We start from the raw sequence: 138821 nt of genomic DNA, 5'->3' as shown, positions 1-138821 counted from the left end.
ATCAAAGTAGAATACAATTAATGTCTTGAATACACATTCAACATTGTTACACATTAAAATACTTCTTCTAGCTAATTTATTGAAATGAATATATCTGGGAAATATGTGTTCTAACCCCTAATTAAATTTTTTAGTAATACCATTTGTTTGAGGACTATTGCTTTCTTGAATGAAAGTAGACAATGTCTAAATTCATAGACCATGAAACAATATTAGTGGGGACTCTATTTCTGATTTGTAGGAAGAAAAAACTTAAACCTTCCTTAAAAACAAATATTGAGAGAGAGACGATGGTTGAGACAACGACTGCGATGACGTCAAGAAGGGATTCTAGTGAACTCCCCTTCGCTATTCATCCTGTTGCAGATCTAGTCGTCAACGTAACCTTGCCAACAGAGGTGCAGGCAGAAATAGACTCCCTGCATCAATTGTCGGTGGTGGTACATGTAATTGGAGGCCTACCTAGTTGTGGGGAGTTGTGTCACTTGATGCAAACACGATTCCAAGAAGAGGTCCATCAGATTGTGGATGTTTAGTTCCTAGGTAAAGGTTGCTATCTTGTCGAGTTTCCAGTTGCTAATATGGTGAAGAAACTACTATGGTTGGGATCAATGAGGATCAATGGCATTCTGCTGCATTTCTTGCAATGGGAGCATGGGTTTGACCTAAATGCGGTTAGTGAACAATTATCTCATTACTTTGTCTTTTTAGTCATGTTTCCAGATTTGCCAAAAGAATGGAAACTAGTGATGCCATATACGACCTCCTCGATTGCTCAATTGATGGATGAAGAATCTGATGTAGTGCGTTATGTGGCTGGAAATTTCAACCTACCATATAAATACGTTTAATTGGTCATAAGGCCATGACATTGCCTTCATATGTTAGGCTGCCTGCTATGTTTCAGGCCCCATCGAGGGTACAAAAAGTAAAATATTTTGGACTTCCTAATCAATGTTTCATTTGTAATCGTATTGGACATGTGGTCAAGGAATGTCTTGTTCGAGATGAACAAACTCTTCAAAAACGTTTTTCTAGGAATACCAATGATGAAGGTTGGATAGGAGGTAGAAAGAAGCATGATAGGAGATCCTCGGTGAGGACATCTAATGGTGTAGGGGTAACATCTAACAAAATATCACATGCACCTCATGATAATTCACAAGTTAACAAGACAAATTTACAAATAATTCCTTTTAACACTAATGATATACAACTTAATAGAGAAGAGGATTACAATATTGTAATTGATTGTGATATTGACAATTCTATGACGGAGAAGCCCTTGAAGGGAGGGAAGGATCATGAGAATATGATAGCTTTTGAGCCTTCCTCATTACAAGGCGAGTCTCACATGGAGTTAGCTATGGTAGAAAAGAATGAAGAGAGCACAACTGTGATATCTCTAGAGGATGGTCATATGGTTGGGTTGCAATATTCTAGAAGGTTAACTCGGGCTAAAACAAAAGCCTAAGTTAGCCATGGTAAGAATGCACGAGGATTCATGCTTGAAAAATCGGTTGTGCAGTCATATATTGTGGTTATGAATGGAGGTATGATGGCGAAGGGAAAGAGAACACTCTCTTCGTCAACAAAGAAGGATACATACGTAGAAATTGTGGCTAGGAAATCTCGGAAAGGATTCAATATTGTCGGGCAAATCACTAAGCCTAAGAAAGCAATGGTGGAGGAGAAAAGGTTGAAAGGTAAACAACTTTTGTTAGCCTATGGATAGTTTTCGTATTGTCTCATGGAATGTTCAAGGGTTGGGTGGTGCACAAGCACAAAATTTAAGGCTAGACTCACGAACAATTTGCATAAAAGTTTTATGAAATCTGTAGATATGGGTTTTTTACAAGAAAATCATTTGAGTCCATCAAGGGTAGATTCGTATGGATCCTTATTCAGTGGTTCTTGGGCCCATTTTTGGAGTCCCACAATTGATGAATCCTACAATAAAGCTAGTGTTTGTATAGCAATAACCCAAAAATGGTCCTCTCATGTGATTGACTATATGATTTTAGTGGAAGAAGAGTGCAAGTTATTATTGTAGAAATCCAAAATCTACCATTGGGTTTCATAAATGTATATGCTCATAATGTGTCTTCAGATAGGAGAAGGTTATGGTCTTATCTATGTGATACTTTTCCAAATGTGGATCATTACTGTATGGTAAGAGATTTTAATATGCTTGAGGATACGTGGATAGAAGTGGAAGTAGCCAAGCTATTTTATATGGTTCGGAATTAAGCTTTTGGGAGAGGTTGCGCTTTAAGTATGAATTTTAAGATACTTGGTACTCTTCTTCCTTTAGCAAACATGTTGAATCCTTCCAATTCTCTAGATCAGATAAATGGTTGTTGGGTACTAATCTAGCTCGATTAGACATATTCTACGCTAATGACTTCTTACTAACGTTAGGGGGTTCATTATGTTAGGATCGTGACTGGCCACAACCGGTTACTCGTATGTATATTCGGGTGTAGAAAACGAGAAATGACAGTGCACAGACAGAAAGAAGAGAAAGTAAGGGAAAAACACAAGTATAGAGACACAAAATATTTTAACGTGGAAAACACGAAAGGGAAAAAAAACCACGGGGGTCCACGAACCCCAAGAAACAAATCACTATATGTAGAGGGAGGAATACAATGAGACTTAGAGGCAACAACCTCGAGCTCATCTTCGTTGAATGACGACTGTAGAGTTACTCACACTAACTCTCACTCACTCTCTATCACTCTCAGTTACTAAGTCAACTACCCACTATGTAACTATACAAGTTACAACTATAATGATTATCACACTAATGATTCAACGATTGTCACATAAAGTTTGCCCTAGTTGTATTTATACATACTTATACAACTTTCTGGCTATTTACAGATATAGCCCACATGGGGCACTTTTAGACTATTTACAAACACTTTATCTCCCTCAATCATGCAAGCTTTTCTCATGCTTGGACCTTCATCACCCGATGTTTTGTACACAATGCGTGTTCCGAAACATTTATCCTCCCTCGAAGTGGCGTTCACCGTCCTCGAGTCATCGGCCTCCTCCTTGGTTGTCGTTTCTTCGTAAGACAAGAAGGTGACTTGTTTCGCACCTTCTCTCTCGGTACCGTCATACCGAACCTGAGCCTTTGTATCGGCCACTTCATTAACCCACATTTGTTGGGAGTTCTCTTCTTCCTCGATCACCATTCGCCTCGGTTTTGTCTCCCTTTTAAGCTTTATTTCTTTTGTTGGTGGCACATTGCTACATCTCGCCCCTCTTCGATCGTCCCTCATGGGCCGTCTTGTTGTCGTCGATATTCTCGCTCGCCCCTTATCGTGTAGTCGGCATACACTTTCCACTTTGCTCCAATCCTCGATGAGGCCATTTGCACCATCATCTTCTTCGAGTTTGAGGCCGATCGACATCCTTTCCATTCGATCGATTGACTTCATGAACATAAGGACCTTATTGACCCCCACTAATCTTTGTTCCCGCTCCGAGAGTTGAGAAAAATGATGCTCGAAGTCTACGAATGCTTGTGTCGCGCCTTGGTGGGTCTTCGGTGATGTCACCCATTGGTCGAAGTTGCGTCGATCTCGTCCCTTCAGTCTCTCATAGCCATATTCCTCCAATAGAGCCTTCTCAAAAGTCGCCCACGAATCATGAGTTTCTAGAAGCTCTTTTACATCTTTGAAGATCAGTTGAGACACCACCCGACAAAAGTACTCTAGCCTCATAGCTTTGTCCACACCTCTTGAATCCATCTCCGCATTCTAGACTTTTAGGAAACTTTAGACTTCGGCACCGTTGAAATAGCTCACTTGCTCGACTAACCTCTCGACGGCTTGTTGGGCTTCATTTCGTCTTTTCCCTTCTCTTAGAAACTCCATCCTCCTTTTTGACATTGCCTCCATGAGATATTCGCCATCCATCTTCGTCCTCCCCTGCTGCTCTTCACGTCGGGTTCACCAAATGATGTCGCGAAGATTCGCGCGTGTGTGTGCTACTCGAGCGACCACCGGGGTCTTGGACTGGGGAGGATGTTCGCAGAATTATCGAAGAGATGACGATCAATGTAAGATTAGATGAAATTGGTTTACTTGAGAAGAAGAAAGATTGTACACTTGAGAAGTAGAAAAATATGAAGAAGATAAAGACAAATATAATTATATTGATGATAATGGTGTTGGTGATATCACATATTGAGCCCCCCTTACACAAGCCCAAATAGAGGCTTTTATAGGTCTTTCCATGCTTGTGACATGCACAAAACCATGGGCTAAAACCATGGTTTTGTGCACACGGTTTTGCTTATGTCATGCACAAACCATGGGTTTAGAACCATGGTTTTGTGCACATGGTTTTCTATGGTTGTTTCATCTATAATTCGTATATAAAAAGGAAATACATAGAATCTATACTATATGATAGTTGTCCTAATGGTAAGGCAATCTTAGAGGTGCAAGGTTCAAACCTTGCTTGCACCCCTCTATATGAACTCAAGTGCCACTAGGCCTTAGGCTTATTTGCTAAGTGTATGTGCAATGTTGCACATCCTTGGTTTATTCGTCTCACTCGGTTTCACACTGTAGCCGAAAATCGTCACGACAGCGGATGCAATTGCCAATGTTAGTAGTTGGTTTTGTAGTAATGCAAAGGAGGACTGATGTCAATTAAAAACTAAGATATTGAGTACTAAGCAAGTGGTTGTTTCTTTGCAACATTTTCAACAATGTATGCCATGGCCGACATAGGTGATGTCTAAATTGAATAATAGAATGGATAAGCTCTCTAAATTACAAGATGCTTGGGCTCAGTGCACTTATAATTCATTTGCTGCAAAGTGGGCACAAGTGGGGGATAAAGTCTCTACTGCTTTTTTCAAAATTGTAACTAAAACAAAATCTTGCAATGGTATGAAATAACTTCAGAGGGATAATGGATCCATCACGGAGGATGTTGGGGAAATGAGGGATATTGCTATGCAGTTTTATAGCAATCTATTGTCGCTCTATGTTTTATACTTGATTAATTGGAGAGCCGTCGATGTGTGTGGCAGACCATGCACGCACGAGTTTCACTACATATGACAACTGTTTTGGTCAAGCCAGTTTTGATTTTTGAAGTAAGGGTTGCGTTGGATGCAATTGGCTCTCATGTATGCCCTAGTATTGATGGGCTTTCGATAGTTTTGTTTTAGAATCATTGGGAATTGATTGGGAACGACATTATTGTTGCATTCCAAGAGGTGTTTGACACTGGAATTATGCCAAGTAAATGGACAGAAGGTATGTTATATCTTATTCCTAAGTTGGAAGGGGTAGTGGCTGATATTAGGAAGTGGCGACCTATTACTATATTGAATACTATTTACAAAATATATGCTAAGTTGTTGGCTATGAGACTGCTGCATTTTTTAACAGACATAATTCATAACACCCAAACAAGGTTCTTACAAGATAGGAGTATATTGGATAACATTTTCTTATTTTGGGAAGCGTTTGCAATTTCACAAATGAATTATAAGTGCACTAAGCCCAACCATCTTGTAATTTAGAGAGCGTTTGAAAATGCTTGGTCTTTTTTGAGGGGCACCATGGAAAAGCTAGGTTTTCCTAATCAATGGTTAACTGTTGTCTCCGCTCTTTACAACTCAGTGCTGTAGAGTATTAGTAGTTGGAGAGCTAGGCCAAGCATTTTCAATTTTGAGGTCAGTGAGACAGGGATGACCGTTACCTCCTTTTTTATATTTGATGATTGGAGAAACTTTTATTAGTTTTCTTATAAGTAATGTCATGAATATAAAAGGATTGCGATGGCCTTGGTTAGAGGAGCAAATTGTGGATTGTCAATTTGTTGATGATACAACCCTATATTTGCAAGGTTCTCACGATAATTTGTGTACATTATAATGGGCTATTGATAGATTTTGTTAATAATGTTTCTAGAACTATTATTGATTGGAATAAGTCGATGGGGTTCTGGGTAAGTACCACAGTAAACCCCTTGTGGTGTCCACTAGAAAGGTTTCAATGGATTCTACATGGTAAACTTGTAAGATACTTGGGATGTCAGGTAGGTATTAACCTTTCACCGGAAGATCATGTAGTTCCTTTGTTGCTTGCTATAAGGAAGAAATTGCTATATTGCAATGTTTCTAAATTGTCATTGGCTTGGCAAGTAGGGTTGTTGTTGCCAATCAAGTATTGTTGGCTTCCATGTGGTACATGAGAATCATGCTCTTCTTGAGTCTTCGAATAAACTAGTAGATCATTCAAATAGATGATCAAACATATATCCAAGAGATCTTGAAATATATCATTTGCCATGTGTTGGAAGATTGCTGGCACATTGGTGAGATCGAATGGCATAACCGTATACTCGAAGTGCCCGTATCGGGGGCGAAAAGTGGTCTTCCATTCATCTTCCGGTTGGATCCTTATGAGGTTATATGCACCTCGTAAGTCGATCTTTGTGAAGAACTTTGCACCATTAATCCATTCTAAAAGACTCGAGATAAGGGGAAGTGCATACCTATTCCTGATGGTGACCTTATTCAAGCCACAATAATCCACGAAGAGATGAAGTGATCCATCCTTTTTCTTGACAAAGAAAATGGGTGCGTTGGCTGGAGATTTCGAATGTAGAATTAACCCGTTTGCCAAATTCTCCTCTATGTAGGCTCGAAGGACTTCTAGATCAGTTGGTGACAAGTCGTAGATCGGTCCCCATGGTGGCTCTTTTCTTGGTTGTAAATCAATGGGACAATCATACGGTCGATGGTGAGGAAGAGTATTGGCTTGTACCTTATCAAACACGTCGGCATAAGGACGATACTTCTTCGGAAGTTGAACTATGGATTCCTCTTTAGTGGTGCAGCAAGGTTTCACTGATACTGCGAATACAAACATTGATTCCCTGCGTCCTTCCTCATGTAGTTGATGTCGCGAAATGGTTGAAACCTTATGAGTAGATTCTCGAGGTTGTCGATGCCGAATTTCTTTTATTCTCCAATCTATGTCTAGATTGTGTAACTCGAACCATGGTAACCCGAAAACAATGGGATGTTCTGGACTACTAATTATATTGAATGATACTAGACATGCCAAATTATCTAGGACACACTAATTGGCTCTGACTCTTCTACGATATTTTCGGAAGCAATGGGGCGACCATCAATGAATACTATAGAGGCTAGGCAAGGGAGTTTTCTTAAGGATATCTGGTGAGCTTGGGCAAAATTCTTATCCATGAAGCAAGAATTAGCTCCGGAATCTAGGAGTGCTAAGACATGTATTGGAGGAGTACTTTTAGTACTAATTGTTACTTGAGCTAGGAAGACATTGCTAACTTGCTTAGAGGGAATGAAACCACTAATGGGTTGCACAGATCGAGGGCAGTTCAACCAAATGGCTCCTATTTTGGTTGGACTTAGTTGTTTAACTCTTCTTCTAGTTGACTAAGGACTTCAAATTTGTTTGATAGGCTTGGGCTATTAGAACTATCAGACGCTTCTAATGAAATAGACTCGGGTTTAATACTATTAGTACTAACGGCTATTTGATTTACCTGTCTTCTTGGCCTATGAGGGCAGTTCGCTGCAATATGCCCCGGTCCACCACAATAAAGACATAGTTGATTTGCTCGGCGTCGCTGCTTTTCGTCTTCCGATAATGGTCCTCAACGACGTGTGGTGTCAATTTCCATCGGAGTTGGAGTATTTACTGGAGACGCATTATATGACTTTCTTGAAAAGGTTTTGCTACCACTGAGGCGTAGGTGGTCTTTGATCTTGTCCTTGGCATCTAGAATTGACGTTCCGAATGTCGTTCGAAAAGGCGGTTATCGCATCGTACCACTCAACTGATTGCTTCTGTGAGGGACTTTGGTTCTTCGGGGAAAGTCAAGAGTAAATCCTTGACATCATTACGTACGCTAAAACAAAATTGCTCCATCAATGCTTGGTCATCCTAGGGAATATCGGTGGCAAGAAGACGGAAATCCGCAACATAAGTTGAGGCCGGCCGATCACCTTGACTCAGTCTTCGGATTTTGTTGATTGCCATCTTAATGTTATCGGTATCTCTAAAACATGCTTTAAACTCGCTCATAAACTCTTCAAAATTATTTAACGACGGAGAGACTTTTTCTAACAAAGGGGCGAACCATGCCAGAGTTGTGCCACTACGTAGCGTGCCTACTAGTCCCACTCGTAATGCATCAGTGGGATATCGAGAAGGATGCATTTGAATTACCAAATGTACATGATTAAGAAATCCTCTAAACTGTGATCGTGTAGTCGTGCCTTTCGGCGCCAGATCGTTGCTTGAGTCGGGTGGGAACCACTGGGGTTTTGGACTAGGAGGAGGAAGAATTTGAGACAAGTATAGTTATGAATAGAATTTAAGAAAGAGATATAAAAACCTCATGAATCCCATGAGTATAATGTATTTTATTAGATTAATCGTGGTAATAAATTGAAAGAGTTTAGAATAGATTAGAGTAGATTGAGAAAAGAGATTAAACCTTGTGAATCCCACAAGTATTATATTAATCAATATTTATGTAAGAATATGAATTTAGATTGAAAGAGAAGGATATAGAAATCTCGTGAATCCCACGAGTATAGTTTATTTCGTGAATCCCACGAATATATTTTATTAATTGGTGTCTTTTAGAAATATATCCAATTTCCAAATATTTCACACCCCTTATTACATTGTACTCCCCATCCTTATATAGTGATGAGAGAGTCTTGGCAATCCATGCTTTTTTCTCTAATTATGCCCTCCATGCTTTTTCTATCAATAGACTATATGCTTTCTCTAACATGATTTTTCTAAAGTCATGTGTTTTTTTTATCGACTATAGTGTTCATGCACACTAGATATGCATCTGTAGCTTTTTCTTTTATCATGCGTTTTCTTCTAACTAAAGTTTATCCTAATGCGCACTTACCTTTCTAGGTGGGACGTCTAATTTTTTAACATTGATGATATGTTAGTGTAATGGTATGCTTAGGAGTACTCTTGCCATGTGCCTCTTTTTATAGTATGCTTAGGAGTACTCTTGACATTTCTAGAATGTCCCAGAGAAATCTAGAATCTACATGGATTCCCTAAGTGAAATAATATTTTTTGTATTTAAGGGTAGGGCTTTAACCTATGTGATAGAAGGTCATGGGTTCAAATCCTTTTGAAGTCATACCATGCTATATCATGACAATGATATTGATTCTAACAAGTCTACTTCTGGGATTTGATGACATTTGCAAGAGGAGTTGTATCATAGCAATCTAAACTACAAAAGTGTGTTACGTTGTCGAACACAGAGGGTTGAGTATATTGGAGCCATTGAAGCATGCAAGGAGTTGTTGTGGACGATGAATTTTCTTGAAGAGCTTGGTTTAAACAAAGAAAGGTATGTACTTTATTGTGACACTTAAAGTGTCATTTACCTTGTCAAGAATGCCGCCTATCATGCTCGAACCAAACATATTCAAAGGAGATAGGATTCGCGAAGTGGTAGAAGAAAAATTAGTTGAACTTGAGAAAGTGCACATTGATCAAAATGGATCGGATCTCTCTATCATCATAGATTCTGCTCAAATTAGAACTCACAAATTCATATATTTTTCCACTATATGTGATGATTTGTTGATTCAAAGACTTAGCTCGAAGATTGTAAAGCCTCTAGTTTTAAACTAAAGAAGAAAACTTGTACCTATTGCATTATTGTTGATTAATAGAGTTTTGGTGCCATTGTGAATTGTCCCATAGTTTTTCCCCACATTGGGGTTTTCCACGTAAATCTCACGTCTCCTTAATCATTTGTTTGTTAGTGTTGGGGCGTGGAATTTCTTGTTGAATTGTTGTCCATATTAGTTTGGTTTGATTATTATCTTATATTTTACAACAGAAGTGGGAAATGATTTGTTAGCTTCAGTGTGGAATTGTGGTATTGTTGTGTGTTTACCCAACAGGTTTTATTTAAGTGTTTGCCAAAACATGTCATGTGTGTCTATTTTTAGTTTTCCCGTGGTTTTCATCTTCTTCCCTGTAGGAAAAAAGCAGAAAACAACAATTCGACTGCTTCTCCATGCTCCTCCAACAGTTTGTTGTTAACTTGATGGTTCAGTGATTCCACCGCGATGGCGAAGAATTTTTTGGATCTTGACACTGACGATCATTTTGTAAGACTAGTATGCCCTAAATGCAATCGGTTTTTCATTGTATTTTCATTCCCATATGTATGTAACCAACAAAAGTCAAGTGAAAAAGAAACTATTTTATTTTATTTCGTTTCGTTGTGTGTGATTGTCAATTAGTTTTTGACGACCTTTGTCCCAAGAAGAAGTACAACGAAGATGTTCATTGATAAACGACAATTACAATGGTGGACGATCGCTGATCAAGAATGCACGAGTCAATTATTCAGTGGATGGATGATGCGTAGATGATGCTCATACTATATGACACTGAGCCACCGTAGCTCAAGCTATAGGCTGGTCTGCACGCTGGCGGTGAGGGCATCCACTTCAGACTGCTCAATGCCGAACGTGTTCTGAAGCTCGTGGCTCGGCGGCAAAGAGCGTGGCCGCAAGCTCTCTCTCTCTCTCTAAATTTTTCTTTGCGATTGGTTTGTCTGCAACATCGATTGGCAGCCATGGAGTTCTGGGGTATATCTGTCTCATTCCTTTCTCTCTCTCTCTCTCTAACCATCCTCAACAATTGTATCAGAGAGAGATTCATTCAAAGCAGTGAGAAGAAATAAGAAGCTTCCATGGAAGGAAGAGGAAAAAATAAAGTACTAACAAGAAAGAGAAAGTTTCTATGAGATAATGAAATCTTTCAAGGCATACACAGGCACACACTTGTGTATGGTCTGTATAAATATTTGAATATAAACAATATATATATATATATATATAAGAATGAATGGAATATTTCAAGTCACATACAGACACACAGGTATGTATCTATATATTAAACATCCACAACTTATAAGTATGTTTTGATACTAGAGATTAATAGAAAAGAATACATCAGGACACGAAACAACTAGTACATTGATGCATCTAGAACGTTGATGTTTTTTGGTCTCCACTATATTTTCATGTTGTGAAACATACATAATCTATTTGTCATTCTTGAAACTCGTCCATGTTGCTGTATCAGTAGTTTATACAAGCTCATGTGAATAGGAGCTACGGTCCTACCTTGTTGAGATAGATAGATTATATTACGGTTTGTAGATTATGGTTGTTCAGGGAGGAGATGGCTAACGCTGGGTTCTTCTCGTCGGGGTTGATCGGGAAGTGTGGGAGGCCACGGGGGAACACGAAGAGATCGCCCGCATACAGTGTGGCCTGGAAGAGGGTGTTGTTGGTGGAGATGAAGCCGACAGTGAGCGTGCCCTGAGCTAGCAACAACACTTCGGTGGCACGCTTGGAGTTTCTCCCATGCAGGGCAAAAATTTGACGGGTGTAATGCCCGTCAAAGGCCATTTTGCCCGTCAAAAACATACATCTAATAAAAATGTCCGTCAAATGACATATAAAGTATAAAATTTTCCTTTTCATATGAAAGGCCACTAAAAATTATCCATGTCAAATGACATGCTAAAATTCTAATTTCCATGTCATATAATATATATATATATATATATATATATATTATATGTAATAACTAATAAGTTATAAGTTATAACTATGTGTGTAGTATGTAGTTACAACTTACTAAGTTACTAGTATAAAGTGTGTAATATACTAGGTCCTAGAATTAAGAGTCTAGTCTAATATATATTAATATGACAATATTATAACTTCTAAGTTTATATATATGTATTTAGTTACTAGTATATATATATATATATATATATATATCTTATATGTTTTTTAAAAACACACTTAAAATAAAAAATATAAATTGTAAGTTGTAAATTGTAATGATGAATCATGATTTATGATATAAATTCTCAAATCGATTTAAAATTTTAACAATAACATTAGTCATTTATTAAATACTCTAATATACTTTTTTTTTCGAAAAAAAAATACTTTAAATTCTAATATGCTAGAGTGTAGAGTCTAGACTCTAGGTTTAATTTAAGTTTTAATTTAAAACTAAAAATTTTACTAACCATCTTTTTATACTTATAAGTTATTACATTTTACTATTATCTATGCTTTATTAAAAAATTAAGGTTAATAATAACTTATTAGTACAGAACAAAGGTGAGTACTTCTATTAGGGTAGCAAGCTATTCTTCCACAGTCCACTTAAAAATTATTGATTTTATATGTAGTTTTTCTGCAGCAACAATAGAAGAAGACACCCTTCAAGGCTAGGCTTAAGCTTCAACATTTTAAATAGGTAAGTTACCATCTATTACATTATGTAATATTATACAATATAGTTTTTGTATTACTTAAGCAATAACTTGCCTGATTGTATTATATTGAAATGAAATACTTTTAATACACAAGTTTTAAGTTAAAATTAAAACTTTTAATAGTTACCATCCTTTTTATAGTTATTAAGTTATTACTAATAACTATCATCTATGCTTTATGAAGAAATTAAGGTTAGTAATAACTTATTAGTATAGAAAATAAGTGAGTAAGTACTTCTATTAGGGTAGCAAGCTATTGTTTCACTTAAAAATTATTGATTTCATATGTATTTCTACAGCAACAATAGAAGAAGACATCCTTCAAGGCTAGGCTCAAGCTTCAACATTTCAAATAGGCAAGTTACCATCTATTACATTATGTAATATTATACAATATAGTTTTTGTATTATTTAAACAATAACTTGGCTGTTTGTATTATATTGAAATGAAATAGTTTTAATACACAAGTTTTAAGTTAAAATTAAAACTTTTAACAGTTACCATTCTTTTTATAGTTATTAAGTTATTACTAATAACTATCATCTATGCTTTATGAAGAAATTAAGGTTAGTAATAACTTATTAGTATAGAAAATAAGTGAGTAAGTACTTCTATTAGGGTAGTAAGCTATTGTTCCACTTAAAAATTATTGATTTTATATGTAGTTGTTCTGCAGCAACAATAGAAGAAGACATCCTTCAAGGCTAGGCTCAAGCTTCAACATTTTAAATAGGTAAGTTACCATCTATCACATTATTTAATTTTATACAATATAGTTTTTGTATTACTTAATAACTTGGTTGTTTGTATTATATTGAAATGAAATACTTTTAGTACAAAAGTTTTAAGTTAAAACTAAAACTTTTACTAGCCATCCTTTTTATAATTATTAAGTTATTACTAATAAGTTATAACTATCATCTATGCTTTATTAAAAAACTAAGGTTAGAACTTAGTAATAACTTATTGATATAGAAAATAGGTGAGTAAGTACTTCTATTAGGGTAGCAAGTTATTGTTTCACTTGAAAATGATTGATTTTACATATAGTTGTTCAGCAACAACAATAAAAGAATACATGATACATCCATCCAACTTTAACATTTTAAATATGTAAGTTACCATCTATCACATTATGTAATATAATACAATATAGGTTTTGTATTATCTAAGCAATAACTTAACTGTTTATATTATATTGAAATGAAATACTTTTAGTACATAGGTTTTAAGTTAAAACTAAAACTTTTACTTACCATTGTTTCTATTATTGTTAAGTCATTACTATCATCTATGCTTTATTAAAAAATTAAGGTTAGTAATAACTTATTAGCATAGAAAATATGTGAGTGTTTTTTGGAAAGAAAAAAAAAAGGTGAGTGAGTACTACTAGGGTAACAAGTTATTGTTCCACAATCCACTTAAAAATGATTGATTTTATATGTAGTTATTCTGCAGCAACAATAGACGAAGACATCCTTCAAGGCTAGGCTCAAGCTTCAACATTTTAAATATGTAAGTTACCATCTATCACATTATGTAATATTATACAATATAGTTTTTGTATTACCTAAACAATAACTTGATTGTTTGTATTATATTGAAATGAAATACTTTTAGTAAATTTTTAGATGTCTATTATTTGAATATTTTTAAGGGGGAAAACAAAGGACAAAGCACAACAACAGTCTATAAAGAGCATGTTTAGCAAGGGGCCACATATTAATGATGCTCCCAATAATGAGGAAGAGGCTATTACAAACACAAATGAGCTTAGATCCTCTTCCAATAAACAAAAAAGAAAGTGGCGAAACCAGTGGACTTTGCTCCACCCATGGGCATATGTGACAAAGTCCTTACTAGGTGAAGATAAAATAAAATGCATTTGGTGCGAAGATGCTAGAAAAAACAATGTTTTTACGGATGGTGGATCCCAAAGCCTACAATTGTCTTCACTAAATGAACATTCAAAATCATCCGACCACATAATAGCAAGTGCTATGCATTATGCAAAGATACAAAATAGAAATGCAAATGTGAAAGGCCCAATGGATGAAAAAATTTCAGAAATGATGCATTCAGAATATCAGAGGATAGTTTTATGTATGAAGTTGGTCCATTTTTATGCTTGCAATGATATTCCGTTAGAGAAATATGCAAAACAAGTTCAATTACAAAGAGAACTTGGTACTCCAAATGCCCCTGCCTCAAATGAATATGGTGCTTATGCTAATGCTATTTCTGCAAGGGAATTCTTAATGGCCATTAAGAACCACACAAGGAATCACTTGTATGATGAAATTCGTGGAAGTCCATTTTTCTCTATCTTGATTGATGAAAGCACAGATCGCACATTGGAAAAGCACTTGATTATCTATGTCTTGTACTTAAGTGAAGGTGGCAAAGGAGAGCCACATTGTAAATTTGTGCGACTTCTTTCGGTGGAAAATGCGAGAGCGGAAGCTATCTACAATTCTATCAATGCTTTCATATTAGAGAGCAATTTAAATTTAAAAAAACTTGTGGCTTTTGCAAGTGATGGGGCATCATCTATGGTAGGGAAGAAGAATGGTGCAATTTCTAAGTTTCAAGCCACAATGCCTAATATTTTGGGAGTGCATTGCATTGCACATCGTGAAGCACTTGCCATAAAAGATGCATATATAATGTCTCATGCACATGTTTTTAGCTTCCTTGATTCATTTGCAAATAAAGTATACTCTTGGTTGGGAAAGTCGACCAATAGACACAATGAGCTAAAAGAAATAATGAAACAACATAGTAAGGGTGATTTGAAAGTGCTTCAAATTCACTTCATAAGATGGTTATCTCGAGGCCAAGTAATGGAGAGGCTAGTTACACTTATGCCCGCCATTTTAGAACAATGGCAAAAACATGAGAAAAAATGGTACGAGTATGCCACTATATTTCAAGTGCAATTTATGTTACATCTATTGGCAGATATTCTTGTGGAATTGAATAAATTAAATGAGGTGTTCCAAAGGGAATTAATGGATGTAACTATGCTTGGTGTTCACTTGGATATCATCCATGAGAAACTTCGAAGACGTTATTTATCTTGTGAGACATTTGGTACCGGGTCTATGTTGCTTACAAACTTTCTATCTAATGTGAAAGGTGGCATGCTCATATATATTGGATGTGATAATGTTACTCATTCACATCCATTAAAGTTTATACCAATTCCAAACCCAAAGAAGGTAGCAAAACGATCAAGAGGACAAATAAGTGGTTCTGATAGTGAGAATGAAAATAGTGATTTTAACTTGAATATGTTTCATGGTAATGTGGAAAATGGTGGTTTGGATGAATGCATTAGCATTGGAAAAACCTTTGTCCAACATGTTATTGATGCCTTAAACAATCGTTTCCCAGATGTCATATTTTTCAATGCTGTCAAGTTGTTTAATCCATCTTTATATCCCATTGAGGAAAATGAAAGAGAGAAAAAGACGAATGAATGGTTGCACAAACTTATTGGGAAGTTTAATATTGACAACCAAATTGTTGACATGAAAAGATGCTTAAATGAACGAGAAGATTTTGTTGATATGCTTGTAAGAATTGCGAAAGGAAGAGGAATGCACGATGCATGGGATATTTGTCGCAAAGCACAATCTTGGTGGCAATTATTTCCGGGTATGATGCAATTGTGGCAAATATGTATGACTATTCCTATTAGTACCGCGGCATGTGAACGAGGCTTTTCACGTCAAAATATCATAAAAAATGATATTAGAAATGGTTTATCTTTGGAAACGTTAGATGCTTTGATGTTTATATCCTTAAATGCTCAAGACATATCAAACATTTGTTGGAGGGATATATTTAACCTTTGGTTTGAAGAGAAAGAGAGAAGGATGGTACCATTGAAATAGACACATAACGCACAATGCTTAGTATGATGAGCTACGGTATGATAAGCATTTTTGTACGGTATGATAAGCATTTTTGTACCTTTTTGGGCTTTAAGGAATATATGATGATTAAGTATTCAATTTATATGTTTTTTTATGCTTATTGTATCCACTTTGCAAGAATAGATTATGATTATTGATAAATATCTTGCTTGTGCTTTGGCTTTAAAACATAAACATGATATTTATTTTACGTATTTCATTATCTTTGTGAGGTAGTTATGTTCATTTGTGTACTTTCTATAGCAATAAAATATATAACAATGTAACATTACATAGAGCTTTTCATGTCTAAAATCTGTATGTCAAATGACATGTTAAGTTTTTGCAATCTTCTGTCATATGACATACATCTTTAAAAAATGCCCGTCAAAAAACTTTAAGACTAACCCGTCAATTTTAGGCCCTGCTCCCATGTCACACTATAGAAATCCCTTTGGGGGTTAGCCCGAAATGTACTTCTACGAAACAATGAATAAGAATAAGGTGTGTGGGTGAAGAAGAGGACTCGTATTTCACTCATCCCACATACAAAGGCAAGGTAACTCTAGGACTATAAATTGAAGGCACCAACAATTACTAGTGCTAGTGGGATAGCGTGGGTTGAGCACAGAGCGAACTATTCTTTCGCCTTTTACTAAAGAATACCGTGTGCTCCTCCTACCTCAAACGCTCTAACCCTAATTTTTGGGAGGGAGGCTCTAAACAGAGCTTCCCACTGTAAAGATGTTGAAGGAAACGTTAAAAAGCATATTGAAGTACTCTCTGTTGATGGTCTTGAAGCAGTATGTAATTAAGGAAAGCATATAAAGCAATGCATATTGAAATAGTGGTTTTAAAACGGTCTGGTATTATGGAGAGCTTAAAGGAATGCATTTTGCAATAATGGCTGTGCATTCCAATCTCAATTATACACCTTGCTGCAACATTCACATACCATATTTTGGATTAAACATGCAGGTCAGTAGTAGTCAGTGGATAATGTCATGCATTAAACAAGTAATTTTGTATGTGCTCCTGGTGGGTCTCGCTGAAGTTGATGATGAAGTTGGTCTGAGTACTTGCAGCACAATGATGATGGCTCAGACGTAGTAGAAATAGAATGGTGAGGATGTGTCTAAGTTAAGTTAATGTTTGGGTTAATTGTAAAGTGGCCTTTTGGGTTTGACACTTTCCAATTTATCACTTTGTTAAGTTCATATCCATAGAAGACCACTTTGTCATGTTCAACCAAGGGCAAAGGAGATCGTAGTGGAAATAGTGATTCTCCCCTTTCCAAGCCTCATTGGTAGCTTTGGGGCATGATAGTCTCGATGGATTTGGAAGGCTTTGTGAGTCTTAAGATGTTGGGATTACCTTGAAATTGTTTTTTTATCGAGTCAAACCTTCATCACCCATTAATGATTGTATAGATGAATGTGTTCGCAGTGCGTGTATGTGGTGCACATATTAATGATTGTATTTGTGTTTGTCTTTGTGATTTTGGCCTACACTAACGTCGAAGAATACTTCGTCCGGAAGCTGGGGGGGCGGCCGGGGGGGGGGGGGGGGGAAAGAGAGATGTGGCTGAAGGGTGTGTCTTTGACTTTGTAACCAAAGTTATTGTTTTTTTCAAAAAATTCAATCTCTTACAACATTCTATCTACATTTAATATTCAAAACAAACCATGCCATTTGTAAGTTTAAAGCATTTTTAAAGTTTGTAACGTTTCACCTAGGGCCCCTTCCTAGTACATGCCTCACCTACACACCCCCTTATAGACACTACCGACACAACATACACACGTGTCCATAAAAGAACGGTATGTGCCTCCTTGTTTGCTTTCTTACCAATATTGTTTTGCCCTCTTCACATTGATTCCTTAAGAAAGCCCCTGTATTCCAATATCAAGAGTACATGATCTAACCTTTAGCATCCTCATCTCCTATCAAACTAATGGAGTATGTTGTTTTGTTGACTGTTCACATGGTAAAATGGAACTGGAACATCCTGTTCAATATTAAATACGGGTCTCACCTAAAATTACATTCACATGGAGTATCTTTCAACATGTAAGTGACCTCTACAAATTACGTAGACACATACATTCAACTATTGGGACCTCAATCTTAATTGGGTTGTCTTCTTACCCATTTTGAAAAATTTGATCCTTTCCCACAACAGGCAAAACCAATATTATGCCATTGAGTTAAACACATGAGAGGTTTGCATCTAGATACCTATACACATTTGTACCCTGTGTTGAAATCTTTGTTTCAATGGGTAATTTGGTCATGTGTATTTGACAACGTCTTCCCCACATTTCAAGATTGCCTTTATATATCTAAGGTATTGGGGATTATGGCATAAGTGGTTGGAATGCCTTGGTTTTTATGCACAATATGGTGTTTGAAGACACATTCGACAATTGAAAGGCATATTGGTACGATGGTTTTCCTGATTGGAAACTTCATGGAGGTTGTCACAAGAGGAATTAGGGATTTATAGGCTGGCAAAGTATCATGTCCATCATTTGCATTTGTCTTTATCACATGGGACTATAGAGGTCCATAATGACATTGTATCTAGAGATGAAGGATGTGATGGGAATCTTGATTGATTTTGTGGTGAGCCAATACGATATCATATTCTGTACATTGTAATTTGACTTTCCTTATTAATATGTTAATGTTTACAAAGAGAGAGGGAGTGAGAGAGAGAGGGAAATGGAATGTTACATAACTCTAATTGTGGATCATGAAACATAGTTGGCATTCTAAATTGCCACTTATAGCAAAGCTTGTCTGACATATTGATAAGGAGGTTTGCCTTTAGGAGTAGCTCTATAGTGATGTGCTCTAGTAATTGGCAATTACCTCTTTTACACTATTCAAGTGGAAGATAATTTTCATTATTTTATTAAATTGTTAAGTAAATGGCATGTGGCACATTGGTTGTGAAGATATGTGCACCAACAAGATCACTACGCAACTAACTTACAAAAAGGGGGATAGAACAATCCAAAAGGAAGGGGATGCAAGCCAATGGGTAGCCTAGTGTGAAATGACCATACTCATATTATAAAAACTATAAAAGCAACTTTGTATTGTCTTTTAAGCTTCTTCTCAATCTTAAGATTTCTCCTAGTGATTAAATATTTAAGCTTCCTCTTCTATCTCACTAATTGTAATTAAGAGATAAGAGAGATTAGTGATATAATTAATAAACCAAACGCTAATCTCTCTCTCTCTCTCTCTCTCTCTCTCTCTCTCTCTCTTGTTGGTGCTAGACCTCTTTGTACTAAGAGTGGTGATAATAAGATATTGTCTTAATTTTAACTCCTTTGTTTACCTGTACGAGGATCCCAAGTCAATAATCCAATCAGTTTGTTGGCATTATAAATTGGCACAAGTATCATGACAACCAACAATAATTTCACCATAATACCGACATGAAAAGTCTTTCGTAATGATTTGGACCCCACACCACCGTGACAAACAGAAGCTGGGATGATCCGGGTCATGTGGCATGTCATCAAACTTACCTCAACATTCCTGAACCCGACATGCAAGTCAATATTCATTTTTTGCAGCTTCTGACGATTCTACTCAACCCCCCTTCAATCGAGACACTCGAGTTCTGACAACACCGACACCCATCATGGGGACTTATATTCACCATAAATAAATGACCAACCGGCCGCCAACTCAATGGCCTCTGGACCCATGTCAACAATGAAGTCAATCTTTGTTTGTAATGAAAGACGGTTGCAAATATGTTGGATGCTACGTTGTCGAACAATAAAGAGCGGTATGAAAGGATCAAGTATTAATGGAGGAAGGAACTTGATGGGATATAAAGTTAGAAGCATTTTTCAAAAGTAGAAAAAAGAGGAAAAAAGAGGAAAAAAGAAAAAAGAAGGAGAAAAAAGCAAGGCATATGGATATGAAGATTTAGGTAGGAAAAAAGTTCATGACTTCTTCATTCGATATCCAAATTTCAAAAGAAAAGATGCATAAAAAAACCACCACTAACTAGATGCAAGACATCTGACTAGACCCTCTCAACAGTTAATTAGCGGCTCAAAGGTATTTGACAACTACCTCCGCCTAGTTCGCCACCAATAGGGTATATGCTGGTCTGATCCCTAAGCAAATGACATCGACACAAGAGAGAACTCCATTGATTGATAGAAGGGCTTCCGTGAGGCACACACAATCAATACACCGCCTCCAATTTAGCTTAATAAAGGTCCAAAATATGAAGTGAAAAGTATTTTGGAGTTCAAGGTTGTGCACAATTATTATTATTATTTTGTTGATTGATTGGGTTATACACATGTGGATCGAACATTGAGAATCTCATTAATGGTGCATAACTTTTAACTGAATTTCATCATTGATATCCGAATAAGTAAACTCCTAGTTTGTGCCTTGTGACTCGTGGAACTCCTCATGGAAGGAAGGGGATAATGTGTTACATATATACCAAAACTCCAAACTCATAATAGAGATTTGAACCCATTCAGACCTCATCAAGGACGACTTATAACGTTAACGACTAGGTTAGATGTGACTTCGAGGTATTGTACACATGTGACACAACTGATCAACTATAGATATTTTTCCATATATAAATGCAAGAGTTAGAGCATAACACTTTGATACAATGTGTTGCATTTGACCACATTTGAATTTGTTTTTACTTAGTGTCAATCGTGTCCATTCCCTACACCCATTCCTTTCACAATCACAATGTGCGTGACTATTGCATAGGTATAGGCAAGATGACCGATAAACTATGCATATTTTGATATGATGAAGTGCATGCCTCAAGAATATGACACTTCCATACAATGTGCTCCATTCAATCACATTCGATTTTCTTGCTTTCTAGTGCAGCTATCAATCTATCCCTCTCCCTACACAACTTCTCCTCGGTGCAATCATAGTGTGCGATCTCGATTGCAATATTTTACATTGAGATTCTCCGTTCAATTCCAAATATGCTTCCTAAAGATAATTCCCTTATGTTTCTATAGGTCGTATTTGACAATATGAGACAAGAATAAAATGTGTGTGTTCATTCCTCTATGAATGTGCGTGCATCGAGGAGGAAGGCCCTTGATTTTATTAGGTGCATCTTTTGCCATGACCAAGTGACATAAGACTCAAGTGTATGACACTTGGATAAAATGCACATTATCAATACTGCCCACTCCCTATACACATTATCAACGTGTGCTATCTCGATTGCAACATTGTAAAATTCGTGAACATTGAGAGTCCCTACTCTACTCACTTGGTTCCAAATATACACCCTAAAATGATTCAATTTTGGTTCCATAGTGCCGACTCCTGACACATATTCCCCTCCGTATAACAATCACAATGTGCAATCTCGATTGCAACACTCTAAAATTCGTGAACATGGAGAGTTCGTACTGTCCCCAATTGGTTCCAAATATTTAATCTCCCTAAAAATGATTCACTTTTTGGTTCCATATGTGATATTTGACCATAGAAGACGATAATAAAATGTGGTTATATCTATTGCTCATTGAATGTGCGCACGTCAATCATAAAATACAGTAGTAGTACGTTGGCAATAAGGACACCACGACAGACTCCACGAAGGCCTGTGGCTGTGTTATTCAATGCAAGTACAACCAGGATGTTCTTTGATAAAGGACAATTACCAATGGTTATGGATTATTCAAATTTTCAGTGGATGGATGGTGTGTAGATGATGCTCATGCTGTGACATTAAGCCTGTAGCTCAAGCTAGGGTGGTCTGCACGCTGGCGGTGAGGGCATCCACTTCAGACTGCTCAATGCCGAACGTGTTCTGAAGCACGATGCCCGGCAGTGGTGGGTCTGCGGCAAAGAGGGCGGCCGCAAGCTGAGACACCCCTGGATTCTGGCTGTTCAGGGCGGCAATGGCTAGTGCTCGGTTCTTCTCGTCGGGGTTGATCTGGAAGTGGGGGAGTCCACGGGGGAACACGAAGAGATCGCCTGCATACAGCCTGGCCTGGAAGAGCGTGTTGTTGGTGGAGATGAAGCCGACGGTGAGCGTGCCCTGAGCTAGCAACAGCACTTCGGTGGCACGGGGGTGGACATGGGGAGGGTTGAGGCCACCATTGGGTGGGAAGTCGATGCGAGCGATGGACAGGCCCAGCGTGTTGAGCCCCGGGAAGTTGTCGACAGAGGCTAGGGTCACGATCGCCTGCACGCCATTGTTGGATCGAGGATCTGCGGCTGGGGATCGCAGCAAGGTGGACGTGAAGTCGTCCGCTGTGACTTTGTAGGTAGGCTTGCACGTGCGCCCATTGATGGTGATGGCCGCATAACCATCATCATCATCATCATCTGCCACACAAAAATCTTGCAACGGATCCTCGTCTGCTGCGCCCGCAAGCTGGCCTGGAGCTGTGACACATATAGCTACAAATAGAAGCCTGAGAGCTAGCAATACCGAATTGGGGATGGAAGCCATATCCTCACTTTCTCGGATAATAGGAGCAATGTGTAGTATATGCTCTAAGCTATGCTATACTATGGCAGAGATGGAGAGCGATGCTTGGAAGGGTCTTTTAGAACGTCGATAGAGAGAGATGATGGATGAGAATACAGGCTGAATTCTACACATGTATATATATACGTATTTAGACATACTCTTGTGTTTCTTGAGTGCCGTATACTCTTGTGTTTCTGTAGCGATGGGGGTGGGTGGGTGCGTACTTGTTTGCTTCCTTCGTCCGGAAGCTAAGGAGAGAGAGAGAGAGAGAGAGAGAGAGAGAGAGAGGGAGAGAGATGTGTGGCCGAAGTGTGTGTCTCTGTCTCCGTCTCTTGAGATGCTTCTTATGAATTGAGAACCAAACTTAATGTTTTTTCAGAAATTCTAGCATTTTTTGGGCAGCTTTCTTGATGACATTGTAAAGCAGCCTTTCGTGGTTTATGAGAAGGAACGTTTACATGTGGATTTGTAAGCTTAAGGCATCTGTAGTGTTTGTGAGTTTGCGTCGTAAGTTTTCACCTTGCCCCTTCATAATAGTACAGGAATAAAATAACAGAAAAACACATGAAAGGAGATACACAAGCAATGAAAAAGATACGTAAACATAGTAATTGGTGTTGAGCTTCTCGAGAACAATTGTGAGAGGACACCCTTTCTATAGACTTATGTATGCAAAAGTTAGACCATGAATGTGCAACTCGTTGCATCACGTGTGACCTGGTAGCTTTAATCTATACATACAAGTGATTGTGTGACCATTGGTATCACATAGTCAGGTGGAATAATACAATATGCTACCAATCTAACTGTTTACATTTTAATGGCTAGCATCTCATCAATCGTGACAAAACCATGCAGATAGGCACAACAGAAGAGGCAAACAGTTATTATGGGAGTGTGAACTTTGAAGCAATCAAGCATGTGCCAATGTGTCTTGCATGTTATGGTCATAGACTTGCACCTATCAATACACATTTGAGAATTAGTCACGTGTAGGATGGTGCCACACCATAATATAGTGCTGTGAATCGTGCTGCATACATCCATACATATTCTAAGGAAGCTGCACAAACGCACCAACCTCATCGCTTCTCTACACAGCGAGAGTCTCCGTTTCCAAACTAAACACTATTAGACTCCAAAAAATGCTGTTGGGCGGCATTTGAACATCAAGAAATTTCGTGAGGTTTCGAGTTTGAGTTTCTCCCATGTCACAATGACATATAGAAAGCCCTTTGGGGAATGTACTTGGGCGGCATTTGGACATCAAGGAATTTCTTGAGGTTTCGAGTTCGAGGTTCTCCCATGTCACAATGACATATAGAAAGCCCTTTGGGGAAATGTACTTCTACGAAACAATGAATAAGAATAAGGTGTGTGGGTGAAGAAGAGGACTCGTATTTCACTCATCCCACATACAAAGGCAAGGTAACTCTAGGACTATAAATTGAAGGCACCAGTATTTGTGAGTGTCAGCGGGATGGCGTGGGTTGAGCACAGAGCGAACTATTCTTTCGCCTTTTACTAAAGAATACCGTGTGCTCCTCCTACCTCAAACGCCCTAACCCTAATTTTTGGGAGGGAGGCTCTAAACAGAGTTTCCCACTGTAAAGATGTTGAAGGGAATCGTAAAAAGCATATGAAAGCACCCTCTGCTGATGGTCTTGAAACATTATGTGGTTAAGGAAAGCGTATAAAGCAATGCATATTGAAGTAGGGGTAGTAAGACGGTATTGTATTATGGAGGGCTTAAAGCATGCATTTTGCAATAAAGGCTGCGCATTCCAATATCAATGATACAGCTTGCTGCAACATTCACATATCATTTTTTGGATTAAACATGCAGTTTAGTAGTAGCCAGTGGATAATGTCATGTATTAAACAAGTAATTTTGTATGCAACATTCACATATCATATTTTGGATTAAACATGCAGTTCAGTAGTCAGTGGATAATGTCATGCATTAAACAAGTAATTTTGTATGTGCTCCTGGTGGGTCTCGCTGAAGTTGATGAAGTTGGTCTGAGTACTTGCAGCACAATGATGATGGTCTAGACGTAGTAGAAATGGAATGGTGAGGGCGTATCTAAGATAAGGTAATGTTTGGGTTAATTGTAAAGTGGGCTTTTGGGTTTGAAAATTTGCAATTTATCACTTGGTAAAGTTAGTATCCATAGAAGACCACTTTGTCATGTTCAACCAATCGCAAAGGAGATCGTAGTGGAAATAGTGATTCTCCCCTTTCCAAGCCTCATTGGTAGCTTTGGGGCATGATAGTCTCGATGGATTGGGAAGGCTTTGTGAGTCTTAAGATGCTGGGATTACCTTGAAATTGTTTTTTTTATCAAGTTAAACCTTCATCACCCATTAATGATTGTATAGTTGATTGTGTCCGTGGTGCGCGAATGTATGTGTATGTGGTGCACATATCAATGATTGTATTTGTGTTTAGGGAGAATCTTTCAATATGTAAGTGACCCATACAAATTACGTAGACACATACATTCAACTATAGGGACCTCAATCTTAATTGGGTTGTCTTCCTACCCATTTTGAAAAATTTGATCCTTTCCCACAACAGGCAAAACCAATATTATCCCATTGAGTTAAACACATGATAGGTTTGCATCTAGATACGTATACACATTTGTACCCTGTGTCGAAAGCTTTGTTTCAATGGGTAATTTGGTCATGTGTATTTGACAACGTCTTCCCCACATTTCAAGATTGCCTTTATATATCTAAGGTATTGGGGAGGGTTGAGGCCACCATTGGGTGGGAAGTCAATGCGAGCGATGGACAGGCCCAGAGTGGTGAGGCCCGGGAAGTTGTCGACAGAGGTGAGGGTGACGATCGCCTGCACACCATTGTGTTGGTGAACATTAACAACATTATTGTCAACATTTTGTAACTTATTCTCTCTGTGTTGTTTTAGCTCTAGAATGTATTTGCCTAATTTCATTATATCTAGAGTATCTAATAGTTTGGGGAGGGCGGGAGAGGAACCAAGTATGTCTTGGTATTTTGCCCTTATCTCGGCGTAGATTGGGCACTTGCATGTAAAGTGATACTCATCCTCTATCTCTATGTGACATAACCTACATATCCTTTCCTCCCTAGGGACTCCATTAGTACGACCATTCTCAATCTCAAGTTGGTGAGATGATATTCTAAGTTGTTCAATGGCAACCCTTAGTGCATGTGGTAAGAATACATTTAGATATTTTGGCCGCGTGATAAAACCTAACTCAGAGAAGTGCATGAAGTGTTCCTTATAGTACACCATTTTAGATGGGAGTGGCTCTCGTGGAGTGATCCATTTATTCCGAGTGTAAATTTGCCATATGTCTTGGCGTATTACTTTATTGCGGTCCTCATGAGAGATTAAAGTGTTATCAATCGTGTGGTTGTACCTAAGGGGAGGTAGGTTATTAATGTCTAGACCATTCACAAGAAGCCAACTCACCATCATGCCATACCATGAGCTAGTATAGCTGGACTCATACAATGATCGAGAGGCCTTAAAGGCTTGATGAGATATTCTATCATGTGGTTGGCTATGTATCCTATGAAGACAGACTACAAGTTGGAAAAGTGACGCTACTAACATTGGGGGTAACGTGAACTCAGCCCTAATAATGTCATGTGGCACTGTCGATTTGCTTCGGAGTTGGCGTGATAACATCATCACCAATGGCCTCTCTAATTGCGTCCACATGAAAGATGGTAATCTTGGAGCCCAAACCGCTGACGCATATATGGGGGAGGGGGTCACTAATGAGTCAAAGAGCCACCCTTTAGTCCATGGTTCCTGAAAGTATGGTTGGTGGCATTGCCTCTCTAGGAGTGAGAGGGATGCATGTCCTCTCGTAAGTCTATCCTTCGCTGCTTGTGTCATCGAAAATTTACCTGAGCGAGCACTGAAAGTGACTCCAAGATAGATGTATGATCCAACACCCTCAATTGGGCTATGGGAGATAGTTAGGTGACACTTAGCTCTAACTTGGGCCGATTTGTGGAAGATAAGGACTTTAGTTTTCCCTAGATTCACTACCAATCCTCGTCGTGCACAAAAGTCATGTAAGGCATTAAGGTGCCTTTGTAGGTCGTGTTCGGATTCAGAGAGCAAAACTATGTCATCCACATAGAGCAAGATATGAACCTGCGTATCCCCAAGGACTACTCAGTTGCCTCTCTTATGAGCAATAAAATATGTGATCTCATCAATGTAGATCCCAAAAAGTGTCGGTGATAGGTGGCAACCTTGTTTTACACCAATAGTGCTAGTGAAACAATTGGATAGGCCACCTGGGCATCAAACACACCTGGACACTTGTTCATATAGTGCATAGATGGCCCAACCCATGTCATGTGGTATTCTCAAGCTTTTAAGCCTATAAAACAACCGCTATCTAGGGACTGTGTCAAAGGCCTTGCGGAAGTCCACAAAACAACAATATAATTTCTTCTTGCGAGCCTTAGTTTGGTCAATTAAGCATCTAAGTGTGAAGATATGATCAATGGTGGAGAAGGCTTGTCTAAAGCTAGCTTGTTTAGGTGCACGAAGATTTAGAGAGAGAGAGAGAGAGAGAGAGAGAGAGAGAGAGAGAATGTGTGTGTGTCTCTCTCTCCGTCTCTTGAGATGCTTCTTATGAAATTCTAGCTTTTTTTGGGCAACTCCCTTGATAACATTCAAAAGGAGCCTTTAGTGGTCTATGAGAAGGTTTACGTGTGTGTAACGCTAAGTGTGAATTTGTAATCTTAAGGCATATGTAGTGTTTTTGAGTTTGCCTCGCGAGTTTTCACCTCGCCCCTTCCTAGGACACACCTCACCTACTCACCCCCTCGTCGACATTACCGATACAACATACCCATGTGTCCATGAAAGAATTGTGTTTGCATGCTTGTCAACTTGCTAACTAATCAGTATATCGTGTTGCCCTCTCTACATTAATTCCTAATGCATTCCCCTACATTCCACTTTTCACATGGTAAGATAGAACTAGAACATCCTCTTCGATAGTAAATACATCTAACATGCATGACTCTCACCTATAATTGCATTCAAAGTCACAAACACAAGCGATATCTTTTAACATATAAGTGCCCTCTACAAATTACCTAGATGCATACCTTCAACTATCAAAATCTCTATCCAAAGTGGGTTGTCTTGCCACCACTTATTGAAAATTTTGATTCTTCTGCCATAATGGGCACCACCAATATTGTTACATCAAATTTAGATAGGTGATAAAAGACATTATCATTTGACATCCTAATCACCATATATGAAGCAAACCACCAGTTCGTAAATTGTAAAATGAATTGTGTTGGTTGTCAAAGCTCTTATAGTAAACCCATAGGAACTGCTCTTTGTTAAATTTTCTCAATTGAAGGTAATGTCACCATCAAACCATTAGTTGTCTTTGACCCTTGCTTTCTTCGTCTTCTTCTTTTCAAAGATCGTCTTTAATAGTATTAAGAAAAAACGCCCGAAGGCTACAACTTAAACTTGTTTGCCCAAGAGCTTACAACTTTTTATGTACAATGATGTACAATAATCCTAGGACCAAAGATAGGACTTTGTAGAAGGTGTTGGAATTTGGTGATGTACATTGCCATGATTTATTGATATTCAAGAAAGGGTCCATGGAAGTCGACCATTGAGGCCCTTGAGTTGACTCTGTAAATAGGGGAAACTTTTTCCATTAAGTGAAGAAGCTTCTTCCTTCTCTTATTCATAGTCTCTAGGGAACCATCCATATTGTCATACTAGCCACAGACTACTGCCAACAAATTCTCCCATATCACAAGCAGGACATTTGAGAGACAAATATCTCTCGCATCATAAAATTGGTTACATCAAAATTTCCATAATGCCCATAATGTTACCATAGTCACTGTTTTCCAAACATGGACATATCACACCTGCTTTTGAGGTTGCTAAAAGGGGTTGACTAATATCAATCTTCTTTAATTATACCATCATTGGCTCGTGAACATTGTTTGCCTCATAGAACATCAAGCTGGAATGTAACACTTCCCATATCAGATCGATGATCCCCATGAAAATACGCAACCAACATTGATTGTTAAGAATAACGAAAGGATTTTATTCCATACTTGTTGAGCCAAGAGACAAGACTAGAGGACATGCTTGGTAGTCTCTTGAGCTTCATGGCAAAAGCCACATTGCCGAAGTCTGGGTGCTACATTCCATTTCAATGAGTGACCAACTAGTCATGTCATATGCACTAATAGGCATCTGAAGAGAATAAATTTAGTTGACCCCTTAAATGACTAGGTTCATCTCCAGTAAGTTTTCAAATGCAAAGTTGAGACACCCCAGGTGGTCCAATGTTTTTGAACAGCTGGTATCGTTACATTTCAAGAGAGCAGTAATGATCTTCCAAGTTTTATTGAGTACTGAAAGAAGGTAATCTTTATGATTTGTTCCCCCAAGGAATGTGACCAAAACCAACTCCCTGGATCCCATGCTAATCTTGCAACAAGATCTTTTGCATATAACCACAACATATCACACATATGAGCAATTGAAGGATAAGGATTAAGCATCCATTTCTTTCGAGTTTAGCAACCACTCTGACTAGTGCACTTCGCAAGTGATGTAGATAACTGCAATCAAAGGTATAAGGTTGCAAACTATGGTTATCTAGGACCTGAAAATAATAAGCGCACCCGTTAGGTGAAGCACCCTTGAAAGCCATCAATGTGTCATTCATGAAGCATCCAAACCACAGATGTTCCTGCATGGGTTGGAAGGTTGTAGAAAATGAAGAATATGCTACGGATATGCTACTAGTCATTATCTTGGCACCATGAACAGATTGGAAATGTGCAATAAGAACTTATTGTGGCATTTGTTGTAATTGATTGGACTGCCATAATCTCAATAAGGTTTGTAATAGGGCTCATCATGTTGGAAGAAGGTCAAAATATTATGTATGTGAAATGACATCCAAAATGTGAGATGAGTTGTGAATAAAATTACACAAAAACACAGAAAATGGGATACATGAGAAATGAAAAAGACAAGTAAGTAAACACAATAATTGGTGCCGAACTTCCCATAGAATATGCTACCAGTATAGCGTATTACATTTTAATGTCTAGCACCTCATAGGTCGTGTTTTACAAAATTGTGCCGCACATCTCCTACAACAATAAATAATAATGATACTTCCAAGCATGTGTGTGTCTCTCAAAAGAAAGAGAAAGAGAATATTTCCGTCTTGTTTGCCTTTTACTTTTTCTTTCTTTCTGTAGATTTACGATTTCTTTCTTTCTCGCGTCTTCAATTCAACAACGTGTTGCCACCTCTTCTCTGCACACACAACCCACACACTGTCTCTGTCTCTCTATATATATACATATCCTCATTCTCATCTTCCTACCCTACCCTACCCTACAATCTCTCCTCCGCGCAAAGAGAGCCACTTTTGCGACAACATGAGCAACATCTACCTCGCTGGGAACCCCGTATTCCACGAGCGGACTAAGCACATCGAAGTGCACTACATTCATGAGCGAGTTCAGGCTGGCAAAATCGATCTCCAACACATCAGTACGAACCTTCAAGTTGCTGACATCTTTACGAAGGGCTTAGGAGTCAACAAGATTGGGCAATTCGCATCGGACCTTGGTCTCACAATCTCTATATTCCAGAGCTTGAGGGGAAGTACAACAGGTGACACGGAAGCAGCCGAGAAGCAGGAGTAACCGATCAATCGATCGAAGTCGAAGTACGAACAAACAATCAAACAGTCGAACACGAACACTCCCCACATTGTTGATCCGCATGAAAATAAGCATCCGATATTGATAGTTAAGAATTGTTGAGAATCAAAGTCAACTTCCCATAGAGGCAGTGCAGTGTTCACAATGGCCAGTGGACATCATACTAGGCTAGATTTGTAATTAGTAGAAAGGGCATTGGCCCTAGATTGGTTGGTATTTAAACCAACCTTTTGTAACTTAGTTACTGTTTGATGTAATATATAGTTTTCTTGTTTTAGAGCTCTCTCTCTCTCTCTCTCTCTCTCTCTCTCTCTCTCTCTCTCTTGTCTCACGTGCATATACACACGCGCACATTATTTAAAAGAATGATGAAAGAACTTTATTCCATAGTTGTTGAACGAAGGGACAAGACTAGAGGACATGCTTGGCAATCTCTTGAGCTTCATGGTAAAAGCCACATTGCTGAAGATTGGACCAACTAGTAATGTCATATGCACTAATAGCAATCTAAAGAGAATAAATTTAGTTGGCTCCTTAAATGACCAGATCCATCTCTAGTAGGTTTTCAAATGCAAAGTTGAGACACCCCAGGTGGTCCAATGTTTCTGAACTGATGGTATCGTTTCATTCCGAGAGAGTAGTAATGATCTTCCAAGTTTTACTGAGTATTGAGAGAAGGGAACCTTTATGATCTATTCCCCCAAGGAACGTGACAAAAAACAACTCCCTGGATCCCATGCTAATCTTGCAACAAGATCTTTTGCGTATAACCACAACATATCACACTTATGAGCAATTGAAGGATAAGGATTAAGCATCCATTTCTTTCGAGTTTTAGCAACCACTCTGACTAGTGCACTTCACAAGTGTTGTAGATAACTGCAATAAAAGGTATAAGGTTGCAAACTATGGTTTTCTAGGACTTGAAAATAATAAGCACACTCGTTAGGTGAAACACCCTTGACAGCCCTCAATGTGTCATTCATGAAGCATCCAAACCATAGATGCTTCAAATGAGACCCATGATAAACGGAACTTATTTGATGAACCCATGTATAAGATCCTAATTGACATCAAATTTATCATTAAAGCCTACGTTTTTCTCCAAATGAGAAGCCAAACTAAGATGTGGCTTGGGCTGTGTGCTATAGAAGGGCAATGTTTTGATAGGAAGAACTCACAAACCACAACATTTTCCAATTGTAATTGATTGGATTGCCATAATCTCAATAAGGTTTGTAATAAGGCTCATTATGTTGGAAGAAGGTCAAAATATTATGGATGTGAAATGACATCCAAAGTGTGAGATGAGTTGTGAATAAAACTACACAAAAAAGGGAGATACACGAGAAATGAAAAAGACAAGTAAACACAATAATTGGTGTTGAGCTTCTTGAGAACAATTCTGAGAGGACACCCTTTCTATAGAATTAGGTATGCAAAAGTTAGACCATGAATGTGTGTCACCGCACAACTCTCTACATCACGTGGCACCTAGTAGCTCTTATATCTGCATACAAGTAACCATGTGACTATTGTTATCGCATATTTAGGTGGAATCATAGAATATATGCTACCAATATAGCCTATTACATTTTAATGTCTAGCATCTGATCGGTTGTGACAAAATTGTGCCGAACATATCCTACAACAATAAATAATAATGATACTTCCAAGCATCGTATGAACCATATGTGCATTGGCATTCGAAAATGTTTCAATCATTCGAGTATGGTAAACACCCTCGAAGTATGCTAAATACCATACATTTGTATTCATTATTTATTGTAAGGTAAAATTTTTTTAGAGGGAAGAAAGTTAAGGTATCAAGTGAAAAAACAGTAAGAATGTTTTGATAACATACGCATTGGTTTGCATTCGTATGAAAAAGAATGTTTGGCAATGCATTCGAGTATATTACGAAGTTCCAAGTTCCAACCATGTGTCCGTGAGAAGAGAAAGAGAATATGTCCAAGCATGTGTGTGTCTCTCAAAAGAAAGAGAAAGAGAAAATATGTCCGTCTTGTTTGCCTTTATACTTTTTCTTTCTTCCTTTCTTTCCTGCACATTTACAGTTTCTTTCTTTCTCGCGTCTTCAATTCAACAACGCGTTGCCTCTCCTTACCTCTCCTCTCCTCTGCACACACAGAACACACACTCTCTCTCTGTCTCTCTGTCTCTCTGTGTATATATATATATATAAATACATCCTCATTCTCATCATCCTACCCCATCCCTATCCTTCCCTACTACTGTCTCTCATTCACGCACATTCAGTAAACAACAACAAACTCTTCCAGCCTCACATATAAGAAACAACAACACTCTACTCCTATTCATTAACAGACATGCCTTCTTCTTCTTCCAGATCAACCTGGACAAGAAGCATCCAGCTCTGGCCATCGCCGCCTTGAACAGCCAGAATCCAGGGCTCTCCCAGCTTGCTGTGGCCCTCTTTGCCGCCAACCCACCACTGCCAGGGATGGTGCTCCAGAATACGTTGGGCATAGAGCAGTCGTTCTGGAGTTCTTTCGGTTTCCTTGTTGCAAACATACTCCCTACGAGGGTTTACTCATCAAGAAACAAAGTTTGTGTCATGGAGTTAAACACATGAGAGGGTTTCATACCAATATAACTTGATATGGAATGTAGTATCTCAAAAGATTACTAAGCACGTGTTCCAATAGAATACATACATGCAGAGAAAGTAAGCAAGACATTGGCCTAATTTATGATGTGCACATATTGTGGTGTACCTTTTTGAGCAAGCACATGCCTTAAATCTAGAAAGAAAACGAGAGTTGAGTAAGACAAATCCGGACGTGTACAACTCACAATGTACCTTATACATCCAAAGATTTGTCGATAAGGAAGTGATTTCATGAGTTGCTCTTCTTCCACGTTCTTTGGACTATCATTGGATGATAGTTTGCACAATACGGTCATTGGTGTTGCAATAGGTTTACAGTTGGACATCTCAAACTTGCGAAGAATTTCTTCGACCAACTTCCATTGTGACATGGTAAGTGTGCCTTTCGTCCTATTCCTTGTTACCTTGATACCAAGGCAATACTCTAGTGGTCCCATGTCTTTGATGGGAAACTTCTCCTTGAGTTGATTTATAGCCTTGTACATCGAAGTACTAGAGTTAGAGGCAATTGGCAAATCATCAACATACACACCAATGGTTACATAGTCACTTCCTAAAGATTTGGCTCGGCTTGAAGACACTGAAAATTAATAGACATAAGAAGTGTATGGAGCTTATAATGCCACATTCGTGGAAATTGTTTCAAACCATACAATGACTTATGAAGCTTACACACATACTTTGGGAATTTTGAATCTTCAAAAAATGTGGGTGTTGCATGAATATTTCTTCGTTTAAGTCACCATGTAAAAACGCGGTCTCAATATCTAAGTGGTGAAGTTGAAGATTAAAACCAGTCGAAAAAGCAAGCATGGTACGTAATGGAACCATTTTTAGTGTCGGAGCAAATGTTTCTTTAAAATCCACGCTAGGAATTTTTGAAAATCCACGAGCAACAACACGAGCTTTATATCTCGTCACTACACCATGTGCATATTTCTTCTTTGTGAGTACCCACTGACTAGATACAATGTTACGATGCTTTGGTCATGGCACCAAGGTGAATATAGAATAAAGAATAATATTAACTTAGGAAAATAAAACATATTATGATAAATAAAGTAAGAAATAATTATTCCTAAAATACCCCTCTTTTATGAAAACGTTTTGTAACTACCCTCTTATATATACACACATTGTAACCACTATTCATGTGGTGTGAGAAATACAACTGTTAGTTTCTTGATCTCTCTCTCTCTCTCTCTCTCCCCCTGTTATCTTCTTCCTATCTCTTGTGTTATTGCTTGATTTCTTATATGGTATTAGAGAAAAATTTGAGACATCATTCAAAACACAATTTTTTTTTTCTTGGATTGATCCCGATGATCTAAGCAATATGGGGTTCGAAGAAGAATCTGAAAACCTATCCAATCCACATCAAACAATCACCATCTTGCAAATCCACCAAATATGGTAAGAAAATATGTAGTTGAGAAACTAACTACTCACAATTACAGGATGTGGAAGACATAGATGGAGTTGATAATGGAGCATAATAATCTAAAAGATATAATAGATGGTTCCATGAAAATGCCTGCACAAGAAACTGGGATGTGCATGTGGAAAATCAGAGACCTCGATGCTAGAATGGAGATAATAATGCATTTGAGTGACGAGCAAGTTGATTATGTTCGAAACTTACAAACAACAAACAAAATGTGGGAGTATTTGCGGTAGATTCATCAACCATCTGATGGGACAACTAAATGTTTTTCATTCAGATCATTGATGAACTTACAAATGAAAGAAGGCGAACAGATCGACACATTTATAATAAAGTGGCAAAAACAATTAGATACAACCATCTCCTCAAGTAATAATATCGATGAAATGTCCAAATGTGAAATTTTAATGGGAGCGTTGCCAAAATTATGGATGACTTTTGTAAGTATTCATTGTGAAGACAAAAAAAATTTACAAAATTTAGTAGCAAAGCTAAAGCAGGATGAACTACGAAGGAAAAGAACAACTTCACAACACAAGGCTAGCCACATGGCCATGGCAGCCTCAATGAGAAATAATTGACGCAACTTTGCGAAGTAGAAATTTCAATGGTTTCCAAACAACCAAAAGTTTCAACAAAAGAACAAATCAAATGGAATGGGAAGCTTGGCGATATCTACAATCACATGTATGTATTGTAATAAACAAGGTCATTTTGAAAATGATTGTAGAAAGAAGTAATTTGATCTTAAAAGGAAAGAGAAGATGTCTTATCCTCAAATTCATAGTGCATCATTACAAAATGATAATGTGACCTATTGTGAAGAAGATGAAGAAAATAATTTTATACAAGCTTTTACAAGTGATGCAAATGAAAGTCAAGTGAATCAAAAGAAAGGCAATGACAACCTTTGGTTCTTCGACACTGGGGCGACGCATCACTTGACAAATAATAGAAATCTTCTAAATAACTATTGCCCCCTTCCACAAGCACTCCAAGTTACATTCGGCAACCATGGTAGAAAAGTCGCCATTGGCAAAAGGGAAGTACACTTGTCTCTAAACAAATCAAAGAAGGTAAGCATTCCAAATGTTTATTGTGTTCCAGGTGTAATGATAAACTTAATATTCGTAAGTGAAGCAACAAAAAATGGAACAAGTATACAATTCAATAAAAATTTTGCGGTTATTTCTCATGAATTATCTATTGGTGAGATGTTAAGAGTGATTTGCCCCAAATCTGGAAGACTCTACCATTTACAAATGATGGACAAAACTCCTATACAAGCCTTTTTTGCGTCAGGCGCAACACACATTGATCCTACAATGCTTTGCCATCATCGACTCATGCATCTCAACCTAAAGGCGATGAAGATTGGAAAAGTTCCTAAATTATTCAAAGCTATTCCAAAGAACTCATTTAGCTATATATCAATATGCAAGGGATGCATCTACGGCGAGCAATATCGATAGAAGTTTCCAATAGGCAAACAAAAAAGGACGGAAAGACCACTACAACTAATTCATTAGGACTTATGTGGACCGATGCAATCTCTATCAATAGATGGTAACAAGTATTTTATTTCATTTATAGATGACTTCACAAGATTCACTGTATTATACTTTCTTAAGAAGAAATTAGGAGCATACAATGCATTTACAAGTTATGAAGCATATGTAGAAAATCAATGTCAACTTAATCTTGACTATTCGTACCGACAATGGAGGCGAGTATTTTAGTGATCAATGGATGAGATTTTGTGAAGAAAATGGAATAAGGCATGAGCATACAGTACCATACAACCCACAATAGAATGGTATAGTTGAGCGTAAGAATCAAACCCTCCTAGATGCATGTCGAAGTATGATCCAAATTGCCGGGTTGCCTCTTCGATTTTAGCAAGAAGTTATTGCCACTGCAGGTTACCTGCAAAACTGATCACCACATAAGGTACTGGTTTGGGAACACCATATTCACTTCGGTTTAAGCTTAAACCTAACCTTAGTCATCTCCGAGTGTTTGGTTCAATCTCTTACAGTCATGTACCTACAAACAAAAGGAAGAAATTTGATCCTCAAACTAAAGAATGTTTTTTTATTGGATATGGTGAATCTTCTAGACTTAAAGCATACAAATTATTTGATCTACATACACGCAAGTTTTTCTTTAGTCGATCAGTCATATTTGATGAAATTAGTGTACTTGAGCAACAAAAACAACATGAGATATGCGACTTTAAGCAAAATTTAAAGATTAATGATCTAATTACTCCAAATGTTTCCCAAATAGAAATTTACGGTGGTCCGATCACTAGGAGTTTCTCGAAGCAGTTTCAACATTGCAAACACGCAAATATTCTAGTAGAAGATGAGGATGAAGGAGTATCTCATTACTTATACAATATTCCGACCTACCCTAACAAAAAAGCTCTCAGATCACCATACAAGGATCATTTATGCAAGCAAATGGAAAATGAAAACATACAAGAGATGTTGACAATAGATAATGAAAAGAAAGATTGGTCACGGAAATCTCATCAAAATCGCGAAAGTTATAGAGACATATTAGTGAAAGATTAGAAAGGGTAATTGATAGAAGAAAAAGTCAATGGCAAATGAAAAATCTTGAAAGTCGTCAAAATAAAGAGGTTGAATTCATCCCCGCATCAACATTTATGATGAAGCCGCATGAAGACGAATATCCTCAACATGATCATCCTCCACAAAATCAACATGATCATCCTCCACAAGGTCAACAACCTCTCGATCATCTACATGATCAACAACTTGACCACGATTAGCACCTCCACCACCATCACCATCAGCTCGGCCACGAGCAGCTCGGGCACCATCAACACGGCCAATAACAACGCAACCACCATCATGTAAAGCTTTGACGCTATCAAATCTTTCGCCTCTCGGCCACAACCGAGACAACACGGATCAATGCAGCAGAAAAATGAAAACAGAGACACAGAGAGATGAATACACAGGGTATAACGTGGAAAACCCTAAACGGGAAAAACCACGGGAGTGCACGACTCCAACTACCACTATACACTGGAATATACAATGGCGAGCTGCAAGGCGACGACCTTGAGCTCGCTGTCCTCGCCACAGGCGGCGGTATTACACAGAGGCGTCGACCTCTTCGTTTCTCTCTCTCTCTCTCTCGGCTGCTCTCACTTCGCTCCCTCTAAGTGGAAAAACAGACAATGAGCAACAACCACATAAAACTGTTTGCCCTAAGTCATATTTATACACATATGACTTTCGGGCTATTTACAAATATAGCCTCAAGGGCTCTTGGCAAACATATTCACAAATATGTCTCCGCATCCGGATCTCTCTCCGGGTACATTCATCATCCGGTTCCGTAACCGGGGTCTTCATCATCCGGCTCCGTAACCGGGGTCTTCATCATCCGGCTCCGTAACCGGGGTCTTCATCATCCGGCTCCGTAACCGGGGTCTTCATCATCCGGTTCCGTAACCGGGGTCTTCATCATCCGGCTCCGTAACCGGGGTCTTCATCATCCGGCTCCGTAACCGGGGTCTTCATCATCCGGTTCCGTAACCGCAACCGGGCTTGCCGTCATTCATCTCCGGACATCCCATCCGGAGGGACCGTAATCCCAACAAACTCCCCCTTCACTTCGGCATGGGATGTCTCTCCAATCCGATCCTCTTCCGGCATGCTTCCAGCTTGTCGGGTGTGAGCACCTTGGTCAGCATATCCGACCCGTTCTCGTCCGTGTGGAGCTTCGTCAGCACGAACTCCTTGTCTTCTATCCTTTCCCGGATCCAGTGATATCTTCGCTGGATGTGCTTCGTCCGGGAGTGATAGGCCGCGTTCTTCGCAAGGTGGATTGCACTCTGACTGTCGCAGTAGAGTCGGTACTCCTCCTGCCGGATACCGAGCTCTCTAATGAAGTCCTTCATCCATATTACTTCCTTGCCGGCTTCAACAGCTGCCATGTACTCCGCCTCCGTGGTTGACAACGCAACCGTCTTCTGCAGCCTCGATTGCCACGAAACGGCTCCCCCTGCATACGTCATCACATACCCTGATGTGGACCGGCTGGTATCTGCATCAGCCGACATATCCGAATCGGTGAAGCCGTCGAGTTCGGGCTTACCGGAGCCGAATCGGAGGCACACATTCGCTGTGCCCTTCAGGTATCGGAGTATCCACTTGACCGCGTTCCAGTGCTCTTTGCCGGGATTGCTCATGTACCGGCTCACCACTCCGACTGCGTATCCTATATCCGGTCTCGTACACACCATGGCGTACATCAAGCTCCCGACGGCTGAGGCATACGGCACTTTCATCATATCCTCCTTTTCAGCTTTTGTCTTGGGACATTGCTTGCTGGACAGCTTGCAGTTTGCCGGGAGGGTCGATCCGACCGGTCTTGCTTCCGACATGTTGAACCGGTGAAGCACCTTCGTCACGTACTTCTCCTGTGACAGCCACAACTGCTTCTTCTTCCGGTCCCGGATGATGTGCATCCCTGGTATTTGCCTCGCCGGACCCAGGTCCTTCATTGAGAAGGTTCGGTGAAGAGCCTTCTTCAGCATCCGTATCTTGACCTGGTCCCGTCCGACGATCAACATGTCGTCCACGTACAGGAGGAGTATTAGAGAGTCTCCTCCTTCGAACTTCTTCACAAACACGCAGTGATCAGCCTGCGTTTTGTGGTACCCTTCGTCGGTCATGAAGGAGTCGAACTTCCGGTACCATTGCCGGGGAGCCTGCTTCAGTCCGTAAAGGCTCTTCTTCAACCGGCATACCAGGTGCTCCTTCCCTTTCTTCTCGAATCCTTCCGGTTGCTGCATGTAGATCTCTTCTTCGAGGTCACCGTGAAGGAATGCCGTCTTCACGTCCATCTGTTCTACCTCGAGGTCCATGCTTGCCGCTATGCTCAGCACCGTCCGGATGGAGGTCATCTTCACTACCGGGGCAAATATCTCGTCGAAGTCGACGCCCTTCTTCTGCTGGAACCCCTTCACCACGATCCTGGCTTTGTATCTCTGGGGGTTTCCGGCATCTCCCGGTTTCAGCTTGAACACCCACTTGTTTCGAAGTGCCCGCTTTCCTTTCGGCAACTCCACAAGTTCATATGTGTGGTTCTCATGCAGGGAATCCATCTCCTCCTGCATGGCACTTAACCACCTGCGGCTCTGGGTGTCGTGCTTTGCTTCTTCAAAGCTCTCCGGCTCCCCCTCGTCGGTTAGCAGCACGTGCTCTGGTTCCGGAAATCTCCGGGGGGCCCTTCTCTCTCTTAGAGGATATCTCCGTTCGGGAGCTTCGGTAACCGGTTCTTCCGATTCTTCTTCTTCATCCGAATCCATTTCGGGATCGGGGCCGGTTCCGGTATCATTTTCATCTTCTTCAGCCGGTTCTGTTTCTTCACCGTCTTCGGCCGGGTCTTCGAGTGTTAACCGGTCCCTTGCCGGTCGGGACAGCTCCTCGTAGAGTTGATCCTCACCGGTCGACTTGGAGCTCCTTACCTTCTTGTCCGACTCCCAGTCGGCGAGTGTCTTGTCCTCCATGAAGATGATGTCTCGACTCCTGAATATCTTCTTGTCGACCGGGTCCCATACTCGGTAGCCGAACTCGTCGTCGCCGTAACCGAGGAATATGCATGGCCGGGTCTTAGGATCTAGCTTTCCTCTCCGGTCCTTTGCCACATGCACGTATGCGAGACACCCGAACACCTTCAGATGCCGGTAGGACACTTCCTTACCGGTCCACACTCTCTGCGGCGTGTCTCCGTCCAAAGGAACTGAGGGTGATCTGTTTATCACATATGTCGCCGTCGACATTGCCTCAGCCCAAAACCCCTTGGGTAATTTCGCATGCGCCAGCATACTCCGGACCCGCTCCATTATGGTCCGGTTCATCCTCTCGGCCAGCCCGTTCAGTTCCGGCGTCTTCGGCACAGTAAACTCGAGCCGGATTCCCTTCGAGCGGCAGTACTCCTGGAACTGCCCCCGGTATTCCCCTCCGTTATCCGCTCGTATCGCTTTCAGCTTCTTGCCGGATTCTCTTTCCACTCTCGCGTGGAGTTCTCTGAAGACGGACAACACTTGGTCCTTTGTCTTCAACGGTGCCGTCCACAGATTCCGGCTGTGATCATCAATGAATGTCACGAAGTACTGGGCTCCGCCATGTGACTTCGTTTCTACCTGACACACATCAGTGTGCACCAGCTCCAAGGGTGCGCTACGTCTCGTCGGTGGCCTTGAGTGGAAGGAGGTCCGGTTTTGCTTACCGGCCAGGCAGTCGGTGCACTTCTCCAGGTGCACATGCTTCACTGGAATAAGGTTGTCTTCTGCAAGCCTCTTCATCCCCTTCTCACTCATGTGGCACAGTCTTTTGTGCCACAGCTCACCGGCAGTGTCGGCTGCTACATTCAGCTCTTCCGGACATAACCGGGCATTCATCAGGTACAGAGTGTTGACCTTCCGGGCCCGAGCCACTATCAGGCTCCCCTTGCTGAACTTCATTACGCCGTTCCGGATGCTACCCGTGTAGCCTTCATCATCTAGCCTCCCGGCCGAGATCAGGTTCAATCGGACCTCCGGAACGTGTCGCACATCCTTCAACAGCATCTTGCATCCGGTTGATGTCATCAGCCACACGTCTCCTATGCCGGCTATCCGGCACGTACCTTCATTTCCCATCCGGACACAGCCGTGCTCACCGGCTGTGTAGGATGAGAAGTATTTCTTCTCCGGGGTCAGGTGGAACGACGCTCCGGAATCGACCACCCAGGTCATCTCTACGCCGGCAAGGTTCAGCTCCCTCTCTTCGGTAATGAGCATTATCTCTTCTTCACTTGCCGCGAGTGCCGTCGTTCCTTTCCGGTCCTGCCCTCGCCGATCCGGACCTCTCCGGTCCGTGGCTCCCCGGTATGCACCGTTTCTCTCCGGTGATTTCTTCGAATCGGTGTCGTCGGCTCCGTTGTCCTTTCGGTAATGCCGACAATTTTTCCGGAAGTGCCCCGGCTTCCCACAGTGGAAGCAAATGGGTCTTCCTCTTGACTGCGACCGGGTCCCCGACTTCTCCCGTCTTTGCGGACTCCGGTTCCAGTGTCTTCCCCGTTCCGATTCGGTAAGCAGCGCCTTCGAGTCGGAGGCCGGTTCTTTATCTCTCCGACGCGCTTCTTCATTTAGAATACTTGTCTTTACCGTTTGTAGGGACAAGTTGTCTTCCGTGCAGGAGGTGCTGAGAGTCACCACCAAGTTCTCCCAGCTGTCCGGCAATGTACACATCAGGATGATGGCTTGCATTGCATCCTCCAACGGGAACTTGATCGCCGCAAGCTGGTTCACGAATCCCATGAACGTGCTTACGTGTTCCACCATACTCTCGCCGTCCCGGTACTTGAGATTCACAATCTTCCTCATCAGGGAGGTCCGGTTCAACGCATTCTTCCTCTCATAGAGGCCCGACAGCTTCTTCCACATCTCGTATGCGTTGGTGTCGTTCGCCACATGTTGTAGGACGCTTACATCGACGTATTGTCGGATCGTCACTACGGCTTTCCGGTTCAGGAGCTTCCACTCCGACTCAAGTACCCCTTTCGGTATTTCCGACCTGTCAATCGGTTCGTACAGGTCCCGAACAATCAGAAGATCCTCCATCTTGATCTTCCAGTCGGCGTAATTCTGTGCATTCAGCACCATCATCATCGGCTGCCCGCTGCCGCCGCCTTCCATTTTCTGCAACAGTCGCTCTGATACCACTTTGTAAAGCTTTGACGCTATCAAATCTTTCGCCTCTCGGCCACAACCGAGACAACACGGATCAATGCAGCAGAAAAATGAAAACAGAGACACAGAGAGATGAATACACAGGGTATAACGTGGAAAACCCTAAACGGGAAAAACCACGGGAGTGCACGACTCCAACTACCACTATACACTGGAATATACAATGGCGAGCTGCAAGGCGACGACCTTGAGCTCGTTGTCCTCGCCACAGGCGGCGGTATTACACAGAGGCGTCGACCTCTTCGTTTCTCTCTCTCTCTCTCTCGGCTGCTCTCACTTCGCTCCCTCTAAGTGGAAAAACAGACAATGAGCAACAACCACATAAAACTGTTTGCCCTAAGTCATATTTATACACATATGACTTTCGGGCTATTTACAAATATAGCCTCAAGGGCTCTTGGCAAACATATTCACAAATATGTCTCCGCATCCGGATCTCTCTCCGGGTACATTCATCATCCGGTTCCGTAACCGGGGTCTTCATCATCCGGCTCCGTAACCGGGGTCTTCATCATCCGGCTCCGTAACCGGGGTCTTCATCATCCGGCTCCGTAACCGGGGTCTTCATCATCCGGTTCCGTAACCGGGGTCTTCATCATCCGGCTCCGTAACCGGGGTCTTCATCATCCGGCTCCGTAACCGGGGTCTTCATCATCCGGTTCCGTAACCGCAACCGGGCTTGCCGTCATTCATCTCCGGACATCCCATCCGGAGGGACCGTAATCCCAACACATCAGCACGGTGGTAGCCACCATCAACACGACCACCACTAGCATCAACATAGTCATTAGCAACACGATTAACAACCTCACGATCAACCACAGAACATGGAGAAACAACGTCGCCATCTACACCACGACTAGTAGGAGCACTCGGTTTTGCTTGCATCAATTTGGTATGTTGCATCAACCTAGCTATTTTCATACTCTATTATATTGAAACTACAATGCTTAGTTCGTAATTTTATTTGGGGTGCCCTTTTGGGATGAAGGGCTATTGCAAAAGTTGCTTGGTTGGTTTGAATCCGGCCAATACGTGAAGGTGAATTGGGCTTAGTAGATCCTTTGCTCCAAAGTAAGTCCCTTCTTGCAAAGCATATTTTGAGAGGATTTATGTCTCGGAATGAGTTGTGGAAAAAGTTATGGTTGTTATCTCTTCGTAACATTAATCTTACAATAGGAGGACAGTGGCAAGATAGTTTTTGATGGTTGTTTAACTTTGAATTTCCAATTATGGCTCATCATGTTGGTTCGATGAGATTCTTTACAACTATCTCGAGGGCATGGAAGGACATTAGAAAGGCATCCTATTTCAACTTCTAATGACAGAAGCCCAAATTTTAAGGCAAACGTTGTTATGGAATCCTTTGTTTACTGATAGCTCTAATTGTGTTTTAGGAATTAGACTATGTTTATCGTGAGGAAAAATGGACGCAGGACCAACTAAATTTGTGGCTGCTTGGGAGTGGTTTCAACTGCTCTCGGAGGAGGACAAAACATCATTTTTATCTTCATTGCGTGGGAGTTGTTTGATGTGCGATTAACAATGGGCCCGGTTCGGTTTCTTGGCCTTGAAACCAAACCAAACCATTTATTAATAATAAATACTGAACCAAATTGTTTTTAGATTTATGAAGCCATTTAAACCGAACCGTTAAACCAAACTGTTTAAAGAATAGGAGAAACCGTTTACGAAAAATTTAAAACCAAACCAAACCAATTTATCATAAATCAAAACCAATCCAAACCAAACCATTTTTTATTGATATTAATCATCATACTTCTTATAAATTTGTGTGAGAAAATCAACATAAATTTGTCATTATACTTATCATAAAATTTGTCATCATACTTATCATAAAATTTGTCATCATACTTATCATAAATTTGGTCATCATACTAATCATAAATTTGATCATTATACTTATCATAAATTTGATCATTATACTTATCATAAATTTGATCATTATACTTATCATAAATTTGGTCATCATACTAATCATAAATTTGATCATTATACTTATCATAAATTTGATCATTATACTTATCATAAATTTGATCATTATACTTATCATAAATTTGATCATCATACTTATCATAATTGATCATCATAAATGAAAAGGAGACTTTACATATAATACATATAAAATTTAATAAGTTAAAACAAGAGTTTAAAATTAAAAGTTAAAAGTTAGAGCCTATAGAGAATATTTATGAGTATTTTTTAACCTTTAAAACGAACCACATAAACCGGTCAATTCAAAACCGAACCGAACTGAAACCGATTAGTAACATTTGTAACCAAACCAAACTGTTTATTTATCTTTGAACCTATAAACCGTTAAGCCACGGTTTTTTGGTTTGGTTCGGTTTGAGCCGAAAAAAGGCCATTGCTATGTGCGATCAGATTCAGAAGGCTTTTCAGAATTGTCAAAGGCAAATTAATTTGGCTAATTCTTATACATGGTATGGTCTTCTCTTTCGTTTGGGTGTTTTAACAGGTGCCAGGGCATATGCTAAAGAGGGTCAAATAAGATTTTATGAGGTTGGTGATGCTGGTCTTTTATATTTAGTGGATGAAGAAGTTGAAGTTATGCAGTTAGCCTCTGAAAAACCCGTTACGGTTATTGATTAGTTCGAGAAGATAATTTTCTTTTGGCGAACCATGCAATACAATTATGGTTATTCCAAAGCAGTGTCATTCTTGTTAAAGGTCATTTTGCCCATTCTTGTTAATTTGTCATATAAATATATGTATGTAGTATGTAGAAAGTAGAAAGTAGTATCAATATGTATTATGAAGTGTGTAATATATATGATAATATATTATATGCTTTTTTATAACACGCTTAAAATATCATGTAAATTGTAATGATGATATATATATATTCTCAAATCGATTTAAATTTTAAACAATAAACTTTATTAAAATCTCTAAGAATGTAGACTCTGGGTTTGATTTGAATGTTTTATTAATCTATTTTTTTCATACTTATTAGTAATTACTATGCTTTATTAAAAATTTAAGGTTAGAATAGAAAAGGTGAATATTAGGTAGCAAGTTATTGTTCACTTAAAAGTTATTGATTTTATATGTAGTTGTTGTGCAAAGAAATAGAGCAAGGCATCCTTCAAGCTTCAACATTTTGGACCTACATTTTTTAAATGTAAGTTACCATCTATCATATTATGTAATATCAACAAGTTATTATACAATATAGTTTTTGCATTACCTAATCAATAACTTGAATGTCTCTATCATATTAAAAGGAAATACTTTTAGTACATTTTTAGATGTCTATTATTTGAATATTTTTAGGGGAAAAACAAAGAACAAAGCACACCAACATTCTATCAAGAGTATGTTTTGCAAGTGAGCACATATTAAGGTTACTCCAAATAATGAGCAAGAGGTTGTTACAAACACAAATGGGTCGAGATCTTCTTCCAATAAACAAAAAGGAAAGTGGAGAAACCAATGGACTTTGCTTCACCCATGGGAATATGTGACTAAGTCCTTATTAGGTGATGGTAAAATCAAATGCATGTGGTGTGAAGATGGAAGAAAGATCAATGTTTGTACGGATGGTGGATCTCAAAGCATGCAAATGTCTTCATTGAACGAACATGCAAAGTCATCCGATCATGTAATAGCAAGTGACTTCATGTATAATGCGAAAAAACAAAATCAAAATGCAAATGTGAAAAGGCCAATGGATGACAAAATTTCATAAATCATGAATTCAAAATATGAGAGGATAGTTTTATGCATGAAGTTGGTTCATTTTTATGCTTGCAACCATATTTCGCTAGAGAAATATGGAAAACAATGTAAATTACAAAGAGGTACTCCAAATGCCCCTGCCTCAAATGAATATGGGGCTTATGCTAATGCTATTTCTGCAAGAGAATTCTAAATGGCCATTAAGAACCACACAAGTAAAAACTTGTATGATGAAATTTGTGGAAGTCCATTTTTCTCTGTGTTGATTGATGAAAGCACTAATTGTACATTGGAAAAACACTTGATTATCTATGTCTTGTACTTAAGTGAAGGTGGCAAAGGAGAGCCACATTGTAAATTTGTGTGACTTCTTACAATGGAAAACGCAAAAGTTGAAGCTATCTACAATTCTATCAATGCATTCATATTAGAGAGCAATTTAAATTTTAAAAAACTTGGGGCTTTTGCAAGTGATGGAGCAATGGTGCAATTTCTAATTTTCAATCCATGGTGCATAACATTTTGGGAGTGCATTGCATTGCACATCGTGAAGCACATGCCATAAAAGATGCATATATAATGTCTCATGCACATGTGTTTAGCTTCCTTGATGCATTTGGAGATAAAGTATACTCTTGGTTGGGAAAGTCAATTAATAGCCACAAGGAGCTAAAAGAAATAATGAAACGACATGGTAAGGGTGATTTGAAGGTGCTTAAAATTCACTTCATAAGATGAGTATGTCGAGGCCAAGTAATGGAGAGACTAGTTACACATATGCTTGCAATTTTAGAATAATGGCAAAAACATCAGATAACATTTTACGAGTATGTTACTATATTCGAACTACAATTTATGTTACACCTATTGGCAGATATTCTTGTGGAATTGAATAAATTAAATGAGGAGTTCCGAAAGGAATTAATGGATGTAACTATGGTTGGTGTTCACTTGGATATCATCCATGAGAAAATTCGAAGACGTTATTCATCTTGTGAGACATTTGGCACCGAGTCTATGTTGCTTACAAACTTTCTACCTAATGTGAAGGATGGCATACCCATATATATTGGATGTAATAATGTGACTCATTCACAACCATTAAAGTTTATACAAATTCCAAACATAAAGAAGGTAGCAAAACGATCAAGAGAACTAATAAGTGGTTCTAATAGTGAGAATGAAGATAGTGATTTCAACTTGAATATGTTTCATGGTAATATGGAAAATGGTAGTTTGCATGAATGCATTAACATTAGAAAAACCTTTGTCCAACATGTCATTGAGGCCTTAAACAATCGTTTCCCAAGTGTTACATTTTTCAATGTTGACAAGTTGTTTAATCCATCGTTAAATCCCAGAAAAAGATGAAGGAATGGTTGCACAAACCTATTGGGAAGTTTAATACATACTACCAAATTGTTGACATGAAAAGATGCTTCAATGAACGTGGAGATTCTGTCGGTATGCTTGTAAGAGTTGCTAAAGGAAGAGGAATGCATAATGCATGGGATATTTATAGCAAAGCACAATCTTGGTGGCAATTAGTTTGGGGTATGATGCAATTGTGGCAACCATGTATGACTATGCCTATTAGTACAATTGTATGTGAACGACGCTTTTCACGTCAAAATATCATAAAAAATGATATTAGAAATGGTTTATCTTTGGAAACTTTAGACGCGTTGATGTTTATATCCTTAAATGCTCAAGAGACAACAAACATTTCTTGGTGCGATATATTTAACCTTTGGTTTGAAGAGAAAGCGAGAAGGATGGTTTCATTGAAGTAGACACATATTGGACAATGCTTAGTATGACGAATCATGGTATGATAAGCATCTTTGTATCTTTTTCGGCTATAAGGAATATATTATGATTTAAGTATTCAATTTGTATGATTTTCTATTTGATGCTTATTGTATCCACTTTGCAAGAATAGATTATGACTATTGATATATATCTTGCTTGGGGTTTGGTTTAAAAAACATTAGCACGATATTTATTTTATGTATTTCATTAACTTTATGAGGTAGTTATCTTGATTTGTGTATCTTTTTGTACTTTTTATAGTAATGAAATGTATAACAATGTAGCAATATATGGAGCTTTTCATTTTAAATTTTTTTATGTGAAATGACATGTTGGTTTTTGCAATCTTATATCATATGAGATACATCTTTAGAAAATGCACCTCAAAAAACTTTAATACTAACCCGTCAAATTTAGGCTTTAGTGAAAAGACCACCACCCGAGGTTATTTCCTTCATGTCTTCAAAAGAAACCAACTACTACTAATATTAATATTTTGCTTTTTGTTATTATTTTCCACACATAGTGCGTACTCCCTACACACAATTTCCTTATGTTTAACAATCATAATGTGCAATCTATTCGGTGATATTTGACTTTAGGAGACAATAATAAAACGTGGTTATAACTTATATCTGTTGCTCATTGAATGTGCACACGTCAATCATAAACTACAGTAGTACGTCAGCAACAACGGAGGCCTGTGGCTGTCTTATTCAATGCAAGTACAACCACGATGTCCATTCATAAACCACAATTACCAATGGTGGACAATCGCCAATCAAGAGCGTTGTAACTTGTAATCATTTATTCAGTAGATAGATGGTGCGTAGATGATGATGCTCATGCTATATGACATTTGAGCCACCACCTTAGCTCAAGCCACCGTAGCCTCCACACTGGCTGTGAGGGCATCCACCTCCGCCTGGTCGATGCCGAATGTATTCTGGAGCACAATCCCTGGCACTGGTGGCTTCGCGGCAAACAGGGCGGCCGCAAGCTGAGAGACCCCTGGATTCTGGCTGTTCAGGGCAGAGATGGCTAGCGCTTCAATCTTCTCGTCGGGGTTGATCTGGAAGTGAGGGAGGCCACGGGGGAACACGAAGAGATCGCCCGCATACAGTGTGGCCTGGAAGAGGGTATTGTTGGTGGAGATGAAGCCAACGGTGAGCGTGCCCTGAGCTAGCAACAGCACTTCGGTGGCACGGGGGTGGACGTGGGGAGGGTTGAGTCCCTTTGGCGGGAAGTCGATGCGAGCGATGGACAGGCCCAGCGTGTTGAGCCCCGGGAAGTTGTCGACAGAGGCGAGGGTCACGATCGCCTGCACACCATTGTTGGGCCGAGGATCTGCGGCCGATGATCGCAGCACGGTGGACGTGAAGTCCTCGGCTGTGACTTTGTAGGCGGGCTTGCATGTGCGCCCGTTGATTGTGATGGCGGTATAACCATCATTATAATCGGCCACGCAAAAATCTTGCAACGGATCCTCGTCTGCTGCGCCCGCAAGCTGGCCTGGAGCTGCGACACATAAAGCTACAAATACAAGCCTGAGAGCGAGCAATACAGAATTGGGGAGGGAAGCCATGTCCTCACTTTCTCGGATAATAGGAGCAATGTGTTGTATATGCTCTAAGCTATGGCAGAGATAGAGAGCGAGGCTTGGAAGGGTCTGTTGGAAGGACGATAGAGAGAGATGATGGATGAGGATACAGGCTGAATTCTACACATGTATATATATACGTATTTAGACATACTCTTGTGTTTCTTGAGTGCCGTATACTCTTATGTTTCTTGAGTGTCTGTGTTTCTGTAGCGATGGGGGTGGGTGGGTGCGTACTTGTTTGCTTACTTCGTCCGGAAACTAAGGGGAGAGAGAGAGAGATGTGTGGTCGAACTTCTAAGTGTGTGTCTCTGTCTCCGTCTCTTGAGATGCTTCTTATGAACGGAGGACCAAACTTAATGTTTTTTCAAATATTCTACCATTTTTTGGGTAGTTCTCTTGACAACATTCAAAAGGTGCCTTTCGGGGTGTATCAGAAGCTTTACATGTAACGCTTGTGAATTTGTAAGCTTTAGGCATATGTAGTGTTTGTGAGTTTGCCATGTAAGTTTTTCACCTCGCCCCTTCCTAATACACACCTCACCTACACACCTACCCGTCGACGTTATCAATACAACATATTCACGTGTCCATGAAAGAACTGTGTGTACATGTTTGCGGGCTTGCAAACCTCTCTATGATTCCTAATGCATTCCCCTACGAAGAATACACAATCTCACCCTCATCATTTTATAGATCCTATGAAACTATGTATGGAGCATGTAACTTGTTTTTCTGACTTTTCACATGATAAGATAGAACCTAAACGTTCTATTCAATAGTAAATACATCTAACATGCATGGCTCTCACCTATAATTGCATTCAATGTCACAAACTCGGGCAATATCTTTCAACATATAAGTGGCCTCTACAAATTATTACCTAAATGCATATGTTGAACTATCGGGATCTCTATCAAAATTGGGTTGTCTTCCTACTAGTTATTGGAAAATTTTAATTCTTCTCCCACAGTGGGCACCACCAATATTGTTCCATCAAGGATGTGGTAAATGACATTATCATTTGAACTCCTAATCACCATATCTGAAGGAAACCATTGGTTTGTAAACTTTAGTATGAGTTGTGTTGGTTGTCGAAGCTCTTCTAGTAAACCAACATAAACTCTTCTTCGTTAAATTTTCTCAATTGAAGGCAATGTCACTATCAAACCATTCTTTGCCTTTGACCCTTTCTTTCTTCGATTGCTCTATGGTTATCTCTATGTTGTGGACATCTTCTCAAGTTGCCTAATCCTTATTGTGAGAAAATCCTCCCAACTCACTTCCTCCCATGGCATAGTGACTAGTGAGTAGGTTGGATGGAGCCCATCCCTATGTCACAAATTTGAGTTGTAATTGGTTTGGTAAGGATTGTTCAAGTTGTCTTAGGAGGGGTTGTTCAATCCAATGGGCATGGCATGCCAATTGACGAACCTTGTTGTAGGTGGGAGTGTTTATTGACTGCAAGATACGAATTGTAATTTTCACTGAAAGTACCTTCTTAGCTTGCCAAAAACATGAGGAAGTGTTCCAACAATGTTGATGATTATTTTGTGAACGAAGTAGACCCTACCTATGCTGGCCCTATTAGGAGTGTATTGGCAAGACCTACGGAATTCAAATTGTCAATATACACTAGGGTTAGAGACACATGATAAGTGGAACTTGTTTGATGAACCCATGTATAAGGTCCTAATTGCCATCATGTTTATCATTAAATCCTACATTTGGGTCCAAACGAGAGGCCAAACTAAATGGTGCCTTTGGTTGTGTGCAACAGAAGGGCAATGTTCTTATAGGAAGGACTCGCGAAGCACAACACTTTCCAATTGTAATTGATTAGTTTGCCATAATGTCAATAAGGTTCGTAAAAGGGATCATGATGCTAGAAGAAGTTCAAAATGGTAGGGATGTGAAATGACATCCAAAGTGCGAGATGAGTTGTGAATAAAATATCACAAAAGCACAGAAAAGGAGATACACGAGCAATGAGGAAGACAAGTAAATAGAATGGTTGGTTGTTGAGCTTCTTGAGAACAAAGTTGTAACTGGACACACTTTCTATAGAATTATGTATGCAAACGATAGACCATTAATGACTGCCACCTTGCAACTTTCTACATCACGTGACCATTGTTATCACATAATTAGGTGTAATCATTATAGAATATGGTACCAATATCGCCTATTACATTTTAATGTGTAGCATATCCTCGGTCATGACAAAATCGTGCCGATATGTGAAACGGAATAGGCAAATGGTTAGTAAGGGACTCTAAAACATTCAAGCATGTGCCCTCGCGTCTTGCATGCTATTGTCATAGCATTGCAACTCTCAAAACACATTTGAGAATTAGTCACATGTAGGATGTGATGAATGTTGTGCTTGCAAATATCGTGCCCCACACATCCATACATATTGGAAGGAAGGCACACATCTACTACAACAATAAATAATGATACTTCCCGGTGTGTCTCTCAAAGGAGAAAGAGAAGATGTCCGTCTTGTTTGCCAGTCAATTGATTGAAGAAGGAAGAAGGCCTTTTACTTTTTCTTTCTTTCTTTCTTTCTTTCTGCAGGTTTACGATTTCTCCCTCCCCTCTCTCGTGTCTTCAATTCAACAACGCGTTGCCTCGACGCTCTGCACACACAACACACATACACACACACACACACACACACACACACACACACACACTCGCTCTCTGTCTCTGTCTCTCTGTGTATATATAAATACATCCCTATCCTTCCCTACTGTCTCTCATTCACGCACATTCAGTAAACAACAACAAACTCTTCCAGCCTCACATATAAGAAACAACAACACTCTACTGCTATTCATTAACAGACAGTAGGGAAGATTCCAGCTCTGGCCATCGCCGCCCTCAACAGCCAGAATCCAGGGCTCTCCCAGCTTGCTGTGGCTCTCTTTGCCGCCAATCCACCACTGCCAGGGATGGTGCTTCACAATACGTTGGGCATAGATCAGTCGGAAGTGGACGCCCTCGCCGCCAGCGTGAAGAAGGCCAGCGTAGTAGCTTGAATACCCGTAGTATGAACGCACAATCAATAACAAGCGGCACCATGACCTAATCAATCTTTCCAGCATAAAGTACCTCATCTTCAGACTATATCTGTTTCTCTGTCCGTTTTCTCATCACTAGTTTGAATAATACATACATTTTGGGCATTGGACGCTCACAACAATCATCTCTGTAATCTTCCCTTATAAATGGTCAAATTAATCATTCTAGTTTCTGTGTCCTTTTTGTGAAAACATACAATTACGTTAATAAATAGTATGTGGGAAAGATTTGAATGCGTGTTACATGTCACCGGTAGGAGACATGTAAGCCGGTAGGTAACATTACATGTCACCGGTCTCCGACTCTCTCTCTCCATGACTTGTACTAGTGATCCTAAACCTGGTACTACAACATTTGGTACTGTTAGAATATTAAATATTAGAAATAATAGACATGAATATAAATAACAAATTTATCATAATTAAATAAAACGAGAATAAATAGTGTAACAACGTATTCTTGTCTCTCTTGTTCAGAGTGACGGTGACAACACATTCATGTGAGATTTGCTCACAATGAACACTCTCACTACAAACTTCCTTATAGGATCTCTTCTACCTATAAAATGTAACACCTACCAAGACCATAATGTAGTCTCTCTTTTATCATCAAATTAAGTTATATATATACAATTGTTATACTTTGCTAGATAGTACTTTAAGTTCCTACATGGCATTAGAGCCTTGCCCTAGGAATTGTTCCACACATGGAAATGATGACACTTTAAACATCAAGAACATGTTCCTAGAAATGAAAATACAAAAGATCCAAAGAATAAAGGGTAACATGAAACACAACAATTGATCAATGACAATGAGCGCGATAATAAGATTTCAAAAATCCAACTTCTCAAAGCCAATACTTCAAAAGTTTCAAAGTTCATACAACCCAAACGAACCATCAAGGCAAGTAGAAATCAATGTCTCCACAATCATATGTAGATATTGCAACAAACCGGGACACATGGAAGGAGAATGTCATCAAAAGCAATATGACCAAAGAAACAAAGGTAAAAAGTTCAATGCCCAAGCACATTCTACATCAATATCTAATGAAGGTGAAGACACATCCTTCATACAAGCATTCATGTCAGAAGGACAAACAAACAAAATTTAATTGGAAAGGTTATGGTACTTTGGTCAAAACAAACATATTTGAGCACATCATGATTTTATTAGAGACTTGATCAAAGCAAAAGAGATATCACTCCAATACACTTCAACCACAACCACGTGGGCTGATTTTGTCACTGAACCCCGTGCCCAACACAAGCGTTGGATATGTTGTTCCAAGATATTGCTCAAATATGAGAAACCAAACAAATAGGTTCTAAGTACATTAAAGGAGGTGTACAATAGTAAATATTAGAAATAACAAATATATCATAAATAAATAAAATGAGAATAAATAATGTAACAACCTATTCTTGTGCCTCTTGTTCACAATGACGGTTACAACACATTCATGTGAGATTTGCTCACAAATGTTATGTTATATCTATTTTATACAATTTTTATTACCGATGTGAGATTTGCTCACAAATGTTATGTTATATCTATTTTATACAATTTTTATACTTGGTTCGGTAGTACTTTAAATTCATCAAGATACAATACAATGCACATAGACATCATCATACCTATAAGTATTACTTTAGCGTCCCATGCTACTTTTACAAATTCAGCTTCAATTGTTGATGAGTGTCATGATATGGCAAGACTCGAACCCATGACCTTATGCTACATGGGTCGAGCTCTTACCATTAGACTATGAATTGTAATTTGTAAGATATTATTTTCATTTATGTTTTATCATAGAAAATTGATGTATATTCCATATCTCTCTGGAACATTCTAGAAGCTTCAGGATTATTCCTAAAAACACTATAAAAGGAGGCACAAGGCATTATTTTGAACCAAATTGGTTCAATGCCAGTCTTAAGCCTCTTAGCCACTTTGTACTTATCTTTCACATAATATATTAGCTCCTATCATCATCTTTCTCTCTCTCTCATTCTCCCTATCTCTCTCTCTCTCCTCTTCTCTCTTCCTCTCTCGGGAATCTTACGTAGTCCCTTCCTCTTAGTACTAATAGTACTTCTCTTCTCTAATACTAATTCTCTCTCTATTTAGTACTATTCTTGATTGAACCAATTTCCTTCCTCAAGTCTACTTGTCGTTTTGCCCTCCTCCTCCTATCCTTTTTCTATACTATGGCTATTGTTAGCGCCCAAGAATATCAATCCATTTTCTCTGAGCTACAGTGTCTAAAAGAAAAGTTTGTTGCCCTGGAACAAGAAAACCAACGGTTGATAGGGGATTTGCAAGAAATCACTCTAGAAAAACAAAAAACGCAACAACAACATGGGGAGTTAGCATTATGGGTACAACAACTCGAAGCAGCGTTGCAACAACAAGGATCAAGTCCCTAAGGATTTCATAAAGAGCCCAAGATTGGACTTCTTGTGAAATTTGATGGAACATGATCGCAATTCCGGGGATTCCTTAATCAGGTACGCTTAGTCATCCAGATGCATCCTTCCCGATATCCCATTGATGCATCTCGAGTCGGCCTAATAGGCACGTTACTTAGCAGCTCAGCGTTGGCATGGTTCGCTCCGCTTCTAGAATAACAATCGCCCTTGCTTAATAACTTTGAAGATTTTATTAGTGAGTTTAAAGCCTGCTTTGGAGATACCGACAGCATCAGGACGACGATCAACAAAATCCGAAGATTGCGTCAAGGCGATCGTCCAGCCTTTGCCTATGCGGCGGATTTCCACCTACTCGCCTCAGATATCCCTTGGGATGACCAGGCCCTCATAGAGCAGTTTCGCTACGGCTTGAGCAATGATGTCAAAGACTTGCTTTTAACCTTCCCCGAAGAACAGAAGTCTCTTATGGAGGCAATCAGTCGAGCGGTCCGATGCGACAACCGCCTTTTCGAACGGCGTTCGGAACGTCAGTTACAAATACCACGCTCTCGGCCGTAACCCACATACGCCTCAATCAAGGCTAAACCGTTTACACGTGACGTACCTCAAGCCAATATTCCGACACCGATGGAGATTGACACCATGCGTCGGCGCGGCCCGTTATCGGAAGAAGAAAAGCAACGACGACGTGCGAATCTATTATGTCTTTATTGCGGTGGACCAGGGCATATCGCCATCAATTGTCCCCATAGGCCAAGAAGACAAGTAAATCAAATCGTCGCCTATACTAAACCCGAGTCAATTCTTCCCTTCGGAGTGTCTGATAGTATTAATAGTACTAATAGAGTGTCAGATAGTATTTATAGTACTAATAGCCCAAGTATCTCAAACAAATTTGAAATCCTTAGTCAATTAGATGAAGAGTTAAACGATTGAGTCCAGCCAAAACAACAGCCGTTTGGTTGGACAACAACCCTAGATCTATACAGCCCATTAGTGGTTCCATTCCCTCCAAGCAAGTTAGCAATGTGTTCCTAGCCCAAGTCATGGTTAGTACTAAAAGTACTCCCCCAGTACATGTCCTAGCACTTCTAGATTCCGGAGCTAATTCTTGTTTTATGGATCGAAATTTTGCCGAAGCTTCTCAGATATCCTTAAGAAAACTTCCTTGTCTCGCATCTGTAATAGTCATTGATGGTCGTTTCAACTTACGCCCTAGTCACGGCTAAACCGTTTGCACGAGACATACCTCAAGCAAATATTTCGACCCCAATGGAGATCGATACCATGCGTCGACACGGCCCGTTATCGGAGGAAGAAAAGCAACGATGACATGCAAATTGATTATGTCTTTATTGCTGTGGACTAGGGCATATCGCCATCAATTGTCCCCATAGGCCAAGAAAACAAGTAAATCAAATTGTAGCCTGTACTAAACCCGAGTCAATTCTTCCCTTAGGAATGTCTGATAGTATTAATAGTACTAATAGAGTGTTTGATAGTATTCATAGTACTAATAGCCCAAGTATCTCAAACAAATTTGAAACCCTTAGTCAATTAGATGAAGAGTTAAACGATTGAGTCCAGCCAAAACAACAGCCGTTTGGTTGGACAACAACCCTAGATCTATACAGCCCATTAGTGGTTCCATTCCCTCCAAGCAAGTTAGCAATGTGTTCCTAGCCCAAGTCATGGTTAGTACTAAAAGTACTCCCCCAGTACATGTCCTAGCACTTCTAGATTCCGGAGCTAATTCTTGTTTTATGGATCGAAATTTTGCCCAAGCTTCTCAGATACCCTTAAGAAAACTTCCTTGCCCCGCATCTGTAGTAGTCATTGATGGTCGTCCCATTGCTTCCGGGAATATTGTAGAAGAGTTAGAACCCATTCAAGTTGTCCTAGGTAGGTTTGTGTGTGTAGTAGCATTTAATATAATTAGTAGTCTGGAGCATCCCATTGTCCTGGGATTACCTTGGTTTGAATTACATAATCCAGACATAGATTGGAGAACAAGAGAAGTCCGACATCGACAGCCCCAAGAATCTACTCACCGAGTTTCGACCATCTCACTACGTCAATTACGCGAAGAAGGACACAAGAAGGTAATGTTCCTATTTGCAATATCAGTACATCCTTCCAACACTATTAAGAAGGAATCCTCAGTACAACTTCCGGTGAAATATAATCCTTATGCCGATGTATTTGAAAAGGTAAAAAACGGGTACTCTTCCTTATCATCGTCCCTATGATTGTCCCATCGATCTACAACCGGGAGCAGAGCCACCATGGGGACCCATTTACAACTTGTCCCCCACTGAGTTAGAAGTCCTTCGAGCCTACATAGAGGAGAACTTGGCAAGTTGGTTTATTCGTCATTCGAAATCTCCAGCCGGTGCACCCATCTTCTTTGTCAAGAAGAAAGATGGCTCACTTCGTCTCGTCGTTGATTACCGTGGCTTAAATAAAGTCACCATCCGTAATAGGTATGCACTTCCTCTTATATCAAGTCTTTTAGAGCGAGTTAATGGTGCCAAGTTTTTTACCAAAATCGATCTACGAGGAGTGTATAACCTCGTGCGGATCCGACCAGGAGTGGAATGGAAGACCGCCTTTCGCACGTGGTATGGGCATTTCGAATATACTGTTATGCCGTTCGGTCTAACCAATGCACCCGCAGTCTTACAACACATGGCAAATGATATATTAAGAGACCTCTTGGATATCTGTTTGATCATCTATCTGGATGATCTATTGATTTATTTGATGACCCAGGAAGAGCACGATTCTCATGTACTATTATTAATAATACGACTCCGCGAGAATGGTCTTTATGCCAAGCTAGAAAAATGTAGCTTTGACTGCAAGCAAGTGGAATTTCTAGGCTACTTCATCTCCTCAAAGGGAATCTCCATGGATCTAGCTAAAGTCCAAACTGTGCTAGAGTGGCAAATTCCACGGTCGGTACGAGATGTACAATGTTTTCTAGGTTTTGCTAATTTCTATCGCAAGTTTATACAGGATTACTCGAAGATTATTTTACTGCTTAGAGAACTTACTAAGAAGGGACAAGCATTTCTTTGGTCCAATGAAGCGAACATGGCTTTTCGGCATCTTAAGAAAGCCTTTACATCAGCTCCTATTCTAGCTCATGTGGATACAAAGAAACCATTCATCATGGAGGCCGACGCATCGGATTTTGCCCTCGGTAGCATCCTTTCTCAACAAGGAGATAAAGAAGAGTTACATCCTGTGGCTTTCCATTCATGCAAATTCGATGTCGCGGAAATCAACTACGAAATACATGACAATGAGTTACTAGCCATCGTGGATTCCTTTGTGCAATGGCGGCATTTCTTAGAGGGCTCTCCACATCAGGTTATCGTCTTTAGTGATCACAAAAACCTTGCTTATTTCTTGAACACTCGGGTGCTAAATCGACAGCAAGCTCGGTGGGCTCAATTCCTCACGCGTTTCGACTTCAAAATCACATATCGACCGGGGAAGCAACAAGGAAAAGCAGATGCGCTATCACGATGTTCATATCTTGCACCTCGCCCTGGTGATCCAACGTTCGATAATCAAAAGCAAGTAATCTTGGGACCAACACGATTGCACACAACGCAGATTTTTCACACCCGAATGGATTCCCAAATTATAGACACCATACGTACGAGTTTGAAGATAGAAAATTTTGCTCGAGACATCCTGACGCACATTGATACCTCTCGGGCATCGTGTTCCCAGTCTCAGCAACCAGGTATGGACTACCAACAATTCGAATATCATGATGGTTTGTTATTCTTTAAAAAGCTTGTATATGTCCCCGATTGCTCCTATCGCCTTCAAATCGTCCAAAGGTGTCACGACACCCATATGGTGGGACATTTCGGTAGCACTAAGACGTTGGATTTAGTTCAACGATCCTTTTGGTGGCCCCACATGCAACGTTTTGTCGACGACTACGTTCGGACCTGTGATGCTTGCTACCGAGCAAAGATGCCACGACACCATCCATATGGCTTGTTTGAACCCTTACCGATTCCAAGTAAGCCGTGGCAGTCTGTTTGTCTTGATTTTATCATAGATCTATCGGTCTCGAAGGGGTTTGATGCTATCTTAACCGTCATCGATCGTGCCTTGTACTAAGGCCATCACTAGCGAGGAAATCGCCACCCTTTTCATGCATGAGGTATTTCGGCATCATGGCCTCCCAGACAGTATCATCAGTGACCGAGGACCGCAATTTTTCTCCATATTTTGGCAACATCTCTTCAAGATGCTCAAGGTCTCTTGCAACCTCTCCTCCGGCTACCATCCTTTGACCGATGGGCAGGCGGAATGAACAAACCAAACGCTGGAGCAATATCTTCGGTGTTTCCTGAGTTATCAACAGGACGATTGGGCTGAGATTCTCCACTTTGCGGAGTTTGCGTATAATAATGTTGTTCACTCCTCGACTCAAGTCTCCCCATTCTACGCTTATACCGGTTCTCATCCTCGCTGGTCGGCGATCGACACCCCGGAGTTACCTACCAATCCTTGTGCCGGGGATCATTTGGAGAGACTACACAAGATCCAGATGGATCTCTCGACTCATCTTCGTCATGCTCAATAGACACAAAAGAGTTACGCGGATCGTCATCGGCTTCCCTCCTGTTTTGCCATCGGAGATCAAGTATGGCTCTTATGTCGTAACATCAAGACTACTCGACTGTGCGACAACTTGGATTATCGATGACTCGGTCCTTTTCGTATTACCGATAAGGTTAATGATGTCACGTTTCGCCTTGATCTTCCTCCGCATCTTCGGATACATCCAGTCTTCCATAGTTCTCTTCTGGAACCTTATAAAGCAAACACTATTCCCGATCGTGTTACACCACTACCGCCCCCACTTCAGTTTGACGTCAGCCCGGAGTATGAAGTTGTTGCCATCCTCGACTCCAAATTTGTTCGCAACAAACTTTACTATTTTGTCGATTGGCTCGGCTATAGTCCGAGTGAACATCATTGGGAGCCCGTCGAGTATGTCGCCAATGCTCAGGATCTTCTTGCTGATTTTCACCGACAATATCCCAACAAACCTCGTCCTCAATCAGTGTCGACTCGTTCCACTTGTCGTCTTAAGGGGGGGGATAGTGTCATGATATGGCAAGACTCGAACCCATGACCTCATGGTATATGGGTCAAGCTCTTAACCATCACACCTTCTATTGTAATTCATAGGATATTATTTTCATTTATGCTTTATTATAAGAAAGTAATGTATATTCAAGATTTCTCTGGAACATTCTAGAAGTTTTAGGATTACTCCTGAGAACACTATAAAAGAAGGCACTAGGCATTATGTTGAACAAAATTGGTTCAACGCCAGTCTTAAGCCTCTTAGCCATTTTGTACTTATCCTTCACATAATATATTGGCTGTTATCATCATCTCTCTCTCTCTCTTATCCTCACTATCTCTCTTTTCTCTTCTCTCTTTCTCTCTCTCTCGGGAGTCTTACGCAGTCCCATCCTCTTAGTACTAATAGTACTGCTCTTCTTTAGTACTAATTCCATCTCTGCTTTAGTACCATTCCTGACAAATTGTGGGGGACATCGATATGGAAACAATTGATCCGAAAAAGAGTAATGTGATGGTTGAATGTAATCGTGAAAGGGAAGACATTGGAAGCTCTAAGAGGTTTAAGGGCATTGAGGAAATTAATGAGAAAAAAGCGACATATGCCGAAGTAATACATGTAGATGAGGTTGACACGGATAATTGTAATTGGGATACTTTATGGGGAATTGCCAATACCTAATTGTCTGATATTGTGGAAGAAAATGAAAATCCAACGAAAGAATGCAATGATGAGGATGTGCATGATGTGGATGTTGATGCTAAGGTAGTGTTGCTATCTTTTGATGTATTCTATGATTGTGGAGTTATATTGTTTTTACTAGTGAACTCCCATACATTAATTGGATTAAACAATGGTTGAACACAATCGTGTCACCAAATTGTGTTGAAAATATATATGCAGGACCACGAGGGTTTTATGATGTAGTGTTTCGTTCACCGGAACATTGAAGTGCACTGTTGGCTAAAGTTCTAGTGTTTTTTGATGAACGATTGGTGCATGTAATGCAATGGTCCCCTGTTGTGGACTATCATGCTTTGTTCAAACAAGAATGCCCTATTTGGGTAACAGTGGATTGTAAGCATGCTTTTTTATGGCCACTTTTACCAGAGTTGATGAGTGAAATGGGTAAAGTGTTGGTATCTCCACATGCAAATGCTACAAATAAGTGTAGATTTTGTGTGTTATGGGATACAACTCGTAAGAGGCCAGGATGGGTGCATATGAACACACCTAGAATGAAAAGACTTTGTTTTAAATTGAAGTGGGAGACATTTGCAGGTCATTGTTTTGGATGCGGTGAATGGGGTCACTTTATGGCGGAATGCTATCGTCATTGTTCTTCATCATAGTTGATGAGTGAAATGGGTAAAGTGTTGGTATCTCCACATGCAAATGCTACAAATAAGTGTAGATTTTGTGTGTTATGGGATACAACTCGTAAGAGGCCAGGATGGGTGCATATGAACACAACTGGAATGAAAAGACTTTGTTTTAAATTGAAGTGGGAGACATTTGCAGGTCATTGTTTTGGATGCGTTGAATGGGGTCACTTTATGGCGGAATGCCATCGTCAAAGTAGAGTTGGTTAAATTGGAGGATGATAGATTCCCTAACATTATCATGATGGATATCCTTCAATGACGCACGAAGTCTTGCATTGACTAACACCGCCACCCATGCGTAGTGCAATTCTAACTAAGAAAATTGGTTTTAGTGCTCCAAACTTGTTTAGGTTGATCCCCAAAATAGTCTGCTTCTAGAGGGTTAGAGACACAAATGTATACATCATGGATGTAGTGGTCACAATAAATGAAGAACAATGACAAGATAACGATGAGAACAAAGGCGATTTAAACCGAACTTGTAACATGTATGAGATAGATGAATGAATGCATGAGCTAGATTATCTCGAGGCCAAGGAATTACAAATCCCTATTTGAATTATGGAGGAGGAGTGATAAGAGTTAAATAAGAACAAGAAAGAAATCAACATCATTATGAAAATATTCGAATGAAATACCCCATAGACAAGCAAGGAGGCTAATATACAAGTGTAGCAAGATACTTGCATAGATATTTAATATTTGGATATGAAATATACTAACATTAGGAGGGTGGAAAGGGGGTCTCTTGGTGAAAGCAAAAACCTATTACTTTTAGGGTTTCAATTCCCCTAATGCTTATTTATATATTAATTACTAATTGGAATATCATTAATAAATTAACTGTTATCATGGAAACAACTTAGAGAGAGAGAGAGCATGGATTGTAGCTCAGATGATCCAGCATATGTTGCAAGAGAGCCAATATATCTTTATAAGACCATCGTCATTCTTTTGCCCAAGTAAGAGAATCAAGGAAAAAGATAACAAACTCTTCATAAGGACACGAAAGGGAAAAAGAAGATTTGACCCATTATACATATTTTTATCAATATGTTATGATAACTCCCTAATTCATTTATGATAGTCCATGAGATATTAGGCACACACGTTAACAACCTTCTTAGTCTTGAATTTTAGAAATATCACGACCCTTGAGATGCACTTGCATGCCTTCCTCAACCCTAACACCTTGACACTTGACACTTCTCCTTGTCAATATTTTCTATAGATTCCACTATTTAGTAAAGATTCTGATGTGCAATATCTAACATACGTAGATGGTCTATGAGGAAGTTCTTAATATCATAAGATTGGGTGTTGATGCGAAAAATGATGGGCGATCAAAGTAGAATACAATTAATGTCTTGAATACACATTCAACATTGTTACACATTAAAATACTTCTTCTAGCTAATTTATTGAAATGAATATATTGTGGTGTCCCTTTCATGCAAGAGCATGCATTTGAACACACCACTCTTTTAGCCACTCCCATCTAGCACATCACCCATTTTAGCCCACCCTTTTAGCACACCATTTTGGGACGGCCTAGCTACACGTGTCCCAAAATGGTGTGTGCGAGAAGCAGAGATTAAAATAAGGAGTCTTGTGTTGTTGTCATCCACATACTCAACACACATTGCGGGTCTTCGATTGTATTCAATCATCTTCGACCTCTTCAATCAGGTGAGTTCCGGTTGTCTTATCTTGTTCATGGAAAATTGTATTTATCCCGGATCACTATCACATCAAGAATAATGGATATAAACATGAATTCCTCTCAAATTGTGTCATGATATGGCAAGACTCGAACCCATGACCTCATGGTATATGGGTCAAGCTCTTAACCATCACACCATCTATTGTAATTAATAGAATATTATTTTCATTTATGCTTTATTCTAAGAAAGTAATGTATATTCCAGATTTCTCTGGAACATTCTAAAAGTTTCAGGATTACTCCTGAGAACAATATAAAAGAAGGCACTAGGCATTATGTTGAACCAAATTGGTTCAATGCCAGTCTTAAGCCTCTTAGCCATTTTGTACTTATCCTTCACATAATATATTGGCTGTTATCATCATCTCTCTCTCTCTCATCCTCGCTATCTCTCTTTTCTCTTCTCTCTTTCTCTCTCTCTCAAGAGTCTTACGCAGTCCCGTCCTCTTAGTACTAATAGTATTCCTCTTCTTTAGTACTAATTCCATCTCTTCTTTAGTACTATTCCTGACAGTTTGAACCAAAATTTTCCTCCAGCCTACTTGTCGTTCTCCCTCATCCTCCTACCCTTTTCCCTATACTATGGCTATTGTTAGCGCCCAAGAATATCAATCCATTTTCTCTGAGCTACAATACCTAAAAGAAAAATTTGTTGCCTTGGAACAAGAAAACCAACCGCTGATAGGGGATCCGCAACAAATCACTCTAGAAAAACAACAAACGCGACAACAACATGGGGTGTTAGAGTTACGGGTGCAACAACTCGAAGCGGCATTGCAACAACAAGGATCTAGTCCCCAAGGATTTCATTGAGAGCCGAAGATTGGACTTCCTGTGAAATTTGATGGAACGCGATCGCAATTCAGGGGATTCCTTAATCAGGTACGATTAGTCCTCCAAATGCATCCTTCCCGATACCCCACTGATGCATCCCGAGTCGGCTTAGTAGGCACGTTGCTTAGCGGCTCAGCCTTACCATGGTTCACTCCGCTTCTAGAAAAACAATCGCCCTTGCTTAATAACTTTGAAGATTTTATTAGTGAGTTTAAAGCTTGTAGATGGTCCTCCCAAGTGGCCGTGTGGATAAGGATGTCATCGAGATAAACGAGGAGGACACCTTTGTTGATAAGGGCGGCAAAAATGGAGTTGGCCATGCGTTGGAATGTGTTGCCAGCATCAGACAGGCCGAACGGCATGCGGGTGAATTGGAATAGCCCGCGGCGTGTGCAGAATGCGGTCTTGTGGGCGTCAGAAGGTTTTAGGGGGATTTGCCAATATCCCGAGGCTAAGTCCAGGGAGGTGAAATAACGGGAGCCCCCGATTTGATCCAAGAGGTCGTCCACGCGAGGGAGCGGGTAGAGGTCATGGATAGTCACTTTGTTAAGAGGCCTGAAGTTGATGCAAAAGCGGAAGGTGCCATCATCCTTCTTGACAAGGTGGGGTTTCGAAACCCAATCACTGGTGGAAGGAACGATAATACCTTTGGTGAGCATGTCGGTGACGGCCGCATCAATGCGATCGTGGTCGAGAGGGGAACGTCGGCGGGTAGCCATGCGGATCGGAGTGGCCTCCCCAGTACCAATGGCATGTTGTACCGGGAAAGAGACAATAGGAGCATGTGTGGGTTGGAGGGTTAGTGATGGAAAACGGGCTAATAATTGGCGGATGGAGACCAATCGCTCTTGTGGACTAAGTGGTACCTGAACTTGGCTAAGGTGGGGGCTAGGGGAGCTATCTTGTAGAAGAGGGATAGGGGAAGCATGTGGGACAAGAAGTTTGTGGGCATCAAAATCAATCACAGCGCGGCGCTTGAGGAACCAATCACAACCTAGGGTGAGGGGGAAGAGTTGGTGGGGCAAGACATAAAAGTGATGTGAGAAAGTGATAGTGCCTAAGGTGAAGGTGCAATGGGCTTGTGTGTGAGAGTGGTAAAGATGTTGGTGATCGCCAAAAAGGACTTGGATGGAAGGAGCAGTGGATGTTGGGAGACCTAACCGGTGTACTAAAGCGGTGCTAATAGAAGATATACTACCACTAGTGTCTAATAAGATGGTGTGGGTGCAGTGATTAATGGTGGCGAGGGCGGTGCATACCCTCGAACTAGAAGAGGCAGACGCTTGGATGTGGAGGGCTGGCTCTTCCATTAGCACCCCGGACGTCAGTTTCCCGGAAGCTCAGCCAACGATGCCGCGTCAGCCATAGTTATCTGGACTTGTTGCTTGTGAGTTTGTTGTTGCAATTTCCGGCACTGACGTCGGACGTGTCCATAATTGTGGCAATAGAATCACCTTGGGCGCCCTTGGCTATCGCGATCGGGACGGTTGCGGCGAGCTTGCAATTGCATGTTTTGGACATCAATGTCCATGGGGGCCGCGCCTTGGTATTGGGTGCGTGAGTCGGTGGCTGATGGATGGGGCCAACGAGGTTGGGTGTCAGATAATGTACAAGCTTCGATTCGTTGGGCGATGAGGATGGCGTCGTTGAATGTCTGCGGACCTTGGTCCCGAGCGCGGCGAGTGATGTCGTGGCGCAGACGAGGCCATAAGAAGAAAAGCTTCACATGCTCGGGCATGGTCGGGTCAACGCGAATGAGGAGTTGATTGAAGCGAACACCAAATTGGCCCACGGGTTCGTGTGCTTGTTGTTGCAATGTTTTGAGTTGTTGTAATGTTGTTTGGGCTGAATTTTGATGAGCGAAGTTTTGTACGAGGAGATCCCGAAGGATCACCCAATTCTCGGTCACGTCGCTTGATTGTTGGACGTACCAGGTGGCGGCGACGTTTTCGAGCAAGGTATGAACTTCCAAAGCTTTGCGCTCTGTCGGACCATCGATGGTAACTAGAGATCATCTCAAAATGATCCAACCAAGCTAAGTTATCCTTGGAAGGCAATCCGGAGAAAGACTTCGGGTGCACCTTGGAATCTGGACGATCTTGCGCACGGTGGTTGTGAGCGGAGAGGAAGGAGAGCATAGCTTGATTCGTATGGCTTATTTGAAGCATGTCGTTGGAGACGAGTTCCAAGAGCTGCTCCATTTGGAAAGGGGGAGGTCGTGCGTGAGGTTGCGAGAACTCACGCTCCATCGGGGTATCGACGTTGGAGGTGGCGAAAGGGAATTGGGATGCCATGAATAATGTAGTAGTGGCTAAAATTTGAGCCCGCTTCTCCACCAATTATGTGAAATGCACATAAAAGGAAACCAAACCAGCTAGCTAGGTTCATACTTATCATTCAATATATAGAAGATACAAAGAACCCATTTTGGGACGGCCTAGCTACACGTGTCCCAAAATGGTGTGCTAAAAGGGTGGGCTAAAATGGGTGATGTGCTAAACGGGAGTGACTAAAAGAGTGGTGTGTTCAAATGCATGCTCTTGCATGAAAGGGACACCACAATATATACTTCATGCAGATGAGAGACGTGGCTTTTCATAAACCACAAAAATTAATTCAAGTCATTTAACAACAACAGAAGTGGGAAATGATTTGTTAGCTTCAGTGTGGAATTGTGGTATTGTTGTGTGTTTACCCAACAGGTTTTATTTAAGTGTTTGCCAAAACATTTAGTGTGTGCCTATTTTTTTTTTTCTGTGTTGTTCATCTTCTTCCCTGTAGGAAAAAAGCAGAAAACAACATTTCGACCGCTTCTCCATGCTCCTCCACCATTTTGTTGTTAACTTGAACCAGAAAACAACATTTCGACCGCTTCTCCATGCTCCTCCAACATTTTGTTGTTAACTTGATGGTTCAGTGATTCCACCGTGACTGCCAAGAATTTTTTGGATCTTGACATTGACAATCATTTTGTAAGACTAGTATGCCCTAAATGCAATCGGTTTTTCTTTGTATTTTCATTCCCATATGTATGTAACCAACAGAAATTAAGGGAAAAAGAAACTATTTTATTTTATTTCGTTTCGTTGTGTGTGCTTGTCAATTAGTTTTTGACGACCTTTGTCCCCAAGAGGAAGTACAACGAAGATGTTCATTTGATAAACGACAATTACAATGGTGGACGATCGCCGATCAAGAGTGCAGGAGTCAATTATTCAGTGGATGGATGGTGCGTAGATGATGCTCATGCTATATGACATTGGGCCACCGTAGCTCAAGCTATAGGCTGGCCTGCACGCTGGCGGTGAGGGCATCCACTTCAGATTGCTCAATGCCCGGCAGTTGGTGGCTCGGCGGTAAAGAGGGCGGCCATAAGCTGAGACACCCCTGGATTCTAGCTGTTCAGGGAGGCGATGGCTAACGCTGGGTTCTTCTCGTCGGGGTTGATCTGGAAGTGGGGGAGGCCACGGGGGAACATGAAGAGATCGCCAGCATACAATGTGGCCTGGAAGAGGGTGTTGCTGTTGGAGATGAAGCCGCTGAAGGTAAGCGTGCCCTGAGCTAGCAACAGCACTTCGGTGGCACGCGGGTGGACGTGGGGATGGTTTAGACCACCGTTGGGCGGGAAGTCAATGCGAGCGATGGACATGCCCAGTTGTCGACGGAGACGAGGGTGATCATCGCCTGCACGCTATTGTTAGACCATGGTAGCTCTTATCTATACATACAAGTGATCGTGTGACCATTGTTATCACACAGTTAGGTGGAATAATACAAATATGCCACCAATCTCACTGTTTACATTTTAATGGCTAGCATTTCATCGGTCGTGACAAAATCATGGAGATAGGCACAACAGAAGAGGCAAACAGTTATTAAGGGAGTGTGAACTTTGAAGCAATCAAGCATGTGCCAATGTTATGGTGCCACAACATAATATAGTCACATGTAGGATGGTGCCACACCATAATATAGTGCTCTGAATCGTGCTGCATACATCCATCCATATTCGAAGGAAGCTGCACAAACGCACCAACCTCATCGCTTCTCTACACAGAGAGAGTCTCCGTCTCCAAACTAAACACTACTAGACTCCAAAAAATGGTGTTGGGCGGCATTTGGACATCAAGGAATTTCTTGAGGTTTCGAGTTCGAATTTCTCCCATGTCACAATGACATATAGAAAGCCCTTCCCTTTGGGGAAATGTACTTCTACGAAATAGTGAATAACAAAAAATAAGGTGTGTGGGTGAAGAAGAGGACTCGTATTTCGCTCATCCCACATAGAAAGGCAAGGTAACTCTAGGACTATAAATTGAAGGCACCAGCATTTGTAAGTCTCAGCGGGAAGGCGTGGGTTGAGCACAGAGCGAACTATTCTTTCGCCTTTTACTAAAGAATACCGTGTGCTCCTCCTACCTCAAACGCCCTAACCCTAATTTTTGGGAGGGAGGCTCTATACAGAGCTTCCCACTGTAAAGATGTTGAAGAAAACGGTAAAAATCATATGAAAGTACCCTCTGCTGATGGTCTTGAAGCAGTATGTAATTAAGGAAAGCATATAATGCAATGCATATTGAAATAGTGGTGTTAAAACGGTCTGGTATTATGGAGAGCTTAAAGGGGAAAGCATTCTGCAATAAAGGCTGCGCATTCCAATATCAATCATACAGCTTGCTGCAACATTCACAAATCATATTTTGGATTAAACATGCAGTTTAGTAGTAGTCAGTGGATAATGTCATGCATTAAACAAGTAATTTTGTATGTGCTCCTGGTTGTTCTCGCTGAAGTTGATGATGAAATTGGTCTGAGTACTTGCAGCACAATGATGATGGCTTAGACGTAGTAGAAATAGAATGGTGAGGACGTGTCTAAGATAAGTTAATGTTTTGGTTAATTGTAAAGTGGGCTTTTGGGTTTCACTCTTTGCAATTTATCACTTTGTAAAGTTCATATCCATAGAAGACCACTTTGTCATGTTCAACCAAGCGCAAAGGAGATCGTAGTGGAAATAGTGATTCTCCCCTTTCCAAGCCTCATTGGTAGCTTTGGGGCATGATAGTCTCGATTGATTTGGAAGGCTCTGTGAGTCTTAAGATGTTGGGATTACCTTGAAATTCTTTTTTTATTGAGTCATGCCTTCATCGCCCATTAATGATAGGATAGTTGAATGTGTCCGTGGTGCGCGAATGTATGTGTATGTGGTGCACATATCAATGATTGTATTTGTGTTTGTCTTTATGTTTTTGGCCTACACTAACGTCGAAGAATACTTCGTCCAGAAACTAAAAGGGGGGGGGGGGAGAGAGAGAGAGAGAGAGAGATGTGGCTAAAGGGTGTGTCTTTGATTACAAAAAAATTCAATCTTTTACAACATTCTATCTACATTTAATATTCAAAACAAACCTGTCTTGGTTTATGGGGAGTTTAAAGTAACCATGCCATTTGTAAGTTTAAGGCATTTTTAAATTTTGTAACGTTTCACCTAGGGCCTCTTCCTAGTACAAGCCTCACCTACACACCCCCTCTAGACACTACTGACACAACATACACACGTGTCCATAAAAGAACTGTGCTTTCTTACCAATATTGTTTTGCCCTCTTCACATTGATTCCTTAAGAAAGCCCTCGTATTCTAGTATCAAGAGTACATGATCTCACCTTTAACACCCTCGTCTCCTATCAAACTATGTATGGAGTATGTTGTTTTGCTGACTGTTCACATGGTAAGATGGAACTGGAACATCCTCTTCAATAATAAATACATTTAAGATGCGTGGGTCTCACCTAAAATTACATTCACATGGAGTATCTTTTAATATGTAAGTGACCTCTACAAATTATGTAGACACATACATTCAACTATCGGGGCCTCAATCTTAATTGGGTTGTCTTCTTAGCCATTTTGAAAAATTTGATCCTTTCCCACAATAGGCAAAACCAATATTATCCCATCGAGTTAAACACATGAGAGGTTTGCATCTAGAAATTTATACCTATACACATTTGTACCCTGTGTCAAAATCTTCGTTTCAATGGGTAATTTGGTCATTTATAGTTGAGAACGTCTTCCCCACATTTCAAGATTGCCTTTATATATCTAAGGTATTGGGGATTATGGCATAAGTGGTTGGAATGCCTTGGTTTTTATGCACAATATGGTGTTTGAAGACACATTCGACAATTGAAAGGCATATTGCTACAATGGTTATCCTTACTGGAAACTTCATGGAGGTTGTCACAAGAGGAATTAGGGATTTATAGGTTGGCAAAGCATCATGTCCATCATTTGCATTTGTCTTTATCACATGGGACTATAGAGGTTCATAATGATGTATCTAGAGATGAAGGATGTGATGGGAATCTTGATTGATTTTGTGGTGAGCCAATACGATATCATATTCTGTACATTGTAATTTGACTTTCCTTATTAACACGTTAATGTTTACGAAGAGAGAGGGAGAGAGAGAGAGAGAGAGAGAGAGAGAGAGAGAGAGAGAGAGAGAGAGAGAGGGAAATAGAATGTTACATAACTCTAACTATGGATCATGAAACGTAGTTGGCATTCTAAATTGCCACTTATAGCAAAGGTTGTCTGACATATTGGTAATGAGGTTTGCCTTAGGAGTAGCTCTATAGTGATGTGCTCTAGTAATTGGCAATTACCTCTTTTACACTATTCAAGTGGAATATAATTTTCATTATTTTATTAAATTGTTAAGTAAATGGCATGTGGCACATTGGTTGTGAAGATATTTGCACCAACAAGATCACTAAGCAACTAACTTACAAAAAGGGGGATAGAACAATCCAAGTAAGGGGATGCAAGCCAATGGGTAGCCTAGTGTGAAATGACCATACTCATATTATAAAAACTATAAAAGCAACTTTGTAGTGTCTTTTAAGCTTCTTCTCAATCTTAAGATTTCTCCTAGTGCTTAAAGATTTAAGCTTCCTCTTCTATCTCGCTAATTGTAATTAAGAGATAAGAGAGATTAGCGATATAATTAATAAACCAAACGCTAATCTCTCTTTCTTTTTTCCTTTTTTTTCGTAAATAATGGCTTTCATTACGAAAGAAAAAAACACCACCATGACTAACTTACTACAAAGTATAGGACCCTTCTATCAAGGGATCTAAAGAATACTACGCCACCAAACTCAATGCCACCCTACACACCAATTCTCTCTCTTCCTGGTTGCAAAGTTCTCTCTCTTCCTGGTTGAGATTTCATGACTTCTCTAGCGCTGTCAATTGCCACAAAAGAAGTCTTTTTAACTTTAGAACATATTTTCTCACCCCAACTTGCGAATAAAAAATGAAGGCATTCCGCATATTCCAATTGAACCATAGCCCCCAATACCTCAAGAACTCAAAAATAATTTGAAAATGAGGCATCGGTTCATTGTTCTCCATATGTGCAAAAACCCAACTGAAGGAAGATAGACTTACTCCTGTTAGAGACATCCACACTAAACTGATACACCTCCAAACCATCCTTGCCATCGGGCATGAAATAAATCAATGCCTACTATGTTCCAATTCCATCGAACAAAAGAAACACAATCCTTTAGTAATGTTTCTTCTTTTTAATGCATCCCCTAATGGTAAAGCTCCAACCATAACGCTCCAAATAATACCTTGGCTCGTAGCATCAGTCGAGAACACCAACCTACCTTGATCACATGAAACCACGAAGTAATGGGCTTATGAAAACCCCATACATTTATAACCCTTTCTTCCAACCACTTATGTTTGTCAATCAACTTGTGATAAGCAACATTCGTTGAGATCATAGTCAATCTCTTATTTCCAACAAACCTCCAATCAAGCTCTTGAGATCGCCCATCTAAATTAGGAATTGGCTCATGCGAAGATAGTATTTGTTGCAACTTATCCCAAATAAAGTTATAACCTTTTGGAATACGAAATGTTGATCTTATTGTTCGAAAAGTGATTAATCTTCTTTGTGAAACCAACATAGCATCCTTAACTGTTACCAAACCCAATCTAGTCATCCGATTAAATTGAAGGTTAAGAATTTGTTTACCTTCCTACCTCAATAGCCTTGATGTTGCCAAAACCTCGATTTGTAATGAATTGGCACATCCCCTTTCTTGTGGGGGATGTCATTCCACAAAATCCAACATACTCTGCTAATCTCTCTCTCTCTCTCTCTCTCTCTCTATTGTTGGTGCTAGACCTCTTTGTACTAAGAGTGGTGATAATAAGATATTGTCTTCATTTTAACTCCTTTGTTTATGTGTATGAGGCGCCCAAGTCAATAATCCAATCAGTTTGTTGGCATGATAAATTGGCACAAGTATCATGACAACCAACAATAATTTCACCATAATACCGACATGAAAAGTCTTTCGTAATGATTTGGACCCCACACCACCGTGACACTGACAGAAGCTGGGATGATCCGGGTCATGCGGCATGTCATCAAACATACCTCAACATTCCCGAACTTGACATGCAAGTCAATATTCATTTTTTGCAGCTTCTGACGATTCTACTCAACTCCCCTTCAATCGAGACACTCGAGTTCTGACGACACCGACACCTATCATGGGGACTCACATTCACCATAAATAAATGACCAACCAGCCACCAACTCATTGGCCTTTGGACCCATGTCAAGTATGAAGTCAATCTTTGTTCGTATGGAAAGACCGTTGCAAATATGTTGGATGCTAAGTTGTCTAACAATAAAGAGCGGTATGAAAGGATCAAGTATTAATGGAAGAAGGAACTTGATGGGATATAAAGTTAGAAGCATTTTTCAAAAGTAGAAAAAAGAAGAAAAAAGAGGAAAAAAGAGGAAAAAAGAGGAAAAAAGAAAAAAGAAGCAGAAAAAAGCAAGGCGTGGATATGAAGATTTAGGTAGGAAAAAAGTTCATGACTTCTTCATTCGATATCCAAATTTCAAAAGAAAAGATGCATAAAAAAACCACCACTGACTAGATGCAAGACATTCGACTAGACCCTCTCAACAGTTAGTTAGTGGCTCAAAGGTATTTGACAACTACCTCTGCCTAGTTCGCCACCAATAGGGTATATGTTGGTCTGATCCCTAAGCAAATGACATCAACAGGAGGGAGCACTCCATTGATTAATAGAAGGGCTTCTGTGAGGCGCACACAATCAATACACCACACCGCCTCCAATTTAGCTTAATAAAGGTCCAAATTATCAAGTGAAAAGCATTTTGGAGTTCAAGGTTGTGCACAATTATTATTATTATTTTGTTGATTGATTGGGTTATGCACATGTGGATCGAGCATTGAGAATCTCATTAATGGTGCATAACTTTTAACTAAATTTCATCATTGATATCCGAATAAGTCAAGTCCTAGTTTGTGCCTTGTGACTCGTGGCACTCCTCATGGAAGGAAGGGGATAATGTTATAAATATATACCAAAACTCCAAACTCATAATAGAGATTTGAACCCATTCAGACCTCTTCAAGGATGACTTATAACGTTAACGACTAGGTTAGATGTGACTTCGAGGTATTGTACACATGTGACGCAACTGATTAACTATAGATATTTTTCCATATATAAATGCAAGAGTTAGAGTATAACACTTTGATACAATGTGTTGCATTTGACCACATTTGAATTTGTTTTTACCTACTTTCTCAATCGTGTCCATTCCCTATACCCATTCCTTTCACAATCACATGCATGGCTATTGCATAGGTATAGGCGAGATGACTAATTAACTATGCATATTTTGACATGATCAAGTGCATGCCTCAAGAATATGACACTTCGATACAATGTGCTCCATTCAATCACATTCGATTTTTTTGCTTTCTAGTGCAACTGTCAATCTAGTCCTCTACCAATGTGCGTGCATTCGAGGAGGAAGGCCGTTGATTTTATTAGGTGCATCTTTTGCCATGACCAAGTGACATAAGACTCAAGTGTATGACACTTGGATAAAATGCACATTATCAATGTTGCCCACTCCCTATACACATTATCAATGTGTGCTATCTCGATTGCAACATTGTAAAATTTGTGAACACTGAGAGTCCCTACTCTACCCACTTAGTTCCAAATATACACCCTAAAATGATTCAATTTGGTTCCATAGTGCCGACTCCTGACACACATTCCCCTCCGGATAACAATCACAACGTGCAATCTCGATAGCAACACTCTAAAATTCGTGAACATGGAGAGTTCGTACTCTCCTAAATTGATTCCAATATTTAATCTCCCTAAAAATGATTCACTTTTTGGTTCCATATGTGATATTTGACCTTAGAAGACGATAATAAAATGCGGTTATATCTATGGCTCATTGAATGTGCGCACGTCAATCAAAAAATACAGTAGTACGTTGGCAATAAGGACACCACAACAAACTCCACGAAGGCCTATGGCTGTGTTATTCAATGCAAGTACAACCAGGATGTTCTTTGATAAAGGACAATTACCAATGGTTATGGATTATTCAAATTTTCAGTGGATGTATGGTGTGTAGATGATGCTCATGCTGTGACATTAAGCCTGCACGTTGGATGTATGGGCTCTCCCAGCTTGTTGTGGCTCTCTTTGCCGCCAACCCGCTACTGCCAGGGATACGTTCGGCATAGAGCAGTCGGAAGTGGACGACCTCGCCGCCAACGTGAAGAAGGCAAACTAAAGATTAAATACCCGATCACCATCATCAATCGAAAGACGGTCACCCTATGCCAAGCAGGAATGGTTGCACAAACTTATTGGGAAGTTTAATACATACTACCAAATTGTTGACATGAAAAGATGCTTCAATAAACACGAAGATTTTGTTGGTATGCCTGTAAGAGTTGCTAAAGGAAGAGGAATGCATAATGCATGGGATGTTTGTAGCAAACCACAATCTTGGTGGCAATTATTTCAGGGTATGATGCAATTGTGGCAACTATGTATGACTATGCCTATTAGTACAATTGTATGTGAACGGGGCTTTTCACGTCAAAATATCATAAAAAATAATATTAGAAATGGTTTATCTTTGGAAACATTAGATGCGTTGATGTTTATATCCTTAAATGCTCAAGAGACAACAAACATTTGTTGGTGCGATATATTTAACCTTTGGTTTGAAGAGAAAGCGAGAAGGATGGTTTCATTAAAGTAGACACATATTGGACAATGCTTAGTATGACGAATCATGTATGATAAGCATCTTTGTATCTTTTTCGGCAATAAGGAATATATTATGATTTAAGTATTCAATTTGTATGATTTTCTATTTGATGCTTATTGTATCCACTTTGCAAGAATAGATTATAATTATTGATACATATCTTGTTTGTGGTTTGGTTTAAAATCGTTAACACGATATTTATTTTATGTATTTCATTAACTTTATGAGGTAGTTATCTTGATTTGTGTATCTTTTTGTACTTTTTATAGTAATGAAATGTATAACAATGTAGCATTATATGGAGCTTTTCATTTAAATTTTTTAATGTCGAATGACATGTTGGTTTTTGCAATCTTATGTCATATGAGATACATCTTTAAAAAATGCACCTCAGAAAACTTTAATACTAACCCGTCAAATTTAGGCCCTAGTGAAAAGACCAACTACTGCTAATATTAATATTTTGCTTATTATTATTATTTTCCACACATAGTGCGTACTCCCTACACACAATTTTCCTTATGTTTAACAATCATAATGTGCAATCTATTCGGTGATATTTGACTTTAGAAGACAATAATAAAACGTGGTTATAACGTATATCTGTTGCTCATTGAATGTGCACACGCCAATCATAAACTACAGTAGTACGTCAGCAACATGGGAGGCCTGTGCCTGTCTTATTCAATGCAAGTACAACCAGGATGTTCATTCATAAACCACAATTACAAATGGTGGACGATCGCCAATCATTTATTCAGTGGATAGATGGTGCGTAGATGATGATGCTCATGCTATATGACATTTGAGCCACCACCTTAGCTCAAGCCACCGTAGCCTCCACACTGGCGGTGAGGGCATCCACTTCAGACTGGTCAATGCCGAACGTGTTCTGAAGCACAATGCCTGGCAGTGGTGGCTCGGCGGCAAACAGGGCGGCCGCAAGCTGAGACACCCCTGGATTCTGGCTGTTCAGGGCAGAGATGGCTAACGCTTCAATCTTCTCGTCGGGGTTGATCTGGAAGTGGGGGAGGCCACGGGGGAACACGAAGAGATCGCCCGCATACAGTGTGGCCTGGAAGAGGGTGTTGTTGGTGGAGATGAAGCCGACGGTGAGCTTGCCCTGAGCTAGCAACAGCACTTCGGTGGCACGGGGGTGGACGTGGGGAGGGTTGAGTCCCTTTGGCGGGAAGTCGATGCGAGCGATGGACAGGCCCAGCGTGTTCAGCCCCGGGAAGTTGTCGACAGAGGCGAGGGTGACGATCGCCTGCACGCCGTTGTTGGGCCGAGGATCTGCGGCCGATGATCGCAGCACGGTGGACGTGAAGTCCTCGGCTGTGACTTTGTAGGCGGGCTTGCATGTGCGTCCATTGATGGTGATGGCCGTATAACCATCATCATCATCATTGGCCACACAAAAATCTTGCAACGGATCCTCGTCTGCTGCGCCCGCAAGCTGTCCTGGAGCTGTGACACATAAAGCTACAAATAGAAGCCTGAGAGCTAGCAATACAGAATTGGGGAGGGAAGCCATATCCTCACTTTCTCGGATAATAGGAGCAATGTGTTGTATATGCACTAAGCTATTCTATGCTATGGCAGAGATGGAGAGCGAGAGGCGTGGAAGGGTTTGCTGGGGGAGTGTGAGAGATAGAGAGAGTGTAATGGTGGATGATGGACGAGGAGGTTAGGAGATGTATATATATACGTATTTGTATTTCTTGAGTGCCGTATACTCTTGTATTTCTTGAGTGTCTGTGTTTCTGTAGCGATGGGGGTGGGTGGGTGCGTACTTGTTTGCTTCCTTCGTCCGGAAACTAAGGGGAGAGAGAGAGAGAGATGTGTGGCCGAACTTCTAAGTGTGTGTCTCTGTCTCCGTCTCTTGAGATGCTTCTTATCAATGATCAATGGTGGACCAAACTTAATGGTTTCTCAGATATTCTACCATTTTTTGGGCAGCTCTCTTGACAACATTCAAGAGGAGCCTTTTCGTGGTGTATCGGATGCTTTACATGTAATACTTGTGAAATTGTAAGCTTAAGGCATCTATAGTGTATTGGTTATGTCGACGAGTGGTGTGTGGGTGAGGTGTGTACTTGCTTGCCGGCTTGCTAACCACTGTACATTGATTCCTAATGCATGCCCCTACATTCCACTACGAAGAATACACAATCTCACCCTTATCATTTTATAGATCCCATTAGACTATGTATGGAGCATGTAACCTAGTTTTTTTACTTTTCACATTATAAGATAGAACTTGAACGTCCTCTTCAATTAAAGTAAATACATCTAACATGCATGGCTCTCGGCTATAATTGCATTCAATGTCACAAACGCAGGCAATATCTTTCAACATAGAAGTGGCCTCTACAAATTACCTAGATGCATATGTTCAACAATGATGATGTCTATCAAATTTGGGTTGTCTTCCTACCACTTATTGGAAATTTCATTGGGCACCACCAATATTGTTCCATCAAGGTTGTGGTAAATGACGTTATCATTTGACCTCCTAATCACCATATCTGAAGCAAACCACTAGTTTCTAAACCTTAGTATGAGTTGTGTTGGTTGTCGAAGCTCTTATAGTAAACCAACATAAATGCTTCTTTGTTAAATTTTCTCAATTGAAGGCAATGTCCCTATCAAACCATTCATTATCTTTGACCCTTGCTTTCTTCAATTACTCTATGGTTATCTCTATGTTGTGGGCCTCTTTTCAAGTTTGCCTAATCCTTATTGTGAGAAGATCCTCCCCACTGACTTCCTCCCATGGCATAGTGACTAGTGAGTAGGTTGGATGGAGCCCATCCCTATGTCACAAATTTGAGTGTAATTGGTTTGGTAAGGATTGTTCAAGTTGTCTTAGGAGGGGTAGTTCAATCCAATGGGCATGGCATGGAATGACAATTGCCAAAACTCAAATGGGCATATAATAATAAGGTTGGGCGTGAACCTTGTTGTAGGTGGTAGTGTTTATTGACAACAAGACATGAACTGTAATTTTCACCGAAAGTACCTTCTTAGCTTGCCAAAAACATGAGGAAGTTTTCCAACAATGGTGATGGCTATTTTATGAACGAAGTAGACACTACCTATGTTGGCCCTATTAGGAGCATATTGGCAAAACCTACCAAATTCAAATTGTCAATATACACTAGGGTTAGAGACACATGATAAGCGGATCTGATTTGATGAACCCATGTATAAGTTCCTAATTGCCATCAAGTTTATCATTAAATCCTACATTTAGGTCCAAACGAGAGGCCAGACTAAATTGTGCCTTGGGGTGTATGGAACAGAAGGGCCATGTTCTTATACCAAGGACTCCCGAAGCACAACACCCTCCAATTGTAGTTGATTAGTCTGCCATAATGTGAATAAGGTTCGTAATAGGGATCATGATGCTAGAAGAAGTTCAAAATGGCGCGGATGTGAAATGACATCCAAAGTGCGAGATGAGTTGTGAATAAAATAACACAAAAGCAAATACACAAGCAATGAGGAAGACAAGTAAACACACTGGTTGGTTGTTGAGGTTCTTGAGAGCAAAACAGTAAGAGGACACCCTTTCTATAGAATTACTTATGCAAAAGCTAGACCATTAATGCGTGCCACCTCGCAACTCTCTACATCACGTGGCACCTAGTAACTCTTATCTGTGTACAAAAGTAACCATGTGACCATTGTTATCACATAATTAGGTGTAATCATTATAGAATATGCTACCAATATCGCCTATTACATTTTAATGTGTAGCATATCATCGGTAGTGACAAAATCGAGCCGATATGTGAAACGGAATAGGCAAATGGTTAGTAAGGGACTTTGTCATATCATTGCAACTCTCAAAACACATTTGAGAATTAGTCACATGTAGGATGTGATCAATGTTGTGCTCACAAATATGGTGCCACACACATCCATACATATTCGAAGGAAGCCACACATATCCTACAACAATAAACAATGGTGCTTCCAACCATGTGTCTGTGAGAGGTGAAAGAGAAGATGTCCGTCTTGTTTGCCAGTCAGTTAATTGAAGAGGGAAGGCCTTTTACTTTTTCTTTCTTTCGTTCATTCTTTCTTTCCTTCTTTCTGCAGGTTTACGATTTCTCCCTCCTCTCTCTCGTGCCTTCAATTCAACGACGCGTTGCCTCGAGGCTCTGCACACACAACACACACACAGTCTCGCTCTCTGTCTCTCTATCTCTCTCTCTCTGTCTGTATATAAATACATCCTCATTCTCATCTTCCTACCCCATCCTTATCCTTCCCTACTGTCTCTCATTCACGCACATTCAGTAAACAACAACAAACTCCTCCAGCCTCACATATAAGAAACAACAACAGACATGCCTTCTTCTTCTTCTTCTTCTTCTAGATTGCTAGCCCTCCTCAGCCTTATTGTCGCTTTATATGTCACAGCTCCTCCTGGCCTACTTGTGGGCGCAGCGGACGAGGACCCGCTGCAAGATTTCTGTGTGGCCGATGCCAATGCAGCTGCAGCCATCACCATCAATGGCGTAACCTGCAAGCCAGCCCACAAAGTCGTAGCCCAGGACTTCACGTCCACGCTGCTGCGAGCACCTGCAGCAACAGCAGCAACCACATATGATTCTCATTATACTAGTGGCTCCCAGCGAAGCAGCAATGGCAGTAAGGCGGCTATGGTCACCTTGGCCTCTGTGGACACCTTCCCTGGGCTCAACACGCAAGGCCTGTCCATCGCTCGCATCGACTTCCCGCCCAACGGCGGACTGAACCAACCCCACGTCCACCCGCGTGCCAGCGAGGTGCTCTTCCTGGTGCAGGGCACGCTCACCGTCGGCTTCGTCTCCACCGCCCCCAACAACACGCTCTTCCAGGCCACGCTCTACCCCGGCGATCTCTTCGTCTTCCCCCGCGGCCTCGTCCACTTCCAGATCAACCTGGACAAGAAGATTCCAGCGCTGGCCATCGCCGCCCTAAACAGCCAGAATCCAGGGCTCTCTCAGCTCGCTGTGGCCCTCTTTGCCGCCAACCCACCACTGCCAGGGATGGTGCTCCAGAATACGTTCGGCATAGAGCAGTCTGAAGTGGACGCCCTCGCCGCCAGCGTGGCTTGAATACCCGTAGTATGAACGTACAATCAATAACAAGCGGCACCATGACCTAATCAATCTTTCCAGCATAAAGTACCTCATCGTCATACTATATCTGTTTGTCTATCCGTTTGAATAATACATACATTTTGGGCATTGGACGCTCACATTAATCACCTCTGTAATCTTCCCTTATAAATGGTCAGATTAATCATTCCAGTTTCGGTGTCCTTTTTGTGAAAACACACAATTACGTTAATAAATGTATCTGGGAAAGATTTGAATGCGTGTTGCCGGTAGGACACATGTAAGCCGGTAGGTAACATTACATGTCTCCTGTGTCCAACTTGTAGTAGTGCTCCTAAACCTGGTACTACAACATTTGGTATTGTTAGAATATTACATTTTAGAAATAATAGACATGAATATAAATAACAAATTTATCATAATTAAATAAAACTAGAATAAATAATATAACATACACTTGTCTCTTGTTCACAATGACGGTCACAACACATTCATGTGAGAGTTGGTCACAATGAACATTCCCACTACAAACTTCCCTATGATCTCTTCTACCTATAAAATGTAACACCTACCATGATCATAATGTTATATCTATTTTATACAATTTTTATACTTGGTTCGATAGTACTTTAAATTCATCGAGATACAATACAATGCACATAGACATCATCATACCTATAAGTATCACTTTAGTGTCCCATGCTACTTTTGCAAATTCAGCTTCAATTGTAGATGAGAGTGTTAAGAATTCTAGTATTTTTATTGCCATGAGACTATTAATCCTATTACTATAAAAGAAAACCCAGGAGAGATCTATGAGAATTGATGGCTTCCTTGTTCAAAGTAAACCAACCAACTAGTGATTTGATTGGTCTTTTCGATTGAGATTGTTTGTTTGGTAAGTAATGGTTATATCAGTGTTTTGGGTAATGCATAAAACTTGAAGTGATTTACGATGCATAAAACCAAGGTCTTGGCTCATGTAACGAAAGGGAGATTGCAGGTGATGTCGTGCAGCGGAAGGAAGTTGTGTGTGTGTTTGTAAGACAAACACAAAGAGAGAGAGAGAGAGAGAGAGAGAGAGAAATTAGAGAGAGAGAACAAGAAGCTATATTACAAGAAATAGTTACAACCAAAAAATACATCCAACAGTAACGAGGTTACAAAAGAGTTGGTTTAAATACCAACTAACTTAGGGCAACTGCCCTTTCTACTATTTACAAAATTAACCTGAACTTAGTGTGTCCATTGCCAGTGTAAAAGCCATTATATTGGGAAAGTTGGGTTTGACTCTCAACACGCCCCTTCAAACACAACATTCGGTTGTCGGAAAGTCGTCTTGCTGTTTGGCTTGTTTCAACTTTCTGAATTCCTTCTCTCTCTGTTTGGATGGTTGGTCGGGTCGACTTTGATTGGACGACTAGTATATGTTGTCCTTCATTTGACTACTTTGTTCTCCTTGTTCAACTAGCCCGTCTGTTCATTTTTTCGGTCGATTACTAAGCTTGGCTTCGTGCTTTGACTCCCCTTGGTCGGTTGTGCTGATAGTTGAATTGCTCCGTTGGTGAACTTCGATCAATTGGTTGGTTACTATTCGGTTGTTGCAATGTACTTGTCGGCTTCGTCGGTTGTGTTGTACTCCCCCTCAAGCTCGGCAATGTGGCTATCGTTAGAACAAGGTTCAATATAAATTGCTTGAGCTTCTTGACTCCTAATTTAAAGCTTTTGTGAAGATGTCGGCTACCTGAAGGTTCGTGCTAATGTGCTATAGGTCAACAACTCTAGCCTAAATGCACACTTGGATGATGTGATAGTGCACTTCAATATTGTTGGAGTTTTAGACCGTCAATGCAAAAACGAAAACAATAGTTATGTTAAGGAGATCACCAAGTTAGCTAGTTAAAATAAGATCATGGAGACAGAGTGTGAGAAAGAGAGGCACAGAGGCACACAATGTAACTATATTATTAAAACTCAGAGTTACAACAAAATGAAGGCAACAACCACATGAGCTAGGTTACAAAGCTAGTTATATACTAACTGCGCTAGGGCAACTACCCTTTGACATATTTACAGAATTGTCCTAAACCTAGTTTGTCCAAAGGAATAGTGTGAATATGGCCATTATATACCTATATTCGACACTCCCCCATAATGGGTGTATACACTATGGAGAACCCTGTAATATAAACAAGATGTACATGTTATACAAAGAGATGCTTGAGTAGATCGACCTGTAGTCGAATAGATGAAGACCGAAAAGAAGCCGGTTTAGTTGTCAAGGACGAGTCTTCGGAGCTATCTCTATTGTATGACTCTATCCGACGAATTACTCCTTAACCCCATTTGATGCCGAAGAGACCGGAATCGGTTAGCTCTGAGACACTAGGTCATCCCATCTGATATGTTGTCAGTCGTGGAGATCTTCTTGAGACCGAGCTTCCCTGAAGTTACACAGTCCTGACGAAAGTGATACCTAACCTCGATATGCTTGGAGGCATTGTGATGAACTAGATTCTTTGATAGAGCAACAAGACGCTGAATGTCGTTGTAGACAATTGGAGCCAAATTGGGATTGGCTTGTCGAAACGTACACACCAACTAACCGAGCCATAGAGCCTCTTTCGCAGCGTTGGACATGGCTATGTGTTTGGCCTTGGTCGTTGAAGTGGTCGTGCACTCTTGAAGTTTCGACTTCCACAAAATTGCCCCATTGACGAATTTGAAGCAATATCTAGTTCTTGACTTTCGACAATCCACACAGCCGGCAAAGTCCAAGTCGGTGTAGCTGACTACGCCTAAATTCTTGTTCGGATTGAAGAGGATGCCAAGGTCTTGTGTGCCTACCAGATATCTGAACACATCCTTAACTACGTTCTAATGCGATCATCCTGGGTTGTGCATGAATCTAGTGACGACTCCGATGGCATGAGCAATGGCAGGTCGTGTTGTGACTATTGTGTACTGTTAAGAGACAAGCTCAACATGGGCGTTTTCGGTTGAAGAAGCTGAGAACCAAGAATCAAGGGCCGAGGGCCGTGAGGCGAGTAGGAAGGATTCCGGAGGCCGTTGAGGGTCTATATTCCTATTATAGTAAATAGGAATATTGTAGACATATTTATTGTTAGGTTCATTTATGAGCATTGAAGTACTAATGTTACTTGTGTCAGCCCACTCGTCAAGGGCTTGTATAAAAATTGATCACTGAGCACAATGTATGTACAGAGTGTTCATTATTCGAAATAGAAATTGTTGTCTGCTCTCTATGTCTCTCCATCTATCACCATTCTCTATGTTTACCTAACTGTCGAATTTCCGAAACCAATTGTGTACTTAGTGTCTATCGCACACGTTTCCGCACATTTATTCTTTTACATGTACATCAAGGAGCCGACTGTTAGTGTATACCGTACCGTACCGGATGTCAAGCAGTCTTGCTGAGACAATCCAAGATTAATGGGGAGCAACATCGAAGAAGATTTGGCCGATTGCATGTTAAAGCGCTCCAAGATACATCTAATGAAGTCGTCTTGAGACAAAAAACATTGTCGCTAATTCCGGAGCCAACTAATCTTCATTCCGAGTATGTGTCGAGTAGGACCGAGGTCCTTCATTGTGAACTTCAACCACAGTTGTCGAACAAGATCGGCAAGTTCTCCAGCACCCCGGCCGGAGAGTAACATATCATCTACGTATAATATGAGGCATATGGGAGACCCATCTTGTGTGGCTCCTATGAGGCATATGACTGCTATCAGACTGGGACCGTGCCCTTCTCCTCTGTCTTTCATCGTTCTCTGCTGGGTTTGGGAGGTTGCCTTTGCTTTGTGGAAAGCCCAAGTGCTTCCGGCAGATGCTCTATCTCGCGTTGACTGTGTGCGTTGTGTGAGTTGGTGTCAGCGTGTTCACGCTTACCGGCTAGCCGGCTGTAATCTTGATCATATATATATATTTGCCTTATTCATTGTTCGATCTTCGTTGTGAGTTCTCTGTGTATTTGTGCGCGTGGCTCGACTGTGGTTTTGTGTCGCTCCTCCCTCTGTTCGCTTATTCCCCGGTTCAGGGCCCCCGCGGTCCCGCCTTGATTTCTCCTACCAGTGCAGAATAACACGACATTATTTGGTGAACCTGACGTGAAACATCGCGGTAGAGGAATCGAGGATGAGGGGATCAGAGCTCGCCGAATCCATGGCGGCAGCAGTCGATGGGATAGTAAGTGCTTGCGACGGCACGGGCGCCCTCGTCAGGGCCATAGAAGCAATTGTCGGCACAATAGGCCAGGTCGATGAGAAGGACGCCACGAGTTATTTGGTGGCATACCGAGGCAAAATGGTGATGAGGGACATCCCGAAGGAAAGGCGTTTGACTGGGTTCCCTCGGGTGGCGACACCGGGCATCCACGTAGAGGTGCTCGAGGTGTAGGCTGAATGTCGGACCTGGGGAGAATTCAAAGCGCGGCTCCGCGAATGGTACGGGCTTATTGGCGTGCTTCGGTTATCGAAGCGGAACTTCATGGATTGGGTGAAAACCCCCGGAAAGGGGATGAATGCGTCAGCGCTTCTTTGGGAGTTTGAAGAACACTTCGCACGGCTCTCGGCACTTGACAGAGCAGTGTTGGACATGAGCTACGTCTTGTTGTTTGTCAAATCCATCGACGTGTGGGATCCAGATCAGGTGGGTCTGCTAATGGAGACGGATGACGGGCTGACGGCCAACTGGGCCATGGTAAAGAGAGTATACGGCCATTTTGACAAACGACGTGAGTGGGTTGACAAGGGCTCATCGGGGACAAGAGCGGTTGTGGCAAGAAAGCTCGAGGGACCCCCGCCTACGTGAAGGGAGGAAACCTAGGATTGGCTTGAGACAAGCTCAACTTCGACCAACATGGTCAAGGGCCCATCCAAAGGAGCGGCTCTAGAAGAGCTAACACAGATGGTACGAGACCTTTAGATTGCACAGGCAAGGAGGGACGGCGGCGAGCAGTTTCGCGACCGGAGGCCTCCGGGTGGGCATCGGTGCTTGTGGTGTGACGCGGTCGGTCACATCCGGAAGGATTGCACAAACTTCGTAGAAGCAATAAGGGCTAACTTGGTGTACCTCTAGAACGGGCGGGTGCATGCTAGCGAGACCCGGAGAGCCCTGGAGCTGAATATTGGACTCGGAGGAATGAAAAGGCTGATGGAAGAAGCGGTGGCGCGCCATGCAGAGAACATCCACTGCACGGTGTCGACAGGAATCCACGTCGGGAGTGATGAAGGCCGGAGGACGAAGGACTCCGGGTTTTGGCCGTTGGTGCTAGAAGGCCTCGCTAACGTGCGGTTGAGGAAGGAGGAAGCGGACCGCGTGGAAAGACGGGTCTGGTAGGTCACCGGGTGGAGTGACCCGGTCGAGGAAAAGATCGGCTTCGTAGAAGCCACGTGGCAAAACTACGAGGTTCTGGTACAAGACAAGCGTGCGGGGAAGGCCGGAGGGGCCAGACCCTCACAGTGGTATGAGACCTAGTTCGGGGCGAAGCAGAATGACACTGGTACTTCCGGCGCACTGGATAAAGCAAAGAAAGCCAGTTACCGGTTGAGCACCGAGATAGAAAGAACGACGGACCTACGGAAGGTGGAGTTGTTGCTGAGGGAAGTGCATGGGATCTCCAAGAAAGAATTCCAATACTCCATCATGGACTTGGTGAAGCGAAAAAGGCTTTCGACAGAGCCGGAGTTAGAAGACATGGCCTTGGAAGACAAGCTGGCAGAAAGCCACTATTCGAAGCTACACTGGGCAAGAGCCACTAGGGAGACCCCGGTTCGGATCGGAGACAGCCAGGAGCCGGTGGTGGCGTTGGTAGACCACCGTTCGGAGATCGACCTGATGTCTATGGACTTCTACAGAAGGGCAAGTGGCCGATCAACACCAAGCACGGGTGGAAAATACGAGTGGCGACGCGCACCACGGAGGAGCTACAAGGGGGCATGCCCAAATGTACGGGTGAAAATTGGTGATGTTCAGATTTACCAACACTTCTTCGTGCAGGAGACATCCTCACATCCGGTGATACTCGGAGAACCGTACATTACGACAGCACGCATGGAGACGAAGGTGCTGGATAACGGTTTGGAGTACACACGCGTGAAGAGCCAGGATGGTCGAAACTTCGTCCAATTTCTGACAGTGCGACTGAACCACGAGCGCAACCGCGAGACCCTTTGCGGCGAAATCCAAGGGGATTTTTAGAGAGGGCTATCAAGGCGTGGGGCCGCGATAGTCCAGACACCCCAGAAACACCGCACACGTGTACCATAGGAAGGAAACCATGTACTATAGATAGGAAATTTTGGTTCTCCGACAACGGAGGCTGTACGAATACTGGCATTAGCGGTCGGGAGAAGAAACGGGCGAAGGGACGTCTCAGGGCGTGCGGAGTCCTAGGCCCTGATGATGAGATTGGTGGAGCCGTGGAGGCGGTCTCTTTCCACGACACCATGGGGGAATTAAAGAAGGTGTTCGAAGAAGGCCTTAGCGAAGACCGGACAATTCTGGTTAGTTCGGAAATGATGTACGAAGTCATCGCTGACTTCGGGGAGAGCGTCGAGTTGGATCGGATGGCCCGTGTGCACACGAAGTACAAGACTGTGGACCGGAAGGTGAGGCCAGTCGCGGCACCCTTGCCAGAGGGCAGCGAGTTACGGATGAAAGGGGTCGTGTCGAACCTAAGTTTACGAGATCCGGCTAGCATAGGACACCGGTTCACCGACATAACGCTATGGGAGCTCAAGGTCGGTGGGGGCGGCTTTCTACTACCGGCCGAGGAACGGTTTCGGAGAATGCTAAGGAGGCACAAGAAGACCTTTGCGTTCTCGTCGGAAGAGATCGGGTTCGTAGACCCGACGGTCGTTGAGCCGATGGTTATCTTCACGGTACCACATGTGCCGTGGAATCTCAAACCGACACACCCATTACGGGGGAGTGTCGAATACGAGTGTATAATGGCCGTATTCACATTGTCCCTTTGGAGAACCAAAGTTTGTGCTATTTTTGTAAATAGCATAAAGGGTCAGTTCCCCTAGGATAGTCACTATATAAAGTGACTTTGTAACCTTTAGTGAAGGTTGTTGTCATTTTCTAACTATTGCTATTAAGAAATAAACCGTTTCTTTGTGCCTATCTCTCTCTCTCTCTCTCTCTCTCTCTCTCTTTCAAAGCTCTCTGTAAGTTCACTCCGGCCATCGTTTTCTATGTTCTATAGCTCGTTGGAAAGCTCATTGAGAGAGCTTTCTAAAGAATGTTCATTTACTGAATTCCGTTACCGTAGCGAGAAGTTATGAGCATTTTCATCCGCAGCCATCTTTGCCCCACGGTTCCTCAAACGGAAGGTAGATTTTGAAGCCCTAAATCGAGTGAAAGGTACATTCTCTCTCCTTCCCTCTCTGTCTCTCTTTTCCCGTAGGTTTTGTCCCTACAATGGCAAATACTCGTAAAACCGCCGCAAAGTTTGGGGGTATAATTGATAATGAGCCGAGATCACCAACAAATCTCGATTCTAATGCAATGGACAAAATGCTTATGAGTCACTTGATTTCTCTTCAAGAAACCATAAACAAGCAAGGTGAAGAGATTAGGACGTTAATGAAAGAGAATACTAAGCTCCAAAGTGTTGTCATTGAGAATGAAAGTCTTAAACAAGTGGTTGCAAAACTTCAAGAAGAGATTCAAGAATGTAAAAGAGCTTCTTTTGAAACAAATGAGCGCCTTAACAAGATTGAGTTAAAGGAAGCATTAAAAGAAGAAAAATTGGACACGATGAGGCGGGATGTAAGTGAGATGAAAAATGTATGTACAACGAAGTCATGGGCCGATGTATGTGGTGGGGATGTGCTATCAAACTCATCTAATATGCATGTGATGCATCAAGAGAAGAATATCGAAAACATAGATGTCCGAGAATTGAAAGAACGTGAACGACGATCAAAGAACATTGTCATCCGTGGGATTAAAGAAGAGAGTATTGAAACACCCGCATCCCTTGGAAAGGCCATTGGTGAATTTTTTAGCATGCATTATGGGATGTCAGATGTGAATGTATATGGGGCACACCGAGTTGGGAAACATGGTGTTAGTCGCTCCGGAGAAAGGCCTATTGTATGCACAATGACAGATGATACAAAGCGGCGGATCATACTCGAAAATAGTTGGGTATACCTCAAAGGTACACAATGCTTTGTGAGTGAAGATCGTACTATCTCACAACAAAATGCTCGTCGTAAAGCATATGAAGAAAGATTGAAAAACAAGGTTAAGGATGTGCCTAAAGATGGAAATGTAGGCAAATAGGGACACGTGATCTATGAGACTAACCCACGCCTTTTACGACTATGCTTTTGGAATTGCAATGGATACCCATGGAATGCGGGATTTGGCATAGAGGAGTTCACTGATGACTCGGATATCACACTTCTTGTTGAGACATGGGAGCATGATACTCAAAGGATTCAAGGTTTAGGAAACTATAATGTACACTCTTTGATATGGAAGAAAAATCCAAGACAAAGAAGAGGACAAGGAGGGGTGGCATGTTTGATTAAGAAGGAAATAGAGAAATATGTGTCAATCATAAAAAATGATGAAAATAAATGCTACATATGGCTCAAAATAGAAACACCTAATGATTTGCCCACTTTTGTAGTTGGATGTTACATCCCTCATCAAGATTCTAACTTTTATGCTTGTTTGGATAAAGATCAACCGTTTGCCAATCTAGAAGATGATATTGCTTATTTCAAATCCAAAGGGGAAGTTATTGTCTTTGGTGACATGAATGCTCGTACAAGAAGTTTCCAACTTGATTCACAAGAATCTTTCATGCCACATATCTCAAGGATGCAAGAGGATATGCAAATGTATAACCGCTCTTCTAGCGATGAAAAAGATCCGGACCAATTTGGGAAGTTACTCCTACAAATGTGCAATAGTACCGGATTGCTTATTGCAAATGGTATTTCCTTATGGCCCAACACTAATGGTTTTACATGTAGAAAACACAATGGAAATAGTGTGATTGACTATGTGCTACTTTCCGAATGTATTTTGGATCGTATACATAAATTCTCACTTGGTGAATGGACACCGGAATCCGATCATAGGCCTTAATGTATCGATCTCAAATGTATGCATAGGTTTGATTGTGAGAAGGCTATTGAAGATAATAAACAACCGCACTTGAGCGTGAACCTTAAGCGAGCACCCATGTATTCCAAGATGGTTGAGGATATGTTACAAATGACAAAGATACAACATGGTGCCACACTAGAATGCAAATGGGAAGCTTTCAAGAAAGTCATTCTCTCATGTACAAACAAATGTTTTTCGACCAATCGCACATCTTGGAAATGCACCAAGAAACTTAGGAAAAAATGGTTTGATAAAGAATGTCATGAAGCTCGAAAGTGCCTTATGGTTTTGGATGTAGTTAAGGATAAAGAGAATTACCAAAAGCATTTGCATGAGTATAAAAGGCTTATTCAAAGAAAGAGAAGAATATGGGAAGTTACTCAACAACTTATCCAAACGCAAGAGAAAGCACATGCATGTGCTAAATTTTGGGGAAATCTAAAGGGAAAACGTGTTGAGAGTTATGGTGACTTAACTCTTCACGACTTGTCTATGCATTGTAAGAATTTATATGAGTTATCTCTTGCCGGAAAGATGATGTGTTATGGTTCTCTTTCACATATGCCTCCCTTCTTTACAATTGAAGATATATGCATAGGACTTAAGAAATTGGCCTCTCGAAAGGCAAGCGATCTTCAATGTATAAAGGCTGAAATGCTCAAATGGACGGGAAAGGAAGCACATATATGGATAAGCGATATGTTTAATGATGCATTGCAACATGGTATGCCGTACGATTGGACTACAAATTGGATCAAACCTTTACATAAAGGTGGAGATATAAATAATGTAAACAACTATCGAACCATCATGGTTGGCTCATTAATGGCAAAACTATTTGGATGTATAATGGAATCAAAGATAAGTGTATGGGCTGAAAAAAGTGGTAAGAGAGCTTATGGACAAGCTGGCTTTCGGAAACACCATAGCACCATTGATCACCTTATCACCCTTCGAGTATTAACGGAGGAAAGTCGCCTTAGAGGTAAAGGTTTATATTGTTGCTTTGTAGACTTCAAGAAAGCTTTTGATATGGTACCTCGTGAGCATCTTTGGAGGCGAATGGAAGAACTTGAGGTGCCAAGTGAATATATGCTTGCAATTTCCCGAATTTATGAGAAGGTTATATGTTGTGTGCGCATGAGAGATAAACTTTCAGATTTTTTCAAAAGCACTATTGGTGTTAAGCAAGGATGCCCACTCTCACCAACACTATTTGGTCTATGCATTGATGAATTGGAAGAAATGGTTACCAAGTTTGCAAAGGAAGAATGTGTTGAAGAAGTTGCCATTGGGAATGTTGTGATTATGCTTTTGCTATATGGAGATCATGTAGTGCTTTTTGCAAATACTTTAGGAGATGCACAAAAGCTTATGAAGGCATTGGAAAAATTTTGCATGCATACTAAATTAAGTGTCAATAGCTCTAAAACAAAGATTATGCTTGTGAAGAGCCAAAAAAGAGATAAACTATGCATTATGTACAACAATGAGCCACTTGAATGTGTGGAAAGCTTCAAATATCTTGGCCTTGAAGTTCCTTCAAATCATAGATGGAATGAATGTGCTACACGCCGCTTAGAGGCGGGCAAGCGAGCATATATGCATTTGAGAACACATGCAATCTTGGAGATATTAAGTGTTGGGTCCTCAAGAAATATCTTTTCGACACTTTGGTGACACCAGTTCTTCTCTATGGGGTGGAAGTATGGGGCGGTAGCATCCCTAAATCTATGTGGAAAGAGTTTGAAAATGTCCAAAAGCATTTTCTTACCAAGTTTCTACAAGTTAAGAAACAAACGCCCTACACCCTCCTCCTCCTTGAGATGGGATCGCTTCCCATTGAGATCATGGCCATGGAAAGGGTTGTTGAATACATGCTTAAGGTTCAAAAAAGTCCCTCACATCGACTTCCTAGAATTGCGTGGGAAGCAAGCAAAAAGATCCAAAAGACGCATAAAAGCAAAATTTTGTGTTCCGGTTGGATGCAAGATATAGAAAAATGGTTTGGTAGATGGGATGCGAGACACTTGCTTCATGATGCATCATTAGATTCCTCTGTAAATGAGGCATTTTTGCAACGCCAATGTATCATGACATGGGACAAATGTGGAGGCTCACGCTTCACACATTATACTACACATGTTGCACCTAACTACAAAACCATATTCTTCGCGGAACGGGGAAATCGAACACATCCATACATGTTAGAGCCCATACTGTTATCTTCCATTCGAACCATTGCTTCCATGCGACTTAGCTCACATGCATTGCGATGTGAAATAGGGCGTTGGGGTACAAGTGATGAGAGTGGTCGGCTATGCGCACTTTGCCCTAAACAAGTTCGCGAGTCTGAGTATCACACTTTGATACAATGCTCTGCCTTTGATCATATTCGACCATGCTTTACACATCTCTTCGATCGAGCCCAATCTTTGCATGAATTCATCTCACAACCACAATGTGCACTCTCGATTGCAACATTCATTGGTAAAGTTCTTGAACATCGAGAGTCACTACTCACTTTCACACATATCACGTGAAATGTAATATTTTTGGTTTGATAGGTCATATTTGACCTCCGAAGACGATAATATAATCTATCTATCTATCTCTCTCTCTCTCTCTCTCTCTGTATCTTGTTCATTCGCATACATAGGTTCTTCACCATCACGGATGTTATTTGTTCTTCTGCAATGACGACCTTGTTCCCCAACATTTGGTATTAGAGCGTTGGAGGTTCTTCAACCCACTACCGGCCGTCATCGTACACCACACAACATTCTGTTTCAGTTTTTCTTGAAGAACAGAGAAGAGAGAAGACAAACAAGAAGTCTGCATCTCACTATGTTAAATCACTAATTGGAGTAAGCTAGCCGACTGTACTCTGCTCCTGTGATTGTAACCACTTGAGATTGGTCTCCTGGCAACAACCAAATTCGTGCTTCATTCGGCTGATCGACATTCGGGAGGATCAGTTGGATCCATCCCTCTCATCGCTGCAGTCATCCGAAGCAGAATCGGCCCAAACAATCGGTTTCTTGTAATTGGTATTCGGCATACAATCGAAAGCTAACCAGGCTCACTCCGACTTGGCAACATTCGGGAAGACGAGCCAGTTGTGTCTCTCAAGTTACCGGAGTCACTCCGAGGAAGTTCAACAACAAGTATCCGAAACCAAACCGACTCGGGTTCAAAACCGACTAGAACGATATCGGGTGAGCCGATCGGCTGCAACCCACTAAGGTTCCTAGTCAACTCCGAACAAAGTCTTACCAACCGAAACCGAACCAGATGGCATCAACATCCGGCTCATCATAGATGAGTCTAAGGAGGTTCGACGGTTCGAACTTCAACTTCTGGAAGGAACAAATGCAGGACTATCTCATAGTCAAGGGTTAGATAGACCCGATTGAGAATGAAAGTCCTCCAGAAGCATACAACGCAAACAAGTGGCTAAAGCTGTTCAGGATCGTCCGCGCCACGATTCGGATGCACTTTTCGGAGTCAGTGTACTTCACAGTGCAATCATGCAAGGAAGCTTTTGAACTTTGGAAAACATTGTCGGAAACTTATGAAAAGAAGGTCGCCACAACGAAGATGTATCTGATCTGGCGCCTCTAAAACTTGCAGATGAAGGAATCCGATTCGATTCAGGCACACCTTAATGAGTACGAAAGCCTAAGCTCCCAAATATCGTCTCAGGCGATGGCAATAGAGGATGAACTCAGAGAAATGATACTCATGCGTAGTCTCCCCTCTTCTTGGGAAACTTTCGTCACAACTGTGTGCAATGCTTCAACAACTGCCATTAAGTACTCTGAAATCACGAGCGCAATCTTGACTGAAGCAGCTCGGAGAAAATCTTTTGCCAAAGACTCGGCAGATGAAGCTTACATAGTACAAGGTTCGACTGACTGATGGAATCTGCAACTACTGCAAGAAGCCGGGACACATCAAAGCCAACTGCCGGGCAGTCAAATAAAAAACCGACAAAGCTCAGAGAGCGGATCAGAAGAGTAGTCGACACGAGGAGGTCAACTACGTCGGCTCTTCAGCCGAAATTTTGACGACCGACCCGAACATACTGTCCATAGAGAACCCAATCGAATCAGAAGTTCTGCTTACGACTGAGGAATCGAGCACAGGGCTCCTGGACTCGGGCGCATCGTATCATGTGACACCTCACCGATCTCAGTTTCAGCAATACTCGGATCGGCACTCCGACTCAGTTCGAGTCGGGAACTCGCAACACTGTGCCTTAATCGGAATCGACACCGTAGAGCTCAACCTTCCGGGTGGCTCTACACTCGTACTACACAATGTCCGACACATTCCTGAGCTTTTAAGACCCTTGATCTCAGTCGGACAACTTGACGAAGCCGACATTTGTGCCGGGTTCTCATCAGGAGGGTGGACACTCCACAAAGGGAACCTCCTCCTTGCTCGAGGACCAAAGGTACATTCCTTGTACCATTTATATGTCACACTCAAAGATGGTGACCTATTTTTGGTTGATATCCCCGTGTCATCGTTATTGCACGGACGACTTGGACACCTCAGCAAGGTCGGCATAACGCACCTATCCAGAGCCGGTTACATCCCCCCAAACTCTCCTTCTCGAATCACCAATTCTGCGAGCATTGCCAGTACGGCAAACAGGTAGCCGCATCACACCCGACATCAGCACCAAGAGAATCGAGTCCCCTCGATTTGGTCGATTCAGACGTTTGTGACCCGATGCCACATTAGTCTCTCGGCGGTGCTTCGTACTTCGTCAGTTTTATTGACGACTCGACTCAGAAGGTGTGGGTTACCCCATTAGAACTAAAGATCGGGTGTTCTCGATCTTCTCCGAATGGCTTGCAATGGTCGAAAATCAGACCGGTCGGAAACTAAAATGTCTCCGAACCGATAATGGAGGAGAATTCAAGTCTGATGAATTCGTCAAATTTTGTCGGGAATATACGGCACCCTATAGTTCAGAGTAGAACGGAATTGTTGAACGCATGAATCAGACGATTCAAGAACGCATAGTATCCATGCTCCAACACTCCGGACTGTCGGATGGCTTCTGGACGGAGACTCTACTTACGGCAGTACACATAATAAATATGTCGCCAAGTAGATCTCTACGAGTTAAAATATCTCAGGAAACATGGACTGGCAGTAGGCCGAATTATGACAAGCTGAGGATCTTTGGCTGCGAGGCGTATGCCCTCATACCGAAAGAAGACCGCCGGAAACTCGAACCAAGATCAAGGAAATGCATTTTCCTTGGATATGGACCCGACGGCGAGGTCGGATACCGACTCTGGGACCCCGAGCACAGACAAATTGTCCAAAGTTCGGACGTCGTGTTCAACGAGTCGGCTATGCATAAAACGGCCGAAAGGCCTATGGAAGTTCGAAGGGTAATATTTTCCCAAGTGCCAACCCTTCATGAAGGCCCAACCCACAACACGAGATCGGTTTCACGGGTAACCGACACCTCTCGTCCTGAATCCACCGATTCAGCACAGCCGAATCGCTCGGCTTCCGACCATCCGACACCTATACCCGGTGCGATCAGTCCAGTCATACCTCGAAGATCCGAGAGACTGTCACAACCTCCGGATAGGTACTCTCTCCGAATCTTCTTTACCGACGCCGGCGAACCGACGTCTTACGAAGAAGCATCGGCATCTGCCGACTCAGCCACGTGGCATCTGGCGATGGAGTCGGAAATGCACTCCATTCGCGCAAACAGGACTTGGGACTTGGTCGAATTACCGGAGAATCGATGTGCTCTTCCGTGTAAGTGGGTCTATCGACTAAAAGAGATGTCCGACTCGACCAACCCAAAGTACAAGGCTAGATTAGTTGGGAAGGGATTTCGACATGAATATGGCGTCGACTTCGACGAAATCTTTTCACCAGTGCTGAAAATGACCACCCTTCGTTTCATGCTCGGCTTCGTGACCGCTGACAACTTGGAGCTGATTCAGCTAGATGTAAAAACGGCATTCCTCCACGGTGACCTACAGGAGAAAATCTATATGGAGTAGTTGAAAGGCTTTGTGGCATCCAACCAGGAACATCTAGTCTGCCGACTCAGGAAGAGTTTATAGGGCCTGAAACAGGCACCCCGACAATAGTACAAGAAGTTCGATGACTTCATCTAGTCGGTCGGCTTCTCCAAGAGCAATTAGGACCACTTTCTCTTCACCAAAACAGGTCAAGATGGGTCTCCTGTCTTCCTCATCATTTACGTGGACGACATGCTACTCTCCGGCCGACATGCTAGAGAGCTCACCGAACTCGTTCGGAAACCGCGGTTGTAGTTTGCCATGAAGGACCTGTGTCCAACAAAACACATACTTGGTATGAAGATTAGTCGGCATCGTGATACATGCCAATTTTTCTGGTCTCAAATTGACTACATCGGACGTGTCTTGGAACACTTCAACATGCATTCGGCCAAGTCTGCTTCAACCCTGCTCCCCATTAACCTTCGGCTGTCTCAGCGAGACTGCCCGACATTCGGTCCGGAGGGGGAAGATATGAAGTTGATACCGTATGCACCGATAGTCAGCTCCCTTATGTACGCGATGGTCGCGACACGGCTTGATATCTCTCACGTTGTAGGAGTCGTCATCAGATTCATGCACAACCCAGGCCGATCGCACTGGAACGCATTCAAGCATGTGTTCAGATATCTAGATGACACAAAAGACCATGACATTCTTTTTGGCCCGAACTCAACCTCAAGCGTAGTGGGTTACACCAACTCGGACTTCACCGGCTGCGTGGACAGTCAGAAATCAACAACCGAATATTGTTTCAAATTCAGGAGTGCACAACCACCTTAACGACCGAAGCAGAATATGTAGCTGCATCCGACGCGGCAAAAGAAGCTTTATGGCTCGGTTGGCTGGCGCACATGTTTCGACAAGTCGACCTTGACTTGGCTCCAGTTGTCTACATCGACAGTTAAGGTGTTGTTGCTTTGTCAGAAAATCCGGTTCACCACAACACCTCCAAGCATATCAACGTTCGATATCACTTTGTTCGGGCTTGCGTCATTTCAGGGAAAATCGATCTCGAGAAGATATCCATAACTGATAATGTCACAAATGGAATGACCAAGTGTCTTTTGGCGGATCGCTTCCGGTCCCTTCGGCACTAGATGGGTGTAATGAAAAATAGGTCCGATTAAAGTCAGACACACAACACAGGATGGTTTCGGACAAACAACATCGGTTCATTGAGGATCGGCTTCAGCTCTTCCGACCCGACTGGCTCGGTCTTCTGTCTTCAGATTTTGCCAACTCAAACAAAACCGATCTGTCCGATACACATGGTATATACCTGTAATTTAAGATAACCCATGTATACGCCCATTATGGGGGAGTGTCGAATACGAGTGTATAATGGCCGTATTCACACTGTCTCTTTGGACAACCCAAGTTTGGGCTATTTCTGTAAATAGCATAAGGGCATAAGTGAATTTGTAACCTTTAGTGAAGGTTGTTGTCATTTTGTAACTGTTGTTATTAAGAAATAAACCGTTTCTTTGTGCCTATCTCTCTCTCTCTCTCTCTCTCTCTCTCTCTCTCTCTCTCTCTCTCTCTCTCTCTCTCTGTATCTTCTTCATTTGCACACAGGTTCTTCACCATCACGGATGTTGTTTGTTCTTCCGCACTAATGACCTTGTTCCCCAACAGAGTGCCCCATACTCGAATCGGTGGTTTTACTGTGCCAAAGAAGAACGACATGTTGCACTTTATTTAGGACTTGCAACCGGTCAACAAGGTGACCATTCGGAACGCAGGAATCAGACTGACCATTGATGAATTCCCGCATGCCTTCACAAGGAGGTCGATTTACTCGGTTGGGGATCTGTCCTCGGGGTACGACCAATTCCAACAAACCGTGGAGAGCAGGGATATTACAACAATGCGGAATCCTCTTGGCGGATGTGCACCCTTCCGCAAGGGGGGACAAACTCGGTAGCGCACATGGTGAATGCGATGAATAAGGTGCTAAGGGATATCATCCCGGACATCACCATGCCGTTTTTGGATGACATTCCGATCAAGGGATGTCCGGTGGAGGACAAGGACGAAATGGTCGGACCGGACGGGTGTCCGAAATTCTTCTCGGACCACATCAGAGACTGTAAGAAGGTGCTACAGAAGCTGGACGGCACGCGGCTCACCTTCTCCGGGGAGAAATCGGCTTTCGGACAGTCGGAAATCATGGTCGTTGGACACCTGTGCGGGCCATATGGTCGGAAACCGTCTCCAGCTAATGTGGAAGCTATCTCCGCGATGAAGGAAGACTGCAGGTCGGTTACAGAAGTCCAAAGGTTCTTGGGAGCTTGCGTGTTCTACCACATTTGGATCCCGCATTATGCCCATATCGTGGAGCCACTCTACGGGTTGTTGAAGAAAGGGTGCAAGTTCGAGTGGAGCGGGGAGCATGTGGAGTCGGTCCGGAGAATGACAGAAGCGCTTGCCGCAGCACCGGCACTCCGAAAGCGGTCTACGGTAAATATGTTCCAATTTATGTAACCGTAGACACGAGTCCGACTGGAATCGGATGGGTGATCAACCAGGAGGATGAGAACGGTACGACGTTCCCCATTCGCCCCCCATCCGGTTCGGTGCGAAAGTACTTAGTGAGCGACAGCGAGGATACGCCAAGGTTAAACGCGAACTCAGGGGTATCGTTTCGGCAGTCAAGGCCGATAAAGACTACCTGATCGGGACAGAGGTAATAATAGAGACAGATTGCCGACCAATTCTCGGTATGGTTTTCGGATGCGCAACGCCGGACCTGACAATGCTCAGGTGGATAACGTACATTAAGTCCTTGCATCCGGAGATACGACACATCTCCGGGAAGGACAACGCCGTGGCCGACATGCTTTCGAGAGCGAGGTTTGATGACGAGGGCGGCATGGTTTCAGAGGACGAGGAGGTCGGCGTGGACTTCTTCGAGACGACTTACGTGACGAAGAGAAAGGGGAGCAGTCCGGCGCTTAATGAGTTCGACGAGAGCAAGTACGATAGGGAGTAGCTCTAGATCAGTGGGTTCCTGAAAATGATGACGCCAGACTCGGTGTGGACAAAGGAAGATTCTAACTGGATCCGGAAGAAAGCGTACCGATTCTTCCTACGGGACGGAAGCATATGGAAGCACCCAAAGAAGCGAGACCGCGTCCCACTCCGGGTAGTGGCGAGGGAGGAGGAGCAGGAAGCATTGTTGGCAGCGTACCACGACAGTCCTTGGGTTGGACATCGGGCGGGATGGGCCACGTTCGAGAAGTTGAAGGAGAAGTACTAGTGGTCGGGACTGTACCGGGACGTGCATCGGTTCGTAACGACTTACGAAAGCTTTCAGATGTATTCCATAGTACGACATCGGGACGAGCTACACCCGACTTACCCACCAACCGCCCACTTCAAGTGGATGGTGGATCTAGTGACGATGCAGATGGGGGTAGGGTAGATGCGATACCTGGTGCTAGCATGAGAGGACCTGATGAACCAGGTGGAGGGCCGAGCGTTACCGAACAAGACGATCATGGCCGTGTGTCGGTTCTTGATCGAAGAGGTGGTATGTCAGTACGGGTGCGTAGGGAAGATCGTAGCAGACCGTGGAGAACTGGATGCACAAGAGGCTGAAGAGCTGTTTGATCGGTTAGGGGTTTAACTCTCGCTCACCACGGCGTACAATCCGAAGGCAAACGGGAAGGTGGAACGTGGACACGGGCCAATCGTAAAGTTGGGAACTGGTTGCGGCTCCTACCTTACGCATTGTGGGTGGACCGAACTATGCATAGTTCAGTAATCGGGTTCATGCCGGCGTAGCTGATGTACGGGTAGAAGCCGATCATGCCGATGGAGCGAAGGATCTCCTCATGGGCCGTGGTGGACTGGAGAGACGAGATGAGCCAGGAGGAGCTGTTAGTGGCGCAAATCCAACAGCTCGAGCGAAGACTGGAGGACGTGGAACGAGCAACGGCGAAGCTGCGTGCAGCAAGGACAAAGAACAAGGGGCAATTCGACCAGGCTCACCGACTATGACCGAAGATAATCGAGGAAGGCGAATGTGTTCTGGTCTACGATAGCAGCCTCGACAACCAGCACAAGGCGATGCGGAAATTTGCGAGGAGGTGATTCGGGCCTTATGCGGTGACAAGCGCTAACGACAACGGCAGTTACCACCTTGCGGAGCTCGATGGAACGAGAATAGTTATGCCGGTGGCCGTGAAGAGGATCAAGGCGTTCAAGAAGCGGCACGAGGACAAACTGGACCCAGAGGACATGGATAGCAACAACGACCAGTTCGGAGCGGATGGCGATACAGAGAACAAAAGATAACCGCGGGCCGGTCTTCTCCGGCAAAGGTCTATTCTGGCGCATACCGGTGGATGCTCGGTTAGGTGGGGGAGGATGTCGTGGAGAAAACCATCCCTAGGAGGAATCGGTGAATAGTGTGCGTGAACCGGCCCTTACACGAGGGCACATGTTTTGATGTATTGTACATAGTTAGGTACATGTCGGCGATGCGAATATCGTGGGTAGCACGTATTCATTACGTAGGGAATCGAGGAGTATCTCTGTCCAAAAGGATGAAGAATAAAAGTGATGTAACAGACTATAACGTCCCTCTCTCCTTGGGCTATAAAAGGAGAGGAAAAAGGGTTGAGAGGGGATCGCGTTGTCGAGGACAAAGTGCTATCGGAATGGGACCGAGCCCTTCTCCTCTGTCTTTCATCGTTCTCTGTTGGGTTAGGGAGGCTGCCTCTGCTTTGTGGAAAGCCCGAGTGCTTCCTGCAGAGGCTCCATCTCGCGTTGACCGCGTGTGTTGTGTGAGTTGGTGTCAGCGCGTTGACGCTTACCGGCTAGCCGGGTGTAATCTTGATCATATATATATATTTGCCTTATTCATTGTTCGATCTTTGTTGTGAGTTCTCTGTGTATTTGTGTGCGCGGCTTGGCCGTGGTTTCGTGTCACTCCTCCCTCTATTCAGTTATTCCCCGGTTCAGGGCCCCCGCGGTCCCGCCTTGATTTCTCCTGCGGGTGCAGAATAACACGACACTGTACCACGAAGTGAACTCTGGAATAGAATAGTAGAGATTGACATGCCATTAGAGTACCGAGTTGTTGTTTCACGCCTATATGAACAATTAAAATGCCAACTAAAAATGGATAGTGGATTCTCAAAGCACTTTTTAAGTAACATGGGGGTCAAGCATCATTATCACCCACACTTTTTGGCTTATGTATTGTTAAATTAGAAGAAGTGGTAAATAAGGTTGCAAGAGAAGAAGGATTGAATGATCCCAAATTGATGCAACATGTTATCTTATTGCTTCTATATGCTGATGATGTGGTACTCTTCTCATATGATGTTGATAGTGTGCAAAATTTACTTGAGGTATTAGAAGAATTTTGCCATAGTAGTGGACTAGCAATGAATGTGGAGAAAACAAAAATGATGGTAGTGCAAATCATCCAACCTCATCATTACCCTATGCTCACATATAGAGGTGAACATATACAATTTGTTCAAAGCTTTAAATATCTTGGTATTGATGTACCTGCCAAAAATAAATGGAGTGCATGGTTTGATTCTAAGCTCCAAGCCGGTTGGAAATTGTATTACCTTTTGGAGAACTAGTGCTAACCAAAGTGATACTTGTGGATGGGAAGTAAAACTAATGTTGTTCAATGCCATGGTAACTCAAGTATTGCTTTATGCAGTAGAAGTATGGGGTGGCACCATCTCTCTTAATGCATGGAATGAGATTGAGAAAATTCAAAAAATGTTTTTAAGGAGGCAATTAGGAGTTAAATGCACTACCTCTTACCATGTTATGCTCTTGGAAACAGGTATTCGACCCATAGAACTATTGACACTCCAAAAATTATATAAATACATTGCAAAAGTCAAGAATATGCCAAATCGTCAATTACCACATCTTGCTTGGAATGTTGGATGTAAGCTACAAAAGAATCATAAAAGTAAGATTCTCTCATCTGGTTGGGTTGTTGACATAAGGAAATGGTTTAGAAGATGTGGTTTGGATGATCTTTTAGAGCATTCAGGCAATGTTATGCAGTATGTAATGATTAAGGAAAGGTTGGTGGAATCATTAAGGATTAAATGGGAAGATGATAAGAGGACAAAGCTAGAATACTACATTGCAAATGTCAACCCTCAATGTTGGTCTCAATATAAAGCAAGAATTCCTATTGATCGTATCCAACCTTATCTCAGTACCAATATGAGTAGTAATGCTCGTAGAGCCCTTACACTACTTCACACTCGATCTCACAAGTTAGGTATTGAAGTTGCATCATGGTATCAAAATGTAACTAATTTGAAGACATGCAAAGTATACAACGAAGGCATGGTAGAGGATGAATGTCACTTCCTCTTCACATGCTCGACATATAGTGCAATTCGTTCAAGATATGCTGACATACTAAGAGGGAGTGATAAATTAGTACCATACTTAAGACACCACCGAGAAGGTTGAGCTCATATGTGTATGCTTTATTCACACATAGAGACTTTGTGCTTCAATGTATGAATACCCCTTCTTAGGAAGGAGACACATATCAAGAACACCTGTATAATCTGGTCCCATAGGTCAAAATTGGCCTCTTTATGGACGATAAAAATTCTAATTCTAATTCTCTCTCTCTCTCTCTCTCTCTCTCTCTCTCTCTCTCTCTCTTTGTCTTTCACACACACACACACACAGTTTCCTTCCACTGCACGAGATCACCTACACTCTCCATTTCTTTAAGAATATAAACTCTAAAGAAGTACTAGCTAATGGTATTGATTACTTGTTGGATTTAGTTTTTGATGGGTTTGGTAGGGTGTTTATGATTGTATCATTTCCAGTCTAGGTGTGTGTGAGTGATAGGTATTAAGCTATCTTTATCAAACATCAATCACCCACTGAATATAAATCATTTGGCTTTTGCGGTATATAATCAATAACCCTTGTAGCCATGACATTCCCCAAAAGCAAACAAACACGCGACAAATCACATGATTGTCAAATTTATATTGGTTATATTAGGGTACTTGTGCACTAGTTAAACATCCAAATATTTGTTAGGTTTTCATAATCTAGTCTTTCTCCAAACTATAAATGCAACGAAGTTGTCCAAAATGTATCTACTATATTTCCTATTGAATTATAACAAGCATTCAATTAAAGCCTCATTACAATATATTTAGGAAAGATTTGCAATGGGGAGCGCACAATGATCGTTGATGGTGTCCATAATTTATAAATGGCTAGTTTTGTCTTCCAACGCTTGAAATTTGTTGAAGAGTGTAAGGATTGTAAATATTTGTGGAATCTAATTATTTTAAAATAGTTTTGGAAATTTTGGGATTTCGATTCTTCACCATTCTTATTAAAGTGCTTTAAAGGTCAATGTTGTTGGGTTGCCACAACTAATGATATAGACCTTGAATTTTTTAAGGATTTGATTAACAGATTTTGTATTTAGGAAAGACTGTGGCCATTGTGAAATCAGTAAAGGCATTGGTAAATGTTAAGAAATATACAACCAAACAAAATCTATCCCTTAATTAATTTTAATCAAATAATTGGTCCATATATATTCATGTGTATGAGTTGGAGCGCTTTGACTGTTATCTTAGGATGCGAAGGAAAGGGGGAGTTAGAGAGCTTATAAAAAATATACTCTTCACAAAGGGATAGTTTGGATTTTTGTGGTACAGTAAAACCAATGGCTACATTCGGCAATGTGAACCATTGTCTAATGGTTCAAGTCATCGAATTGATAATTCTATAATAGGGTATCGTAGTTGGATGTGTTTATATGATATGTTTCTTGAACAAATGCCATAGAGTGACCTAATAAGCAAAGACATCCTTGTCTTGGACAATTAACTACATAACCTTGACCAAAGGGTGTTTTATGGAAAATGATGAAATAGTTGTGATAGAGTTTTATTGATGTAGTATCATTTGTGAGTTTATTTAGAAATATTAAGTTTTTCTTTAGATTAATGAGCTTCTTTGACTTCAATGATATTACCATTGGAGAGTTCAAGATAGGTTGCATGTTGTTAGAGGGTGTATTCAATGCTATTATTGCTAGATATTAGGCCAAAGCGATATTCTAAAGTCTTATCATCTTTAAGCCATTCTACCCTTGATGCAAGGTGACATGTAACTCCTAGATTCGAAGATACACATGGAAGTCGACGGATGATCAAGTGAAGTAAGGGAAACAAAAGCCAATGAAAGAGGCTCCATTGTTCTCATTGCAGTTATGGTCATTATGATATGTTGTGTGCATTATTATGGTGATCACAATAATTACGGCATGCATTATACTTGCATGATCTGTTTTGTATGGCATTTGCCCTTCCTTATTAAAATTCTTGTAGCGTTATTCATTTTGTACCCATTTCTTTTGCATTTTTTACAAAATGACTTAAGCAACCTAGATTTGGAATAGTCACGCATATAATTTGATATAGAATTTTTTGAATAAAATTTAGAGTTTGAGATTGAAATGTTTATACGTTTAATTAAAAAAATTTGAATATGTTTTGAATGCTTCACTTAACGTGAGATGAGGAAGGTTAATACATTGCTTACTAAGTTAGTTTTGTGGATATATTGGGAGCATAAAGCTCCGCCTCCATTATTGTTAGAGTGTGTAATAGGTTAGGGTTGTATAGGATTGGGCACAAAGGGAAAAGAAAAATACATAAATAAATAGTGTGAACCCTAAATGGAGTGTTGATGTAAGTTACATTACCCCAATGCATTCTCTCTTAGAGAGCCTCACCAAGAATTTCATTTGTGGTGGGCTATTGTGGACGAGGAATGACCCACTTGTCCTAGAAGAAAGTATGTTTCCATAGGTTCCATAACAAAACAAATGTTTTTGCTTCTCAATGGTCGTGCCTAGAAAGGGTTTCATGTGAAGCCTAGGAGCTTGTTGGTGACTTCACAATGCAATTCACTGTCCCCAACCCCCCTCTTTCATAAAATCTTTTCCAAAACAAAGTTCACATGTGAACTAAAACTTGATAGATAGAATGTACATTTGCCCCTTCATATTCCATGTTACCACTTCCATTAATTAATCTATGATCTCATTGGTACCCTTTCTCTTTTAGAGTAATTGATGCTAGAAAAAGAGTAAAGAATTGTTCCAAAGTTGCGGAGGGCTACCTATGGGAACCTTTTATCTAGGTCCTTTGCTAGTTGCCTGACAAAAACCTCAAGGATTTGAAGTAATTACAACATGACCAAGTGAATCAAATTGAAATTGAAAGGCTTATCCCCATTGCCAAGGAGCTTTCTAATACCACTCCCTTGTTCATGAACTACATTGCGAAGTAGTATAACAAGTAGCAGGCAAAACCATATATGTTGCATATCCACCCATTTCTCCTTTGGCTTACCTTTAATATGTTGCCAATATTCATCAACATCAACATTGTTCTAAGGCATATCAAATGCTTGTTTGTCATTACTTGTATGCATTAGGCCTCGTTGTCTATCACGTGTTTGTTTGAATTGTAGAGGATTTTAGGTCTTGTTGTCATGTTGCCAGTGGTGCACGACACAAAAAATGGGATCTTTGCATACGTAAAATTTAATTTGTAAACAAATTTTATGTATATATATATATTTATAGGGTGTGAAGTTTGAACCTCATAACTTATACTCGTAAGGTAGTCTTATAAGGTAGTTAACATACATAAACGAGGGTGTGAACCACTAATTCTAGAAAGAGCATTGACATTTTATATAAAGAAAAGGAAAAGAGCATGAGCATCTAAAGAGGCATACGTGCGCACCCTCCTGCCCTCCCCTTCTTCATAAGCTATTGAAAGGCCTTGGACACATACGAGAAGGGGAGTTTGCTAGGGAATAATACAAGAGCAAGCACATGCCTCACAAGTTATTTGTAAAATTTCATGGGTTTAAAAGAAAAAACATGGGTAATTGATTTTGTTTTTGCTAAATTTATTCTATACATAAAATAAATGTGTTATATTAACTTCATATTTATTCCATCTACATTTGATTGAGTATTAAGTCACCGTGTGGCCACTTTGATGATGCGACCATTTTGATAAGATAATTTAGGTGGAGCCATACAAAATGTCTAGTGTTTTGTTGGTCATCACAAAGTCATGCATTCAAGGAAGTTCTCTCTTGTTCATAGGCTATATATAATCTTACAACTTGGAATGCACATTTGACAATTTCGATGACATTGTGGGAGAATATGTATAGCTTGTGTTAATCCAAAGTATCGGACCACACACATAGCTTTTGTTGGTCGTAGTCAGACGCGGTGACAATAATAAGCAAGATTTCAAAACCAGTATCAAGTTTCTTGAGTTTGGATATAAATCTTGACGCATTCATTGTGATCAAGAGCCACGACGTGACGTGATGAAGAAAGGAGAGAGAGAGAGAGAGAGAGAGAGAGAGGATTTCGTCTTCCTTGCCAATCAATTAAATGAAGGCTTTTACTTTTTCTTCCTTCCTTTCTTTCTGCAGAGTTACGATCTCTCCGTCCCTCCCTCGCCAATCCACTTTCAATTCAATAACGCGTTGCCTCATCCATGCCATCCACTACAAACACGTTGATCCAGACAGAGTCTCTGTCTCTCTCACTGTGTGTATATAGATATATATATATATATATATACTTGTGTTTAATGCAGAAGCCCTGACATCCCTCCCCTCCCTGAGCCTGTCCATCGCTGGCCATCGTTGAAGCATGGGAAGAGAAAGACCTGGCAACCCAATTGGAGATTATGTCTCACCTTAAAGATCAACAAGCTGACACAATACGGAAATTTGAACCATCACATGAAAATGTGGATTAAACTATAAAATCAATTCAAACCAAAAACCAATGGAAATCAACTTATGATAATACACTATATTAAACTTGAAAAATGAAAAATGATGCCTGAATGATTGAATTCATAAACAGATGGAAGAAGAAACTCGATGATTGCTTTACAACAAGCTTCAACATTAATAATTAACTCCAATTGTTGTTACTAAGCTCTTTGCAGAATTCCTAGACTAAGTTCTTCACTTAGTTACAAATTTCAAATCAAAATGTAAATCTCAATAACTTAATAAACGAGATCTAACAAGAAGATGCAATGAGAAAAATGTACCCAACTTCAGAACAAATGAACGATGACAGCATACAAAATGTAACCACGACTAGGTTTGACTATAACTCAAGTCTTCCTCCAGGACATACAAGAAACTAATGCAACAACAAAAACTTTCGAAAAAACAAACCATCACAATATTAGATCAAACCTAAAGTTGATGTTCTACATCTAATACTCAATTTTTGAAACCTAACACAAAGAAACAACAAAGTTCTTTTGATGAATCCTGGAAAAGATGAGAATTAAGCCCTCATATAGAAGATTACAGAGCTTTGAGTAGTCGCAATGCTCTAGAACCGACGTCTTTGAAGAATAATCAAACGACATGAACCAGAGCTCCTACTGCACAACCATCTCGTACAACTCTTTAACGAACTATAGCCTTATTGATCTGAAAAGTTATTCTTCATCACATTCTCCCTCTTCTTTCTCTTCACAAGAAAAAAACTTGTTTAGGGCTTCCTCCTCTTCATCTCCTTCAACTTTGAAAACTAGTTCACTCTTGTAGATAATGATACCTACTATCTCAGTCTCCTCATCTTCTCATCATGAACCTTGCTTTACTATACAAAGTACATCGTTTACCCCCACAACCGTGGCAATTATAAGTCGATGTTGACCATGTTTGTAAGCTTAGGAGATCATTCAAGCAATGTGAGGGAATCCACAAAAATTCCATTGACCCTCTAATGGAACAACCAACATATTCTCCTAAAGAACTCTTATGAACGTGAAAATTCATGACGGAGAACAAATTGATGCATCTATTAGCAATTGGTAGAAACAACTAGATGCAACTACTAGAACAAGCAAGAATGTAGATGAAATCTCCTAGTGTGAGATCTTGATGAGAACTTGGTTAGCATTCACGCAAAAGAAAAAGAGATCAAAGCTGAACCAAAAGAAAATCCCAAGGAAAAGGACAAACGAGTAGCATTAAGTCAACCACATGGCCATAGTGGTATCAATGAGGAAGCATCTAAGAAACTTTTCCAAACAAATATTTTAGAAATTTCAACGTAAACGCAAACCGAGTAGATTAAGTGCTATCATCATATCCACAATTACTTGAATGTATTACAACAAACCAGACCACTTTGAATGGAATTATAGAAAGTAGTATGTCGAAGAATGAAAAAGAAAGAGAGTCCACCCTATGGCAACCTAGTACAAACTCCTTATTGACATTATTATGAAGATGAAGGAAACAATTTCATTCAAGTTTTTGTTACTAAAGTGAGAGAGGATAGCACAAACAAAAGGGAGAAAAATCAAATTCTATGGTTCTTCAACATCGATGCCATTAATCACTTGAGAAATAACTAAACCCTCCTACTAGGATTTTCTTGTCAAGATCATGGTTGTTTAGGATGTAAATATGCGTCTTACTAGGTTCTATCATGCATTTACACATGTAGCTCTGTTATTGTCCTAAGAAACATGATTCTTTCTAGAAATTTGGCCATAATACATGGGCGAAAAGAAAGACACGATGCAGTGTATTGTTGTGCCTTTAAAAAACCTCATAGGTATCATTATACTTGTGGAGATGAGGGAATTGTAACATTCATGTTTCGAAGGAAATAAGGGTTGATGTTGCCCTTGTATCCATTCAAGCCGATACTGTTAACAATCTAATGAGACAACTTAGGTATAAGACAAGAGGTGAGTGGTAATTTGTTAACAATCCAATGTGACAGAGTAGTAGTTATTACATCATTTGTTGCTCGATGTGAAATATGGTACCATTCGTTTGTTGTCATTATAATAACATTTAGTTCCAAATGGGAACATCACATATGTCGCGGTGAATGCATATCCTTTGTTTGATTTGTAGTACTACCATGCATGTGGAAGAAAGAAAGAAAGAAAGAAAGATATATTAACGTCTTCTAAGGCCAAATTTGGCCCATGAGACAATTGGTTTACAACAAAAGAGTATTTATCCATTCATCATAACTAAAATAAAATTAAGTAAAAAATAGAACTTAAATTAAAAGAGTTCTAGTAGTGTACAATACGTAGTATACTCGAAAGTGACTATACACTAAGCCTAATTTTATTTCCACCCAAGCCTCTCGAAAAGAAGTGGGGGGTCAAAGGGTCTTGATGTGGGTGTGACCCGTGGTTCCAATGTAGAGAGTGCCCTAGCCATGGCTTCTAGGCGGTGTAGCTCACGTTCCCTTATTTTCAATATTGCTTCCACATCACGTCGAGTTGCTTTGAAACCCAGCACCCGAGGACGTCTGGTTCTTCTCTGGTTTTCTGCCTCATCAATGGAAAGGCTGAGTGGTGCAAGTGTGTCGACATTCGTTGTCTCCCCCTGTTCCTGAAAAACTTCATTTGTTACATGTTCGTGATCATTAGCAACATTATTGTCAACATTTTGTAACTTATTCTCTCTGTGTTGTTTTAGCTCTAGAATGTATTTGCCTAATTTCGTTATATCTAGAGTATCTAATAATTTGGGGAGGGTGGCAGATGAACCAAGTATGTCTTGGTATTTTGCCCTTATCTCGGCATAGGTTGGACACTTGCATGTAAAGTGGTACTCATCCTCTATCTTTATGTGACATAACCTACATATCCTTTCCTCCCTAGGGACTCCACTAGTACGGCCATTCTCAATCTCAAGTTGGTGAGATGATATTCTAAGTTGTCCAATGGCAACCCTTAGTGCATGTGGTAAGAATACATCTAGATATTTTGGCCGCGTGATAAAACCTAACTCAGAGAAGTGCATGAAGTGTTTCTTATAGTACGGCATTTTAGATGGGAGTGGCTCTAGTGGGGTGATCCATTTACACCGAGTGTAAATTTGCCATATTTCTTGGCGTATTACTTTATTGCGGTCCTCATGAGAGATTAAAGTGTTATCACTCGTGTGGTTGTACCTAAGGGGAGGTAGGTTATTAATGTCTAGACCATTCGCAAGAAGCCAACTCACCATCATGCCATACCATGAACTAGTATAGCCGGACTCGTACAATGATCGAGAGGCCTTAAAGGCTTGATGAGATATTCTATCATGTGGTTGGCTATGTATCCTGTGAATGAAGACTACAAGTTGAAAAAGTGCCTCTACTAAAAAGTGACTACAAGTTGAAAAAGTGTTCATATAGTGCGTAGATGGCCCATACCATATCATCTGGTATCCTCAAGCTTTTAAGTCTATCAAACAACCGCTCTCTAGGGATTGTGTCAAAGAGAGACAGATGATAATTACTAGGTCGCTAAGCATTCAAGCACGTCCAACTTGAGATGTTTTGATCTAGACTCTTTTCACATAAATTGATTTATGTAAACGAGTTGCAAGAATCTCTAAACTTAAATATAAAGAGCCGAACAATTCGACAATGGTTGGGGCGAAACGACTTAAGTCATTCAATATATGTATCTTGAAGCAACTCCATTCTTCGCAAAAGGATTATAATTATCTGTGACAACGAGCACATGGGTAGAGGTGAATGGTTATTAATTGAGTGTGAATCAATCAATCATGTGTCGTTTAACAAGCTACCATCATAAGCTTGCAACTCATAATACACATATGACAATTTATCGATGTATAGTCCAATGCCATATGAGAATATACGTTGTGCTCCAAATCATTATAAAGGACACATCCATAATTGCAACTACACATGGAAGAAAATAATTGGTGAGAGTTTCTCGTCTTACATGTGGGGTGTGATCGTTGATGCAATAGAACGTGTTTGGTGGGATAATAAGATTTCAAAACCAACAGCGTATAGAATTTTGGGTAGTATCAACGTGTTTATAGTGGCGACCCCCTCCCCTCTCTCTCGGATACATACATACTAGAAACTCTACGGTATTAATCTAGAATCAAAGTCAAGAGTCACACTATGACGTCATGAAGAAAAAAGAGAGAAGATGTCGTCTTCCTTCTTCCATGATAAAGAACTCGCTCAATTCGTTTCCTTTTCCTCCCCAATTTTGCTTTTACTTTTTCCTTCGCCATCCCTTTTACTTTTTCTTCATCATCTCGCGACGTTTGGTACATCCTCATCCTTTACCCAAAAATCAACAGCGCGTGGCCGTTGGTCTACAGCGTAGACGGCACGACACACACACACAGAGTGAGTGTCTTGTCTGTCTATATATAATATATAGGACAGGAGCTCTATCCAACCAACACATATACCTACTCTCTCTTTAATCACACTAACTCTTCCAACCTCTCTCTAAATCTCTGCAATCGCATATCGCATAGCCTAGAGCACATAATCAAAGTTAAAACACTACTCCTATTTCTTTTCTTAGACATGGCTTCTTTCCTGGCCTCCTCTTCCACATTGCTAATCCTCAGCCTTGTTGTCGCTCTATGTGTAATGGCTCCTCCTGCCCAGCTTGTGGGTGCAGCGGACGAGGACCCGCTCCAAGATTTTTGTGTGGCCGATGCCAATACAGCTGCACCCATCACCATCAATGGCCGCACCTGCAAGCCAGCCGACAAAGTCACAGCCCAGGACTTCACATCCACACTGCTGCGATCACCACCATCCACTTATGATTCCTATTATACTAATGGCAGTAAGGCGGCCAATGTTACCCTTGCGTCTGTAGCCAACTTCGCCGGCCTCAACACTCTGGGCCTATCCATCGCTCGCATCGACTTCCCGCCCAACGGTGGTCTAAACCCACCCCATGTCCACCCGCGTGCTACGGAGGTGCTCTATCTGGTGCAGGGCACGCTCACCGTCGGTTTCGTCTCCACCGCCCCCAACAACACCCTCTTCCAGGCCACGCTCTACCCCGGAGATCTCTTCGTCTTCCCCCGCGGCCTCGCCCACTTCCAGATCAACCTGGACAAGAAGAATCGCGCGCTGGCCATCGCGGCCCTGAACAGCCAGAATCCAGGGGTGTCTCAGCTTGCTGTGGCCCTCTTTGCTGCTAACCCTCCACTGCCCGGCACAGTGCTTCAGAATACGTTCGGCATCGGCCAGTCTGAAGTGGATGCCCTCACCGCCAGCGTGAAGAAGGCTACCGTAGCTTGAATACCTGTAGTCTAGTATGAACGTACAATATATCAAATAAACCTCATCATCCTTATACCATCGACGACCTATGTAGCTATCTATCTGTCCGCTGGAATGAATTCGATTTAATAATATATATATATTGTGCTCACAATAATCACTTCGTAATCTTCCGTTATAAATGGTCAAATCATTCATTATGTATGTTCTCTCTCTCTCTCTCTCTCTCTCTCTCAAACAAACAAAGTACATATGGTAACACGTGTATGCCAAAAACACTACAATCGCAATATGGCCGTAATCGAGACAATAATATCTGCAAACCTGCAGATGCTCTAGTTGTAATTGCATGTCGAGGTATGTGACACAGATTATGGATAAACAAAGAATAAAGCCAACTTACACAATATGTGCACGTGATAGACACTATGCGTATGAGTAAAAATACTACAATAAATGGATCATGTATTTTCCCACAAAATTCTGTTCAACCTGACCGGTCCGTCTATTTGTGAGGCAGAACAAGATCACAATGTACTCAAAATGGTCGTACCATAGAAATTGGAAATTTGTTTTCCACTTGACAGCAGGCTTGATTGGGACTAGGCTATCAGCTCCTTGAATGTTGACTTTAGTCTATAATCGCTTGAGAAGTTCTTGGAGCAATCAATGTTAAGAAAGAAAGATTACTAACTGTTTCTTGGTTAGGTTGTGGTAATATACATGTATTCACAATGTTAATCCATCTTCTTTTTCTTGAATAAAGGAAAAAATAGGTGCCCCTCTCAAAGATTTTGAATGGTGTATGGAGCCTTATTCAAAAGTCTCATCAATTTATTCTGGAAGGGCTTTGAGTAGTTAGGAATATGGGACTAAATGAAGATAAGCTTGCATTACGAACACAATTAACAATAGATGAAACCACAAGACAGAAAATCAGAGTACAACAAAATTTTTAACGTGGAAAAACCAAAATAGGTAAAAACCACGGGAACCATAGGTTCCAAACAACTTCACTATGTTCGAGTACAACCGAATACAACCTTAGCTACAACCTTTACCCGATTGGGTGGATAAAACAACAATGAGTAAAACTGAGTACATTCTCTCTAGGTTTTGACTAGACGAAATGTACTAGCCTCAAGGCAACAACCTTGGCCACTACCTTTTACCCGATTGGGTGGATAAAACAACAAAAAGTAGAAAACTACGAAAAACACCAAACGAAAGAACCTGATACGGATGGACATGAGAGGTGTTGTACAGTCGTGGGTTCCTTACATCACGAACAACCCCTCATGGATCTTTGTCTTCTCTTGTGCAAAGCACTCTCTCTCTTGCTCTCGTACTCGGACACTATGTCTCTTTGTTTCCTATTTTTCTCTCTTTGTTCTCTCACTTCTCTATTTTCTCTTGTATACCGTTGTCTCTCAATTGTATCTCTCTCTGTTGTCTCTGTACTCAAAGTTATCTTTGCTTTTCTCTTGCTCTCGGTGTCTCAATCTCTTAGTTCGTTCTCTGTATGTGTGTCCACGCCTTTTATATGTGTTGCTCTTGTTTTTGTGCAACGTCTCTTTTGGTACCTCGCACATACACACACACACACACACATAGATATATATATATCCCATATATATATGTATATGTATATATTTGTAAATAAGTATATATAAATATAGTTATAACTAATTATAGCTTTTTCTCTTTTTAGCCCCAAGTCGGTTCGACATTAAGCCAAATCGGTATGCAACCGATTCGGCATTCGACCGAATCAGTGCTCAGCCCGAATTGGCACCCAGCCGATTCGGCGCTCAACTGGTACTCAAATGTCATCCGACTCTCAACTCTCAGCTCTCTGTTCTCATCTTTTAGCCGTTTGCCAGCTCTTGGCTCTCGGCCGTCTGGCGGTTGTGGGCTCCACTTGAGTGGATACACCCAACAATTCTCCCCCTCCATTTCAAGTGGGGGGCGCAACTAGGTTTGCTTTTCATTTGCAAACTTCAAGCTTCTTCAAAGCTTTTTGTTTCTCCCCATTTATGAACATCACAGAATCATGTGAATGGTACCTAGTAGAAGATCATCTTTATCTCATAGACCTTCTCACCTCTTCCACCTCCGGTGGAGATGCTGAAACATCATCTATCTAGTCACCTACAATTTGATGATCATGATCCTACCCATCATCATCATCGGCTGGATCATCAGCTATATCATCATACTCCTCCACATCTCCCCCGCGACCTTGGGTTTGTAGAGCAGGAGTTGAATATTTGGTGACCGAAAAGCAGGGGTGAAATTTGGCATCTCATTCGGCTCCTTAGGAAATACCACATTCCTATGTCTAATGACCTTCTCTACTGGGTCGTATAGTCTACGACCGGATTCCTCATGGCCGTATCCTAGAAAATATGCATGGTTTACATTTGTTATTAAGCTTGGAACTTTCATCTTTCGGATGTGAAAACAAGCCCTATAGTCAAACACTCTAGTGTTTGTATGGCACCTCCTTATCTCTCCACACCCTCTCAGGTACATCATCATCCCAAAAAAGGACTGGTGGAGACAGATTCATCAGGTCAACTATAGTCCTCATTGTTTCACTCCAAAAGGATTTAGGCAATTTTGAGTGTGAATGCATACATATTATCCACTCACAAATTGTCCTAGTTATCCTATCAACCACCCCATTGTGCTGAGGTGTTTTCCGAACACTCCTCTCAAGCCTGATACCATGCTCACGACCATATTTCCCAAATTGTTGCCTATATTCAGCCCCATTATTTGTGCGTATACATTTCAGCTTGCATTAGATAGAGGGAATTCTATTTTAGATAGCTTGCTATGTGAGTCTTTGGTGAGTTTCCATTTTCCTTCACCAAAGTGGTTTTCATATCCCTCATCATCAAGCATAGCGGCAGAGATGATATTCAACCAAATATCCGGTACATGTCTAATGTCCCTCAATACAAGTCTGAGACCAAGGCTTCATCCTTTATGCCAACAACCATTGTCACACCGTGGTTTGCCATTTTGACTTTACCAAAGTCACCACCGGTATATGACTCAAACATCTCCCGATACAAGGTAATGTGATACGAGACTCCCGAGTCAATGACCTAATCAGTTCGTTGACATGCTAAACTATCACAAGGATCATCACAGACGATAATAATATTGTGGTTGTTATCGGGTCATTTTTCTTGTCGTTAGTGGTTCCATTCTTTTGGTCCCCCTTTTTCTTCCTAGAATCTCTTTCGTAGTGATTTGGACCACCTCAATAACGACATGAGAAATCTTTCCTACTTCTAGATTTTGACCTCCCCCTCTACATTATTTCTGTGATCTTGTGGACCCCGAGTATGGCTTCTTCCTCTATTGGGGTTGTTTTCTATGACCAAAGCGTCATGCTCGTTTCGTCGTTCCTCTATTGGGGTTGTTTTCTATGACCAAGGCGTCATGCTCGTTTTGTCGTGCTTATTCATGTAGAAGACTCGACTTAAGCATGTCCATTGTCAATTGTCATGATATGGCAAGACTCGAACCCATGACCTTATGTTACATGGGTCGAGGTCTTGACCATTAGACTATATGTTGTAATACGAAGGATATTATTTTCATTTAAGTTTTACTATAAAAAATTGATGTATATTCCAGATTTCTTTGGAACATTATAGAAACTTCAAGAGTACTCTTGAGAACACTATAAAAGGAGGCATGAGGCATTATTTCGAACCAAATTGGTTCAACATCAGTCTTAAGCCTCCTAGCTACTATTGTATAATCTCTTAACATAATATATATATATATATTTATCATCATTCTCTCTCACTCTCTCTCTCTCAGTCACTCACTCTTTCCTTCTCTCGAGAGTTCTACACCTCCCTTAGTACTTTTTAGTACTAATTCCTTCTTTGTCTTAGTACTGCTCCTGACAGTTTGAACCGATTTCAGACTCCTTCCTTCTCTTCCTTTATCTTCTTACTTCTCCCTCCCTTCATACAATATCTTATTCCTCTTTTCTCTCATACTATGGCCACTGTTAGCGCTCAAGAATATAAATCCATTTTTTCAGAGTTGCAATGCTTGAAAGAGAAGTTTCTCGCATTGGAACAAGAAAATCAATGATTGTTGGGGGAGCTTCAACAAATCTCCTTAGAGAAGCAACAGACGCAACAACAACACGGGGAACTAGCGTTACACGTGCAACAACTCGAAGCAACCATAGTAGCAATGCAACAACAAGGATTTAGTACGCAAGGGGTTCATAAAGAACCCAAGATCAGCCTTCCCATGAAATTCGATGGAACGCGATCACAGTTTAGAGGATTCCTTAATTAGGTATGATTAGTCATTCAAATGCATCCTTCCCAATATCCCACCGATTACTCTTGACCTTCCCCGAAGAACCAAAGTCATTGACAGAAGCAATCAGTCGCGCGATGAGATGCGACAACTGTCTTTTCGAACGACGTTCAGAACGTCAGTTCCAGATGCCAAGGACAAGATCACAGCGCACCTACGCCTCAGTCGTAGCAAAACCTTTTCCAAGGGAGTCATATAATGTGTCTCCACTGAATACTCCAACTGGGATGGAAATTGACACTACACGTCGTCGCAGACCATTATCGGAAGAAGAAAAGTAGCGACGCCGAACAAATCGACTATGTCTTTATTGCGGTGGACCAGGGCATATTGCAGTGAAATGTCCCCATAGGCCAAGAAGACAGGTGAACCCAATAGTTGCTAGTTCTAGTTGTACTAAACCTGAGTCTATTTCAGTAGGAATATCTCATAGTCCTAATAGTACTAATAACCCAAATCTATTGAACAAATTTGATGTCCTTAGTTAGTTAGAAGAAGAGTTAAACGACTAAGTCCAGCCAAAATAGGAGCCGTTTGGTTGGACAACCCTAGATCTGTGCAGCCCATTAGTGGTTCCATTCCTTCTAAGCAAGTTAGCAATGTGTTCTTAGCCCAAGTAATCGTTAGTACTAAAAGTACCTCTCCAGTACATGTCTCAGCAGTGCTAGATTCCGGAGTTAATTCTTACTTCATGGATTGGAATTTTGCCCAAGCTCATCAGATATCCCTAAGGAAACTCCCATGTCCAGCCTTTGTAGTAGTCATTGATGGTCATCCCCTTGCTTCCGGAAATATCATAGAAGAGTTAGAGCCCATTAATATTGTCCTAGATAATTTAGCGTGTGTAGTATCCTTTAATATAATTAGTATCCCATAACATTCCATTGTTTCGGGATTACCATGGCTTGAATTACATAACCTAGACACAAATTGGAGAACAAGAGAAATTCGATATCGACAAACCCGAGGATCTACTCATAAGATTGTAACCATTTCGCTACATCAGTTGCGTGAGGAGGGACACAAGGAAGAAATGTTTCTCTTCGCAGTATCAATAAAAATCTCCAACACCACTAAAGAGGAGTCCACCGTTCAACTTCCAGAGAAGTATCATCATTATGCCGATGTGTTTGATAAAGTTCTAGCCAATACGTTTCCTCACCATTGACCATATGATTGCCCCATCGATTTACAACCGGGAAAAGAGCCACTGACGGGACCGATCTACAATTTGGCACCAACTGAGCTAGAAGTCCTTCGATCCTATATAGAGGAGAATTTGGCAAATGGTTTCATTCGACATTCAAAATCTCCAGCCGGCGCACCCATTTTCTTCGTCAAGAAAAAGGATGGATCACTTCGTCTCGTCGTAGATTACTATGGCTTGAATAAGGTCATCATTAGGAATAGGTACGCACTTCCCCTTATCTCAAGTCTTTTAGAACGGATCAATGGTGCCAGGTTCTTCACAAAGATCGACTTACGAGGACTTGTATAGTGACTCCTATCCTCTTCATGAACCCCAACATCATTTCTGATTTTTACACTTTCAGTGTTAATGGTACTACCATACAAATCTCAAAGTGTTGTTGCACACCCTCCCGTAACTTCCTCTGTCACTTGTCTCTTTCTTCTAATAATATCTATGATAACTTCATGAAATTCTTTCTTTGCTATACCCAACACTTCTCTGAAAGTAAATTCTACCTTACTATTTAATATTCTTCTTTCTAGTACATTTTTTATATCCATCGTTGTTTCTATGTCTGAAGCAAGCTTTAAAGATGGAACTGTCTTCCCTTTTACTCTATCAGCTTCCTTTATCTTAGGAGCAACCTTTTCCATATCCCTTCTCTTTTGTTCTCGTGTCTCATGTTTCTTTGCCGGATCAGCCTCCTCAGCTCTCTTTCGCTTCTCTTCCACTAGTACCTCTTGTGCATTCACTTGGGCGAATGCTGAGAGTGTGTCCACTGGATCATTCCATCTAGTGAAATTCAATATTTCATCTCCTGCTCTTTTTAATTCATCCACTTGAACCTTCCCTTTTCTTGCATAATCCATCACATCTTGCCAAAAGCCAGATCCACCATATGAGTCTTTTACACGCAACCCTAACGTTATGACGGATTGTATCGCTTGCGTTGTTTCTCTCTCGACATCTTCCATTAGCTTTTTCATTCCACCTCGCCCGAAGTTGAGTTGAAGTGGTTGTTGAGTCTCTGTCGAGTGAATCTTACCATCTGGATAATAGATTTTATCATGATTAAGAGCATCCCTATGTTCTTGACAATCTTTCTTTTGATGGTCGATACTGTCACACCACATACACCTTCGAACCATTCCACCTCATTACCTTGACGAAGTTGAGCTTTGTCCTGATTCTAGCTTCGTCACTTTGATGGACAAGTCTTTCATGCCTTTCACCAACTCATGCAAGAGTGAATCTTGTATTTTCTTCTCTCCCGAGACGTTTCCCATTTCGTCTCCCTTCCTCTCTGGCAGCTCCATAAACCGTAACTTTCTTTTACAAAAATGGACGCAAGCCCTTTTCACCTCCTCCCAGTCTTCAGTAAGTCGATTTGGACTATTTTGATCTTCTAGAAGCATTCCTAAGTCTTTCCTGTCTTTAATATTAGTAGCTTGTAGAAACAATATTATTTTATCTGGCATTATTATGTTTCTATCCCTAACATTTAATTGCTCAAATCTTTCTGAAAACTCTTTTAACACTTCAAAAACACATAAATGTTTGTCAGACTCTACCCAATCCATGAAAACTTGCCTTGTCATCCTTGACATATCATTGAGCTTTTATTCATTGAGTAATGCTCTTTCGAAAGTCGCCCACGTTTGATGCTCCATCTATAGCTCCTCGATTCTTTGTTGTAGCCCAATCATAGAGACTCGACTAAAGCTATTAATTTTGGCAGCTTCGTCGACACCACGTTTAAGCATTTCTTCACTGTAAATCTTCAGAAATCTTGTTAAATTTATACCTTCGAAGATTCCTGCTCGTGCCAGAATATTGTCGACGGCTTTGTCGATGCTTGCCATCATCCCTTGCTCTCGCATCATTCGTTCCATTATCTTACACATAAGCCTCATTTGCTCCTCCATTTTTCCTTCATGCCGCCTTCATGTCAGGTTCACCAAATGTGTCGGGGTAGTTGTGGTTTGTGTGGCGAAGTCGCAGGGACTAAGGTTAAAAGGAGTTGACGAAAATTTTATAAGCCTTTGAGCACAAATGTTAGGAAGATTAAGGATAAGAAGAATAAGAGTTTAAAGTAATGTGTGTGGGAGAGATGAGCATAGATAAAAGATAGAGAGAATGTATGATTTAAGAAGAAAGACTATAAGATATGAACATGAAGAGAACAAGTTTTTACCAACATTACAATGCCTTATAACAAGATGAACCCTTTCTCTACCGACTCTTTATTTGAACCCTTGACTCAAACTTGGAAACCCGAGCCTCTTCACCAACAAGCTAACTTGTTTATTTCATTTCTAACTTTCTCTTTATTGATTGATTCCCCTGTTTTCCCTTGATCCTCTTTATATAGTTGTTCTCATGCAAATGATAATGTGTGGGTGCATAACATGCATGGCATGATAGCCATCATGCTCATCTAGCTCCCATGTATGAAAATATATATGGGATAACTATAATGATGAACATAAAACTTTAAAATAAGTAACCTAGCTTAGTGGTGTATGCTTTGTGCTTGGTATACAAGGTTGAGGGTTTAAGTCCCTCAATTTTGCTTAATACAATATTTAGGTTTATTCTTATATAGTGAAGCACATTCTTGAGAACATTTCTAAAAACAAATAGCCTAGCTTAGTGGTATATACATTTTGCTTGGTTTATAAGGTTGTGGGTTTAAGTGTTTGAAATATTACTAAATACAATATTTAAATTTATGTTTATATTGTGAAGCAAATCCTTCACAACACCGCTTCTCAAAATAACATAATATTTATCTATAACAACTCCCTATCCTTAATTAATACCCCTTTCAAATTCTGGACTCTAATTGGCCATTTGGTCTTGCCGGCCAACACCGGCATCTAAAGGTGTTCGGTTGTCTCGCCTACGTGCATGTTGCAAAGGATAAGAGAGCAAAGCTAGATCCGAAGTCCAGGCCATGCATATTCCTTGGATACGACGATGATGAGTTCGGTTACCGGGTGTGTGATCTGGTCGACAAGAAGGTGTTCCGGAGCCGAGACATAGTCTTCATGGAAGACAAGACCATTGCCGACTAGGAGTCGGAGACGAAGGTGATGAACTCCGGATCATCCAATGAAGACCGGCTTGAGGACACAAGGACTAACCCGGTTGAAAACCGGATGTTAGCTGGTAACCGACTGACACTCGACGAACCAGCCGGATACGGACAAGAAACCAAATCGACCGAAGAAGAAGAAAAGAAAACAAATATATGGATGCCTGCCAATATTTGTTTTTCTTTCAACTGTGCAATGGTGGGTTTGGATGTTTCAGTTGATTTTTATGATCACAACAATACTCCAAGATATTTGTTACTCTTACATATACAGTATGGTGTTATCTATTTCTCCATTTGCATATATTTCCCTTGGGGCAAGCCTATTGCATTTTGCACGTTGTTTTCTTATGTTATAGTGTGTGCTGTCTGCGTAGATTATAAATTGTGATATTCTCATGCTATAGTGTATTTTGTGCAAACACACCGTACATTTTGATAAGAGGTACATAATCAGCAAGATCTTGAGTTATATCAAGAGGATGTATACATATATGGTATGCTTGATAGTTCTAAAATTCACCTCAAATTTGAATAGTTGACAGGTTTCATGGGTTAACTGAGTTTGATGAAGGTAAGCGAAGTTGTAGACGGCGACTTGCTGGCCACAATGAACGCCGTAGAAAGCCCCAGCCTGATCCTCTGGGGTTGAATGCAAGTTTTTTGCCTGCATTTCAAGGTATGTTGTTTTTAGGCACTTAGTTTAAAGTGTATTCTGAATGCATGTTTTGGATGCTTGCATTCTATGGAACACAAAAATTCAAAGTGTACTTTGATCTCATGGGGAGTTTTTCAGTGGTAATATTGGCCATTGATGTATATACAGATAGCAGAAAATTGGGTCATTTATACATGGATAGGGCTTCTTTTCTCTCTCTTCCAGGAATTTCTGGTGTATGATCAACTCATTGGAATGAACGCAATGTAAGTCCTAGTATGCGGAAAGAAGTCTGGCCATCATCATTTGAGAACTCGTCAGTTAGCACTGGAACTGAACGACCATATGGTAGAGTTCCCAATATATGGATGCCTGCCACACTCATCTCTTACGACATGTCATCTTACGCATTTCTTTGCGAGATTGTATTGAGGTAATACTACCATTGAGTTGTGATGCTATAAGTTGTCTATGTAAATCCTTACAATCCTCATCATACCATTTATTTTGTGGCATAGATCCTGATCTACCTTTATTTTAATGTTTTGTATATGGGAAACTGCTAGTTGTTGTAGAGTGAAGGATGTGTGTGACTTTCGTACTAAGGCTTTCTAAAGGTAGGGAGGGATCAAGGGAGGAAGAGTGGTTGAGTGCCATGCAAGACGAGATGGACTCCTTGCATGAGAACCACACGTATGAACTGACGGAGTTGCTGAAACGAAAGAGAGCACTCCGGAACAAGTGGGTGTACAAACTGAAACTGGGAGATGCCGGAAATCCACCAAGATACAAAGCCCGGATCGTGGTGAAGGGATTCTAGCAAAAGAAAGGAGTGGACATTGATGAGATCTTTGCCCCAATAGTAAAAATGACATCCATCCGGACGGTATTGAGCATAGCGGCAAGCATGGACCTCGAGGTAGAGCAACTGGACGTCAAGACGACATTCCTACATGGCGACCTCGAAGAACAGATCTACATGCATCAACTAGAAGGATTTGAGAAGGGAAGGAGCACCTGGTGTGTCAGCTGACGAAGAGCATGTATGGATTGAAGCAAGCTCCCCTTCAATGGTACCGGAAGTTCGACTCCTTCATGACAGAACAAGGGTACCACAAGATGCAGGCCGATCACTACGTGTTTGTGAAGAAATTTGATGGAGATACTCCTCCTGTATATGGATGATATTCTGATCATCGGGCGAGACCAAGGCAAGATTCGGATGCTGAAGAAGGCTTTGAACCGGACCTTCTGAATGAAAGACTTGGGGCTGGCAAGACAGATATTGGGAATGCACATAATCCGGGACCGGTCAAAGAAGCTGTTGTGGCCGTCAAAAGAGAAGTATGTGACAAAGGTGTTTCAACAGTTCAACATGTCGGAGGCGAAACCAGTCGGATCGACACTTCCGGAAAATTACAAGCTCTCCGGAAAACAAAGCCCGAGGACAAAGGCAGAGAAGAGGGATATGATGAAGATACCATATGCCTCTGCCGTCGGGAGCTTGATGTATGCGATGGTATGTACCCGGCCGGATGTCGGAGTGGTGAGTGTTAGGATTTCGGTCCCTCCGGATGGGATGATGAAGGCCCGGTGAGAAACTCTTACCGGATGAAGGGACATATATGTAAATATGTTCCAGAGAGCCCCCTGGGGCTATATTTGTAAATAGCCCGAAAGTCATATTAGTATAAATATGACCTAGGGCAAACTATGTTTAAAAAGGGTTGTTGTCATTATTTTATATAGTGTTATTGGTATAATTATGGTACAGAGCGTGACAGAGGAAAGAGAAAGAGAGAGAGAGAGAGAGAGAGAGAGAGAGAGAGAGAGAGAGAGAGAGTGAGCCTCTTTTGTAACCCCCGCGAGGTAAAGATTGTGAGCACAAGGTCATTGCCTCTATGTTCCCCTGTTGTATTCTCCTTGCATAGTGAGAGTTGGAGTTGGTGGACTCCCGTGGTTTTTCCCGTTTAGGGTTTTCCACGTAAACACTCTATGTACATTCTCTTGCTCTAGCTCTGTGTGTATACGTACATTTCTTCTTACTCCAACTTTTTCTGTGGTTGATTCAAAGACTCGGTTGTGGCCAAGCAATATTCTGCATATTTCCTTTCAGTGAACCGATTCATGAGCAATCCTAGAAGAGAGCACTGGAACACGGTCAAGTGGATACTCCGGTATTCAAAAGGCACCTCGAGTATGTGTCTTCGGTTCGGCTCCGGTAATCCCCAACTTGAGGGCTTCATGTCGGCTGATGCAAATAGTAGCCGGTCTACATCCGGATATGTCATTACTTATGCAGGGGGAGTTGTATCATGGCAGTCGAGGCTGCACAAGACGGTTGCGTTGTCAACCACAAAGGCGGAGTACATGGCAGCGGTAGAAGCTGACAAGGAGATAATCTGGATGAAGGATTTCATCGGAGAGCTAGGGATCCAATAGGAGGAATATCGGCTCTACTGCGACAGTCAAAGTGCTATCCACCTTGCAAAGAATGCAATCTACCATTCCCAAACAAAACATATCCAACGGAGGTACCACTGGATCGAGAGAGACTAGAAGATCGAGAGTTTATGCTGATGAAGATCCACACAGAGGAGAACAGGTCGGATATGCTGACCGAGGTGTTGACGACCGGCAAGCTGGACGCGTGTCGAAAGTGGATCGGGCTGACAAGACATCCCATGCCGGAGTGAAGGGGGAGATTGTTGGGAAATCGGTCTCTCTAGATGGGATCCGGTAGGAACCGGAAGAGATCCGGAAACCGGAGGAGACCCAGTGAGAACAAGAAGAGATCCAGAAATCAAAGGAGACCTGGTGAGAACTGGAAGATAAGACATATCTGTAAATATGTTTTTTTTGAGTAAGCCTATTGAGGCTATATTTGTAAATAGCCCTAAGTTCATATAAGTATAAATATGACTTAGGGCAATCACTTTGGATTGTGTGGTTGTTATTGTTGTTGTAACTGTTGTATAGAAGAGAGTGGCAGAGAGGGAGAGAGAGATATAGAACGATACTCTGTTGTAACTGCCGCCTGGCGAAGAAACCGAGCTCGAGGTCATTGCCTACGAGTCTCTGATTGTACCCCTTCTCTTCATAGTGATAGTTCGGAGTCTGTGGGCTCTCGTGGTTTTTCCCTATTAGGGTTTTCCACGTAAACATCCTGTGTACTCTCTTTCAGTGTACGTCTATTCCCATTCCTATGTTGTACTCTTATCGAAGTGATTCAAGACTCGGTTGTGGCCGAGCAGTCTTCCGCACCATTCCTATCCCATACCATAGGAGTGTACTTTCAAACCCCAAGCTAAGTATCATTCGGCTCCAACTATACTTTCATAGTTCAAACACATATTTTCTTTCTTAAAATGGTAATTAGCGCATAACAAATTATATGTGTGCAAGCATGGTGTAATGATAGCATCCATAAACTCAAGTTTGAATCCAAGGCCACAGAATACACACATTTAGTAACGAGACACAACATACACTATATTACCACCGATCATATTTTATACCATAGAAGGTCAAAAAGGAAAAATATAAACCATTACCACAAGACGAAGGCCGATCACTATGTGTTTGTGAAGAAATTTGATTGAGAAGATTTCCTGATACTTCTCCTATATGTGGATAATATGTTGATCGTCGGAGGAGACCAAGGCAAGATTCGGATGCTGAAGAAGCCTTGGAGCCGGACATTCTCAATGAAAGACTTGGGTCTGGCAAGAAAGATATTGGGAATGCACATCATCTGGGACTGGTTCAAGAAGTTGTTGTGGTTGTCACAAGAGAAGTACGTGACAAAGGTGCTTCAACGGTTCAACGTGTCGAAGGCAAAACCAATCGGATTGACACTTCCGCAAAACTGCAAGCTATCCGGAAAACCAAGCCCGAGTACAAAGGCAGAGAAGACAGATATGATGAAGATACCATATGTCTCTGCCGTCGGAAGCTTGATGTACACGATAGTATGTACCCGACCGGTTATCGGATATGTCGTCGGAGTAGTAAGCCGGTTCATGAGCAATCCCGGAAGAGAGCACTAGAACGCAGTCAAGTGGATACTCCAGTATCTGAAAGGCACCTTGCATATGTGCCTCCGGTTCGGCTCCGGTAATGCCCAAGTTGACGGATTCACAGATTCGGATATGTCGGCTAATGCGGATACCAGCCGGTCTACTTCCGGATATGTCATGACTTATGCAGGGGGAGTTGTTTCGTGGCAGTCAAGGCTGCACAAGATAGTTGCGTTGTCAACCACGGAGGCGGAGTACATGGTAGTTGTGGAAGGCGGCAAGGAGATAATCTGGATGAAGGACTTCATCGGAGAGGTAGGGATCCAACAAGCGGAATACCAGCTCTACTACGACAGTCCAAGTGTCATCCACCTTGCAAAGAACGCGGCCTACCATTCCGGACGAAACAAATGCAGCAGAGGTACCACTGGATTCGGGAGAGAGTAGAAGATCAAGAGTTTGTGCTGACGAAGATCTACACGGAGGATAACGGTGTTGTGATGTGGCATGTCTAGTGCGAGAAAAAGTCAAAAATTGAGGATCCACACACATTTCACGAATACTTGTAAAAATGAAAATAAATCAGTAATAAATAAACCTAGGTCACAATGGCATTGAGTGCATGTAGAGGGCTGCAAGTAGGATTTGAACCTTGCACCTCTAAGATAAGAGGCAATTACCTTACCACTAAAGCTACTACTAAGTGCTTTATATTTTCTATATTTCTTTCTCATATTCAGTATTCCATAGGAAACAAACGTACAAAACCGTGTACACAAAACCATTGTTTTAAGCCCATGGTTTTCTGCATGTCACAAAGCAAAATTGTGTGCACAGAAACCATAGCTCCAAGTCCAGGGTTTTGTGCATGGACAAACCTATAAAACCCCTAGTACGGCTTGTGTAAAGGGGGGGGCTCAATATCTGATATCACCATCAATATAAAATTCTTCTTATAAATAACCTTCTTATTTTTCTTCTTCTTTTACTGTCGATCAATATTATTATACTTCTTATAATTGTCAATCTTTCGATCTTTTGAAAATGTGACATTGGTTTCCTCGACTCCTATCCACGTCGTCAAATCTTTTTGACAAGTTCGCGAACGTCCTCTCCGATCCGAGATCCTGGTGGTCCCACTCAAGCGAAGCATGCATGCACGCGCATCCTCACGACATCTTTTGGTGAACCCGATGTGAAGAGCAGTAGTGGAGGATGAAGATGGATGAGGAATATCTCATGAAGGCAATGTTGAAGATGACGATGGAATTTTCAAGAGAAGGTAAAAGACGAGATGCGGCCCAACAAGCCGTCGAAAACGTGGTCGAGCGAGTCGGCTATTTCGACGGGGGCATAGTCCAAAATTTTCTAGACACCTACAACGTGGACATGGATTCGAGAGGTGTAAAAGAAGCTATGAGGCTGGAGTACTTTTTTTGGGTGGTGGCTGAACTGAATTACAAAGAGGTAAAAGAGCTTCAAGAAGTTCATGATTCGTGGGTGACTTTCAAGGAGGCTCTATTGGAGGCATATGGCTACAAGAGACCGAAGGGACAAAGTTTGTACAAGTTTGACCAATGGGTGTCATTGATGAGGACCCACTGGAGTGCCATGGATGCGTTCGTTGAGTTTGAGTGTCGCTTTGCTCAACTCTCAGAGCGGGATCGAAGATTGGTAGGGGTGAATAAAGTTCTACTATTTGTAAAGTCAATCAATCGGAATGAAAGGAAGGCCATTGGAATCCAACTCAAGGATAACAATGGTACAAATGGTCTCATCAAGGATTGGGCCAAAGTGGAAAGGGTATGCCGACAACACGACGAGAGGAAGACGAGATTCTCATCGACAACAACAGGACCCATGAAGGATGTTCAAAGGAGAACGGGATGCAATACACCACCACCGAAGGAAGAAAACTCAGAGAGGGAAGATTCGATACTTAACATAGAAGCCTTAATGAGAGAAGCATTCAAGAACTTAAAGGTGCAAGGTGATGCTGAAGAGGAGCTAAAAATGGAGTGAAAACCGAGGAGAACAATGATCGAGGAAAAAGAAACCTCCCAACAAATATGGGTTAATGAAGTGGCCGATACAAAGGCTCAAGTTTTTTATGACAATACCAAGAGAAAAGGTGCAAAACAAGTCACCTTCTCATATTGCAGAGAAACAAGGGTCAAGGATAAGGCCGAAGACTCGAGAGCGGGAAATGCCACTCTAAGAGTGGACAAGCATTTCGGAACACACATTGTGTCCGAAATATCAAGTGATGAAGGGGCAAGCGTGAGCAAAGCTTGCGTGATCGAGGGAGATAAAGAGTGTGAGGTCGACGTAATTGAGGAGGTAGCCACGAGAAACGACATCAAGACAAAGATGGCTATGGACGAGTCGATGGCGGATGGTCGTGTCGAGACTTTCCCAACACTTGATCTAGAGACTTGGGCAGTTGTGTCTGAGAGGCAACATGAGACCCAAGAGACGGAAAGTGGTGGGGAAGCAAAGATTGAAGCCAATGTGAATAACAACGTTGACGGAAAGATGGCTATGAATTAGAAGATGGTGATCGATGGTGCCAAGGTTCTCCCCACAATTGTTTCTGAGACTTCGACAGTTGTGCCTGAGAGCCAACATAAGACCGGAGATATGGAAGGTGGCGGCGAAGAGATGAGAGTCGGAGCTAGCGCATACGAAGTAATGATGGCCAACAAGGAGGCCAAAAACAAAGGTAAAACAAGTTTTCATCTCCATAGCCTTGGGCAACCTTCGAAAGTGTGGCTAACAAGTTTTCTTTTGATCCATCCCATCTATAATCATCCACATATACCTCTCCGATGATTGAACTACTTTTTGATGATGGTGCATAGCTTTAGATCTTTCCAACGATTGACTTTCTCGATGTTCTTTGAATAAATTCATAGAAGTGTTTATTTCTTCATCTGTTGTCCCACTCTTTTCCATGCTTTTTAAGCTTGCACATATAGAGCAAACACCCATCCGAACCTTTCGGGGTATGATCAAATTGTTAAACTTCAATCTCCATAATTGATTAAAATGTTGATATTGTATGTAAGGTACACTTTCTAATAATATTTCATCCTTATACACTTGGCACACCTCACGACGAGTGAAGTTATCTGACAAATGTCATCTTCTAGTGTTGGGCATAACATCACATTGCTTCGAGAAATATATCTCCATCCATCTCACGACATGCCGCCAAATCAGACCCTTACATGCAGATTTTGTATTCTTGAAAGGTACCCACAAGCCCTTATCTAATCGATGTTGAATTCTCTGGAGCGTCATGTTACCAATGCTATAAGAAATCTTAAAAGCTACTCGACAACTCTTAATATTAAGTGAAAGGTAATATTCCACATGCAGAGAACTTGAAACTACTGCGTGGTCCTTAACAAATTGCATATGTGAAATCAAGAAAGTATCTTGTTCGTCGCCATTAAGTGACAAATACTTCTGCCACAACCCCCTCAAGTTTGCCTTGCCAAAATTTGAAAGACAAAGATTCCCACAACATGGCTTGCATATATCAAATGCAATTTGGCGATCCGAGCACAAAAAACACTCACTTGTTGAGAAACTCTTTGAAAATTCAGAGGCTTATTGACACAATCCTCGTCAACATTACATAAACTAGGTTCCTCATGATTTGTAACTACCTAAGTTAAAAGGCTCGATCGAAAAAAGTGAATTCGAACTTTGCCAACATCATCGTTGGACTCTACATGCCATCATTTATTATTTATATGGTTATATTCGTCGATAGAGAATAACGAGTTATTTGATAATTTAAAAGGCTCAATGGAGAATAGAGAACCTTTACTCGAGGTTGAGGACATCTCGACTAAGGCTAACTAAGCTCAACTAAGTTGAAAATAGCTCAAAATTTTCTTCTATAATAATTCAAATTTAAAATTTAAACAAAAATAATTTAAAATTTTAAAAAAATAATACTTAAAAAAATTATATAAAGGAAATGCCTCTTCTCCCCCCACCCTAAACCCTAAACCCTATTTTTACAAATAGTTTTATATCATTGTGGTTTTACTTGTTGTTTTCAGTGAATCGTGTTATAAGGTACCATCTTTCAAATTGAAGATTCCCTCCCCAACGAAAAAACCTGCAGAGCACATGGATAAGCTAGAATCTCGGAAAACTTTGATTGAGTCGGGAGGTGATGGGACCTCTAAGATTGGGGAGCCTCGCCTCAAGAGCTACCCCCATGTGGAATGGACGTTGATCTATTCCAGGGGAGGGAATTTGCTCCTCATACTTGCAAAATCCGAAGGTGAAGGAAACTTCAAGTGGGAAAGACCTTCAACTATGGCCACATAAAGAACGTTGAATATGAGGACAATGACTCATCAAACCTACTTTTCGATGTTGATAGCTCGGTGCGGATGTGTAGAGTCCTGATTGATGAAGGCAATTTAATAACGAACTCCTGCCACCCCAAAGCCTTAAAGAAAGATGTAGAAACAAAAAACAATTTGATTGTTGCTTTGCATCTGTATATCAAAGGAGAACTCATGGTTGCACAATCATGCACCCCACCGAAGTCGACCAAAACGGAAAAGCAGAACGTAAAAAGTACAAGAAACTACAGCATCCTAAGGAGGACGAACCCAAAGTACTCGACTTTCTTGAAGATGAGGAGGAAGACACACGACTCGAAGTAATTCCTCCAAGTGGCTAGATTTCCTCGGGGATCTTCACTTCAGAGTAAAATCGGATCACAGAGAATATTGTAAAGACTAAGGTTGTCCGTAAGGGACAACTATTTCACTTACCGATTTGTTCTATTCAAAGGCCACTAATTGATCCAGAAACAAGAAGACGGGCTCTAGAGAGCCACATTTAGTTGCAGAACTTGACTTTGTTGAAGATGAGGAGGAAGATACACAGCTCGAAGTAATTCCTCCAGGTGGCTAGATTTCCTCAGGGATCCTCACTTCAGAGTAAAATCGGATCACAGAGAATATTGTAAAGACTAAGGTTGTCCGTAAGGGACAACTATTTCACTTACTGATTTGTTCTATTCAAAGGCCACTAATTGATCCAGAAACAAGAAGATGGGCTCTAGAGATAAGAGAGCCACATTCAGTTGCAGAACTTGAAAAAGCAAAATGAAGATAAATCGACATGCTACTATAGTGCCATTCTTAGTAATGGTCGACTCCGATCAGTGCCCAACTATAGCTGACCTCAAGTATAGTTCAGTTGATGATTACGCATACTACGTGATTGGAAGATCCCACTCAACCGAAGCACGACATCAACTTGTCAAGGAGTATCCTCTTACTCCGTTCTTCAAATATGCAGAATGTAAAGTGTACACAGGCCTTACACATGAAGAAGCCAAGTTGCTAGCCTGGGACCACAATAACGATAATGGCTATAGACAGGAGATGTCATGTATAGAGCGCATCAGGTTCTTTCATCACGAGTACCTTGATGCCTTGCAAAAATTTGGTCCTAGGCTGCATCCTGGATTACGACGATAGTGTCTGCTTGAAGTGGGGATAACAGTTCATGAAAGCACAAAGTCTGAAGGCTTGAGAAAGTATGACTCTTGGTTTCAACTTGCTTTCAGAATAAGGGAGGTGTGGAACCTCCAAGATTGAATTTTTAGTATGTGGGAGCGAAAAGAAATAAAGTGTCAAAGATCAAAGAAGGCTAAGTTGGACCCACAAGTGGAGATAAAGTCTAAGTCATGGAAAAGTGGCTTAGTGATTGAAGAATTAGCCGGGGACATGAAGATGCTTCCTTGGCGGTCATTGCAAGGGATATAGGATGATAGATTATTAATATTTGTATTTTCAAGAGTGGCCGCCAAGGAGTTCAAAATCATGACAGAGTTTCAAAAGTGAGTAATCCATCTGATGATTGTTGTTCATTGGATTGCTTTGTTGGTTTACTCTTTATTCTAACCTTACTTTCTTTAGTTTTTTAGCCATAGGGTTTACATGAAAATACAAGAGCTGATGATGAAAAAGTTGACCCTGCCTGCGTGGGAAGAAGTAGAGTAATCATGCCCAACAACATCATCATACAAGGCTCTTGAGGAATTCTTCATTGTGTTTAGAGAATGGGTATCTATGTTTTACGAATATTAATTGATTTTAGGATAATGGGTATCTGCATACAATACGTATAATTGCAAAAACCACCTCACTCAAAGAAAATGGGTGACAACGATGAAGGCATACCAAGCGCCTTCAGCTCTTTGTAGAATTCCTAGACTAACTTCTTCACTACACAAATTTCAAATCAAAATGTAAATCTCAATAAACTTAATAAACCACATATAACAAGAAAATGCAATCGGAAAAATGTACCCAACTTCAGAACAAATGAACGGTGACAACATGTAATATGTAACCACGACTTGACTATAACTTACGACTCCCTCCAGGACACACGAAAAACTAATGCAACAACTAAAACTTTCAAAAAAACAAACCATCACAATATTAGATCAAACCTAAAGTTCGTGTACTACATCTAATACTCAATTTCTGAAACCTAACACAAAGAAACAACAAAGTTCTTTGGATGAATCCTAGAAATGATGAAAGTTGAGCCCTCATATAGAAGGTTGCATAGCTTTGAGTAGTCACAATGCTCTACAACCGATGTCTTTGAAGAACAATCAAACGATGTGAACTGGAACTCTTGCCACACAATCATATCGTCAACCATCGCATACAACTCTTTAACAAACTATAGCCTTCAAAATCCCACATTGATATGAAAAGTTATTGTTCATCACATTCTCCCTCTTCTTTCTCTTCACAAGAACAAAACTTGTTCATGACTTTTTCCTCTTCATCTCCTTCAACTTCGAAAACTAGTTCACACTTGCAAATAATGATACCTACTATCTCGGTCTCCTCATCTTCTCATCGTTAACTTTGCTTTTCCCGTTCAAATAAATGTAATTTTTCCCTCTTCTCACACACACCTACCACTATACAAAGTACATGACTTACCCCCACACCCACGACTATACATCGATGTTGATCATGTTTGAGCTTTGGAGACCGTTCAAGCAATGTGTGAGAATCCACAAAAATTCCACTAACCCTCTAATGGAATAACAAACATATTCTCCTAAAGAACTCTTATGAACTTGGAAATTCATGACAAAGAACAACTTGATGCATTTATCAACAAATGGTACAAACAACTAGATGCAACTACCACAACAAGCAAGAACATAGATGAAATCTCCTAGTGTGAGATCTTGATGGGAACATTACCATCATCTTGGATGAACTTGGTTAGCATTCACACAAAAGATAAAGAGCTCAAAGCTGAACCAAGATGAACTCCCAAGGAAAAGGACAAACCAGTAGCATTAATTCAACCACATGGCCATAGTGGTATCAATGAGGAAGCATCTATGAAACTTTTCCAAACAAATATTTTACAAATTTCAATGTAAACGCAAAAGAGACGAGTTGATTTATGTAAACGAGTTGCAAGAATCTCTAAAGCTAAATATAGAGAGACGAACAGTTCCATAGGGGTTGGGGCGAAACGACTTGAGACATTCCATATATGTATCTTCAAGCAACTCCATTCTTCTCAAAAGGATTATAATCATCATTGACAACGAGCACATGGGTAGAGGTGAATGGTTATTAATTGAGTGTTAATCAATCAGGCATGTGTCGTTTAACAAGCTATCATCATAAGCTTGCAACACACAATACACATATGACAATTTGTGCATGTATAGGACGCCATATGAGAATATACTTTGTGCTCCAAAGCATTGTAACGCACACATCGATAATTGCAACTACACATGGAAGAAAATAATTGATGAGAGTTTCTCTTGTCTTACATGTGGGGTGTGATCGTTGATGCAATAGAACTTGTTTGGCGGGATAATAAGATTTCAAAACCAATGACGTGTAGAGTTTTGGGTAGTATCAACGTGTTTATGGTGGTCAAGTGGTCACCCCCTCCCCTCTCTCGGATACATACATACTAGAAACTCTACGGTATTAATCTGGAAGCAAGGCAAGAGTCAGAAAATGACGTCATGAAGAAAAAAGAGAGAAGATGTCGACTTCTTCCTTTTACTTTTTCCTTCGCGATTGCTTTTACTTTTTCTTCATCATCTCGCGACGTTTGGTACATCCCCATCCTTTAGCCAAAAATCAACAGCGCGTGGCCGTTGGTCTACGGACTACATACACGGCAGTGTCTGTCTCTGTCTATATATAATAAATGCAAATGCAGGAGCTCTATCCAAAACAATATACCTACTCTCTCTCTAATCACACAAACTCTGCAATCGAATATCGCACAGCCTAGAGCATATAGCATATAATAACAGTTACCACACTCCTCCTATTATTCCTTTTCTTAGACATGGCTTCTTCCCTGGCCTCCTCTTCTACTATATTGCTAATCCTCCTCAGCCTTGTTGTCGCTTTATGTATCACAGCTCCTGGACAGCTTGTCGGCGCAGCGGACGAGGACCCGCTCCAAGATTTCTGCGTGGCCGATGCCAATACAGCTGCACCCATCACCATCAATGGCCGCACCTGCAAGCCAGCCGACAAAGTCACAGCCCAGGACTTCACATCCACACTGCTGCGAGCAGCCTCACCATCCACTTATGATTCCTCTTATACTAATGGCAGTAAGGCGGCCAATGTTACCCTTGCGTCTGTAGCCAACTTCGCCGGTCTCAACACTCTGGGCCTGTCCATCGCTCGCATCGACTTCCCGCCCAACGGTGGTCTAAACCCACCCCATGTTCACCCGCGTGCTACTGAGGTGCTCTATCTGGTGCAGGGCACGCTCACCGTGGGTTTTGTCTCCACCGCCCCCAACAACACCCTCTTCCAGGCCACGTTGTATGCAGGCGATCTCTTCGTCTTCCCCCGCGGCCTCGTCCACTTTCAGATCAACCCCGACAAGAAGAATCGCGCGCTGGCCATCGCGGCCCTGAACAGCCAGAATCCAGGGGTGTCTCAGCTTGCTGTGGCCCTCTTTGCTGCCAACCCACCACTGCCCGGCACCGTGCTTCAGAATACGTTCGGCATCGGCCAGTCCGAAGTGGATGCCCTCACCGCCAGCGTGAAGAAGGCTACCGCAGCTTGAATACCTGTACTCTAGTATAGTATAGCAAATAACCCTCATCATCTTTATACCATCGACCTATGTAGCTATGTATCTGTCCGCTGGAATGAATTCGATTTAATAATATATATATATTGTGCTCACATTAATCACTTCGTAATCTTCCGTTATAAATGGTCAAATCATTCATTATGTATGTTCTCTCTCTGTGTCTGTGTTGGGAACAAACAAAGTACATATGGTAACAAGTGTTTGCAAAAACCCTAAATGTTGTGTCGGAAGGCGAAGCACTTGTACTACTACCACTACACTGCTGGGAAAGAAGAGAAAGAGAGATAGAAAGAAATAGAGAGAGAGAGAGAGATGAGGGAAACAAAGAAAGCGTTTTATTATTATAATGCCCTTAGAATGAATACAACGTTCGTGGTGGCTCCTTCTCACGAAGGAAACCCATTTCATAAGAACTACATATTTATATATTTTATTTTATTTTTGCTTGTTATTTTCCTCACTCCCCCCTAAGCAAATTTTTTTAGAAGTGTAGGTTTTCATCTTTATCTTCAATTACATCAATTAATCCAACTTGCTTGCAACAAATAATGTGCTTAGAATGTTGAAGAGGCTTTGTTAGAAAATCGGCCCACATTTGATGAGTGAGAGCAAACTTTAACTCTATCTTCTTCTTTTCAATGAGATCACGAAGAAAGTGATGCTTCAAATCCACATGACGAATATTGTTGCTCATCTTCGGATTGTTGGCTAACTTGATACAAGATTGATTATCGCAAAACAAAGTCACTGTTGGAATAGTAAATAGTTTAAATTCTTCGAGCATACCGTGGCAACATATTCAGCTTCGGTGGATGATAATGCTACGGTACAAGTGTGGTTGACTTGGATTGAGTGGCGGAGTAAGTCAACGCATAATGTTGAGTATGCTTCAAGTATCGTAGTAATCTTTTGAGCGCGATCCAATGCTTTGGTCCTGGATTAGCCATGAAACGAGAAAGAAAACCGGCGGCAAAGCAAATATCGGGACGTGTGCAACTTACTAGATATCTTATACACCCAAGGATTTGCTTATAGGGTACATCCTTCATTTCGGAAATTTCTCGTTCATTTTTGGGAGAATCATCATTTGATAGTTTACATGGAGAGGTAAGAGGAGTATTAATAGGCTTACTATGGAGCATATCAAATCTTTGGAGGATGGAATTAATATAATTTGATTGTGATAATGAGACAGTATGATTTGTTCTATTTTGAGTTATTTTGATGCCTAGAAAATGGGTCATAAGGCCTAAATCGGTAATAGGAAAGACATATGCAAGTTCCTTCTTTGCAATAGCTAGATAAGAGTTAAGAGTTAGAGATCAAAGGCAAATCATCAACATAGACACCTATGATAACAAAATTGGATTTGGCTTTTCTAACATAGATATTTGGCTCATTGTTTAGACGATGATATCCAACTTTTATAAGAAAAGAGTGTAGTTTGTGATACCATATGCGTGGAGATTGCTTAAGGCCGTAAATAGATTTACGAAGTCAACAAACATGTGTCGAATGACTTGGATCTTCAAAAAATTGTGGTTGTTGTAGATAAAGTTCTTCATCTAAATCTCCATGAAGAAAAGTCGTTTGTACATCCAAATGATGCAATTCTAGATCATGTTGTGCGGCAAGAGCAACGAGCATTCAAAAACCACATATTTTTAGCGTTGGACTAAATGTATCTTGAAAATCAATACCTGGTACTCGCGAAAATCCTCGAGCAACTACACGAGCCTTGAAGCGAATTGGATTGCCATTACTATCTCGCTTTATGCGTAAGACCCATTTAGAACCAATTATTTGTCGATCTTTTGGAGGCTCAACGAAGGTCTACGTACCATTTTTAAGTAAAGCCTTCATTTCTTCTTCCATAGCCTTTCTCCATTTGATAGAATCTGATCCGGAAAGTGCATCTTTGGCCGATAGATTTGTGTCATCACTAAGGATTGGAATATCTTCTTCTTGAATATAAGCTTCATGGTCCAAGTCCACGAAATGTGCTTCCATTTGATCAAGTTGTTCATAAATACTAATTAGAGATCTATACTTTGGAGGTGGAGAGTTTGGTGGAGAAGTTGGTGATGACACTTGGAATGAAGGATTAGGAGAGGGAGTGGAGAAGATAACATTATTTGTATTATTAGAGGGAGTTAAACAATGTGTATTTAAAGGAGTATGAGGAAGAGAATCATCTAGAGATTGGAATGAGGGAAGATGTCAAGAAGAAGAATTAGTTGGTTGAGTAGGATTGATCTTTGCCTTGTGAATAGATGGAAGAGCAACACAAATTGTGGAAGTAGAGAATGAGCCAATGTTGGCTCCTTCAATATGAGAGCTATTAATATTAGAGATGGTTGAGGAAGATGGTTGTAAGTAGTTAGGGGTAGGTAATAAGGGAGGTATATTAGAAGGGAGTGAAGAAGAAACCTTTGTAGAAGGCCCACTTTCTTGGAATATCACACTACGACTAAAGAATATTCTTTGTTTTTGTGGATCGAAGAGCTTGTATGCCTTGTATCCCGAAGCTTCTCCATATCCAATGAAAATTGATTGTGTAGCCCTTGGATCTAGCTTATTTCTTTGAACATTTGGCCCAAAAGCATAAGCATCACAACCAAAAATACGAAGGTTACTCAAGTTAGGTTTGTGGCCATGCCATAGTTCCTAAGGGGCTTGGAGCCCCAAGGATCTATGAAATCCTCGATTTTGAATATAGCAAGCGGTGCCAACCGCTTCGTCCCAAAATTGAGGTGATAAGTGAGCAAATTGTAACATACTTCAAGCCATATTGAGAAGTGATCTATTCTTCCTTTCGGATACACCATTTTGTTGTGGTGTGTGTGGGGTTGATATTCTATGATGTATGCCTTCATTTTGATATAAACTTTGAAATTCATGAGACATACTCACCACCACCATCGGTTTGAAGACTTTTAATCTTTGATGATGTTTGCACTTCGACTCGAGCTTGCTTGATAAGCTTGACTTTTGTACTTGAGAAAATGCAAGATTGTAAATCGACTAAAGTCATCTATAAAGTTGATGAAATATTTGGCTCCACTAAGAGAAGGGGTTGGAAAAGGTCCACATAGATCACTATGTACTAATGCAAGAGGGGTAGTGCCTCGAGATCTATGCTTTGGGAATGGTTGTTGGGGCATTTTCCAAAGGATACAACTTTCACACAAAGAGATGGGCTTGAAAGGTTCTTTTGGCAAACCATGGACTAGATTATTACATTGTAGTGTTTTTAGAGCATTGAAATGCATAGGACGTAGACGAAAGTGCCAAAGAGAAGAAGGAGAATGAAGACTGGTTAAAGATATGGAGGATTGTATTGGGGTAGTATGATGTGCTTCTAAAATAAGAGATGTAGGAATACATTTTATGGGATATAAGCCTCCTTCTCGTTTACAACATGTTCTAATAAGTTCTCCATTTGAGGCTTTATGTTTAATAATAGCATGGTTAGGATGAAATTCAATGATAGTACCATTTGTCATTGCTTGACTAACCGATACCAAGTGTTTGGTGATGCCCGGGACATAGAGAACTTCATTGATTGTGAAATGTCTTCCTCCTGTGACTTCAAACGTAATATCACCCTTGCCAATAGCTTGTTTAGTGCCATTATTTCCAAATCTTACAATGATAGGAGGTTCAACATCCTTATAGTTACATAACCAATCTTTTCTATTAGTTAAGTGGTTAGTAGCACCAGTGTCGAGATACCATATGTCATTTACATTACTTGGGTTTGGAATCATCGCGGAAAGTGATTCAGCAATGAATGCTTGAAGGACGTCATCATACTTGTCGCCATTTTGATATCCATCTCCTATGACTTTTTCATCATCCATCTCTTCTTCAACAAGATGGGCTTCTACACGCTTCCATGGTTGATAACTCTTGATATTTGACTTTGTGCGACAATCTTTGGTTGCATGATTTGTACAATTGCATATTTTACAATAGGTATTGTTGAACCACATTCCTCTTTGTTTTGTGTTTTGATCTTTCTTTATCCACGGCTTCGTGCTTTCTCCTCTTTGGGTGAACCTTTTGTTCTTGTATGCTACCATTGCCACACTTGGAGTTGAATTTGAAGACCTTTGTGAACGCATTGTTTCCTCCTGTCTAATGTTTGCAAGAAGATCAATTAGCGTTGGACAATTTATAGAGTTTTGGGTGGTTCTAAAAGTGGACCACGAGTGAGGAAGAGCACCAAGAAGGAGAATCTTTTGTAATTTATCATGGATTTCTAATCCCAAAGTTAACACATCATCTAATTTCTTTTGCCATATTAATAGAAATTCACCAACCAGTTGTTTGTCATTCATTTTGTAATTAACAAGCGCTTGAAGTGTATGCGCTTGTTGGGCATCGTTTTTCGGCTCGTAGATAGTTTGTAAGTGCTTCCACATTTCATGAGCTGTCTCCATTTTTCCAATGTTTCTCCGGTGCCATATCTTACGTGCATTAGAATTTC

At 41.1% G+C, this 138821-nt stretch overlaps 3 protein-coding genes, 3 non-coding genes and 5 pseudogenes across 7 annotated transcripts; 6 read left to right on the top strand and 5 right to left on the bottom strand.

Moving 5' to 3' along the window:
* Nucleotides 1–10448: 10448 nt before the first annotated feature.
* On the bottom strand, nt 10449–49647 carry LOC147861206 (germin-like protein 8-2). Of its 2 annotated transcripts, XM_087323883.1 has the most exons (2): nt 48882–49647; nt 10449–10504 (listed from the first exon to the last, which is right to left on the bottom strand). In XM_087323883.1, exons 1-2 carry the CDS (start codon nt 49578–49580, stop codon nt 10493–10495), a joined length of 711 nt encoding a protein of 236 aa, XP_087180009.1. In that variant the 5' UTR covers nt 49581–49647; the 3' UTR covers nt 10449–10492. The 2 variants fall into 2 exon arrangements, with proteins under 2 accessions (XP_087180009.1, XP_087180010.1); XM_087323884.1 differs by lacking the exon at nt 10449–10504 and having other exon boundaries at nt 48615–49646.
* On the top strand, nt 14855–16343 carry LOC147861211 (uncharacterized). Its single transcript, XM_087323853.1, has one exon. It carries the CDS (start codon nt 14947–14949, stop codon nt 16291–16293), a length of 1347 nt encoding a protein of 448 aa, XP_087179979.1. The 5' UTR covers nt 14855–14946; the 3' UTR covers nt 16294–16343.
* Nucleotides 16926–17046, top strand: LOC147861210 (U5 spliceosomal RNA). The gene has a single exon (XR_015530175.1). It is a non-coding gene; the product is annotated as a U5 spliceosomal RNA (small nuclear RNA).
* On the bottom strand, nt 22016–22920 carry LOC147861209 (germin-like protein 8-2 pseudogene; annotated as a pseudogene).
* LOC147861208 (U5 spliceosomal RNA) lies at nt 24309–24429 on the top strand. Its single transcript, XR_015530178.1, has one exon. It is a non-coding gene; the product is annotated as a U5 spliceosomal RNA (small nuclear RNA).
* LOC147861207 (uncharacterized) lies at nt 24567–27401 on the bottom strand (annotated as a pseudogene).
* A 15781-nt stretch (nt 49648–65428) lies between the features above and the next one.
* On the bottom strand, nt 65429–66384 carry LOC147861205 (uncharacterized; annotated as a pseudogene).
* Nucleotides 66385–68531: 2147 nt separating this feature from the next.
* On the top strand, nt 68532–68652 carry LOC147861204 (U5 spliceosomal RNA). Its single transcript, XR_015530174.1, has one exon. It is a non-coding gene; the product is annotated as a U5 spliceosomal RNA (small nuclear RNA).
* A 7375-nt stretch (nt 68653–76027) lies between these two features.
* LOC147861203 (germin-like protein subfamily 2 member 4 pseudogene) lies at nt 76028–76976 on the bottom strand (annotated as a pseudogene).
* Nucleotides 76977–79697: 2721 nt separating this feature from the next.
* LOC147861202 (putative germin-like protein 8-1) lies at nt 79698–112033 on the top strand. The gene is made up of 2 exons (XM_087324043.1): nt 79698–79845; nt 111271–112033. Exons 1-2 carry the CDS (start codon nt 79698–79700, stop codon nt 111849–111851), a joined length of 729 nt encoding a protein of 242 aa, XP_087180169.1. The 3' UTR covers nt 111852–112033.
* A 21468-nt stretch (nt 112034–133501) lies between these two features.
* On the top strand, nt 133502–134335 carry LOC147861201 (germin-like protein 8-2 pseudogene; annotated as a pseudogene).
* Nucleotides 134336–138821: the final 4486 nt, after the last annotated feature.

The sequence above is a fragment of the Azolla caroliniana genome, unplaced genomic scaffold, assembly GCF_043228905.1.
Source record: "Azolla caroliniana isolate FFs.n. ecotype wild unplaced genomic scaffold, voAzoCaro1.0.p SCAF_8, whole genome shotgun sequence".
In the NCBI taxonomy this organism is placed as follows: Eukaryota; Viridiplantae; Streptophyta; class Polypodiopsida; order Salviniales; family Salviniaceae; genus Azolla; species Azolla caroliniana.
The sequence above is the reverse complement of the archived record's forward strand: the minus strand, read 5'-3'. Positions and strand labels throughout refer to the sequence as shown.

What these genes read in the sequence shown, in the direction of transcription:
- LOC147861202 (XM_087324043.1), top strand. Translation starts at nt 79,698, where the DNA reads ATGCCTTCTTCTTCTTCTTCTTCTTCTAGATTGCTAGCCCTCCTCAGC. An exon ending in TGTGGCCGATGCCAATGCAG is followed by an intron (nt 79,846 to 111,270) that starts CTGCAGCCATCA and finishes ATACAGCTGCAC; the next exon opens with CCATCACCATCAATGGCCGC.
- LOC147861206 (XM_087323883.1), bottom strand. Translation starts at nt 49,580, where the DNA reads ATGGCTTCCCTCCCCAATTCTGTATTGCTCGCTCTCAGGCTTGTATTT.
- LOC147861211 (XM_087323853.1), top strand. Translation starts at nt 14,947, where the DNA reads ATGGTAGGGAAGAAGAATGGTGCAATTTCTAAGTTTCAAGCCACAATG.